The sequence below is a fragment of the Arachis stenosperma genome, chromosome 5, assembly GCF_014773155.1.
Source record: "Arachis stenosperma cultivar V10309 chromosome 5, arast.V10309.gnm1.PFL2, whole genome shotgun sequence".
NCBI classification, from domain to species: domain Eukaryota; kingdom Viridiplantae; phylum Streptophyta; class Magnoliopsida; order Fabales; family Fabaceae; genus Arachis; species Arachis stenosperma.
In genome coordinates this window covers 117,262,221-117,387,825 of record NC_080381.1, presented here as the reverse complement: position 1 = coordinate 117,387,825, position 125,605 = coordinate 117,262,221, and the positions used below count along the sequence as shown (strand labels likewise).

Here is a 125,605-nt window from a genome sequence, read left to right as displayed (position 1 = left end):
TATTATATTAGACTAATTTAATTAAATTTAGCTTATAAAAAAAATTAAATGTATAATATTATTCATTTCGTTAAAAATATTTTTTGTTTTGTTAGGCCAAGTTAAACTCTTTCTGATATTCTAAATGGATGAAAACCAATTCTGTTGGAGGAAAGATGGATTTTGTGCATATTTTAGATACTGATCTTTACTTAAGAGATTTAATTGATATAGTAATTTAGTTTAGTCTTTCTATTTTTTCTTTTTTTTTTTGCTTTTCTTTTTCTTTGTTACCCTTCCCTTTCACCCAAAATGAAAAAAATAGTCTAACGTCACATTTAAAAAAAAAAACTAAATTGAATCGATTAAAATTTAACAAATCAAATTAAATTGTTATTCTCTATTTATTTAACATGCATATCTTTTTATTTAGGTTAATTTTTTCGCAAGCTTAACCTCGTAAAAAGAAATATATGAATGATATATTTAATACGTTCTCTTGCATAAGAGTCCTTTTTAAAATTTATGTAATTTTGCTAATTTTTTTTAAATTAAAAATAATCAAATTTTAAAAAATTATTTCTTCTAAAATTTAAACTAATATAAAAAAAGAATATAAATAATTATATTTCTAACCCTATATATATATATATATATATCCAATTCTTAGAGGATTTTGGCCTCAAAGTTAATGTTTTACCATTATTTTACCCTTGGATTGAAATCTCTCATCCTAAGAAATTTTCCTAGCTATCCCCATGTTTTTTCTCCTCCCAAACGTTACATAATTGACATTTATTCTCATACTAACTTTTCAAAGCTACTTATAATTTACTTTAAGAAAATAATGATAATATCTCATCAATCACTCACCAAATGATACAATCACCCTTTGTCTCCTGTTATTGCTGAGTTTGGCCGGTGTATAGCTCGTCCGTCGATGAATGTCTTCGAGCTTCTCGTCGGGATGAGTTATACGTCGGCAAGGAGAGAACAAGGGGTGTGTACCTGCAAAAGACACTTCGACGCTCAAGTCAGTAAGTGTTTAAGAGGTATATAATAATTCTATGAATATAGAATGTAAGACATGAAATGAAAGTTATCATGTGTTATATTGTGTTTATAATAATTCTATGAATATAGAATGTATTGTTTATAATAATTCTATGAATATAGAATGTATTATTGAGATTAGATATAGAAGGTTCTTTTTATAGGCATAAAATTGATGTTATAACCGTTTGGTCATTAAGATAGAAATAATGGTCATTAAGTCGGTAATGAAGGTGTCAATTACAAACAAAAGAATGAATGATAGTTAACACCGAGTTATAACTCATAATGCATAATAAAGACTGAGTTATAAGGTGACGGATCATCTGCCAACATGAAGAGGTAATTGTTGTTATCAAAAGACTATATATAGTGTATGATATACATATCATCAACCTTTTTTTTTTCTCAAGTTATATTAAACTTTGTGAAACATGATAAATTGGTCTTTTATGGAACATAGGCTACTATTATTCATTCCAATATGCTTTAATTTGGTGTCACCTCATACCACCGCCCTTCCTATATTATATTATAAGTATTATGTGACAAAAAACATAAAGTAGGAAAAACTTGTCCATAATAAATAATACTAAAGTTGCATGTCATTTTCTATTCCCATGTAAGGGTTTATGCAGAAAATAGGAAAGAGTATTTAAGATGGTGATATGCTTAAGGCATTAGGCCCACATTTAATTTGTTCCTTTCTAATTTTTCTTCTCTCCACCCATATCTGCGTAGACAGAAAGCAACTTCTACCTTAATTATAGCTTTTAATTTTTACACCCTTTAATTTGCACCCAATAAAAAAAAAAATTAATGCCACACATTTAAATTTTTTTATGAATTAAATTTAGTTAAATTAAATAATAAAATTTAAAATAATACTAATTATAACTAAATTTTATTATATTAAATTAATTTAATTAAACTTGATTAATAAAAAAATTGAATGTATAACATTATTCATAAAAAAATTTAATTATAAATATAGTTTAACTAATATAACTTCAAGGAGACATATATATTAAAAATTTGTCACTTTGGTGCCAAATGATAAATATAAATCATTTGCATTTTTTTATATAATAGTTTTAACGTTTAAATACTTAGAAAAGAGGTAACTATTAGTAACGTAAAATAATAATTTTTTTTATAATCAAAAGATGTAATTTTTTTTAATCTCATTCATCTGGATAAAATTCATTTTCAGCTTAAAATATGATGAATATATATGTATCATCCGCACACTTTAATTTAAAGCTAAAAGAAACTACAATTAGAAATAGACAAAATTAATTAAACATGATAGACTATAGATATAAATTTTTTGTTTTTACAAACATACATGACTAATTTTGTAGATGATATTTGCCGGAAAATGTAGATAGCTAGGAATATGCCTTATGTGGTCACAAAATTTTAGACAGACAAAGATAAAGATGACAATACATCATCATCTGTTTAATACTATACTATAAAAATATAAATAGTCTATGGATGATGAAGGTCAAGAATACCAACATGGAGATATAATAATTGAAATTTTTTTTATTAGTTTAAATTTTTAGAAGAAATAATTTTATGACATAGTATTAGAATTTTATATTTAAAAAATTTAAAATTCAATCTTTAATAAATTTTAAAAATAAAAAATAACATAAAACAAATAAAAAGTGAAAAAAATTATGAAAAATCAAATAAATCTAAAAGAGACACTTGTTTAAAAATGAGTGTTAGAAGAGATATAATTATTTATATTAGTTTTTTATTAATTTAAATTAAAAAAAATTAATTTCATAATAGGAACGATGAAGAATAAAATATAAATTTATAAAAAGCATATATATTGTTACGGTGGGTAACCGGAGATTAATAAGACGGATGACGTTTGACGGCCCAAGTGTATGAAGGAGGGGAACTCCGGATGTATCTGCAACTCGGGAGACTCCGTCCGACTTACGCGCGTGAGTGAATGGGGGGTGGTACCTGCAAAGACACTCCGATGCCTAAGTTAGCAAGAGTGTGAGCAGGTCTAGAGAGTATTGGGCTTAGAGATACCTGAGGAGTGTCAGGGTACTTATAGTGGTGAGCCAATAACCACCGTTGGAGTAGTGCCGTATCTTTAGGATATTAACCGTCCCATTATCTTAGGGAGGTTAAGATATGGCTTTATGAAGTGGTTAGAGAGATTTTAGGGGCGGTTACTCATTTGAACGAGTGTTTATCTGCCAGCTAATCTCGTATCCGACTTCTTCATACCAAGTCGTGGTTGACACCGACTTCTTAAGTGGAGGTCGGTGCTTTGCTAGGCTTAATCTATTTGGATCAGGCCTTTTGGTTGGACCTGGGCCCTTAACATTGGGTCAGGGTATGAACAGTGCCCCTACTTGAGCCCAAGATCCTTTTAAGGCTTGGGTTCAAGTATTTAGCTCGGGTTCGTAGCCGACCTTCACGGGGTTTGAAACCGACGTGATTTTCGCGACCTTTTGTTTCTGACAGTTACGTCAATTCAAGCGTCGTGTCCGTTGAGGAAGTGTTTAGGGATTGAGGGCTTTGGTAACGGTGCAATCTCATTAATGACTGCCTCGTTTTTACCATTATGCCCCTTAGTATGTTTATAAATACTTTTCCTCTCTTTCCTTCTTCCGTTTCTGCAATCTTTCAAACTTCTTATTTTCTTGCTCGTGCTGTATTCTTGTGTTCGAAGATTTCCGTTCTCTCCAACCTTCATTTCTTCGGATAAAGGTTAGTTTTGTTTCTTCCATGTCATGCCTTATGTTTTGTTTTGTGAGTGGATAGGTTGGCCTGTAGATTCTAGCTTCGTATCTCTCCTCTTTAGGGGCCGTGTTTTTTTATTTTTCTTTTTCTTTTTTCCTTTTGTAGGTTTCTGCCACTTTTCTTTATATAAAAAATGGCTTCCGTAGATGTTCTTTCTCTGTGGGTTGATGACACTGTCCTTGGGGAGGAACCCCTGGTCGACGCTGAGTTTATCACTCATCTTCGTACTCATCACCGGCTTTGTACTTTAGAGGAGGACGAGCCAAAATATGAACTGATAATCCCGGGTCCTGAAGACCGGGTCTATTTTGGGAGAGTTAATGAGGCGGCCCCTCATTTTTTCTTCATGTATGAATGTATGATCACCCGTTTGGGTGTTTTTCTTCCTTTCTCGGATTTCGAGATATCTGTTTTGCACCACTGTAGAGTTGTCCCTACTCAACTTCACCCCAATTCTTGGGGTTTTCTGAAGATTTATCAATTTATTAGCCACGCTCTGGACTTTCCGACCTCTTTGAGGATTTTCTTCTTTCTCTTTCATATGACTAAGCCCTTTAGTGGGCTGAACAACAAACAGCAATGGGTATCCTTCCGAGCCATACAAGGTCGGAGGATTTTCACCCTTTTTGACGAATCCTTTCATGACTTCAAAAACTATTTTTTCAAAGTACAAGCTGTGGAGGGTCACCACCCCTTTTTCCTGGATGAGCATTCCTCCCCTCGCTTTCCCCTTTATTGGTTGGCGGCCTCCCCTTGTGAAAAGTATGGTCCAGATGACCTGGATGAGGTGGAGGCAGCCATTGTGGGGTTTTTCCGAGAAGCGTGGGGGAGGGCCCCATACTTGGATACTAGGAAGATTCTCCAGGGAACGCTGACTTTTGTTCAATCTCAATTAGGTAGTGCATGCATTCCTGATTTCCGAGTTGTTTCTACCGACTTGAATGTTGCCGACTTATAACTGTTGGTTGTTTTTCTTGTAGATATGGCAAAGAAGAATGCTCAGGAGGCTTACCAACGGGTCCAGGAGGCTAAAGCGAAGTCCCGGGCTAGGTCTGGCGGTGCCAGGGCAGTCATTTCTCCTCCTCCTCCTCCTCCTCCTAGGAATGTGGGCACTCCCTCTCAACCCATTGTCATTTCTTCCTCAAGTTTGTCTCGACCACCTCCTTCTGCCCAAATTCTCTCCGAGCCAGAGAAGAAGAAGCGCAAGACTTCAGAGTCTGGCTCTTCTTCTTTTGATGGTGGGGTTAAGGCGGATGCTCTAGCATTCGTCCGAAAGAACATCTATCCTTTTATAAGTATGGATGATGTTTCTGTTCGAAACCACCTCACTACAATGGCCGAGGAGAGTTTTAGGGCAGCGGGTGTTTGTGGCAAACTTTTGGACATTTTCGAGAAGACTCCCCTCAGCTCTTTGGGGGCATCCTCGAGGGTTGAGGAGTTGGAGGGGAGACTTCTTATTTTTGAAAAACATGAGAAGGAGTTGAAGGAGGAGAGAGATAAATTGAGGAAGGAGAGGGATCACCTTAAGGAGGAGGAGGGTAAGCTGCGGGCTCAATGTACTTTGGAGGCGAATTTGAGGAAAACGGCACAAAACAGCTACCACAGTTTATTTCAAGATATTGTGGCTGTGAGGAAGGACTTGCTGAATTCTCGGAACGCATACGCCGAGTTGGAGGACTCTATTGCCGATGGTGCCGAGGAGTCTTGGAGAATTTTCTTGGAACAAGTCAGAGTTATCGCTCCCGACTTGGACCTTTCTCCTTTACATCCTGACAAAGTTGTCATCGATGGTGCTATCGTGGATCCTCCTGCTCCCGAGGTTGTTTCCGAGTCAGATTTGAAGACTCGGGGGCAAAGGATTATTGAGTCTCCTCCTCATTCTAAAGAAGCTCCGAGTTCTTCCTCCGTTCCTCCGACTGGTCCTGGCGGCGCCCCTCCTGAGTCTGGCGGTGGTGATTCCTCTACTCCTCTGAAAAGATAACTTTATTTTTTGTGGCTATATGGGGGTTCGGCCTGTGAGTCCCCCCCTTTTTTAAACTTGCTTATGTGTTGTTGACTGTTGTGTGAACAATTTTCCTTTGGTCTTTTAAGGCCGTAAACAAAAAGCATTTCTGGCAGATGCCCTTTAAAATAAGGGTATGAAAATAAGTGCCCTTTTTTGGATAAGGGTTTTGAGTTACCTTGTGCGTGCATGCTTTCTAATTTCGGTATTTCGAAAATCCTTTTGATCTCTTTCTGAAAAACCTTTTTGTTTGTTTGTCTTTCGGACTTTCTCGTTTAAGGACTTTTTTGGGATGCCCTTTAAACTTCTTCTTAGGTTTTGATATCTCCTTTGTTATTCCTCATACTCGACTTTCGTTTTGGCGAGTTCTTATGACTTAGGTTATTTTTGCGATGCGTTTTTCTTCTACTCGGTTCTACACTCCGATTTAAGGATCGGTGTATTTCCGAGCTTTCCTACTCGGAATGTTGTTCCGACTTATGAGTCGGATTTGTTTTCCGAGTTTTTACGATCGACTCATATAACCTCTTTACACCGACTTGTACCTCGTCGTTTTATCCTGACGACCATCTAGGTCGGTTCATGGGATTTTCACGTTTTGTCGAGCTTAAGTCGGCGCGTTTCGTAGAAGGACTTAGAAAAATGAAGAAGGATATTTATAAGAGATATTATGAATGAAAAAGATCTTTATTAATTGGGGAGGTACCTTCTTTTGCTACTAAGGGTCTTGATAGCCTATTTTTCCCTTAGTCTCTACTATGATGCTTCGTTAAAAACCCTTCTCCAGAAAAAACTCTTTTTTGGGAAAAAATCACGAAGTTGGGAAAAGAGTACATCAGGGAGTAGAGTTCGCTTTTAACTGTAGTACCTTTTCATATTACAAGCATGCCACGACCTTGGTAGCTCAGTGCTATTCAGGTCGGTTACTTTATAATAACCTTTCCCTAACACTTCTTTGATTTTGTATGGCCCCTTCCAGTTTGCGGCGAGCTTTCCTTCTCCTGATTTGTTGACTCCAATGTCGTTTCTGATTAGGACCAAGTCGTCTAGGGCAAATGTTCTTCGAATGACTTTCTTGTTGTACCTGGCAGTCATCCTTTGTTTCAATGCCGCTTCTTTTATTTGGGCACTTTCTCGGACTTCGGGGAGCAAGTCGAGCTCCTCTTTGTGCCCCCGTATGTTTCCGACCTCGTCGTGGAGAATTACCCTTGGGCTTTGCTCATTGATTTCTATTGGAATCATGGCTTCTACGCCATAGACTAGTCGGAAGGGTGTTTCTCCCGTGGCGGATTGAGGAGTTGTCCTATAAGCCCATAACACTTGGGGGAGCTCTTCAGCCCAAACTCCCTTTGCTTCCTGTAGTCTTTTCTTTAATCCTGCCAGTATGACCTTGTTAGCTGCCTCGGCTTGCCCATTGGCTTGTGGGTGTTCCACCGAGGTGAACTGGTGCTTGATTTTCAGACTGGCTACTAGATTTCTGAAGGTGGCATCGGTAAATTGGGTACCATTGTCTGTAGTGATGGAATAAGGTATCCCATACCTTGTGATGATGTTTTTGTAGAGGAATCTGCGACTTCTTTGAGCGGTGATAGTGGCTAATGGTTCTGCTTCTATCCACTTTGTGAAATAATCTATTCCCACGATCAGGTATTTGACTTGTCCTGGTGCTTGGGGAAAAGGACCTAGCAAATCCATCCCCCATTTTGCAAAAGGCCATGGAGAAGTAATACTGATAAGCTCTTCTGGTGGAGCTACGTGGAAATTTGCATGCATCTGGCACGGTTGACACTTTTTCACAAATTCTGTGGCATCTTTTTGTAAGGTCGGCCAGTAGAATCCAGCTCGGATCACTTTTCTGGCTAGTGACCTTGCTCCGAGATGATTTCCGCAGATCCCACTGTGCACTTCCTCCAACACCTCGGTGGTTCTTGAGGTCGGTACGCACTTTAGTAATGGCGTTGATATCCCTCTTCTGTAAAGGACATTTCTTACCAAAGTATAATGCTGTGCTTCCCTTCGGATCTTTTTAGCTTCTTTTTCCTCTTTAGGGAGGATGTCGAATTTCAGGTATTCGACTAAGGGATTCATCCATCCGAGGTTTAAACCGACTACCTCAAGTGTCTCTTGTTTATCTTCTGTTTTTGCTACCGAGGGTTCTTGGAGGATTTCTTGAATCAGGCTTCTATTGTTCCCTCCTGGTTTGGTGCTTGCTAGCTTGGATAGGGCGTCTGTTCTGCTGTTCAGATCCCGAGTTATGTGTTTGACCTCGGTTTCCGCAAAGTGCCCAAGGTGTTCCAAGGTTTTTTCTAAGTACCTTTTCATATTGGGGTCCTTTGCCTGATACTCTCCGCTTATTTGGGAGGTTACCACCTGTGAGTCGCTGTAGATCATTACCTTTGTAGCACCAACTTCTTCTGCTAATTTTAATCCGGCGATCATGGTTTCATATTCTGCCTGATTGTTTGTAGCCGGAAATTCAAATTTTAAGGAGACCTCTATCTGGGTTCCTTTTTCATCTGCCAATATTATGCCTGCGCCGCTCCCTGTTTTGTTGGAGGATCCGTCTACATAGAGTTCCCATGTAGTCGGTTTTTCCTCTTGTTCTCCTGCATATTCTGCAACGAAGTCGGCGAGGCATTGGGCTTTAATTGCCGTCCGAGTTTCATATCTCAAATCAAACTCGGAGAGCTCTATTGCCCACTGAACCATTCTCCCTGCAACATCCGTCTTTTGGAGGATTTGCTTCATGGGTTGGTTTGTGCGGACTCTTACTGTATGAGCCTGAAAGTAAGGTCGTAACCTTCGTGAGGCTATCACTAAGGAGTAGGCAAACTTTTCTAGTTTGTGGTACCTTAGTTCAGGGCCTTGTAGAACCTTACTGATGAAGTAGACCGGGTGTTGTCCGACCTCGTCTTCTCTTATCAGGGCTGACGAGACAGCTCTGTTTGCTACGGATAGGTATAGGACGAGGTCTTTTCCCGGTATTGGTCGGGTCAAGATAGGAGGTTGGCTTAAGAACTTTTTGAACTCTTGGAACGCCTCCTCGCATTCCGGAGTCCATTCAAATTGGCATCCCTTCCTTAATAAGGAAAATAGTGGAAGGGATTTTAGTGCCGAGCCTGCCAAAAATCTGGAGAGGGCTGCAAGTCGGCCATTGAGCTGTTGAACCTCTCTCAAACAAGTCGGGCTTTTCATTTCTAGGACGGCTCTGCATTTATCGGGATTGGCCTCAATCCCTCTCTGTGTTAGCATGAACCCTAGAAATTTCCCTGCCTCGACCGCGAAGGCGCACTTTGCAGGATTTAGCCTCATCCCATGCGACCTTATAGTGTCAAAGACTCGTGAGAGGTCGGTTAAGAGGTCGACTTCTTCCTTGGTTTTTACTAGCATGTCGTCGACATATACTTCCATCAAGCTCCCTAGGTGGGGAGAAAACACTTTATTCATTAATCTTTGATACGTGGCTCCTGCATTCTTTAGTCCGAATGGCATGACCACGTAGCAATAATTGGCTCTCGGCGTGATGAAAGATGTTTTCTCCTGGTTGGGTTCATACATTGGAATTTGGTTATATCCCGAGTAGGCATCCATGAATGATAAGTATTGATACCCCGAGCTGGAGTCCACCAGGGTATCAATACTTGGCAGGGGATAAGGGTCCTTAGGACATGCCTTATTCAAGTCGGTATAGTCGACGCACATTCTCCATTTACCATTCTGTTTTTTGACTAGCACTACATTGGCTAGCCATGTTGGGTATTTGACCTCTCTAATAAAGCCGGCTTCCAGGAGCGCATGTACTTGCTCTTCTACTATTAGGGCTCGTTCCGGGCCGAGCTTGCGTCTTCTTTGTTGTACAGGTCGGGACCCCGGGTAAACCGAGAGCTTGTGGGACATGAGCTCGGGATCAATCCCGGGCATGTCGGAAGCCTTCCATGCGAAGAGGTCAGAATTGGCTCTCAGGAGTTCACCCAACCTTTGTTTTAGGGTTTCCCCTAGGTTGGCTCCTATGTAAGTGTTTTTTCCTTCTTCCTCTCCGACTTGTATCTCCTCGGTTTTTCCTCCCGGCTGGGGTCGCAGCTCTTCTCTGGCCCTTGTGCCGCCGAGCTCTATGGTGTGGACTTCTTTGCCCTTTCCTCTCAGATTTAGGCTTTCATTGTAGCATTTTCTTGCCAATTTTTGGTCTCCCCTCACCGTTGCTATTCCCGCTGGGGTCGGGAATTTCATGCAAAGGTGGGGAGTGGATACCACTGCCCCGAGGCGATTAAGGGTAGTTCTGCCGATTAAGGCATTATAGGCTGACCCTTCATCAATGACTATGAAGTCTATGCTCAGAGTCCTTGATTTTTCCCCTCTTCCAAAAGTGGTGTGAAGGGGCAAGAATCCTAGTGGCTTTATTGGCGTATCCCCTAACCCATATAAGGTGTCGGGGTAGGCTCTCAACTCTTTTTCATCTAACCCTAGCTTGTCGAAGGCGGGCTTGAAAAGGATGTCCGCCGAGCTTCCTTGGTCTACTAGGGTTCTGTGGAGATGGGCATTGGCTAGGATCATAGTTATCACCACGGGATCGTCATGCCCGGGGATTATCCCTTACCCATCTTCTTTTGTGAACGATATGGTGGGGAGGTCGGATGACTCCTCCCCGACTTGATAGACTCTTTTGAGATGTCTTTTGCGAGAGGATTTAGTGAGCCCTCCCCCGCAAATCCTCCTGAGATCATATGAATATGTCTCTCTGGAGTCTGCGGTGGTGGATCTCTTCTATCCATATCATCTCGCTTTCTTTTTCCATGGGTGTCCGACCTTTCCATGAGATATCTATCAAGCCGACCTTCTCTAGCCAGCTTTTCTATCACATTTTTAAGGTCGTAACAGTCGTTGGTGGAGTGACCATATATTTTATGGTACTCGCAGTAATCGCTGCGGCTTCCCCTTTTTTATTTTTAATAGGTCTCGGGGGGGCAGCCTTTCGGTGTGGCAAATCTCTCTGTATACATCCACTATAGAAGTTTTTAGAGGAGTATAAGAGTGATATTTCCTGGGCCTCTCGAGACCGAGTTCTTCCTTCTTGACTTCCCTTTCCCTCTCCTTAGATGAGGGAGGGGGTCCAGGTCGCCAACTCAGGTCTCTTAATTTTGCATTTTCTTCCATGTTGATGTACTTTTCAGCCCTTTCTTGTACATCACTTAGAGAAACGGGGTGCCTTTTAGATATGGACTGTGAGAAGGGACCTTCTCTAAGTCCATTGACTAACCCCATTATGACTGCCTCTGTGGGCAGGTCTTGGATCTCCAAACATGCCTTATTGAACCTTTCCATATAGGCTCGTAAAGACTCTCCGACCTCCTGTTTTATTCCCAGGAGGCTCGGTGCATGTTTTACTTTATCTTTCTGAATTGAGAACCTCATCAAAAACTTCCTTGAGAGGTCTTCAAAGCTAGTGATGGATCTCGGGGGGAGGCTATCGAACCACTTCATCGCTGCTTTCGATAAAGTGGTCGGGAAAGCTTTGCATCTCGTAGCGTCGGAGGCATCAGCTAGATACATTCGACTTTTGAAGTTGCTTAAGTGATGCTTTGGATCTGTGGTCCCATCGTAGAGATCCATATCAGGGCTTTTAAAGCTTCTCGGAACTTTTGCCCTCATTATGTCCTCGCTGAAAGGATCCTCTCCACCCGGGAATTGATCTTCTTGGTCGTCGCGGGAGTTATGACCCTTGAGAGGAGGATTCTAGCTGTAAGAGTTTTCTTTCTAACTCTTTTCGCCGTTCCATCTCCTCTTTGAGGTACCTTTCAGTTTCCTTCTGCTTCTCCCGCTCTTGCTCCAATTGTTCTAGGCGGCTGTGGACTAACCCCATTAGTTCAGTTATGTGGGATGGTCCACCTTTTTCCGATTCTCGCTCATCTGAGGGGTTTGCCTTCGGGTTTTTTACCCCGGAGGTGCCTTCTCTATGCTGATCATTAACTTCTTGGTGGAGGGTTAGATCCACATTGTCGTTACCTGCGTTCAGATTCTCTTCTTCGGAATCCGTTTCCGCATGGACTTCCTCGTGGGATCTATCCGCCATCGATGGATGATCTCTCGGGTCCCCGGCAACGGCGCCAATGTTACGGTGGGTAACCGGAGATTAATAAGACGGATGACGTTTGACGGCCCAAGTGTATGAAGGAGGGGAACTCCGGATGTATCTGCAACTCGGGAGGCTCCGTCCGACTTACGCGCGTGAGTGAATGGGGGGTGGTACCTGCAAAGACACTCCGATGCCTAAGTTAGCAAGAGTGTGAGCAGGTCTAGAGAGTATTGGGCTTAGAGATACCTGAGGAGTGTCAGGGTACTTATAGTGGTGAGCCAATAACCACCGTTGGAGTAGTGCCGTATCTTTAGGATATTAACCGTCCCATTATCTTAGGGAGGTTAAGATATGGCTTTATGAAGTGGTTAGAGAGATTTTAGGGGCGGTTACTCATTTGAATGAGTGTTTATCTGCCAGCTAATCTCGTATCCGACTTCTTCATACTAAGTCGTGGTTGACACCGACTTCTTAAGTGGAGGTCGGTGCTTTGCTAGGTTTAATCTATTTGGATCAGGCCTTTTGGTTGGACCTGGGCCCTTAACATTGGGCCAGGGTATGAACATATATTATTCCAGTTTATGGAATTAATTAATCTATCGCTATGATATATACTGAATATTTATTAGTAGTGATATGCTAATTAATGATAATATTATGTATGAATTTGAGAGTAAACAAAACAACATTTAATTAACGATGAGTCTGAAGATTAAATTGAAGATATCAACAAGAATCTTAGGTATAATGAAAACAAATAAAATCTATGCACGCCAATAGATATCCCAAAAGAAGAAGAATGCCTGTCAATTAATAATTAAGGTAATAAATTAAAGGATTCAAAAATATCAAAGTTGAATCATTTTATATATGAGTGTAATTGAAGAATACGTTCATAAGGATATATAGTTCCATGGTACTTTGAGTGATCAAGCTTTGCAAGTAATTGTAGATATTTTTAAGATTGTTGATATTTTTTTAATAATACCATTTATATACCAAATATTCCTAACACCTATATAATAATAATACAGTTATTAATTAATTAATTAATTAGTTTAAATTATTTTTTAATTAACAAAACAAAAATCTAAAAAATGCATATTAGTTGTTCAAAAACTATTAGCGTCTATTATAAAATTAAAAAAAATAGTCCTAACGAGATTGATCTTTTTTATCCTTAGTTTTTCTTTTCTATAATTGAAGGAAGGAGAAAAATTTTCACATCTACATCAATGAAAACAACTAACATATAAATTTAAATATTTAATTATAGAAGAAATTCTTCTTTAGTTTGATACTCTAGCTGGTAACTTTTTATCTCAGTGCATGAAATTTTCAACTTAGTCACGTCAACAAATAATATCAACTAATGTTATTTATTTATTTATTTATTTAGAGTGCCTAATTTCCGCACTCATTCCTTGAAAATATCGAACACCAGGCAGAATTTATCTACACCATTCACGTCAATATATCTCAATTTTCAATAATGCTATCAATTTAACTTTTGAAACTTCATGTAATTAACATCATTCATTCGTATATATATTCATTTTGGATCACAATTAAACTTTAATATATAATAATAAATTAAAAAATTTTTTAAATATACTAATATACTAGTATTTTAATAATTTTTAATTATTAATCTTAGTTATATATTATATATATTTTTTATAATTAAATCAACAGATAAAAATAACATCAATATAATAATATATTTAAACATTTTTTAATAAAATATACTAAAGAGTTGCATGTAAAATTGTAAAGTGACATGACACAGCATATAGAAGTGCTTACGTGTACAAGCTGGACCAACCAGAGGATAACATTTTGATGGTTAACTTCTGAAAAAGACATGATAATGAGGAACAAAAGAATCCGAGGTCACAAAAGGAATTTTAAAGTATTATATGTGTTCTTATTTCTTAATAATAATAGGCATTATTAGAGCATGAGGGCAAAAAAGATTCCTTGCATTCATTTCTTTATTGTTGTTTTCCATTTTTCTTGTATCTTGGATAAAAACAATGGAATATAAATTATTAGTTTTGGTGATTATTGTTTGTATAATTATTGAAGGTTATTTATGTAGACAACCTTTAATTATTAAAATTTTTTAAAAAATAATAGAATTATATATCATCATGATATATTTATCTAAAAAATATTTTTTTGGTATATTAATTTTGTATTTTTTTATTTATTTTATACATGCTAAATTTTCTTTTTTTTTTTAATATTATGATACCATGTTGGATACTATATTATAAAATTATTTAACTAAAAATTTAAACGAATAAAGAAATATAAACAAATAATTATATTTCTAATAAAAAATTATATTAAGCTTCTTGAAAATAAAGAGGAGGGATATTTTCGATAAAATAACCAAAAATACATGCGAGAAAAATAAACCATACATGTGATTTTGACACCGAAAGAAAAAAAAAATCATATATGAAAAGTATGGTTGATAAATGTAGGGCATTATTGTCCAAATCCAACGTTAACCATGGTCTCCCTTTTTCCATTCACAATTTTCTTTTTTCTTTTTAATATCCATGACATGCTTTATATATACCATACACATTTTCCAACATGAACTTGCATTGTTGAACACCCTCTTAGAGCACCAAAGACATGAACACTTCAATTCAAGCTTAGTCTTTGACTAAAACACAGCCACCCCATTATTTTCTTTTCAAAGAATTCAACAGCAAAACTGTTTCTTTTTCATTAATTTTAAAAGGGTCCTTTTGAGTTGCCAAAAGGGTAAACCTTGGTTCAACCTTACGCTAGTTTCATGTAACATATATATATATATATGTGTGTGTGTGTGTGTGTGTGTGTGTGTGTATAAAGTTATAAACATGTGTTTCTGTTTCTCTGATATATATATGTTTATGGTTTCGGTTTGTTGAAGCTGGATTGGAGCATAGCGAGAGTGAAGAGTAGAATAAGAACAAGGTTGTTGCATCCAACATCATCATCTTCGATGCCGTTTAACATATATCATGACAAACATGGATTGCCAAGAATTATTTTAACTGAACCTAAGGGTTCTTCAGCTGAGGTTGTTTTTCTTCTTCTTCTTCTTTTTCTGTTTTCTTATTCATGATTTAATCATAAAATATGTAAAGTGCATATTGAAATGAATCCTGATTACATTCTCTTGTATGAGTTTTCTAGGAACAATTTTTAGTATCAAATTCTGAAATAAGATATAGAAGTTTTTAAGTTGGAAATAGTTTTTTGATACTTTGGAAGTGTGAACTTAATTAATAATCATTTTTAGAATTTTTGTATCGAACAAATTTTTTTTTTACCTTTTTATTATTCCTTGTTCTGTTTTCTGAAGATGCTACCATATACCATGGATTTAACAAAATTGATCTGATGTTAGAAGCTTCAACTTCAAATTTTAGCAGAAACCAATTGTTGTGAAATGATGTGTTTTTCAGGTGCTTCTGTACGGAGGACAAGTTGTTTCTTGGAAGAATGAAAGGAAGGAAGAGCTACTTTTTATGAGCAGCAAGGTAAAGAAGAAAAATAAATAAATGAATTCTCCTACTTTCTTTCGGATCCGAATCCTCTAAAGTTGTATTGTCACTTAAAGAAAAAAATACAGCACTAATCACCATTGAATTAAGATGGTGGGATTCACAAATAATAAATGTTACAAATTTAAAAGTGATTAAAGCATCGCGTTACTATTCTACTAACATTGTCACTTTAGAGAATCTTTTTCCTTTTCTTTTACTAACAACCATAGTGGTGTGTGTCTGAGAATAAGATTCTTTCCACTTTTTAAATCCAATGCATTACAGCAATGTTAACAACAATATACATTAATTTCCATTGAAAATGCATAATTATTAAGAGTTTAATTTTGATGCACTAATAATGTAAAGCGTTTTAACAGTCGTGCAATCACATCCGTTCTTTTGGATGACCATTCACGTGGTCAATGTATGTGAAAGATAGTTATTTTTATTGATATGATGTTATGTAATTAGATGCACGTGTAAAACTATTTTCTATTAGCAGTGCATCAAAATTAAATTCAATAATTAATTAGTGCTTGAAGTTAAACTCATGTTCTTTCTCAAATCCAAGATCAACTCTCTTAAACGTGGGTGTGAAAGTTCCATGTGCTTGTTTGAATTTTTGTTTTTCCAGTCAATAGGAGAAATTTATAAACATGCTTAATTAATGTAATTTATGGGGATTTTTTTTTTCTACCAATCAGGGAAATTGGAAACAGCCTAAAGCAATCAGAGGAGGCATATCATCATGCTTTCTAAGGGTTAGTTTGTTTAACACTTTTTTCATCATACAAAACTTCTTTTATAGTTGCTTCTTTAAGTCCTAAAGTTTTTGAATTTTCAGTTTGGTGATCTTGGTTCACTTGAACAATATGGATTCACAAGAAACAGAATGTGGTCATTGGATAGAGACCCTTCACCTTTACCACCATCAGACAATCAATCATCAGTTGACTTGATACTCAAGTCAACCGGAGTTGACTTGAAGACGCCTCGCAGGTAATCATTGATTCATTCCAAATTCTGCATACGGTGTAGTACTGAATTATCTCTTTAAAAAAAATACTTGTCAGTTAATCACAAAAATAGCGAATTGCTTGCCGAAATAGACTGCTTATATGTAAATTTTTCGCAGTTTTGAGTTCCGGCTTCGCATCTCTATCAGTCCTGGAAAGTTGATTCTCATCCCAAGAGTCAGAAACACTGATAACAAAGCATTCTCATTCACATTTGCACTATGCAACTATCTATCAGTATCAGATATCAGGTATGCAAAAGTTTATAGAAATGATTGTTGCTATGAATCAAATTGATTAGTTTGTAACATGTTTCTTAATTAAGTGACTAAGAAAAGTTAAATGAATGGTGCAATTTTGCAGTGAAGTGAGAATTGAGGGATTGGAGACACTTGATTACTTTGACAATCTGATGAACAGATCAAGGTTCACAGAACAAGCAGATGCAATTACATTTGATGGAGAGGTATGAATATATTAAATTGAATTTTGATATTTTCATTCAATTGGTTTGGGGTTAGAACTCACATCATAAGCATAAATTTTTTGTATAGAAAGACATCTCTTTTTTTTTAATTAATTGATTTGAATTTCATAAATTTCTAATAATTGTGTTACCTTGTAGATTGACAGAGTGTACTTGCGCAGCCCTTCAAAAATTGCAATCATAGACCATGAGAAGAAGAGAACTTTTGTACTTCAGAAGAATGCAATGCCTGATGCAGGTTGTTGAATAGTTAAAAGTTCATAAAAGTTTCTACAACATTTAACTACTTATTACTTGTCATCTTAAATTTTTAAATACGGATTTAATCTGTATGCACCATCGGTATAAAATTTCCTAGGATAAAGTATATTTTTTGTTCTTAAACTTTGCTAAAAGTTTCAAAAATACTCTTAAGTTTTATTTTGTTTCAATTTTATCCCAAAAGTTTTTTATTCTGTATCAAATATACCCTTGACATCTAATTTTTCAAAAAACTTAGAACCAATTCAGCAACAATTTTACAAGAACCAACCATCAACACAAGTAAATTAGAGATAGTTGTCATGCATTATTACTAGATTAGTCCTAAATTTTTTGAAAATTTAGCTGTCATGGATATATTTGATGCAAATTGAAACAAAATAAAACTTTTGAATTATTTGGCAAATTTCAAAGACAAAAAAGATATTTTACCCAATTTCATATTACAAGTACCGATTGAATGACAGTGTAAAACTATTTGACAATATCAATTGGTGCATATTATCTTGTTATGTCTCACTTAACACCTTGTTATATATACTTACATTGGTGCAGTTGTATGGAATCCATGGGACAGAAAAGGCAAGACTCTACCTGATTTAGGAGTTGATGATTACAAGTTCATGATATGTATGAACTCTGCAGCCATTGAGAACCCTATTGTCTTGAAGCCTTCTGAAGAGTGGAAAGGGTATCAAGAGATCTCTACTGTTTCATCTAGCTACTGCAGTGGACAATTAGACCCTCTTAAGGTTCTTTATGGCCTTCACTGATCTAGTTTTAATGCAAGTCAAAATGCTCATTTTTATTTACATGGTCTCTAGGATCCTAATTAGGTGTACATAAATTAGAAAGTGCATGAATATTATTATATCATGCTGAGGCCACAACAAATAATGAGCCTGAGTTTTATCAGCATCATTAAACATTATTAATTATAATTATTCAGCTCTACTGTGTAATAACTGAGAGATGTCATTGACAATTGCTAAGAGTAATATCCATTTTTGTTATGTCAGTTTTGTATTCAATTTGTGAACTTGAATCTTTTCTTGTTTTGATTCAATCTATAAGAATGTATTTCTCATAATATCACAATGTTAAGAGATATAATCATATGTTATCTCTTCCTATAGACTTAAGTTTTTGGAAGAAGTTGTATCATGACACAATAATCTCATAACAAGTAATGATAAATCAAACAGAAACAAGGAGTTCTTTGCATAATAAAGTAGAACCCCCAAAAGGGAAAAAGGGAAAAGTATTAACAAGTTTTTTCATTCTGAACCATATGAAAAGGAAAGGCTGGAGAAACGACTAAATAATAAATAACATAATTTTCATAGATATACAATAACAAGAGTCCTCATCTAAAATATCAACAGAATACAAATACTGAACTTTAAATTATTTCTCCAAATTTGATTTGCCAATACTAAAAGGGAGAAATAAAGAGAATGATATTGCAAAAACACCAGCAAGAAACAGGGTCCTGAAGAAATCATAACAGATTCAACCATGGAATATATCTTCTGCTCCATTCTCAACAAATTGTGTTAGACTGTACAATTCAACATGAAATGTGTAACACGAAGCTAGCAGGGCGTAGTTGAAATATATTATTCGGCATCATCATCATCATCGTCTTCGTCATCTTCACCGGCCCCTGCCTCGTCGCCAATGCCTTCAAGTAGTTTATCAACATCCTCCCCCAACTCGAGCAATCTAGCAGTAAGTCTTTCCACCTTGCTTTGTTCTTGGCCAAGGCATACAAGCAGATCATTCAGCTCTCCCTCACTCTCCTTCTGAGCTTCTTCCCTTGCTTCGGCTTTTATTGCTTCCACATCTGGGAATGTTGAGGGCCCTCCTTTCCTAAGTGCTTTCAACTCATTCTCCATTTGAATGTTGGATTGCTCAAGACTATTGTAGGCGTCGGATAGACTCCTTAGATCAGCTTCTGTCTTTCCGGCTAAATTCCGGTACATTTCTGCCTCTGATTCAACTTTAGCCTTTTCTGCCTGAAGGTTCACCAACCTTTGAGATGCTTCTTGGAATTCTCTTCGGAGTTTCTCCATTTGGACTCTTTCCGAGGCCCCACTTACTCTTTGGTCAGACTCTAAACTTCTACTACCTCCACTAGTCTTAGCCAGATCCTCAGCCAAAGTGGCATTTCGAACAAGGAGATCCTGGAATAATGATCAATGATCATACAAAGAACCACAACATCAGATACATATTAAGAATAGTCAAATGATGAATTTCACATTGATGTTTGTTGGACCACACTGGCAACTATAGTTTATGTATTTCCTATTCTTGTAATGCCCCTCTATCAAATTCACGTAATAAAATAATCCACCATTAAATCCTCATCCAAGTATCCAACTAAAAGTGATACATTAAGATTCTGAGCCTGCAGTATTAATTTCTTATCATTAGGGATTTATAGAGAAGAAACCATCAGAAACAATCTCAGTTAACAACTTGTTAAACATGTAGTAATGTAGTTGACCGTAGCACATCCTAGCAAAGACTTTGCAAAATAATCTTATCAAGATGCATAACATTAAACCAACATTAGAGTCTCACTTTAAGAAAAATGGTAATGCCAGTTAGAATCACACAAGTAAAATTATCTTACATTTGACGGTTGATTTTAGCACACAAGGAACAAACTCGGAACTTTAAGGATATTATAGAAGGAAAAGATAAGTACAAACAATACCTGTATCTCAGAGCACTGCTTCTCAACAAAAGTTTTCAGCCTCTTTGCATACTCGCCGTCACTTTCCCCACTTTTCTGCTCTAATTCTGCTGGAACTACCGCCACCTTGATTTTTGGTTGGCTATAAACATCCACAATCTGCTCTCTAATATCTGCCTCCAGTTTTTTGACAAATTTCACAAAGTAAGAATCCAAGACAGAAGAAAGAATTGGATGATCAGGAGATTTCTTTTCAGACAAATCATTTTCATCTACATCTTCAATATCTGCCATGCTGGCTGCTGAAGATCTAATGAATGATTTACGGGTCATAGATGATTCCACACTGGCAAAAGCAAAGCTCTTCTTCATCTCGTCAAATTTTAGGAAGTATGAACTGAGCCCAACTTTCTGACTTATTGCATCAACAATGGCATATGCATCTTTTCCGTTATCAGTGGATTTATTATAGATAACACATTCACCCAAGACCACTGCTGCAAATCCCCTTATACACACTGTTTCTGACAAATTTGATACGAGCTCAAGAAGATAAGTAAGGTGGGGGCGAGCATCTAGGAAGCACTGTACTGCACTTGGACAGTCTGCTAGCCAGGTAATCAGTAATTTCAAGATAATGACTTCTGTATAAGAGTTTGCTGATGTACTAGACTTTCCATCTTTGCCTTTCATGGAAGAAGCAAGGGCAGAATATTTCACCATTCGATGCAGTAGTGGCTCTGGAGCTCCTAAAGATTGCATGGGTGGCTCTATTTCAATTCGTAAAACCTGCAACTTTTCTCATAAGATTTCTCTAAACACAACCAAAGTTTCTGTTTTTATGGATAATCTAACAACCAAAAAAGGACAGCAGAAATAGGTGTATAAGCAGCAAAAACAAAGCCCAACAAGACGTTGTAGGGAAAAAAATGCATTGTCTTTGGCTCTTAATTTTACACAACCAGAATAGTAAAAGCATTGAAGAAAAATAAACTACCGCCTAAGGTATTAAAACTTCTATTCAACTACTAGAAGGAGAAGCTGCAAAGAGAGGGACAAAAGACAAAGACAAATAAATAAAAGAGGATATATTAGTGGCAGCAGCATGATTAGCTCTATGGTAATATAATAAACTATTTTAACTTCTCACTTTTTTATAAGTTAGTGTGTGCATAACAAACAAAAGAATTTACAAGTAATACCCAAATTGGTCCTTAACAATTTTCGTATTGGATAAATTAGTTCCTAACAAAAGAATTCGAGAAATTGATCCCTGATTTTTTTTAATATTAGACAAATTAGTCCCTAACAAAATAAATAGACAAATTAGTCCCTTGTCTTTTAAAAGTTCAGACAATTTAACTCCCAAATTAGAAAAATTAAGGACGACTTTGTCTATTTTTAAAATTATTCGGGACTAATTTGTCCTGTTATTTTATCAAGGACTAATTTGGCTAATATTCTAAAAAATCAGCCACCAATTTATCAAATTTTTTTACAAGGGACTAATTTGTCCGATACAAAATCACTAGGAATCAATTAGGGGATTATTCAAAAATCATACATCTTTTGGTTTATTAGTATAATTAATTTTCCAGTTGACCAATCCAGTTATCTTCTACACCTATATATAAAGAGAATTGGGGTACTTGATTTGGTCTCGGAGAACATTCTCTTAAATAATAAATAAATAAATAAAATTTATTCTTCCAAGATTTCGACTCAAGACCATTGGTTATGATAAAATCTTTGGTCATTGAGCTAAAAATAAAGCATTTATAGAGAACATGGACTCTGATCATACCTCGACCACAATTAGTACTAGAATAAAGCTAAGCATACAATGAGATAGGGAATTATTGCATACCCTTTCCTTGCAAGGGAGATTGTCCTTCAATATATGAGATAGAACACTTGCAGCTCTGCAACAAATCTACATTATTGACACAATGTTATCCATATGGTTTTTGCTCAGGAAGTAAAAAAAAAATCAAGAAAATCAATTTCCATTGTACAAGATCAAAACCAAAAAACTATAGTTCACTGAATTGCCACCCAATATCATCATTTTCTAATATTAATATTACATACCTCAAGATCACCACTGTTTTCACCCAAAGTGAGACCATGTAATAGCATGCTGAAATGGAAACAATTAACAGTATTAAACTGATTGAGAGAAGCATACAAACAAATTGTGATTATTCTGGATTTATAAATGAACAAGGCTTTGTAATATCAAACAAATTTAGTTTTCATATCTACAAAATATAATGAATCTATCTGTAAGATTTTGATAAAATGATTATAAGCAATTTTCAACATAAGTTAATCCAAAAACAAACTAAGTGCGGTCCTAAAGCATCAACAACAAAGCAAACCTTCCAAAAGACATATTGATATCTTCTTCAAGGGTTGCATGACTCATGGAATATGGCTGTGGAATTAGAGTAGAAGCCAGCATTGATTGCCCATCGGAGTTTTTCTGATTTAGATAAAGACAAAGTAAATCAAAATAGAAGACCCGGGGGGGGGGGGGGGGGGTTGAAGTAGAAATGAGACATGTTAAAAAAGGTAAAGAAAAGAAACATGTGTATCAGACTTTATTAACTAAAAAACTATATGCATAACCAACCTCACAGAAGCATTTGAAAACATAATCCGCTGCAATGAACTCTTGCATGCTAGAAGTCCTCAAAATGATTCTAAGTATAGAATTTAGAGCAGGCTCAACTTGTGGCTCCTCTCCAAGAATTTTGCTAGCAAGAAGATCACGATTCTTTGAATCTCCAATAATCAGATCACCAATACATTGCATTGCCTATCAGAGTAAAACACTATCAACCTGAGCACCCCATTTTGAGACAATAGTTCTTGACAACAACCATATCTAGATGTTGTTTATTCTACAGAATGAAATATAACAATGCAACCAAACAAAGATTGCCAGTTCTTTTTATCACTTTAGGATACAAAGGACATTGCATTTTATCTATACAATAAAATGTAACTAGAGCTTTATTACAGAAACTTTTTGCTAGAGGCAAATAAAGCAGAAACCTTTCTGTTTTTGATAGTTAAATTGAGGGAGCATATCTTACCGCACATCGAACTGCAACAGGTGCCCACTGGCTTTCAATACTTAATATCAACAGATGGTCCAATAGCTTTTTCTACAATCAAAATCAAGTCAACATAAAATGGATGTATAAGATTACCAGATTGCTACTGTCTGCAATCATCACAAGACTAAGTTCTTGACACACCTGAACCAAATTTGTCTTATTTGCCTGTTTATTCATGTCTTTCCCAGTATCAGCCTCAGAACCCTTTATAAGCAGTCTAATGGTTTCTAATGCACTGAGCAGATTGATTGTCTACTAGCATGGTGTTTATAAAAAAGGTTAGCTATATGGGTTCACTTAAAAAAAAAATTAAGCAAAAAATTGAAAGAATCTAACCTTCTGTTGAGTAAAAGAGAAAGCACTTCCTCTCAGCTTCAAAATTGATATCAATGAATCAAGTCCTATGGTCTCTCTTAACAGTACCTGAACCATACATATTTGAAGTCAGTACCAGGACAGGATTAGAACTGAATAAACAGAACAGAGTCAACAAACCTGATTGGATGCATTGTTACGAAGCAAGTTGTTCAACAATTCAAGGCAGTCCTGCACCGTATCCACAGAATTTGTAATTATTAGATATAAGCTCTTCAACGTCCAATGAAGTTCACTTGACCAAAAATCACAAAAAGCACTTTTCAACACTTGGCATAAACAAAAGGTGATAAATTATACAAATCTGAAGGAATTGGTAATGGAAAGACATAATGTCTTAAAATAGCTTCGGAACATATTGTTCTATAACTTTTTATCCAAATAATAATAATAATAATAATGACTCGTAAACAAAACTAGCTCATCATAATTAGAAAACAAAACAGGTAAGCTCTTTGCAAGACTCATTTAACTAAACTCCTATTATCTATCCCAAAAGAAAAATATTTGTATGCACAAAGACTTGAGGAAATCTAAATTTGGAAGCTCCAATTAGAGACCATAACCATGGGTTAGTATGCTTCATCATGAAGCACATAAAACAACTTTACTTAACTTTCTGACAGTATTAATATATCACCTGTACAACAACTCCACCATCTGAATTTCCCTCCTCTCTTATGATACTGAAAATCTTCTCAAATGCACCTTCAAAGACGACAATCTTTTGAATCTCCTATAATCATTAAATAAATTTAAATAAGACAAACACTCTATCATCCAACACAATAAATATAAAAAATACTAGTAGAACAAAAAGTTTACCTCAGCTTCACGCGTCAAGTGAGTAAGAAGCAATAGGGCCTCGTTCCTTATTACCTGGAGGTAAACTTTGATTATTATATTTCAAGCTTTCTTTCAAAATGAGGATCAATAGGCAACCCATATTAGAATATTCCAATTTCCATAGGTAAATACTTTTACAGAGTACCAGATTATCACCAACATAGTTATTGAAATTTTACCAGCCAACATAAATACGAAGGGTTAAACAAATATATATTGTGTAGCCATGTGAGAAAATACAACAATTAAGTTTGAAAAAGTTACTGAGAAGACTGCGGAGCTTTCAAGTCTTGTACCTCGCGATCCATGAGCATATCCATTAGCCGTGTTATTCCACGAGGGATGGTCAATATAGCTTCCTGCAACCTGAAGAGGAATCCAGCAAGTGTCTTTACTGAGAAAGATGATTTAACAATTTCAGGAACTGATCCAAATCGAATCTATGATACTAATACCTCTGTGGAGAATTAGTGAGAAGGGCAGTCAGCAGTTGCAAAGTATAGTACCGCACATAGAAATCATCCTCTTCCTGTCAAAGTACCCCAAAGGAAAAATGACGAAAACGATATAATGATTATCTATATGCAATATAAGCCTAGAAGTCAAGCAAAATTCTTGCGACATAATTGAAAATACATCCCATGATTAGAAGGAGATTCTTACCAACAGACTTAGAAGGAGAGAGATACTGTCTGCTTCTCTAGAAAGTAAATCAGTGTTCATCAAGGCTGGCTGAACTTCATTACTTGACCCTTTTCCATGATTAATGGGAGTCAGTGCACTTACTAGAGTTTCCAGGGCACCACGAACCTTCATGGACAATTCAATGTAATCTTAACTAATAAACTATTCAGACTTGATACTAGAAGCAAATGGTAGAAATACATGAGAGGGAATTCACATCCGAGAGGGGGAAAAAACGAGGAAAAAAAAAAAAACACAACCATAGAAGGGTTGAAAGAGAAATAAAGAAATGCAGCAATGAATTCTCACTCAATAATCATAAACAAACACTAACATATAACAAAGCCTATGCCCTATGAGGCTATACACATCATTAAACGAGATTAACAAAAGCAACATATGACACGGTGAAGTAAGTTGAGTAATGCATCAGTATCTCAAATATCTTAAAAGAAAACGGGGGAAATATACTGAGGAAAGTTTATCATTCCCCAAAGGAAAAAGTAAATAAGTTCACTGGATAAGCTCAAAGCCAAAATTGGGAAATTGCTTTAGGGATGACAGAATGTAAAATATGACCATTATACTGATTCAGCATATTGCATAGTCCTAGAGAGAAGATGGTATTGAGTTCTAGATTTAGCATGGTGAACTGGACTATGAATCTCATATTAAGCTGTCGAAAAACAAGCTCAGAAATTTCACATTCTAGTTTTTTTATTTCTTATTTCCCTTATTTTGTCTAATAACTAATGGTGAACTTGAGGATCAGGGCCCAGGCCTTGAGCAATACAAAACAATTAGAAAGAAGACAAGATAAGGAAGAAAAGTTTGTCACCATTTCAACATCTTCACGCTCTTCCTTTAAGACGCTAAGCATTACAGGAAAGCCTGCAAAGAAGCATTAATCATCAAAATAAAAAATAAATAAAAGGAAAACAGAACAAAACAATTCGTTTAAGTATACCCATGGCGCCAAATGCTAACTGGGAAGCCTGATTTTCTGAGACAACAGCCTGAAGCTCAATAATAGCATTTCTTCTATCATCTCCTAGTTTACCATTGCTTATCCGGTCAAGCAACCGCTCAACATAGCTACAAGATAAATACCAAGCATGTAGCATTAAGTATTAGGAACTCATTAATGTAGTAAGATTAAGCAACAGATTATTCAAAATAAAAATAAATAAATAAGTAGTATCTAGATAATTGAAATCGATGAAATATAGTAAAGGGAAACTAAATACAACACAAAAGATTTAAAGAAAACTAGTTAAGCAGAGTGAATTTCTCACTTAACATTCAGTCAAATGACCAATCCACAATGCGCTTAAACAACATTCCTATAGCAAAGCAAGAACATCGAACATTCTTGAGGTCCCATTACTTTATAAGTTTATAGCATATGAAATCAGAAAAAAGAAAAGGGTAGGAACTGACTACACTTGCAGAAAACTTCCAATTGCAATAACATTTAAGAACTAGTTTACCTATCTGCATCTGAAGAACTCTCGTTGCCGAAAACAAGCCCAACAACCCCCTGCAGCAATTCAAATTAATCGAATTAAACAACTATTAATTTCTAAACAAGCACAAATTCACCATAAACTCAGAGTTAACCCACTATTAAAAAAATGCACAGATATAACTTCTCAAAAACTATAATTTTTTCTTCTTTCTTTTTATTTTGTTATAAAAATACAAACAAAAAAATTGAAATTGAGCTGAAGTATTACCTTGTAACCGGACCTTAAATCCATCTTCATGGATCACAGAGTTCACCAGAAACTAATTCAATACACAATGATGATTGAGGATTTATCAGAACCCTAGAAGAATTCGATTTTGTAATGAGAATGATCGGTGCATGAAAGAAAGGTACCGATCGTAGGAAAATCGAGAGCTTCCTTTGACACAATGACGCTCGCTCCTGTCTTTTATTTATTTTAATTTTAATAAATTTTTTAATTTTTGTTTTGGTTTTGACCATAAGCAGCAACAGCTTGGAGTTTGAGTGTGTTAACGCCTCACTTGTTTTCGCAGATTTGCATGTCTGTCACCTCAACCATTATGAATGTACAATGGGCCTAACTGAAACGCCAAAAAGCCCATATCCTCATTTTTGGTAGTCGCGAAAGCCCATCTCATATCTACTACATTGGGCTGGTAAGAAGATCCAGGTTCTAAAAATGGCAGAATCAATCACCTGAAATTTTTGTGTTAAATGGATAAGAAAAAATAAATTCGTTGGACAAAACTCGAAAATTCCAGTTAAAGAAGTTACTGATCAAACAAGCACGAGTTTCATTGCGTTATTAATGTGATCATTTACCAAAAAACTGTTGTGTCGTCATATAGAGTGTTTGAATCACCGATGGTCAAATGATCAGTCCTCTTAAGTAAATTTCGGAATTTAATTTCTGCTTTCTATTTAAAATAATATTATAATCGGTGATAAATTTTTAAATAGAGTTTATGTTTGTCGTCTAATATACAAAATATATATTTAGTAGAGGATGAACGCGGATCGGATCGGATCGAATATAGCCAAAATTTCGATCCGATCTGCACTAAAATCATCGGATCCAATATCTGCACTTTTTTTGTTTGGATCCGACTCGATCCGATCCACACATTTGCGGATCGGATCAGATTGAATATCGAATATATCCGCAAAATACAAAAATATTTTTAAAAGTTTATTTTATTAAAAAATATCAATAAAATTTATTTTTTCTATTTTTTTAAATATGTTTACTCTTAAAATAATATTAAACATATTTTTTTTTAAATAATAAATTAAAATAATATAACATATATGATAATTATTAGTTAAATAAAATATAAAAATAATATTTATTTATTTATTTTTTTATTTTTGCGGATACGCGAATATGCAGATACCTACACAAAATCCGCAATCCGATCCGAGTAGGGTGCGGATCTGATCTGATCCGATCCGATTCTATAGTCTTGCAGATCGGATCCGTATCCATAATTTTCGGATCGGATTCAGATAAACACTGCAGATATATGGATCGAATCCGATCCATGAACACTCATAATATTTAGGGAACAATTTGAACATAGATGTTAGATACAAAATACAATGTTTTTTCTTTAAATATTTTTAAATTCTATTACTTTGAATACTTATCAACTTTTTGTACTAACAACTTTCTCTTTGATAGCGGTGAAACTGGTTTTTAATGGTAGGCATATTCATAATTCTTTATTAATATCTTAGCAATAAAACAGACATCATGCGACATCATGCACATATATATATATATACAGTTTTCCAATAAACAAGTAAAATCTCATTGTATAGTTTTACAGTTTTCTAAATAGAATTGTAGGTTTAATTTTAAAGTTTACTCTCTTTGTAATATTATCTGTTCGTGATTTCTTCTATAAGGCTGGCTATTCAATTTTAATAAACAAAATTTTGTTAACCTAACAAAACAAAACAAAAATCTCAAATGATTAATTAATTCACCAACTGTCATGACCTCTTCCTTGACTCCTCCAACAAACAATGTTCAATTCTTTTCCACCAAATTTCTTCAATTCAAGGCATTTTAATCCCATCAGTAACAAATTAAAAGAGAATAATCATAAGATAAGACTATATGGTGGAAGATGAGACTAATTGTACCATATTTGTGTTGTTGAGTGTGAATATTTGTAACTTTATGGCATGAGCTGTGTTAATCTTTTTCATGAGAAAATGAAAATACCCGAGATATAACTTTCGTGAAATAAATTATTCATATTTTCTATTTTCTGATTTTATTATATTAGTCTATTTGACCTTTTATTTTTAATGACCTTATAAAATTTGCTTACTTTTTTGCAGCAGTTCTGCAGCAACTCATTCAAGTTGCATTGGTGCGCCACCATTAACTGCATTGCTTAAGTTAGAACTTTTTATTTTTAATTTTTTGAGTGGTAAAATATTATGACAATTGAAGAATGCTGTGTTCATGGGTTTTTATAATTACTTATTAGACGTGTGATGAGACAAATAATCTATTGTACTTTTTAAGGTATAAAAAACTAAAGAAAAAAAGTTATAAATGTGACCAAGTTGCACTTTCTAGACTTCATGGATGGCTGATACATATTTACAATACAAAAGCATGTTGAATTTTAAGATTTTCACAGTTCCACCAAGATAGTGGAATAATTATTAATCCTTAAGCACAAATGGGTTGTTGAAAAGGGAAAAACATACACAATAAGAGAGACTTAAGAACATTGTGAATTTTTAATAGTGTAAAGTTATGTCCAAGTAATGTTGTATACAAGTCTTCAACTTGTTTAGTATTCCATGCATATCTTTTTATGAGTGATTTCTTCTATTATTCATTATCTTATTAAATTTGCATGTAACATATGGTCATTTTTATATTTAATATGACACATGTTTTAGCCTCCTGCTGTTAGGATATATTCTTGATTTCACATTGATTATTCTAAATTTTGCTTTATTTATTTTCTTAACTCGTCTCTTTTTACTTTATAGAAAAAATTAAGAGAAAGTTTAAGAACCACTATTTTTATTTTGGTTATTATAATTTTAAAATTTGAATTTCAAAAATGTCACTTTAAATAGATAGTTTTAATTTTATTTTAAAAAGCATAAAATTATCATCATATTTAGATAAAAACGACAGTTAAAAATTACCATTTTAAATAAAAAATACCATTATATCATGGTAAAAATGGCGCTTAAAAACCACCATTTTAAACAAAAATATGTCATTAAACCCAGGTAAAAAAAGCAGTTTCTAATTGTCATTTTAAACAAAAATAATACCATTAAATCTTGGTAAAAACGGCGGTTAGAAACTGTAATTTTAAACGAAAACGATGCCATTAAATCCTAGTAAAAATGGCAATTTACATTTTAAACAATAACAAACTCCCGTTTGATTTGGTTAAAATGGTAGTTAGAAACCCCATTTTAACCGTCATAAAACCGTCGTATAATCCACAGATAATTGTGGCAACTTTCTGTAACAATCAGAATGGTGCACAAAATATCAGCGCTTTTTGAAGACGCCGTTTTTAGTAATAATAATGGTTCAAACTGCCATAATTAAAAAAAAAACTCTGCCATTTTAATCTTTTTTTTATAGTAACTTGACAGTAACATGTTTTTATTTATCAAATATAATAACTAGATTCATTTTTTTATGTTTTTTGTATATTACTCTCTTATTTATTTATGGGATAAAAAATTAAGACATTCAGTCATTAAAACTGTAAAATCTATTCTTGCACAATGTAATATAAAAATGACAAATGATAATAAAGATTAATCTTTAAGAGTTTGTGAAAATAGTGCACAAACCAAAATGCATAACATTTTTTATTTTGATTCTTTAACTATTTATAATACGTCTTTGCAATTAATCTACTCTGATATATGAGGACCCTCTAATTATTTTTCACTTAGGATATAGATATTATGTAATTTTTATTGATGTTTTTTCTTGCTATAGTTGTACTTACTTACTGATTAATAAGTCTTGGGCCTATCAAACTTTCATTCATAACAAGAATTACATGAAAATTTTGACAAAATGCAAAATTCAGGTTTTACAAAATCTTATATGGAGATGAATATACCTCTTAAAGTTTTTTATACTTTTCTTAATCAATATAGCATACAATACAGCATAGATTTTCATGCCCATCTTTGCAATTTGCCTCGGCAAAATGGAAGGAAAAAAAAAAAACATAGACACCTCGTTAAAATGAGTTTAGTTATGTTGTCAACTATTGCTATGCCAAAGTATACTAAGATGAAGTATTTATTGTTGAGAATAAATAGTATGATTACAATTTAATTAATTATGTATTAAATAATTTGTTATTATTATTATATTAAAAAGTTAATATAATAAGGTTTTTTTATTAAATTTAGAGATTTATTATTGTAATAGTGATCATAATATTGAGAGATAAATTTTTTATAATTTAATTTAAATTATTCTTGATCATACAATTATTAAAAAAGATATTAATAATTTGAAAAGATCTATATATATATAATGGTTTTCATTGGATGAAGATTAATAAATCTCATTTATTAAATTATATATATATAGATATATGACAATTGAAGTGACTCAATTTAAGAATTCCTAATGGTTATAATTATCGCATATTTGTCAATAAGATATTCTCAAGATGAATTTAGTAATAGAGTTTCCTTTGACCTGCAACTGTCATAGTAATTAACGATGTATTTATTATATTTTGATTTTGGACACCTAATATATCCGATAGTGCTAGTTGAATGGATATTGAGTATGGTTTAAATACTTGTAGAATAATGATTAGTTAAAAAGAAATCTGTCAACTCTTGGTAAAGAATTTGAGGTCTATGATTATAATGACTGAGATGAATAAAATGAATGAATGAAGAAATGAGTTTCTTAGATCATTTATAGTTCATTATGATAATGGTAACAAGTTAGAGTTTGACAACTAAATCATACTCTAAGGGTTAACCAAAAGCTGGAAAGATGAACGGCATTATACTTTGTTCTTCTTGGATTCTTAGTAAAAATATATTACTTCATACTATTGAGTCGTTAAGGAGTGTTGCTAGACACAGGGATGGACACAAGGGGCCAGTGGAGGCCTCGGCCCCTCAGCTTTTTTTTAAAAAATTAATAGTAATAAGTTATTATGTATAATTTAATTTTTGAAAAAAAATATCTAGTATTTAGTTTAATATAAATAAAAGCTGAGTCTAATTTAAATATTAATGATTTCTACTATCTAAAAAGTAAGTAACAATATTAAAAAAATCTGAAAAGGATATTATTATTAATATTTTTTAATTAAATAAAAATTTTTCAAATCTCATAAAGTGAATTCTTTTTTTTTGTGATTTTCTTTTTTTATTCATTTGATATTAATTTTCTCTTTTTCAACTATGAATACTGTGAAAAATAACTCAAAAACAAAATAAAAAATGAATTTTGCTAATTGTCTTTTAATTATATTGAAAAGAAAATTATTGAAAAGTTTGACACAAATTCTATTATCGATAAATTTTATGATACGAAAAATCGACCACTTCGTTAGTAAAAAGTACACACATATTTTTTGTACTTTAAAATATATTTTCTATCGATATATTTTTGTAATACATCTTATATTATATATTTTTTACACAATTTTTAATATTATATATGTTATTGCCCCCCTCTCCCATGATAACATTTCTGGATCTGTCCCTGACTAGATACCAACTTTAATTAGTAAATTTAGTATGACTAGTTTACTACCCGTTTAGTGTTGATCGAACCTATGGGGTTACACACTAACGATTGTTATAATCTTTGTTAAAGAATTATTTAATTATTATTTTGATTTGATCAAATAAATAATTATATTCATTCAAATAGAATATTATTATATTATTTACTAGCACTAAGAATATAATTAATAATATGATAATTGAGAATATTAAATGAGAATTGAGAATAATTAGTTATTTTATTTCTAAATTTGAATTTTAAGTTTGGATGAGATCCTAATTGATTCTATTTTAAATTGCTATGATATAATTCATAAAATTTGAAGAATTCATATTTGAAATTACAAGATATGATTTACATTTGAATTGAAATTTGAAATCAATAACAAATTTCATACTATATATATGTATAACAAGAGCAAAAGAAATTTAGACTAATAATAAGAGTTTTATTCCTTTATCTCTACATATATATGTATGTGAGTCGAATTCTTAGAAAAAGAATTCTATGGTGTGCAAAGAGTTGCAAAGAGATTTCTCGAGGTTTCTCAAAGAATTAACAGAAAAGGTTAGTTTCGGTGTGAATATGTATAAAACCTTCGTACCATTGGAAAAAAAAAAGTGATTTTTACTCGCGTACTCAAATATTTAAATATGATTTATGTTATTAGAATAAAATTTAAATACAATAGATTTTTAAAATTATTTTCTTTTTTTTTTTTGCTGTGTTATAAACACATAATAATCCTTCAGTTATAATTGCTACATATTTAATAAATTGATTACTAACTCCTATTTTATCTAACAAATCTCTTTTGAGTTGTTGTATAACCATAAACCACACTATAACTTTTTAAGAGCTTTTGGCAATACTTGTGTTTCTTTGTTTAGTGCATACAATCAGTAAAAATTAGATTACAGATCTCATAATTGTATTTTTTTTTTTTTGGATATGCTCCTAATTATAAAAGTTATAAGTGTTTGTCTCAAAATGGAAAAACTTACATCACTAGAAACGTCTTGTTTGATGACTATATTTTTCCCTATAATGAAATGTTTTTCTTAGCTAATTCTGATTCTCAATATGCCTGATAATAATCAATATGATAATTCTATACCTTTTATATCTACTAATAATTATAGTTCTTCTCTCCATGATAATCAAAATTCTGTTACTTCTGCATCAAGTAATGAAAATCTTCTTATTTAACTGTTTCTTATTCTATTCCAAATAGTGATACTCTTAAGTCTCTATATTGTGTTTGGTATAAAATATACTGGACTCAGTTATGTCTTAATATCATGTTTGGTTTAAGATAAATACGGAGATTGGGGAAAAGATTTAGAATTTGAAAAGTTAAATGAGAGTATTTTTGAAAAGAAATGTTATAAAAGTTTTAGTCTCTATCCCTAGAAGTTTCAATCCCCCTTATGTTCCTACTTTCTGGAAGTACTGAATGGACCGAAATTTTAGTTCTAATTTCTAACTACCAAACACATTATTGAGTCACAATCCTCTAGTTTTAGTCCGAGTCCCTCCTTCTAAACGCTACCTTAAAGACTAGAATACTCAAATGACTCAACTTCAACCAATTTCAGGTATAGAAATTGTGTTACCACCATTAGAACCTGAGAATAATACTAATTCAACTACATCCAGTGATACTAATAGTCTTACTAATCCAAATAACATTCATACCATGATGACAAGATCTAAAACTGGTTCTATTAAACCAAGAGCTTTAGCTGCTACTCTCTCTCATTCTGATGAAGAGCAACCTCCTAAATCCTCTTAAAGCTCTAGCTATTTCTCATTAGAAAAAGACTATGAGTGATGAATATTAAGCTTTAATCAGAAATCATATATGAATTTTGGTACCTAAACCTCCAAGAGCTAAAGTTATAGGCTGCAAATTGATTTTTGCCATCAAAAGGCACCCAGATGACACCATTCAAAAGTATAAAGCTAGATTAATAACTAAGATTTTCGATAGGAAGAAGATTTTGATTTTGAACAAGTTTTTAATCCTGTAACTAGATCAACAACAATCAAATTGATATTGAGTTTGGCTTTATCTAGAAATTGGGTTATTAAGCAGTTTAATTTTAATAATGTCTTCTTAAATGGTAATTTGCATTAAATTATTTATATGAAACAACTAATTAGATTTGAAGTCAATGATAATATTCATGTTTTCAAGCTTAAAAAATCTTTCTATGACTTGAAATAAACTCCTAGAGAGTGGTTTATCAAGCTAAGTTTAACTCTGCATTCATTTGGTTTTGTCAATGCTAGGTCTGACACATCTTTGTTTATGATAAAAAATTCAGGTTTTATCATTTATATCTTGTGTTATGTTGATAATATAATTATCATAAGGAGTGATGCTACTGCTGTTCAAACTATGATAAACAAACTTGACACAATTTTCTCATTAAAGGACTTGATTAGGAGGATTAAATTATTTTTTAGCCATAGAAATAACTAAATTGAAAATGGACACATTCATCTTTCACAAACTAAATATGTAACAAATTTATTATCTAAATTAGGCATGGGACAAGCGAATGATATGCATACACCTATGGTGTCTTCACTTCAATTATTGTCCACAGCTTCTGAAAAGTTTAAAGATCCCAAATTGTTTAGGATAGTTGTAGAATCTCTACAATACTTGTTAATTACTACACTAGATCTCTCTGTTGCTGTGAATAAAATTAGTCAATTTATGCATAGTATTTTGTTGGCACATTGAAAGGTTACAAAGAGAGTGATTAGATACCTGCAAGGCAGAAAGCATCATGAACTGGTTCTGTACAAGAACAATGGTATGAGACTCTCTGGATTTTCTGATTCAGATTGGGCATCATACTTTGAAGATCACAAGTCATTATTAGATTATTGTGTGTATTTTGGAGCTAATTTAATTTATTGATGTTGCAGGAAGCAAGCAACCATTTCTAGACCTCCACTGATAATTTTAGCACAGTGTTACTCATGACAAATTCTATATTACATGATAAAACTAAACACTTCCAACTTTAAATCCAATTGATTCGAAACAAGATTCAAAAAAAGTTGCAAGTTGTTCATGTGCCAGAAACTGATCGGGTTGCAGATTTACTAACTAAACCTCTTACAACAGAACAAGAAAATCAAGATTGATTAGTTAGAGTTAGTTTAGTTAGCTACAAATCTATTAGGCTTTGATCTTTTGAGTGAGTGCTGAGCCTTGTATAGAGTCACTCTTATATTCATGTATTCCGAAACAGATTTCTTCCACGCCAAGTTATTGAAAGTACTAGCACTAGCTTTCTGTGTTCAACATCCATTATTCTTTCTTGTTCTTTGACTCTATTCTTCAGTGTTCATAGCATTATTCATATCAGAATCCTTTCAAAGAGTTTATATTTTTAACTTATTTATGAATGTTTTGTGGTTGTCGTCATTCATTGAAGATAAAAACTTAAAAATTAACGCACACAATGAAAGTGGTGAGAATTATTATATCAACTTTGATTTACCCGTCACTTTGAGACCTTGGTGTTTAAACTAATTTGATTTTAATGTTTTATCTCCAATAATATTCTTAGTCTTATTATTATTGATCTTTGTTGTGCATGTAGGACCAAGAAAGCTCACAATGGGAGACATGGTTTCGAAAAGTGTCTTTTCGAATGTCACAAATGTATATAGCTGCTGCTGCATGCGCCCTTTATTGCAATAACAAGTCTTTTCCTTAATCATAGAAAATTAAAGTTAACAACAAACTAGACACATATCTAATTACCTAATTAATTCTCTTGGTATTTTTATTATTTTAAAATATATTTTTACAAAAAATTCTTTTATATATGTGAAATACTATTTCAACAATAACAAGTCTTCCAATTATTAAGAATGTGAGAAAAAAACTGAATATGAAAATAATGTTAACTTGATAAACTAATTAATTAAGAATAATCATGTTATATATGTATGTTAGAAATCAATTATTAATAAATCAGTTATTCGTATAATATATATATTAAAATATAAAAATAATATATATTATTAAAATATATAATGACTAATTCTTAATATATACATAATATTTTTAAATTACGAATTATTTCACTTTATTATTCTTTTTATTTGAGAAACCAATTATTCTCACATATGTGAAATTTAAGGACCTAATATTGACCATTTTCTGATATTAAAATGGCCACATAAAAAAAAGGTATAGAATAAAATCATCCAATAAATAAGAGCCACTAATTAACAAAAGGAAAGATGATATATAGTATATGGCTCACACATGCATGTAAAGCTCAATGTTTTTTTCTTAACCTTTTCAAAGAGACACAAAAATATAAAATCACATCTGATATCCCAATCTGAGAAAAAGATAGCCAATTAAGTATAATTTTAGGAGCATTGATATTTATTCAGAGAATATGCTTTGCGAGTTCCGGAAACAAAGGATAAGCTTTTCGTGTATATATATGACTTATGGCTCATCAATATGTAATTTAGATTCATTTTTGTTTATTCTAATAACAAAATTAAAAAAGATGGTAATAAAGTCAAATTTATAATCTTAAGTTTAAAAATTACCATTCTATTTATTATTTATAAAAAACAAATTATTTACTACAAATGATTATTATTAGCTTTATCCTTAGTTCCTTACCATTATTAATAAAGGGTTGAGGTCAAATAACTTCCATTTAGTTACATTTTGCTTTTTTTTTAACTGGGTTTAATTATTTTGTCGATTTTTATAATTTTATTAAATTTTTAATTAGGTTTTTATACTTTTTTTTAATTAAATTCTTATACTATATCAGATTTTATAAGTAAGTTTTTATTGTGACAAAAATATTAAAATTAACGGAATATTCTGTTAAACTATTCTACAGAATATTTAGTAAAGTGTTAGGCATATTCGATTTGTTTAGCAAAATATTCTGTTAATTCCAACGATTTTATCACAGTAGGAATTTAATTACAAAATTTGATATGATACAGAAACTCAATAAAAAAAATATATAAAAACTTAATTTAAAATTTAATAATACTATAAAAACTGACAGAAATTAAACTTTTTGACTATACCATTATGATAAAGAAGCAAGGGGTTTTGGTTTTTAATTTGTCATTCAATTATGTTGTTTATATGCTCCTACTCTAACATGTGTATATAACTATATATAGGCTTTTTTTTTTTAATTGAATGAATTTGTTTGTTATCTCTTATTATTATAAGCTTTTCTGTTTTTTTTTTTAATATAGAATTTTTTTTTGAAATGGTAATTTGGATAAGTCAGAAGGTCAGATTTCATAATTGTTATCCAAAAATAAAAAATTAGACAGTTCGATTTCATAAATACTTAAATTTAAATTGTGAAAGCATAATTTGAAGGGTTCGTTTTGTTTGGTAATATATATATTTTTTAATCGGTAACCAAATTCAGCTCTTAGATTTCGATACTCAAATTTAATCTTCAAAATTTTTTTAACTATCTTTTACAATTTTGTTATACATCTCTCAGTTTCTCACCTCAATACCGTAGTAAATAGCCGAATAAATCATCCCTTTGTCAAAATGTAATAATTTACACATAGTTATCATGGAGAAAAAAAAAATAAAGTAAATGAGTTTAATTTTAATGAATTTATCACGTAAAATATTTTACAATTTCATTATACATTTAAGTATTATTTAAGTATTTTTATTAATTGAGTCTAATTAAATTAACATAAATTCAAAAAAAATATTCATATATAACGTGCTTGTGAATCATATTTTTTTTTGTGTTTTTTTTTTCATATATTTTTTTCTTATCATCGTTCTTTTGTTATTGTTGCTGTTGTTGTATTTTTTTTCTTCTTCCTCCTCTTTCTGGTTGTTGTAATATTTTTTATTTTTCTTATTTTTTAGTTGATTTTTCTTTTTCTTTTTTTTTGGGTTTTTATGCTTGTTAAGAAGGTGAAACAAGAAGAATTATGAGTAAGTAAAACAAGAAAGAGAAGAGAAAGAAAAAAAAAAGAGATGATGATGAAAAAGAAGACAATAATAGAGAGTTTTGATAAATTATGTAGAATTTATCTAGAAAAATAGCACTAAAATATTTTAATCATAATATAAAAAAATTTTAATTTTGACATGAAATTTCTTAACCATGACACATATTTTTGTTAAGAGGGTGAAATAAGAAAAATTATGAGAATGTAAAGTAAAAGGATGATGATGATGAAGAGAAGGAGGAGGAGGAAAGGTTTTAAATTGTGCAGAATTTATTAGAAATAAAACTGTAAGTAACCCACATTTGCCTAACTCTATTTTTGCTGGTATGATAAATTCGGGTTTAGAGTTTGAAGAATTCAATTCCTTGATGATTTTCATGTTTTAGGATTTTACTAGCCTTGATTTCTTGTGAGTATTGCTCAAGAATCTATGGGTGAAGGTAAGAATCTCAAGCCCTTGTTGATTTGTGGGTTAGTAAGCTTGAATGTTGATTATAGTAATATGTTGTGGGATTAGATTGAATATTGTTGATTTGGAGAACAATGATGATGTTGGGAGCTTGATGGTTAGACATTGGTGGATGGAATTCAGTTCGGTGAGGCTTTGGGGCTGTGGACTCTTGAGGAACGTTGATCTTGAGGTATTTTCGGGTTTTACGAGGAATCGGCTAAAGTACGATTTAAGTTTCATTTAAGTACTGTGTGATGTAACGTGAATTCCTAGGTTAAATGCCCCTAGGAATAAGTTTGAATAGTGTATTTGAATGTGGTGATATGTGTAGTGAATGTATGGATGAGATTGGATAATATTTGTGCCTTTATGAGTTATATATGTATGTGCATTAAAATGAGAAGTATTGGGTTGGAGGCCGTGAATTCGGATCGGAGGCCGGAAAGAGGTGAGAAAGGTGAGTGATGCTGTTATTGTGTGATGATGTATGATATGGAATGGAATTAAATGAAATATGTGATGATTGATTTTGGGTGGTTATGAATAATGATACTATTTAATGAACAAGTATAAACTTTATGTTGATTGCAAGTTCTTAAGGTTGGGATTGATAGATGTGAATGTACTTGGGTAATAGAGTGAAAAGGAAAGGTTGAGATTGAGTTTGGTTTGTTTGGGGTTAGGTTGGAAACTTGGAGTTTTGGCTTGAGTATAGGAAGTTGATATTGAATGGTGAGTTGGTGAACATAGAGGTTTATGAGTTTTTTGTGTAAAATTGGTTTTTAGCCGAACTTAGGTGAGTCATAACTTGGCTTTCGGACTCTCGAATGATTTCAAACTTATTTTATATAAAAATGAGATCCGTGAAGTTTATGCCGTTCGAAAAACAGATGAAAAATGATTTAAAACGAAAAAGTTATGTGCGACGAAAGTTCTGGATTTAAAATGCAAATTCTGCAGTATTCAGATTTAGCCAAAATTTTGGCAAAATACCCTTGCATGTGTATGCATACCCTCTCATACGCATTGGGTAGATTCTGTTTGGTACTTATGCGTACGCATACATGTGCATGCGTACGCATAGTACCTAGAAAATGGCTTTCGCGTACACATACCATGGCAATGTGTACGTATACCCCTGTCAGCAAAAGTGATTTTTGTGTTTTAAACATGATTTAACTCTCTAAACCTCTATTTTTATTCCCTTAGGCCCTAAAGATTAGTTTTAAGTGTAGTGATGAGATTAAGCTATGAACAGGAAGGTTACTTGGGAGTAAAGGAAGGTCTAGAGTAACTAAATTGAGATATTAATTATGAGATTGGGGATGACTGTGTGTGGCCAGAATGGTCGAGATGTGTGTGTGGCCGGAATGGTCGAGATGGCAGGGTCTGGGTGCGATCCCGCTTGCGTGATAACTTGAAAATGTATTCGAATGGCAAGGTTGGGGATGGAGGATTCCCTCTCTTGTTGTGATGTGGATGTGGGGAATGTGAAAAGGCATTCTCCTTTGTATTATTTTTTCCACATTCTTCTCTAGTTGTAAGGTGGAAAGGCACACTCATTCGATGTGGAAAAGTACTCTCCTTCGTGAAACTTCCAAAAAAGGTGGAAAAGCATTCTCCTTCGTTTATGATCCTCCTGGAGATGCGCAACCTAAAGATAAATGTCTGGGTTAGCTACCAGATGTGTCGGGTTCTGGCGATGTAACCGACACGTGAGCTCACGACCAGTAGGATAGACATACATCATATGCCTGTGCTTGAATTGTTTGGTCTTGTTTAATTATTTTGGTTTGCCTAATTGTACATGTTTCATGATTATTTGCTAAATGACTTACTTGCATTACTTGTCTGTATTGTTTGTGTTTGATTCTTGGATTAGTCGGCTGGGAGGTGGTGAAGTATAGAGGATTTTGGATTAGAAATAGAATCCCCTATGACAGTTGGCAAGTTATGGTTTAATGAGAACTTAGTTTGGATACGACAAGATAAGAAGTTTAAGATGCCTAGTGAATTTATATTATAGTGTATTGTATTTATTTGGCACTTTTATCATATTGGAAATCCATGGGTTGAGGGTTCTCATTCCGTGCATATATTCTGTTTTTCAGATGCAGGTCTTGGTACTCAGCAGTGAGTAATGGTCCATCTGGGAAGCAGCGAAGTTTACTAGATACCTGATTTACTTTTGTTTTAGTATCTCTCCTTTTACTTTGGACAAACCTTTATTGATGTATATATATTATTTTCCTTTGAAACTTGCCTATAGAGGCTGTGATGTATTTTGGGAGAGATAGGAATTTTTATTGTCAATCGTTTTAACCCTGTAACCCTACTCAACCTAAACTTTGCGGGTTGCGAATAGTGGCTAGTATACTTATTATATTTATGTCTATTCTATTTCTTCCTCTTAAGCTTTAGTTATTTCATCCGTTAGTCGAACGCGTTAAATTTTTTTATACTTCGATACGTGAATGTTACAACTTCGCGATTTTATTTTACTCATTTTCAGACTTCTCGTTTAATATTTTCTTTCAACATATATATAATTACGTATTGTAATCCACCTTGAGAGTCGTACCACTTTAATATCATTGACTTATGACTCGAGTATAAGAATCCGTATATTAGGGTGTTACACTTTGCATTTTTCTCTTTTTATTTTTAATTTTACTTTCAAAACTATAATTGAGACTTTGAGATACCCACAAAAGGAGTCGTTTCCAGTCGTTTCCACTCCTTGAATTAAGATTGTGAAACAAAACTTGAAAATTGTTAATTTAATTATTTATTATTAATAATGGAACAAAAATTCGAGTAAAATAAATTAGCATGCCCAATGAGATCTCGTCAATATATTATAATTTTGTCAAAAAAACAAATCGCAAATTTATAGGAAATTACATAATAAAAATTTATTTTTAGATATTGAAAAATTAGTATCAATGGACATGTCAAGTTCATTCACAATATTTTCTATTTCCAGTAATGAAAGAAAAAAGAAAATTGAAAATATTTTCATATCTCAAACGAGATAGACTATCTTATTATTAATGAGGCATGATGCGTTGACCATGTCTATCATGAGTTAAGTATATCTCATACAAATACTATGGGATAGCCGCTTAATAGCTTGCCACCGAAAGTTGTCCCTTCCATAGCAACACATACAAGATTTGGTTAATCCTCTTTACTCATCAATTCAAAATTATGTTTGCCATAACCCATGTGTTAATGTTACTATAGAAAAAATTTTAACTTTTGTATCACAAACTTCATTTGGTATATTGCTTACTCTTTTAAATGTGAGCACAATAAAGGATAATTATTCTTATATTATACATAATATAAGTCTAATTTTTTTAATATAAGTCTAATTTTTTCTAATATGCCAAATATATTACCATACAAAAATCTTATGGTTATTGTTGATATATTGGTAGAGTGTCATCAATAGATAAATAAAAGTAATAATAATTTGGTTAGTATATTAATTCATCATATGACAAAAATACTTAATCTTTTAGAGTTGACAAATACTAAATATAAGTAATTAATTTATAAAATAAATTAAATTGCTAAAATAATTAGTATAAAGAAAAATTAAAATGATTTCATTGAAGTACAATGAAAAAATGCATAACAAAATTCTGTTGAACATAATTTGTATTTAGGTGAAAAAGATTAAAATAATGATATAATAAAAGATGATATTGAACTACAACAAAATGTTAATTAAGTTGTTGAACAAAATAACATTGTGGGACAAAAAGTCAATCAAGTGGTCGAACAAATTCTGAAGAAATTGGAATTTAATGTTAGATTTGCAAATAAACCTCGGTTTATGTCTTTTTTTTGAATTATCAAACAAATTAAATTGTCTAAGAGATAAAAAATTTTTAAGTCATTAACTACATTTTTTGGAAAAAATGAAAAATCGTTATTAGCACACATTGTTCGTTATACCATCAAAATCAACGAGGTAGCGTCAAATAAATATTTAAAGATAAAATAATTTTTCTCTTCATTGACAAGAAATGTCTTTACATGGTTTTCTAACCTAAAGCCAAATTTAATTCACTCTTGGATACAATTAAAAAGAGATTTTCATAAATAATTTTTTCGTAATGAATTAAGAATCAATTTAAGTATTTTGTTCTCCATCAAAAATAATGTAGGAGAATCAATTGATAAATATTTGGCTAGATTCAGAAACATGAAAAATAGATGCTTTACTTCAGTTCCAGAATCTAAAGTTGTAAAAATGGTCGTAAATAGATTAAAATTTAGAATTAGAAAAAATTTGTAGATCAATAATATCATGATATGACTCAATTTGTTGAAAATATTAGACAAATTAAACAGTTAAAAGTTGAGAAAGAAACAAAGTATAAAAAAATGATAAAAGAAAAATTGAATAATCATCAAATGTCTACATCTCATTGAATAAGCCATGTAGAGGATGATTGGAAAGAAATTTCTAAAGTATAAAATAAATAAATTTAATTTACTGTAAATAAGGGATAATTTTGATAATAACAATAAAAAATATGACAAAAAATAATCTCATCTTCTTTGTTTTTTATAGTCTTTCATCTTTTTCATATTCTTATTTTTATATTTTTTCACTTTTTTTTTCTAATTTTCTATCTCTTTCTTATTTATCATGATCTTTTTTCTTCGATTTTTTTCTTTTTTTTTCTATTTCTCTATCTTTTTTCTCTTTCTTATTCATCTAATCTTTTTTACTTTCTCTTTCTCATTTTTCTTATCTTTTAAGTTCCTTGATGCACCACTATTTCGTGGCACATCTTGTGCTTAATTGAGTGAATTTTATCTACTAATCTCACACTTATTTATTGAAATTGCATGTTTTATATTTTCCTTTCTGATTTTGTGTTATGATTGAAAATATGTTTCTTTGGTCTTAATTTAGCTAATTTTAATCATCTCTCATTACCATTCGATGTCTTGATATGTGTGTTAAGTGTTCTCAGAGATTACAGGGCAGGAATGGCTTAGAGGATGGAAAGGAAGCATGCAAAAGTGGAAGGAATACAAGAAATTGAAGGAACTACTAATGCTGTCAACCATGACCTCTTCGCACTCATTAGATCATAACTTGAGTTACAGAGGTCCAAATGAGGCGGTTCCAATTGCGTTGGAAAGCTAACATCCGGGCTTCGCAACTATATATAATTTGCCATAGTTTCCATGCTGTTAGATGATGCGCACGCATGGATCACGCGTACGCGTGACCTGACGAAAGTTCAATCCACGCGTACGCGTGAACGACGCGTACGCGTGACAGAGCCGCGACCTGTACGTATCAGAAATCGCCTCCAGCAATTTTTGGGCTGTTTTTGACCCAGTTTTCAGCCCATAAAACACATATTAGAGGCTACAGAGTGGAGGAATTCAGTCATTCATTCATACACTTCTCATTCATAATTTTAGGTTTTAGATGTAGTATTTAGAGAGAGAGGCTCTCTCCTCTCTCTAGGTTTTAGGATTTAGGATTTCTCTTAGGTTTATGTTTATTTCTCCTCCATTCCAGGTTCAATGTTCCTTTAATTTAGTTTCTCTTCTACTTTTATTTATTCTATTACTTTAATTTATGAATTCTCATGTTAGATTTTATTTTTCTTATTAATGCAATTTGAGGTATTTCATGTTTATTGATTGCTTCCACATTTGTTGTTATTGAATCTCTTGGCTTTGGTTGAGTAATTGGTGACTCTTGAGTTATCAAACTCTTTTGTGACTGATAATTGAACTTGCTAATTTATTTGAATTCCAATAACTCTAGTCTTTCCTTGAGAGTTGACTAGGACTTGAGGAAATCAAATTGATTTATCCACTTGACATACCTTCACAGTTAGAGGTTGACCAAGTGGGAGCAATGAACAATTCTCATCACAATTGATAAGGATAACTAGGATAGGACATCCAGTTCTCATACCTTGCCAAGAGCTTTTCCAGTTGTTAGTTTACTTCTTTTGCCATTTACTTTTCCTGTTTCTTATCCAAAATCCCAAAACACACTTTTCCATAACCAATTATAAGCACACTTCCCTACAACTCCTTGAGAGACGACCCGAGATTTAAATACTTCGGTTATCAATTTTAGTAGGGGTTTATAACTTGTGACAACCACGTTTTTGTACGAAAGGATTTTTGTTGGTTTAGAAGCTATACTTTCAACGAGAACTTATTTGTGAATTCTAGACCACACAAAAATTCGATCGTCACTCCTATTCTTTCTTATATTTTAGTTTTAACTATTTTATTTACATTGTTATTATTTTATTTTTTTAAAAAATAAAATAAAATAATATGCATCAAATTTAAAATTATGAAAATTTTTTTTATTGATATTTGGGTATGTAATTCATAAGTACAAAAGCTTAATTGACTTAAAAATTCTATTGAGTCTATTGACATTTAGAGTCAAAAGTATCAAAATATCAGTATAAAGATTTTATAGGATTAAAATTTTATCAAATCTAATTGACACTTAGAACTTAATATATGAAAAAAAAATAATTTCATGAAGTTAAGATTCTGTTACTTGTAAAATTAAAAAATTGGGTCAATTAACAATGTCAATTAGAATAATAAAAGAGTATGTATCAAAAAATTAAGATGAAGATCAATTAACACATTTAATATGCCAAAAATTAGAACAAATATCATTTGATATGTTTATAAATTTCATACAAAAAAATAAATTTCATTAATAAACAAATTTTTAACTATCAATGTAAAAGTTTTTATAGGCTTAGAAATTCTGTTAAGTCTATTAATGATTAGCATTTAATTTTTCAAGCAAATACGTGTTCAAGGTATCAACTTAAAGACACTTGACACTTTTAATATCAATTGGTTGAAAAATAAGATAAATATTAATTGATATTCTCAACTTGTTAAAAGTAAGATAATGTTAATAAAAGCGGTTAATAAACAACTAAATTTTCACACTTTCAATCATTGCAAGTCTTTAAGTGACAAATCTTGAGAGTATTATGTTAGGCAAAAGAAAATATTATCTGCAAAAAAAATTTAAATGATGCAAAGAAAGTTATAAATTACTCCAAAAATGAGTGACTTGGGATCCGAACCCAGGAAAGCCAACAATCACACCCCCTATTTTACCACTGCGCCAGCATGCATCTTAAAATAATAAATGACAAAAATTAAATATATAATAAATTATAACTTAATTTTTATGTTTTTTTAAGTTTTAAATATAACCAGTCAATAGTGATCAAATCCGTTAAAAATCGGCCAATAAGTGTCGCAGGATTCGAATCCAGGGAAGCTAGCAATCACACCCTCCATTTTACCACTGCACCAGCACGCATCTCAATATAATAAATGACAAAAATTAAATATATAATAAACTATAACTGAATTTTTATATTTTTTTATTTGTTTAAATATGGATTCACATAGTAACAACACATATTATATAAATATATTAATATATTGATATTGATTGTGTTATGTTCTATTTTTTTCTTGTTCATTAAATTGAGAAATTATTTTATGCTAGTGACTAACTTATTATCTCATTTTGCACCATAAATTATATATAAGAATTGATATTTCATTGTTATTAATATATTTTTGAAAATATGTATTTAATTTTTAATTTTATTTCTATAATAGTATAATAAATATAAATTAATTAATAAATTATTAAAAATTAAAAATAATAGTTATTTTAATATAAAAAACAAAATAAAAATATCTATAATAGAGTAAAAATAATAAAATATTTATTGTTCTTATTCCATATTATTTTAAAATAGCTTAAAATTTTTAAAATGTTAGTAAAAATATGTATTTTAAATTTAAAATTTAAATTTTTAACTATTTTTTATTTTTATTTACATAGGACCGAGTCAACCGATTCAATCAGTGATTCACCGGTTGAACCAATAATCCAGTGACCTAGTAACCTGACCGATTCGATTACCGGTTCGGTTCTGATAACTATGGATGTAACTGACAGAAGTAGCAATGCAAAACGTCAAGAAAAAAAGTGCCAGACGGTTACTAATTCAAATTTAAAAACTGGCGAAAATATTATAGAAGTAACTGTCAATTGACATTAAATTAGTTTAAAAATAGAGTTTTGACAAACATTTTAATCAGTTCAATTCTTTTAAAAATATTTGAAAATCTAAAAATACTCTCGACTTCTTTATCATCATATAGTAAAATTGAAAATTTTGAATAATTCTTCTAAAACCTAAACTCAAATTTGTACTTTATTTTTTATTTTTAATTAATTTTTTTATTTTTTCTTTTTTATCTTATTTTTTTATTTTTCTTTTAATTTATGTATTTTACTTTATGTTTTGACATATTTTTTATTTTACTTTTGAAATTACGATTAAGACTGAGAAATCTAAAAAAAATCGTTTTCATTTTTTAAATTAAGATGTAAAAGAAACTAAAAAAATATTAATTTATTTATTTTTAATAATAAAATAAAAAATTAAGTAAAATAATAATAAATATGTGACTATAAATATTACATACATAAAATTATAAATATTAAATTAAATTAAATAATTATTGATTATTATCTCTCCAACATTAGTAAATATGATGTAAAGACCAACAAAAAATTCACATACATTAATTAATTTTTGGATAAAGTATATTTTTTGGCATCGAAGTTTGGCAAAAATTTTAAAAATACCTTAAGTTTTATTTTATTTTAATTTTGTTCTAATAATTTTTTATTTACATCAAATATATTTTCGGAAGCTAAATTTTCAAAAAAATTAAAACCACTGTAACAATAATACATGAAAATTATACTTGATTTGCTTGTAATGAGAAGTTGTTCTTATGAAATTGTTGTTGAATCGATCTTAAATTTTTTAAAAAATTAGCCATAAAAAATATGTTTGATGCAAATAAAAATTTTTTAAAATAAAATTAAAACAAAATAAAACTTAAAAAATATTTTAAATTTTTTTTTTAAATTTCAAAGACAAAAAATATAGTTTACCCTTAATTTTTTTATCTATACATCTATATATGTATACATATTGCGTAGACATATTGCCTTTAAAACTTTATTTATATACAAGTCTTAATCATTATTTTATATTTTTATTTTATATTTTTATATCATATAAAATATATCATTTATATCCTTGAAAACACAAAATATGGATGTGGGGGTGTTTTATATATAGCAAAAGTGTTCACATATTTATTATCTAATGAATCCTTGGAGGAGTTGAAGGAACGGTTCTTCCTCGTTTGAATCGTGTCATTCCCATGTCAACACTCAAAAATCTATTGTCTGTTCTTTTTATTATTTTCTTTTTGGTTGTATCAATTTAAAGATGCTATTTTATCGAAAATGGCAAAAACCTTAAACCTAGTTTTCTCAGAAATGGAACAGCTTGACTCAATGTCTCTACCACTTCAAAATGTGCTGTCCCTCAAATATATATGCTTATATTGGTTTATATAATTAAAGATTTTAAGGACGTTAAATGTAGAAAACTTAAAAAATTTCCACTTTTAGATCCTATATATAAACAGCAAAATCTTTTTGGGGGGGGGGGGGGGGGAATGGTTTATGAGATTTTCTTTATAGGCTTAACTATGTAGTTAAATTGTTATCTAATTAAATATTTATATTTATCTTCATAACTATTTTAAGACAATAAATAATTAATTCATATTCTTTTATAGATATGATACGATAAGATTCGATATCTGTCTAAAAGTTTGTTACACTCATAAATTATTAATTGTACACTACTTATTAGATATGCAAAAGTAGAAAAAAAAATCGAAAAACCTAATTGTAAATCTTAATGACATTAAATACATGATCATCTTAACATGGATTACCATTTTTTTCTTTATTAAATATAATTTATTAATCTATTAATTTAAAAATTTAATTTTAATATACAATCAATTTAAAATAATTTTATATGTATATTTAATTACATAACATTACATAATAAAAATAACTGTCTTTTAATTAACGTCACATAATAGACGGTGTAAATATCAGTACATCAAAATTAAATTATTAATTTAAAAAATGAAAATTATTTGTACAATTTTATAAAGTGTGTTGAGCATAAAAACTTTTATATGACCATTCAATTAGCTTTGTGTTCAAATGATTTTTTAAATAATAAATTTAAAAAATAATTATTTTGTTAATATAATAAGATAATTAATTGTTTATATAAAACATAAAAAATAAATTCTTTTATGAACAAAAAAATATTTGTTTAGACCGACCCATAAAGTACATGGGATGTATAATTGTCACACGTAGTGGCTAGATATTATAAAATTTGAACAGAAGTTTTTTTGACATTTTTCTTTTTGGTTCCCATCCGCTTTATATCCAGGTTTTCTATATTTATGAAATTCATACGTATAATATATAATAATAACAAGGTAATTAAGATAATAAATATTTTACTTTTAATAAATAATTTGGAGTTTAAAACTAAAAAATAGCAGAAAATTTTGGGTGTTTTAAAAAGTGTTCGAGTTGTTGCAACTTCCTGAACATGGGTGTTTCGTGGGCTGTAATATTGAAAACCAACATTTTTAAAAGAAAAAGAATTGGATGGTGAATTAGTACGCCAATCTAAACAAAATATTCAAGAAGATTAATGTATTTTTGATGAACTTATAAAACAGTTTTATACTACGTCTAATTATGAATCACAAAAATACCTATTTTTTATATCGACCGGCCTCCAAAAAACAAAACCAAAATTAATTTGAAAGAAAAATAATATAATATGATAATAACATTATTTTAAAAAGAAAAAGTTATAGTTTTGCTAACAAATATGCTAAGAAAACAAAACTATAAGTGTTTGGAATAATTTTAATATTTTGTTCATTTATTATTAGAATTTAATTTTAATGTACTTGACAATGTCAAATATTTTACACTATTTTTTTAAGATATTATTCACACATTTAATATAAAGAATAATTATTTTTATTAATACGATATTATATGCTTGGTTGTTAGTATTAAATTATTTTATACTTATCAAAATTAAATTTTTATTATTGTTTGAAAAAAGAATTCTTTCTAATGAAAAAAAAGTTTTTTTTTTAAAAGTGCTCTAAAAATTATCTAATTCTACTAAGATTTGCTGAAAAAATATTATTTAAAAATTAGTTATAAATTAACTTCAATTATTTAATCAATTTAATTTTTTATATACTATCAAAAGAAAATTGTATTATTATATCAACAAATTAACTAATTCTTAAATTACTATTTAAAAGAGAATTTAATCTTAATGCGTGTAATATAATTTTAGACGTGCATCAAATTACGTCACATTAACAAAAATAAATATTTTTTTATATTGACCATGATTAGTAAAAAAGTAATTATATTACAATCTAAAATTTTACATTCCTAATATATCAAAATAAACTCTTTCTAACAAATATTTAATTACATAAATCTAATTGAATAATGAGGTAATAAAACTCTTTACATTATCCCAACAAATCTAATTTGAATAATTTGATTTTGATATTTCAATTGACATAATGACATCCTTCATTTTTAAGTTATAAATAGCTCTTTAAAGTTTAAACGATCCACAATAAACTTCTGTCGATCTATATTTCTTCTCTGCTTTTTCTCTTCTTCTTCTTCTCCTCCTTCTTCTTCTCGTTATGATTGGAAGACATTTGAATATAAACCCTAAATTAAATGAAATGATAGAAGTTAAAAGCTGATTGGAAGAGGCATTCGGTGAAAGGCCCAAAAAAACAAAAGAAACCACCCACAATTCACAATTCACAATTCACAGTTCACACCTTCCCCAAACGGCTATAATTCACGTCACACCACTCTCCCTTGGAAACACACCACTTCACTCCCACCCTCTCTTCCTCTTAGAGAGAGAAACAAGAGAGAGAAAGAGAAAAAAGAGTTCTTGGCGCTTTTTGGGTTTTCTGGGGTGTCTGTGGATTCATCTTCTTTTATTATGATTATTACTGATTACTGATTCATAGAATCACACTCCTCGATTCCTGTTCTTATTGCTGTTGTTGTTGTTGTTCGCCACCATGTCTGAGGAGTACTATAATTCCAAGAAAACTGATGATTTCTGCGGTGATGTTACTGCCCAGGTACTTTTTTTTCTCATTTTTTTTTTGAAAAATAAAAATAAAAATTGGGTTTTCTTTTTTTTTTTTTCTCGTTCTGTCTGGTCTTCAAAGTTTGATTTTTTTTTTCTTTCCTTTGATTATATATTTGTCTGGATTAATGGGCATGCACGGTTTTGGTTCTGCTGGCAATGGAAAAAAAAAAGGATAAAATTTATTGGTACTTGAAATGTGTTGGGTTTTCTTCTATTTAAAACTCTCTGCTTGTGTTAATGTTTATTCCTTTTCAATCCAAGGTTGTATTGGTTAGTTTTCAATGATTTGACAAGTTAATGATTTTTCTCATCTTGCCCACTTCCCCTGGTTTTGAGCTTCTGTGGTTTGTGATTATAAGGTCTTGAATTATGGATTTTTTTTTATAGCTTTGGATAATTGAATGTTTTGTTCGTTCACAATATTTGCCTCTTTCATTAGGTTTGTCTTTGCTATTAAGAAATTATATGCATGTTGGGTTTATGGTAATTTGAGATACTTTTTCTTCTTATGATTGTGTTTGTATCCATTAGTCTACCTTGTCGAGTTCTGTTTTCTGGATTTCTCCAATCCATGTTTTCTTGGCTTTTGGATAATTCTCATTTGCTTCTGCTTAGTAATAATATCTGTTATTTTGGAAATAATTTACATTCTTGACTCAAATTTTCAAAGTGACTTATTGTGAAACAGAAGTGGTAGTTTATACTGTTTGTGATGTGAAGCATGTGATGTTTTTTGTCACTGAATTGTCCAATGTAGCTTATGTAGTTTTCGGATTGTTTTCGATGGATCAGGGAACTCGAGCAGCATTGAGCTTGTCAAGAATCCGGTGTATTTTGAGAGGATTGGACTTCAAGACTTACATGTTCTTGTTTGTGTTTGTCCCAATTAGTATCTTCTTTCTGTATTTGCATGGCCAGAAAATATCCTATTTTCTGAGACCACTCTGGGAATCGCCACCGAAGCCTTTCCATGAAATCCCTCACTACTATCATGAGAATGTATCAATGGAGAATTTGTGCAGACTTCATGGCTGGAGGATCCGTGAATCGCCGAGGCGAGTTTTCGATGCAGTTTTGTTTAGCAATGAAGTTGAGATGCTTACTATCCGTTGGAAAGAAATGTATCCATATGTGTCACATTATGTGATCCTCGAGTCGAACTCAACGTTCACAGGATTGCCTAAACCTTTGGTTTTTGCAAGCAACAGGAACAATTTCAAGTTTGTCGAGTCTCGACTAACGTATGGGAAGATTGGAGGAAGGTTCAAGAAGGGAGAAAATCCTTTTGTTGAAGAGGCCTATCAAAGAGTTGCATTGGACCGGCTTCTGAAGATTGCAGGAATCGAAGACGACGATCTCTTGATCATGTCTGATGTCGACGAGATTCCAAGTGCCCACACAATTAATCTCTTAAGGTGGTGTGATGACATCCCTCCGATTCTTCATCTTCAAATGAGGAACTACTTGTACTCCTTCGAGTTCTTTCTCGATGACAAAAGTTGGAGAGCCTCAGTTCATAGATACCAGTCCGGAAAGACACACTACGCCCACTATAGGCAATCTGATGTGCTGTTGTCAGATGCAGGCTGGCATTGTAGCTTCTGTTTCCGCCGCATAAGCGAATTCATATTCAAGATGAAGGCATACAGCCATAATGATCGGGTGAGGTTTCCTCATTACTTGAACCCAAACAGGATTCAGAATGTGATATGCGAAGGATCTGACCTATTCGACATGATTCCCGAAGAGTATACATTTAAGGAGATTATTGGGAAGTTGGGGCCTATTCCTCATTCTTATTCAGCAGTACATCTTCCTTCATATTTGTTGAACAATGCTGAAAAGTACAAGTTCCTTTTGCCAGGTAATTGCAAAAGAGACGGTGGCTGATTTTAAAACTGTGACATTGATTCCATTAAGGTTGGACGTTGTTGTGTATAACAGCACCAAGGGAGCACCATTGGCCAAGGTTCAAAAGTAGAAAAAAAATATATACCCTTTGAATCAAGCCAATGTAATTTAGGCCATTCTTTGAAGAGGGATATTCTTGAGCAGAAACACTTGCATGTTCGTGAAACACATTTAACATATATTTCCCAAACATTCCTTGAGAATGTACAAAATGTGTTGTAACGTGCAAGTATTTCTCGATTTGAAATTTGGCATGGATGATGCATGAGATTCTGGTATGAGGAGCTTGTTGCTGAGGGAAATAGTGTTACAATATCTTAACAAACCTTTTGTACTTTTGACATTGGTAACATAATAGCAAGAGGATACCAACCTTTTTGTCATGGTGTTTTGCATTTCTTGTACTAAGTTATGTTCTAACTAATCACCTTATTATCTAGAATTTCATTTAAATTAGCATTTGATGCTCTACAATATGCCATTATATTGTTATTTTGTTCCCCTCTAATCATGTTTTGCCAATGGATAAAGTACCAGAAAGATAGTAGTATTATGCTTTTTTTTGATTGCTTACACCATGAAACTCAGAAAGAGATTTAACATAAAATTGGTTTTATCCCCATCCTCAAACATAGTTTTCTGGAAAATCTTTTCTGGATAAAGCAATGAGTATTCTTTTTCTATTTGAATTCTTTTCCAAATAAATTGCCCCTTGTAATATTATAGTGGACTCTATTGACTTAGCCAAGTTGTGCCAATCAATAATCAAAAGCTGGATTTTTTTTTCCATGGAAATTGACATGTTTATTTCTTTCTTCTTCTGAAAGGGTGGCCCTTAACACTTCATGGAAAGTTCTCTCCTTTGAAACAACTCTTTGGTGTTGAGAATGAGTTTATAGGACCCACCACACACAAAGACTTCAAATTTTAGATTCCCACTCAGTCTTTTTTGCATTTCTTCAATGATCAAATCCATTGTGTGGTTGACCCTTCAACCCTTTTTGGTAGTTTCTTATTATTATCTTGTTTTTATTGAGATTTATACTTTTTAACCGGTCATTTTCCTTAACAAGGTTTTCAAGAGATAAGCATATCAATGGTTTTTGGAACATGCAAATGTGCCATGAATTTTTCTTAACCATTGGCCTTATTATTGCCTTCTTTTGTTTGATATGTTATCTGAGAATCTTTTTTTTTTTCAAAAAAAAAAATTAATAGAAGATTTTTTTTGTATCCTTGGTTGTATATAGGGGTATCGATATTTTTTTACAATCAACGGTTGAGATTAAATAATAAATTTTATAAATTAAAAAATAATTTTAAATAATTTTAAATGCAGTCTTTATGTGAAGTTGATATTTGAGAATTATTAAATGATTTGATATATTTATCATTTAACAATTTTTAACTATTAATTTCACATATATGAATTTTTATCTTTTTAAAATGAATGAGTAAGATTAAATAATAAATTTTATAAATTAAAAAAACTAATTTTAAATAATTGAAAATTCGAGTTAGTGAGACTCGTGACAGATTCTTAATCACAAAATAATACGTGGATGTTAATACCATTGACCAACATTAAAGGGTTTTTACTTTTAATCCTATCTTATTATGATATGCAATATCAATTGAATTTATCAAACCACAAAAGTTTATGCCTTTGGAATGAAATGAACATTGGGAATGAGATATGATTCTTTCAAAATTTGTCATTTGGGAATCTTGAAACCTAACATATTGCAAAAATATAAATCTGTACATGTGAAAGTACACTTAGCCATACATTACAAAAAATGGTGGAAGAAATTAGGCACTTAGCCAAACATTACAGAAAAGTTTGGAAGACATTTGGCAGCACTCTGAACAATATTTGGATATGATTCCTTCTTCAAGAAATATTCCTTGGAATTGTTGCGCTTAAACTTATTATGATGATATGGTTTGGTTTTAAATGCTATCAACATTGTACATATGTGTTGTTTTTGCAAAAGTTGTACACAATGTCTAATGTCATGTGCAATAATAATAATAATAATAATAATAATAATAATAATAATAATAATAATAATAATAATAATGTTTAACTTTTAATCACTGAGTTTCTGTGTTCTTTTTCTTCAATTACATTCTACAATATTCCTACTTTGAAATTTTAAATTCAAGTTAATTATTTTAATTATTTATAATAAGGTGTCTCCTCAACAAATGCGCTTTACCAAAAAAGAAGTAAAATATTTTTATCTTTTAATTTAAAGTGTATGTTTACACAGTATTTATCCTCAACACCAAATATATACTTGCTGTTTTTATTTTACTTTTTGTTCAAGACAAGATGTCATATTAACTTCCATTTATTATTTAATCATACAAGAGGTGATTTTGTGGTTGGAGTTAATGAACTTTATGTATGATAAAACTACTCTTTTGTTTTGATATGTAGTTATTATTATTAATGAAAGAAAACTATGCTTCGTGGTTGAATACCTCATCCCCATTTCTTGATTAGTAATTAATTACTAATTACTATTATTGTTGTGACAAATGAATGGATCCCTTATGTGCAATGAAATAATTGTGATAGACTAAGAACTTGGATGAAGTTTTAATTTTTTTTTTGAGTTATTTTTTTAGTTTTATAAAAAAATAAAAATAATTTTATATTTAAATATTTTATATAAAAATATTTTTTAATTATCAATTATATTTAAATATAATAATATAAAAATATTTTTTATTTGATTATTATATAAAAAATATCTTTAAAAAAAAGATATAAGTTATAACTTCTCAAAAAATATATTTTATTTATTTTTTTAGTATTTTTACTTTTATTATTAAAAATTTATCAAACATGATAAAAAATAAAAAATATTTTTTATTAAAAAAATCTTTTTTTCTATCAACTAAATGGCACTTAAGTAAACACTAAGAAAACAAATGATTTAAGAAAATCTTGTACGCATTAATCAGGTAAATAGGGAGGTCAACTGGACAGGGTGGGGTAGGAGATGCCTCCCTACTCTCCATTCAATTCCCGCCTTCAGATTTGCTTTCCGTCTCCATCTTTGTTTTTTGTCATGGAAGAATATTACTCCCTATCCCCATTTCTCACATGCCTATTTTCTGCGGAGATCTCATTCCTCATCTATCTGATAGTTCTAACTAATTATTAATTTCCATATGAATAGAGTCGCAAGTATCCATCCTATATAAAAACAGCAAGATTTTATACAAAAAAAATCTAAAAGATAAGATGGTAACTTCTTTTAAAATGACGCAGTGGGGGATGTAACGGCGAGCCAAAGGACAGAGTAGTGGACGAGATGGGAGACGCGGCAACAGAGGAAAGAATGGACACGATGGCAGAGTTATGGAAAGGAACGCCGCAAATAGAGAGCACGACGCGGTGAGGGTGATGGCACAGTGAGGTGTGACGATGCAGTGAGAAGGGAGAGTGGCGAGGGGGTGGCTGTAGAGAGGTTGGATGGAATATAGAGTATGGACAGCGTTAGAAATCTCTGAATTGAAGAAGAGTTATGCAAATGAGAATTAGGAGTTTTGGATATATATATATATATATATATATATATATATATATATATATATATATATATATATATATATATATTGGGTTTCGGGGATTAGCGGAGATGGGGCAGGGATTCCCGCTCGAATCTCCGCACCTGCCTCGGAAGAATTTTGTCCTCTCTTCTCATCTTTGCGAGAAAAATTTTTCACAGTTGGATCCCCATTCGGGGGCAGCCCCGCAGGAATCCCCACGTCTCGAAAAATTTTGCCATCTCTACAGGTAAGACAACTAATTTAAGTTAGTTGAATAATCATTCTATTTAATTAATAACAAATTTTTAAATAAAATTTAAATTTATAAACAAATTAATCATTTACTCAAGGGGTTGAAAAATATTGTAGAAAAAAAAATGACAATGAAGACATTCATGGATTTGACTTAAATGTATCTTAAACCATCCAAATTGATTATGGTAGACCCAAAAGTGATTTTGCAAGCGCGTCTTAATTAATCTTGTGGGTTTGAGACCCTTTCATACTTTTTCATTGTAGTGAGTAAGTCAATGCTCATTAATAATTTTGAACAATTATCACTATGTAGTATTTACTATTAGTCTATTACTAGTCTTTCATAATTAATTAGAGAACTATAATTATAAAAGTAAGATTCATGTAGATTTTAAACTTGTTATGTGGAATCTATAATACACGTCTTAACTAGTTATCATGCATGTTTTTCTAAATTATTTATTTACTTCTCATTCTTTTAATAAAGAAAATACTATATGCATGTTAAAAATCACTCGTTAAATTCTTTATCATGTATTTGTATATATTTTATATATGTATTATTTTATACATTTTTACTATATATTCTAACTAACGAGTGGCTATTAAAAACATCTTTCGCTAAAAAAAATTGACACGTTAAATTTTATAATGTGAATATAAGGTGTTTACTTTTCTTAAATAAATGACCTGATAATGTGAATATTAGGGATGAAAAAGGTCCGAACGATAAGATTTAAAATTTCTTCTAAAAATTGAGACAAAAAATTGTACATATCTGGCTTGCGTTTAATTGAGTCACACCACATTAGTATATTAATCAAAATTTTGACACTAAATTCTTAATAATAAATAGATGAATTCACCAAAAGAAGAATCATAAACAAATTTAAGCAGAGCATATATTTAACACATCTGAATTTTTTCTATTTTGGTGTGGTACAAGTTTTGTTTGAAGAAAAATGTTACCTTAGCTTCAAACAGGCATTCACAGAAATAGTGAGACATAGTTATACTTAAAATAAAAATTAATCAACGAATGTACCATGGAACTAAATTCTAAACTTCTAATAATGAAGATTATGTTGGACAAACCGTGTTGACATGAATGAACACTAGCGTATTAACATTATTGTGTGCCACTACTAACCAATTTCTGAAATTTGAAATCCTCCTAGGTAGCTGACCAGATATCAAATTAGAATAAATTTATACTTATATTAGATAGTTTCTCAATAAAATCTGTACCATATGATCTCTGAATTTTACATTTTTATGCATGTTGTACGTAATACGTATTCCTTGTTGACGCGTCAATTACATTCAATGCTATTTTGTTTTAATGCTTCCATGTGTTATTATTTTTCTTTGTTCTTTCTTCTTCTAGCGTATGAGACCTACCCAAAATTAAAGGTGACTACGTACTATAGCTTGTTATTGACGTGTGTGACTTAAGAAATTGGTTCTCAATTTCTTTCCATTTGAATCCACTTTATACCATGTACATGTGTGATCACTATTGCTTCTACTTTTATCATTTATGCTGAGAGTTCTAGCTACATAAAAATCTTTAGAGTAAATGCTTTTTTTTTTTTTCTTGACCATTTGTAGGAAGAATAAAGTATTTTTCTACCATTGGAAAATTTTTAAATCAGTTTCTAATAATTTAAATAATTAGTCTAAACGGCTCTTATAAATAATAAACAGCTGATGTGTTAGAAGTCACTTTAAATCAATTGTTTGAATAATTAGAAATCGGTTAAAAAATTTTAAATTATTAAAAAACACTTTGTCTTTAACACAAATGATGAAAATATGCTCAAATCATTATTTAAAGTGACGAATTTAAGATTTGAACCAACCTTCAATATGGCAAATGATATTTGTTTAAAGTTACAATTTACTAACCCGAGATACTATTAACCTACTGCAAATGAAATTCATCTGAATTTGCAATTCTCTTAACTTTAACTAGAGTGACATGCGCAATATATAGAGAAGTAAATTAGCTATATTATATAATGTATTCTAATAAGTGTTATATTATTTATAGATTGATTAGATAATATGTAAATTAATATTAAATTTGAATTGTTTTATATTAAAAATATTTTGTAAAATATTTATTTGATAATTTATATATAATTCTATATAATTATTCAACTAAAATATAATATAAATTAAAATATAATTTATTATTTTAAAAATTTGAATTTATTTATTTTAAAAAAAAGTATAGACTTTTTATATTAGAGTTGTACAAAATTACATCTTCATATGATATAGTTTGGATTGCAAATAATTTAAAAAAATTAAAATGAATAGAATGAAAAATACCAAAAATATAAATTAGTTTTACAATCATGATATATTTGAATACATCTAGTAAAAAGATGTGCCAAATTTGCGAAAAATATGAAATAGTTTTATAATTACAATATATTTGAATATATCTGGTAAGGATATGTGCCAAATTTAAACTTACTTGGATTTAGAAAAATGAATGAGATTATAAGAATGAAAAATACTAAAAATATAAATATAAAATTATGAATTAATTTTATAAGAAAAAGTCTAGGGAGCCAATGGCCTAAGCGTACAATGTGTACAATGAAGGTTTAAGAAGTATTAGAGATATGACCATTAGTGTTATATTGTCCTGTCAGGTTATGCTTTTGGGATGAGTGGTTTCAGATATGGTATTAGAGTTCTAGATTCGAAAGGTCAAGAGTTCGATCCTTGGTGAACCCCAAAATCAGTTTAATTTTTTATTGAGATGTTTATTATCCTTGGTATCCGGATGGTTATCCTTGGTATCGGATGGTTATTCTAGCTAGTATGGTGATGTTCATTTTATTCATGGACCAAAAATTTAGCCCATTGTACACATTGTACACTTAAGCCATTGGCTCCCTAGCACTACCCATTTTATAATCATGATATATTTAAAAGTATTTAGTAAAAAAAATATGACAAATTTAAATTTACTTAAAAGGAGTTTTCACTAATTGATTTAAGAGATTAGGAAATAAAAAATAGTAGAGTTTTATATAATATGCATAAGTATAACAAATAATGTAGTAGTAAGAGTATTAACATGTATAAGTTATAAAATTTTAATAGTTGTAACTGAAAATTTTTATAATTATTATTATTATTATGACACTTTAATGTATATTTATTATATTTAATTAGTACTTTATATTTTAATCAAATAATAATAGATATTTTTTTAAAAATTTTTTACTAAAAGATAATTAGTTAATTTTTAAATTTTGCCAAGGAAACAAAATTAGTCACATGGTATCATTAGAAAGCAAAATATCAGTCACAAAAAAAAAAAATATATGACTTAAGTACAATATAAAAGAATTTAGGTATCAACTTTTATATAATAAAAATAGATGAATAAAAATTCAGTGAATGATGATTGGTAGTTTTAATTTATTTTCTTAATTTTTAAATAACTAAAATTTTAAATATATATATTTTTAAAAATATCAAAATTATAAAAAATTAATTTTTTTTCTATTTAAAATATAGGAAAATAAGTTAGAATTCTAATATTTTTCAACTTCAATTCAGTTCCCGTATCAAACACCGCTACACAACAAACCTTTTTTTTTTTACACTAAAACTGTCAAATCCTAACACTCAATAACAAATAATAGGAAAATGTTAAGTATGGTTCGATTGGTTTTATAAAAGAAAAATAATAATAATGAATTGTCCGTTAGAAATGGTACTTCCTAATTTTTCTATCTAAACACATTTATTTTATATGGAAAAAAATGTTTAAAATTTTTCTTTTCAAAATTATTGAATAAACCCAACAATTTGGCATAAGTATAACACCGAGTAGAGAGAGCAATCCTAAGTGAAATAAACACTATGGCTTCAATCTTCTTCAGCAAAATCAAATGTTTGATATGTCACCACATAACAGATTCACAATACACCTGAGATTATTGGAACATCACTATTAAAAGTATGACACTTAGTTTCATACCGGCGAGTCAATTCATTCTCCTTCCTCATTGGATGGTATGTAGGATACGTCGACTTAGTATACGAGAAAAAATAAGTACACAAAATATTTCTTGCTAAAAATTGGGTCTAACAAAAATTACCAGAATGACTGGGACATTATGTGCCTAATACATTCCTTATGTTATCAATGAAATCAGTGATCAATGATGTTGCATTTTATGGTGTTCTTTTGTTATCTTTCTTAGCAACATTACTTTTTTCACTATTAGTATCAGCTCTAGATACTCTTGTGTCTTCTTCTTCAGCATCTGAATTCAACATCCAAACTTGTGAGTCACCAAGTGCACTCTTTGGTGCATTATGATGGCCAGAAGAATCACTGACCTTACCCTCTTGACCCTTCTTACCATTCCCTTTGTCGCTCTTGATTCGATGTGATTACTCATCGTCACTGCTGCGGCTCTTGTAGTCTTCCCTGAACTGTCTTGCCGTGTCGTTTTCTTCCCCGTCGGACTCCCACATTGCATTCTCGACATCACTGAACATACCTTCTGATTCAGAATCTTCTGTGGCTATATTCCTCTTAAATTTACCCTCACTCTGCGTATTTGAGCTTTCTCTAGTTCTGGAGATATATGTACCGGTATCGTTCTGCTTCCCTCTATCAACCCTGTTTCCCTTGAACCTAGGCCTAGCTTCTAACCGGCCGTCAGAGTCAGAATATCCGTCGAGATCACTAGCATCCGTGATATTACTTGACTGCCACTCATCATCATTGTTGTCATCAGAATGAGCGTTGTCTTCATCTTCACTATCAGTGACTCGATGCTTGGAATGAGCTTTCTGATGAACCCTTGAGCCTCTACCCTCATTGTCGTAGTCATCATTTCTAGAAGCATCCAATCTTCTGAATCTCCCACTATACTCTTCTCTGTTCCAATATCTAATCCTGCCCATCTCTTCATTCTCTTTCGCTTCTTCAGCTTCATATTCTTTATCTGCTGCATCCTCTATCTCGGCAATGAACCGATCTAACTCTTCTTGATCACTATCATCGGCAGGCTCCGGCTCTTCCAAACTTTCGGGAGGCTCAATTAGTGATGCCTTGCCTTCTTTGAAGACATAAGGGCTTCCCTCTTTCTTGTCAATGGCATTGAAAAACGTGGAAGCAACTCTCTGGATGCTAGCCATGGCAGCCGGATCCTCGGGATTTACTCCCATCCGCCGGAGCTGCTGTTCTAATTTCTTTATGTTTAACTTCTGAGATTCGAGAGCTTGCTCAAATCTTGCCTTGAATAGAGCCTGCATACAATAGGAATTAGGAAATACTACATTACCTCCTCCAACATTAATTTCTTCCTATATCAGCTACTAGGGAGCAAAAGGAAGATTTCTTTTTATTTTTTGTTAAAAGAAGATAAATAATAATGATAAGGGAAAAGTGCAATATATTTATCCCCTTGAACTTTGACTCACGCAATTTACCCTCAAAGCTGCATATGAATAAAGTTCAGGGGAGTAAATTGGATTTTTCAATATTGGCATCAAGAAAGATGTTATAAAGTACAACGAGGAATATAACAATGTGAAGCTCACCTTCCTCTTTGTAAGGGTGTTAACAGGTATTAAATTTTTAGGTTGACGATAATTTCTACCACGGAACATGATGATTGTTTTCACATTGTGAACATTAATCACAATCCCACCACTCAATCTTGCCAGCATTGAGGCCATCTCTTTGATTTTTTCCTTGGGGAAGTTGTCGCAACAAACTTGCACAGTCTCATGAAACTTCCAATGCATGTGCATATTTTGAACAACTCCTCCAAAGACTCCACGGACACCAACTGGAACATAATTCTTATTCTTGAATCCAATTTTTTTAAATGCCTGAAGCTGTTCGGGTGTTAAGAGCTCTGGATCATGCCGGGGGGGAGGCAGGTCTGGTAGTTCATATTTCTTGAGCTTTTGTAGTAGCAATGCCACTTTTTTCTTGGCCTGCACTAGTTGAAAAGTAAGTCAATATAGATTTAACATATAACAAGCGACACAACAATATTGACCGAACGTTAGTTGAAATGAGCAATCTACAATGTAGACGTAAAATCTATCAAAGAAATGACTTAAATGAAACTTAAAGCCAATACCAAATAATCAATTTCTATTTTCTTTGATCAAGAAACAACAGCAACCTTAAATGCTACATACTGTCTTAGAGAAACATTTGAGCTTACCCCGTTTCCCACAGACATCTAAGTTCAGGCATTATCGGTATAACATATAACACAATTCCTTTTACCCATTCAAATAAAGTCATTCAATCTTAATGAGCAATTAGAACAAAACAATTCTATTTACCGATAGCAACCACACCAACAAATGCAAATCCTTTATGCCAACTATTACAACATCGTTACATGAACTTAGCATGAAGTAAATAGTCAAGTACAAACAGCTATTTCGATTTTCGAACTGCTCAAAAGAAGGACTCGAGAACTTACCCTTTTGAGATTGTAAATGAGCCTCTCCTCCTCAGTCATTAGTTTCTTCTTCAGTTTCTTAGCTCTCCGAATCTCCCTTAATGTTTTACCAGACTCCTTCTGCATTCGCCTTTCCACCTTGCTTCTCATACTCCTTCCTTTCGTTGACATTGCCCGCGATGATCCATTCAAAAGATTGAATGTCTTAAAAGAAGAATACTTCGAAGTAACTTCATCATGTGGTTGAACTTGAATAATGTTGGTTGATATGTGCAGCTGTGCATGTTCTAAAGTTACAGCATTTCTGAGCAGAAAAAGAAACGGAAAAAAAAAATCAGAATCACAAAGGAATCTTGACAAATGGTAAAATAGCATCCCTATGCTAACAGAAAACTAGAAACACTATTAAATTAACAACAAAGAAATTCAATTTCTTGTTCATACTATACAATACACACAGACCTCGGTCACTGGTGGGATTGAAAACAAAAGGGATCCCCAATCAAATTCAAACCTACGGCAAGAAAAAGCTACTGTTGCTAAACATCTAAAGTTGGAAGAGAGTAACAAAGAAATCACACTCATTTCAGCCAAAGCTATAAACTTTGAATTGAAACAGAATTGGGTATAGATGGAATTTCATTATTTAAATCCAAAAACAAAAAAACAGAGAATTAGAGAAGAAAGACATACTTGTAGAGATTGGGATGAAGTTGAAGGAGAGAGGGTAGCGACTTGAAGCAATGCTTCTGCAGATTCCTAGCAGCAAACATTGATGAATCGAAGAATCGAAGGTGGTGGTTGAATCAGTTAACAGTTAAAGTATATGCCACTATTCACTATTCAGTAGTCACTCACTCACTCACTCTTCTTCGCTGTTCTTTTAGGGTTTAATCGCTCTCTCTCATTCTCTAGCATGTCTTGAATATCATTCAAAGAAGAAGTAATCTGAATCAGTTCTCCATAGTTGTCGTTGCTATTGGAAAATCGAAACTTTGCCAAACGCGCCCTTGAATTGTAGGTTTAGGTTTTTTGTATGGGAGAGAGAGGGTTTAGAAAGCTATGGCTATTGGTTAATTGAATCAATTTTATTTTATTTTCAATTTAATCTAATTCTATTTTTTTTTTAATTTTTTTTAAAGATGTTATTATTAAAAAATAAAAATAATTTTTAAATTGGTAAAATAAATATTCACTAAATAATAATATACGAATAAAATATAAATATGTAACAAATTAAAATATTATAACTAAAATTTTAAATTCAAGAATAAAATAATAATGTGATAAATGAGTGGAATGGAAATTTAACCAAGTTTTCCTTTACACAATTATTTAATGTTATCAAATTATTAATTAAATTTGCTAATAATATATAAATAATATTTGATATTATAAGATTCAGAAGAATTAAATATTATATTTGAATAAAAATATTTTTTAGTTATAAATAATATTTGTTTAGAGTACGAATAGAATTCAGATTGAGGAACTTAAACGCGGATGTAAAGTTAGGATAAAGTTTAACTTTAAACTCTATCTTACCCTATCATTATCAGTTTATCATTTTAGTTTTGATTAATTTTTTATTTAAATTAAATTGAATAAATAATTTTATTTAGATTGCTTTAAATTTGAAAGCTCTTAACTTTAAAAAGGATAATATGCACTAGTTTTTTCAGTTAATAATTCTTCAATTCGTATATTTTAATTTTTAAGTTATATGTAGACAGAAAAAAGACTATATCAGAGGCAAAAGCAAACTTTTTTAAACTTGCTTTCTGAAGATTAAACTTGTCTTCAACTTGTATCACTTTCAATGCTTACTTAACACATAAACAGGACAACCATTTGTTAAAAGATATGATTATTTTTATCATAAAATAGGCAAATATGATTATTTTCATAAGATAAGATGAGATAGAGAAGAATAAGGAGATTAGATAAAAATCTAATTGTACCACAAAACAAAACAAAAAGATAAAAATCTAATTGTACAGTAAGAGAAATATTTCTTAAGATTAGGAGCCAATAAAATTGTGCTTACTTGTCACAACTACAAGCATTTTAAATAGTGAAACATTTAGGCAATCCAAATCTTGGTTCCTAAAAGGCTAAAACATATATTATGCTGCTATTATATGATTAGATACTTAATATGATCAACTGGACAAGAAAATCCACTCTTACTAACATAGATACAACTTCATATTCTCAGATGACCAAACTAATACAATATGAACTGAGATATCATATTACAATTAAACAACAATTTATTTACTAGTTAAAATATTTCGTCACGACAATTCGTTCTAAATTCTAAATTCTAAATTCTAAACTCAGACAAACAATGACAATACTTCTCACGATACAACATGGTAGAGTGAAACAGTTCACATATAGAAAACCTTACACCTACTTAAGCTAAATGATTCAACTATATGAATGATATCTCTTCTGGGATTAGCATTGGTGTCAAATACAACTTGGTTCAGCAAATACATTATGGTATGTCCAGCCATTGAAGGTCAATGATATTGTCTTGAGAACAAAATTGCAAATTCTGCATCACATATAAGTGAGAGCATGTTAACATAATAAAAAAACCACAAAGGTCATATTTGATGATTGTCTTAGAACAGAAATACAGATATATTAGAAAACACAAACTTATTTATAGAAATTTCTACTCTATGACAAAATGTGTTTATAACAGAACAAAAATTATTTCGGTATCTTTGTATTTTCTGTTCTAAGACACTTCTCGAATATAAGCTAATGATATGTTTGGTTGCATGGTGACAATAGGATGGACAATTTCATGGAACAACTTCATCTTTTAAACTTTTACATACAGTGCTCATCCATGAAAACTTTCGTTCCATTTTAGTTTTACACTGCGAACCGAACATACCCTACGACGACAAGGGTGATCGAGTGCTTACAGAAAGATCAAAATCGGGAGGACTGTCCAGTCCCAGGTTATCCAGCACTGAAATTCCATAACAATCATTCACATCCCCAAACAATTCACCTGCATTTCCATTTGCATTGCAAGCAAAGCCTTTCAGATTGTTGGACTTCAAACCAGAATCATTTAGGTGAGCAGAAGAAGAATCTAATGTCTGTTCCTTGCATAGTAAGATATCATCCAATCCAATAAAGTCAGAGTTGACAGGTTGTGTTTCAACAGATAACAATGCAGTGTTGTTAAAGCCTCCATTATTTTCATCACCATGAACTTCAGATGGTGGTGGTTCAAGTGATTCTCCATGAATAGTAGGCTTTCCACCCTAGTCCATCACATGAAAATTCCGAATAAAACAAATCAAAACGCATATATAGTAAAAAAATTTAGCATAACTTAGTTCTAGGCCTATTAGTACAATCAAGAAATGTTCATAGAATTGAGGGAGTATTTCATTTCTCTTTTTCATTTGAATTCACTAAAAGGATGATCAGCCTTCAATAGCTACCTACCTGAGTGAATAGCATAAGGTCAGTTTCATCAAAATCAACAGATTTTCCTGTCCGAGGCCGTTTTGGTGGATTTGGATTCGGTGTTCTTGGACTTGCTTGTAATGCCATGACAGAATCTTCAGCCACCAATGGATTCAGCTTATTCTTCTTAGTTTTCTTCTGCTGCTGATAGAAAATCTTTGAAACCACATATTCACCTTCCTTCTCACCTTCTTCACTCCCTAGATGGTACTGATGCATCACCCATTTCGATTTATTCGGCTTTGCTCCTCTCTTGGGCCTTATGTAGAGAACCATGATCTTCTTGAAGCCCTTGTGTACTCCATTTTCTGTTACAGCTTTGGTCTTACCGGTCTTATGCCAGCGAACATGCTCCTCACTTAGGCCTAGTTGATGATTAATCTTTCGACGCTTTCGTTGTCCAGTAGCATATGCATTAGTTGTTTTGTGAAAGAAATGAACACTGGCCCCATCTTTCTTAGCACCTGAAAACAATGCAGGTCTAATTTTTTTTGAGAATGTTGCAATGTCATTGTTATGAGTTAGTTAATTATATATGGTTCACAACTTTGAGAATTATACACAATTCATTGATTCCAAATGCTACATGAATTTCATATTCATTGTACTTCTCTTTCCTTCTCTTGTTTCTGCTATGTGCATGAACTACTCTGAGTTTTAGGACATTGGTTTATCACACTTTGCCTTGCTGAGATAACTGTTACAGTCATGATTCGAATCCTATAATTTACACTTCGGATTGTATTACTTAACTACTGCCAAATCAAAATCAATTTCGATGCAAGGTGATCAAAAGGAACAAAGATCAAATTGAAATTGTGGCTACTATTCAAAAGAAGTTTAAACATGCACGGTGAAATGAAAAAAGATCAAAATTGAAATTGTTCAACTTTCAAACATATCACAAGTTGAAACTTGTGTGTTTGGTGATTTAGATGTACGGAATTTGAATTATGCGTTAATATTAGTGTTGCTAGTGAAAATTTGTAAGGTCTCATTTTGAGTGTTGTTTCTCTACATTAGTGTGTACCAAGTCTATTTGGTTACTCTTTTGGTTGTTAGAGAAGATTCGTATTAATTATTCGTGTCTCTTTATATAGTGAGAAGTATTTTGTTCTTGTTTACTTCTCTTGAGAGTCGAGAGTTTATACTTTATATGCCTGTAATATTTGATTAAACCACTACATTATATATCCCAACATGTTAGATTGTATTGTATTTTTCATCCTTTTCTAGTTTCTTGGTCAAGTATAAATGTTCACAAAAAAAGAGCAATATCTTTAAGGAATAAGGTTCATAAGGAACCCTGATTTTTAAGTTATTAGCTAACATTGAAAGAGACAGTAACTAGAGAAACCTCACCTGGAAGATTTTCTGGATGTGTGTAGCATATTCCTTGGTCTCCTTCTAGTGTTGGGATGAAATCTTGGATAAAGGCATGAGGCACTTTGTTCCCAACACAACATTTTGCTGCCAAATGTTCTAACAGTTCTACGTCGGAAGGATCAAACTTCACGCCGGCCGGAAAGCCTGGCCACTCAGGAGAAACCTACAAAAGGCAAAGGAATGTTCTTAATGAAACATCTGTAATCATGAATTTATACATGAAGTTATGAACAGAGACTGAAGATTTTGTTGAATTCATTATAGCATACATCAATGTTATCAATGTGATAATGACATATTGGACATTCACAATATGCTCCACAGTCATTGATTTGATCAGCTAATGGCAATGTATTATTCTTCACTTTCTTTGCAAGTCCTCCAATGTCAATAACCCAGCTTCTGTAAATTCAAATACGAATTCGCAGATTGTCGAAATCATATTTGGGTTTTGAGAAATAAAAAAGAAGAAAAAGAAGTAACTAGACTGATACATAAAGAGGTTGTGAAACTGTATTAAATATGAAGAAATGAACCATAATATCATAAGAAGGATTCATAGAAATTAGAATTAGCATGCTTTGTGTTCTATAGTTTCTAAGATATAACTATAGGTCAAGTGAAAAATCTACTATTTCTAATGATTGCACTGATCATGTTTAAGGACATCAATGATAGAAGCCTTGATCTTTCAAACCTATGAAGTTAAATTTAGACATGAAAACTAGTTTTTATGTGATGCCATTGATCATTAATATTAGGTTAATAATTAAGAAAGGCTTGTGCATTGTAAGTGATCTCCAACTGTATCCTCTTCAGAAAATTTGTTCTACTAACTTCATTTTGAGGAACACAAAGGACAGATTTCAGACTCAAGGATGATGAACTGAAGTTCTTTATTTATGAATTAATTCTTGTTCATAAACAATGTAGTATATTTGGAAATCCAGCTAAACCATCTGGGCTTTTTACTTCACATTTCAATCATCCAGGTAGCTATGATCATCATTGAGTACCTCTCAAATGTTTCTTTCGCGCGAGAAAAGAAGATTTAGTACATCTATATATCCTTTCTAAGCCCCAATTCAGTGCATGCATGTCCAAATTTGCTTAAAATTTAAGTTTAACAATCACATTATCTTCAAAAACACAAAAAGTAAGCTAAGGTAAACTCATTGTAATGGGAATATGTAACATAATCCATCATCCATCTTCCCATGATTATTATTTAGGGGAAAATAAAAGCCAAAACATGCTATCATCCATGATCCATTCATCATCAAAACTCAACCATATAGTTTTATATTTTAATATATATATTTGTTAGGAAACTGAAAAGAAGAGAAAACAAAAACAATGCTGAGAAACAGGGGAACATTCCTCTGACACCACCCTAAAAAAAAACCCAGTTGAAAAAGTTGAATTTTTATTCATCAACGCTATGAAGGGTCTCCAAATCACAAGAAGAAGAAGGTAGTGAAAGCTTTATCAGATGCACAAAATAAAAAATCTCCACATTCTGTTAAAAATCTATAGCTCACCTAGCCATTATTGCAATTCAAGAAACAACTTGCCAAAAATGGAGAAACCAATCAAGAATCAGAATCTAAGACACAAAGAAGAAATGCTCATAGATAGTTAGAGAGATAATCAAAAAGAGAAAGGCTCGTTTGAAAGCGAGTTTGAGTATTTATGCTGTCGCGGTTTGCTTAGGCAAGTGAGTAAGGTAGTCAGAGAATGAGAGAGAAAGCGGGAAAACACACTCGTTGGTTCGGTTATCCGAACCTAAACTCTTGTAAGAACAACATCTCTATGTCTTTGGTTCGGAGTGGGACCCACGATAGACTCCACCAATCCGAACCTTTGCTTTGGCGTTAAGTCTTCACTCGTTGACACTTGACAGTGGCATTATGGTAAATTACTCTTTCTTTTTCCCCAAGCTAAACTTTAATAGCGTTATTAACAATCTTCTCAGCACTAACCCCGAGATGAATCGAGTATGTAAGATTTGACATATAATATTTGATAATTAATTATTTGTTGTTCACGTCTCATCTAGTCGTTGTAGTATAGTGGTGAGTATTTCCGCCTGTCACGCGGACGACCCGGGTTCGATCCCCGGCAACGGCGATTGAATTTTTTACTTTGATACTTAATTCAATTAACCAAAATCTTGACAATATGTTCCCATTTTCTCATTTTACTTTTGTTGTTTCTCAATTACTTAAAAAATTATAGTCGTTTCAGTTCAATAACTAATACATGTTTTTAGCTACTACAAGATTAGGTTCATCTTTCAATCTGAATTTAGTTCATGAACATTTTTGCTGCTTAATTGACTATCACAAACACTCATGAATGGAACAAATAAATGGACCAACAGAACATTTTTCACCCTTATGATTTTATTATCCATGCCACATCTATATGTATATATAACAAGAGGGGGTGAAGGCAATTATATGAAACCTTATAATTTACAATGATATTACATCTCAGCAACCTTGACCCCAAAATTTTCTGAGCTTTTCTTGGATATGCCAGTCAGAAATAAGTCAACATAATGTTAAAAAGCTTGCAACTCTTGCTGAGAGCTAAGGTGCCTTCTTTGTTACAATTGCTACTAAACTTGACTTATTTGATCATCATAGTTAACATTTTCTTATCAAGATTCTAGCAGTTACAATTGGTGCATGTGATCTTTATTTAGTTTTTCTTCCCTAACTGATATTGAGGGGTGCCCTTTTGTGGGATCATAATCAGTAACACTGGTTAAAGCAGAAGAAAAACCCTTTAGGTCTGTCTTCCATACCGGCTTTCGGGATTTCCCCGGAGTCGTCTCTCCTAGACATCAAAGCGCTTGTGCCGGGGGATTCCGGTGGCAATACGGCATTCTCCGATGAATTCATCCGCTGAGGAACAACCGGCTCTTGTGGAGAAATGGTGGAGAGATATCGGAGAAGCATCTGTATGATTTGCGTGAAATTCGGTCGGTCATTTGGATCCTCCTTCCAACATGAAGTTACAATCATGGCTAAATCCTCAGGAAGGTCATCAGCACTAGGCCTTGTGTTCTGAAAGAGTAAAATAGTTGTATAATGAATCTTAGTAAAATCAAATAATAATGAGAATATAACAACTAGAAACTATAACAACCCAATGGCATAACCTAAGAAGTACAATTGTTTATGGAAACAATGAAAACAAAACCTTATCCACCAAGTTTCTTGGTGAACTAATTTATTTACTCTCGTCCATTCACGAAAACGTTGGAACCTTTACTAATTTTGCACTACCCCCGGGCAACAATGCAACGCCTCTTGCTCATTTGACACTATACTCAAGCCATACAACCCGTTGCTTCCGGGAAATGACCTAGCTTTGGCGCAACAAGGTGTTTGGTCAATGTCATAAAGATTTGACAAAGTTTTTAATTTTTTATACTGGCTGTTAAAAGGCCTAACACAAACCTCCTCCTGTATTATTTATGAAAACCATTTTTTTCCAAAATAAGTTGAAACAAACACATACAATGAAATGGTTCCTTCAAATTTTTGAAGTCTGATAATCAAAATGTTGCATATTTTTTGCTCACTTTGATCATACTTGAATAAAAAAATTGAATAGACTTTTAACATTCTATGAAAATCGTCGATTTTTCATGACAGTATAAATATTAAATATGCATTAATATATCAGACCAAATTAGACCCCAAATGAAAAGGTTAAATATCCCTTTATGGACCCTTCAAAAAATGTAACTCAGCATAACTGTAGAATGGAGACCTTTTGTAAGTGGTGCAACAAAATTCTATATGATCATCTTAAGCCAAATTGAATATGAAGCAAGTATTGAAATGTCATCTTACCTTAAAAGCAGCCGCGTATGCGGCCTGTAAATTAGACATGCCTTCAAATGGCAACTTATTATGGATCAGCTCCCACAACACAATCGCGAAGCTGTAAGCATCAACCTTATGGTTGTAATGTTTCTTCTCGCCTTGTCGCAGAGTGACGGTGCTATAAAGCTGCCACCAAACAAGAAAGTAATAATGAGTTCCATAATAATACGGCACCACCTACTGGAAATTTAATAAATGTTCAAAGCTTTTGAGAATAGATTCATACTTCTGGAGCCATCCAACGGTATGTCCCAGTTTCCGCAGTCATCATCTCCGTTAAAGACTCTTCTCTGGCCAGACCGAAATCAGCAAGTTTAACTGTTTTATGATCTCCTGTTAAGATCAAATTATCTGGGAAGTAAAGAAGAAACAAGTTATCAGAATTATGCTTTTTCTTTGATACATAAGATACATGCTAATATTATCAAAATATTCTATCATCTCAAACTCAATGGCCTAGAATTTCCGGATAATATTAAAATAACAGTGATTTGCTAACTACCCACTCACTTTTGGCATGGGATAATAGTGGCCAAGAAAGAAAAGGCGCCACTTGCACTTTTCAATTTGCTTGAACGGTTTAACAATATTATCAAATGAGATTTAAATATAAATGATAATTACTTATTAAACATAGATATGATTCACAAATCACAATATAGCACTTTGGCATCGCTCAATGGATGTAGTGAATCCCACCTAATGGAACAAATCTTAGTTGTTGGAAGGTCTAATTAATCAGGAGAACAAACTCCTTGCAATGTAACATGAAAAATGTGACCTAACTAGGCTAGTTAACCATGTCATAATCATTTCCATTAACAGCTACCAGCTCATTGTGAAAATTTTCAACAATCATAGAGCATACCCGGTTTAAGATCCCGATGAATGATCCCATGGGAGTGTAAGCATTCCATTGCTCGAGCAATATCAAGGGCAAATCCAACTGCCACACGCATATCCAAGCAGTTTGGCCGCATACTCAAGAGATATTTGCGCAGCGTTCCACCTAATAGAAGTTCAGTTACTATAACCATAACAGGTTCTTTGCAGGCCCCAATAAACTGCCATCAAACCGAAACAACAATAAACATAAAAACTTTCATGAGACACAACCAAACATGGCTTTTGTACCTGTCAACCAAACATAATGAAATGAAGCTATATATCTAACTTGGATTCAAAAGAAGGAAAGCACACAGTTCATGATATGGGGCTAACAACCTTAACCAGATTCTTGTGTTGAACTTTCGATAGCATGGCTACCTCTCTTCCGAACCGAGCTTCCCTCCTCGAAATCTGTTCTGGGGTTTCTCCTTTGTTGATAATCTTAACAGCAACATTCTGATTTTTATACCTGCATCCAGAAAATTCCAAAAATAGCAAGTAAGCAAACTACACAATTCATCAAATAATACCATCTAATGAATGCATAGTGTGAACTTAATCTAGATTGGACTTAATCTGAGATCAGAGGAGAACGAGATTAATGCTAACTAATGATTTACTAGTAAAACAAAAATTTGCACAAACCATGGAGAAAAAATAAAGGAAAGTAGAAATTGTTATGACTTATAAGGACAAAAACAAAAGTTGATTCCAAAATTAGATTTCAACTACAAAATCAAAGAGAGAGAAAAAAAGAGAAAAGGAACCAGAGAAGAAGGGTTGACTTACTTTCCCTCATAGACCTTGGCATGAGCACCTTCCCCAATTTTTGGGCCAACAAAGAGTTGCTTGGGATCTATAAGCCACTTGGCATCTAAATTGAACTCTCCAACAGAATGAACTTCATTACCAGATCCCATTTTATATTTTATTTTATTTTTATTCTTTTTTTTTTCTTTCCACCTTCAACAAATGGAACTACCTAACAAAAAGTATCAACACTTAACACTTTTCAAAACTCTCAGCATGCCATTCTTCTTCTTCCTTTTCTCTGCATCAATCACACACAAAACAAAACAACACAAGACCAACTAACTTAACTGAAATGAATCAAAGCTATTACACACAGAATACACAAAGGGAAAGATTTGGTTCCATGGTTTGAGAAGAGAACCAAAAAAGGGATTTTTTTATTTTATTTTTATATGCAACCCAACACAGACCCTATCCCCAAAATCACGCTCATAGACCAATTAAAGAAAACAAAAACAAAAATAAAAAATTCAACATTTGCCTTTGTTTAGGGGGCAAAGAATAAAACCCCACATGTTCAGAAGCACTCATCAACAAACCCAGTTTTAATAAATTAAATAAAAAATCAAAATTTTAAAACCAAAGATCCAAAACAATAGGCTCTGTCACTACTCACTACCACTTGCAACGCACTGAAAATAAAAATCAACAAATACCCACAAAAAAGAAGAAAAAAAGTTTACTTTTTTATTAATAATTACTAATATTAAGAATAAGAATTAAGAGGGAAGAGATAAGGGTGAAGCTTGAACGGAAGGTTGAAAAGTGAAAGAAAGAAGAGAAAGTGAACGACCCAGATTGAGAGTTGGAGAGAAGAAGATGGTGGAAGATGAAAAGGAAATATCTTTTTTAAAATAATTATTCAATTATTAAAAAAAAAGTAATCTGCTACGCGTATTCAATTCTCTTTCTCTTTGGTAAAGTTAAAGCCGCGGAAGAAATGGCGTCCATGTCAGAAAAACAGTACTATTTTCCTTTTTAATTTACGTTTTTAGTTCTTAATAAATATATAAAATAATTATTATTATACTTATAGGACCAATTTGTATAATTATATTACTAACTTTTTCCTTCTAGAAGTGTACATTGCCAACCATTTTATAGAATTTTACACTGGGAACCAGTCAATATAATTTTTTTGGAAAATAATTTAAATACATTATTATTTTTATCTATAAAATTTAAAATTCTAACATATTTAACTATAAATAAATTAAATTAACTTATATTCACAAAAAATATATTTATCTAATTATTAATTTTATTCATGAATAAATTTATTAATATTTTAAACTTTTATAAATAAAAATATAGTTTATTCATCTTTTATCGATCTAATTTTGCTTATTTATAAATATATTTATTATTATTTTAAAATTTTATAAATAAAAATAATAATTTACTAAAATAATTTGTAAAGAAAACATAGATGGATGAACAAAATATAGGAGTGGAAGAAAGGAGGAATCTGTAGTTGCCTTGAATATATAAAATTCGGTATTTAGTAGATCTCATTTGAATTGTGGATGTGCATGTGAGTGTGGTCAATTTTTATCATTTAGTTAAATTTACCTAAATTTAACTTGATTAAACTTGATTAATATATAATAAATTTTATATAATTTAAAATTTTTTTTTGTTTTTAGATAATTTTTATCATTATTGTCATTATTTTTTTTATATTCTTATAATTTTTTTTATTTTACATTCTCATAATTTTTTTTATTTTACTCTCTTAACAAAGGTTTATTTTACGATTAAAAAATTTCAGTATCAAAATTAAAAAAATTTCTTGTATTATAATTAAAAAATTTTAATATTATTTTTTTGATAAATTCTACACAATTCAAAATTTTCTTTCTACTTCTCCTTTTTTTTATCATCTTCTTCTTCTTTTTATTTTTCATATTTTTTATTTTATCTTTTTATAATTTTTATTGTTTCATCATCTTAATAAGAACAAAAAAATAAAAAAATAAACAAAAAAAGAAATAAAAAATATTACAATAACAATCAAAAAGAAAAAAATGAGATATAAAAAAAATGCAACAACATCAATAACAATAAAAGAACAATAATAAAAAATTACATGAAAATGAAGAAAAAATATGAAGAAGAGGTGTGTGATTCACTTATACATTGTGTAAATAGTTTTTATTAAATTTGAGTAAACTTGGTTGAACTTGATTGATAAAAATATTTTATATATCGAGACCGAATTTAAAATTCTATTTCTAGTTCAATACAAGATCAAAGGGTACTTTATCAAATAGAAACTTTTTAGTTAAGGATAAATTATTCGTTAAGTCATTTTAACCATGAAGAGTTTGTATATATTGGATTGGACAAGAGTTTATATTTATATGTTATTTTTTGAACAAATAGAAATTAAATTGAGGAAGAGAGTTATATTTTAGAATTTTAATCCAAATTAAAATATATAGAAAAAGATATACACACAAAATTAATATTAAAGTATTAGATCGTAAGTTAGTTATCAGAGTTTGCTTTCTCATCTAAACAAATGTTGAGAGATTAAAAGAGTGTAAAGTATGATTAAAAGAATTTAGAGAAAAATCATTAGTTTTGAAGGGGGACAATAAACATAAATAATATGATTTTATTCCGTTTTAATATTGAAGAAAAATGTGATCTTTAAAGAAAGAGCAATTATTTGAATTAGAACAGTTAATGACTGTTTCAAGTTGGATGAGTTAACCATAATCTTGTTTTAGAATTTTGATTGTAATATTCCATTACAAAAAGATATCTCAAAAAAAATTTTGCTAGGATTTCGTCTTAAGAAGCAAATTTTGTGCAATTTAGTACTAAAAAGTTAAGACGCGAGATGATGTTGACATCAACCAATGTGAAAACTCCATGGAAGTTATGGAGGATGGGGTGAGAAACCCTCTAACCAACATGGAGAATCCATAAAAATTACGGAAGAAGGAGGCGCTAAACCTTCTAAGTCTCCCAAAGCTTTTTTATAGGGATTCCCTCCTAAAAACGACGGGCCTACTTGAGGGGAATAATGAAGAACTAAGTGATATTATTGCTGAGAATGAGTCAAATCCCGAGGATAGGTGGTATAAGGATATCGAGGACCCGACGCAAGCAAGCAAAGTTTTTTACCCTTGCCCTACTATTCCGATTTTTCGAGAAGAGTTTGAAGAATGGTGTAAGCCTTGGCGTGTTGTACTCATAGTTAAAGTCTTCAGAAAACGAGTGGGATTGGCCTTCATGGAACAACGCCTCAATAGAGACTGGGTTAAAAAAAGTACGATTAATATCATTGATATGAACCGTGACTATCTTCTGGTTCATTTTTCAGATGAGGAAGATTACTCGCATGCCTTGATGGGAGAACCTTGTATGATTGCTGGACATTATCTTATTGTGCAAAGATTGAAGTCTTTCTTTATTACTTTTGAAAATGCGGTTAAAAAGATAGCAGCATAGATTCGTATACCTAATCTGCCTATAGAGCTTTATAATCACCGCTTCATATGGAGAATGGGATTGACCATAGGGACGATGCTCAAAATTGATAAAACAATGTCCATACATTTTCGAGAGAAGTTTGCTAGATTATGTGTAGAGATCGACTTGTCTCAGAAATTGGTTCTAAGAATTTCAGTGCTTGGGAGCACTCTTAATATTGAGTATGAAGGTTTGCATTTGATTTGCTTCTTTTGCGGTAAGTATAGATATAGTACTGAGCAATGCAGTGAGGCTCCAAAGGAGATGGAGGTCCAACATGGGCAGAACATCGACCGGGGGAGAGAATAGGTTGAAAGCAAATCAGAGTCTCAATGGTAATGATGAGCAAAATCTAAAATTTTCAAATAGAACCCCTAACCAAGGAAAGAATCAAGATCCTCCCGATTTTGGCCCCTGGATAATGGTTTGAAGACAAATAAGAAAAAAAATTCTACAATAGTAAAATGCACGCTAAAAGGGAAAGACACTTAAGAGTTATTAGAGAGATGTTAATAGGGGAAATAATAAAGATGGGAAAGGATCTCGTTATAACGTTCTGAGTGATGAAGATTCAGAAAATTAAGAAGCAGAAAAATTGCATGGGAATATCCATGAAGATCACGTAAGGAAGGAAGAATTGTTAAATGGGCCTATGATAGAAGTAGCCCAACAAAGCCAAACAAAGAAGGAGCAACCCAATCGAATACGAAAAAAGGTGTTTAGCCATGCGTTGGGAAGAATAGCCAAAATCACAAGAAGTACCCAAACCAAGCTAATGGGCCTCCCAATCAGAAAAAATCATATGCCCAAGAACAAAAGTTATATTCTAGTTGCTTTGATTAAAACCCTGCAGAGACATCTATCATCGTTGTCGATACCAAGTATTCAAAGAAAACTATGATCCAGCAAATGATGTTAAATAACATTAGAAGGATGTAAAAAGAACAAAGAGAGAGCTTTGATGCTTCTAAGTTGTATAGTCAAATCTTTGAGCAACATGTGGTGAAAAATAATTTTTTTCTTCAAACTCCTCTATCGCAAAGTCAACCCATGATGAAAGATGAGATGGAAAAGTTGGGAAAGGAGGTCTGGAAGGAGAAGCCGCCAAATATAAATATGAATGAAGCCCTAGTTCTAATGGACAGTACAGACCAGGTTGGCAAGTTTATGCCTTGTACAGGAGAAGGGTCTTAATCAGCCCCTTAGTCTTTTTATTTCTGATGATCTCTTTCTTTTCTGGGTTTAATGATAAATATTGTAATTTGGAATGGCCGGGGTGTTGGTGGTAAAGCCTTTCCCACCCTCATCCGTGACACAAAAAAGGAGTATGATATAAGTTTTCTTATCCTTCTTGAAATGCACATTAGTGGGGAGAAGGAGAAAAAGATCCTTGATCGGCTGCCTTTCGATAATCACTTTGTTGAGGAAGTCAGAGGCTTCTCTTGGGGGTATATGGTTCTTGTGGGATGCTGAGCTTTAGAATGTTACTATCCTTCAAAACAATTCTCAATTTGTTCATATGAGAGTTGTTGGAAAAGATTCGATTCTATGGGTCTTAACTACCATTTATGGCAGCCCCCAGAAAAGCAACGATAAGGAATTGTGGAATGGCATCAGAATCTTTAGTTCAAGTATTGACGAACCTTGGTGTCTTTTAGGAGATTTTAATGCTATCCTTCATGATTGTGAACGCATGAGGGTGCTGTTGGCCAGAATTAGGGCATTTATTCTGATTTTACTTCTTGCACCAATGACTGCGGTCTCATTGATTTGGGGTACTTAGGGTGACCTTTTACATATAAGAGAGAAAATCTAGTTGAGAGGCTTAACAAGGGCTTATACAATCTAGACTGTAAATTTCTTTTTTAGAAGCCAAAGTCAGACACTTATAAATGCTCAAGTTAGACCATTCTCCCCTCTGCCTTCAATTTTACTCAGACAGTTAACCAAAGAGGAGGCCAAGGTTGTTTCGGTTTCTAGCTGCTTGGCTTTATCATCTGAAATTTGATAATCTGATGGCTAATAATTGGAAGATGCAGAATTTCCGGTCTAATTGTATTACGGAGTTACAGATAGTCCTATGGAATTTTTTTGTCTTTGGTAATATTATCCGAAAAAAGGAGAGAATTCTAAGGAGACTTTAGAGGATTGCTAATTGCCCAAACTACAACAACAATTTGTTCTTTGAGAGACTAAGGGTTAATCTTTGGAAGGAGTATGAAGAGATAACGGGCCAAGAAGAGTTACTCTGGTATCAAAAATAAAGATGTAATTGGTTGAAGTATAGGGATAGAAATACCAAATATTTTCATTGGAAGACGCTGGCTAGAAGACGAAGAAACAAAATTATTTCGCTTCAAGATGAGGAAGTGAACTGGATCTCAGATACCACAACCTTAGAATCTATGGCCACCTCTTTCTACTATACTCTTTACCTTGATGATATTTATGATTCTTCCTTTATTCGTAATAATGCCTTTCCCTCTCTTAATGATTCTGATTTGGATTTTATTGGCAGACCAATCTCTTCTCAGAAAATTAAAGATTCCGTCTTCAGTATGGATAGTCTAAAAGCTCCAGAGAAAGATGACATTCAAGTTATTTTTTCAGAGTAACTAGGCCTTGTAGGGACAAATGTGTGTAGACTTATTGAAATAGTTTTGCTAATCCGCAAGCCATTGAAGAGGTCAACAAAACACTAATAATGCTTATTCCTAAAGTGGAGCCAGTTTTCAATCTCAAACAAATGCAACCGATTAGCTTGTGTAATGTGTCTTATAAGATTGTTACTAAGATCCTGGCAAGAAGATTTAGAAGTGTTATGGAAAAAATTGTCAGTCATACGCAAAGTAGCTTTGTTTCGGGGAAACATAGCCCAGATAACATCATCATTACACAATAGGTCATCCACTCTATGAGAAACAAGAAAGGAACCAAAGGATGGATGGCTATCGAGACTGATTTAGAAAAATCTTATGACAAGCTAAAGTAGAGCTTCATTAAAGATGTTTTTGTGGATATTGGATTCTCCGATCAACTTATTAGGCTTGTTTGTAGTTTTATTTTCACAACAAGAATGAGGATTCTATGGAATTGGGAGGCCTTGGACAAATTTGTTCCTTCCAGAGAAATTAGCCAAGGAGATTCCATATCTCCATACATCTTTTTTTGTGAATGAAGAGTCTATTACAGCTTATTACAGCATCAGTTGGGCACAAGTTTTAAAAACCTATTTGTATTAGCAGTTAGGGACCAGAATTATCTTATCTCTATTTTGTAGATGATTTAATGCTCTTTGTAGAGGCTTCTCTAGAGTAAGATGAGGTTATCTAGAAAGTCCTTAAGGAGTTCTACAAAAGCTCGGGCCAAAAAGTGAGCAATAAGAAAATTCGCATTTACTTTTTGAAGAATGTGGATGGCACAGTTAGGGATGATATTAGTAACACTCTACAGTTTTTTAGAACTGAAGACTTGGGAAGTATTTAGGTGTTTCTTTGCTTCATTATAGAACTTCAAAGGACATCTTTAAGGAAGTTATCAACAAATGAGTTCAAGACTCAATAAGTGCAAGGCTTCTTCCTTATCTCTGGTAGGGAGAGCAATTCTGGTGAAATATGTCCTAACATCTATTCCTAGTTATATTATGTATACTGCTTTTATTCTTATTGCTACTTGTAATATGATTGACATCATTGCAGGAACTTCCTTTGAAGAAAATTTGAACAATAAAAAAAAATTAATCTTATAAATTGGAAGGATATTAGTAAACCAAAGAGAACATGAGGCTTGGATATTCAGCATGCCAAGAACTTAAACCGTGCTTTTTTTATGAAAGTCGGATGGGGACTTATGGAACAAAAGGACTCCCTCTGGGCTAGAGTCCTTAGAGCAAAGTACAATTGTGGAAATAATATAATAACCAATATTTCAAAGACGAGAAGCAACCCAAATTTTTGGAATGGGATCTATTTCGCATGGGAGGATGTTAATCGAAACTTTATTTGGTGTGTTGGGATGGTTCGCACATCAGTTTTTAGAAAAGTAATTGGGTGCCAACGATAGGTAAACTTCACCAGTACGTAAATTAGGTAATATCTGCTACTAAATGTAACACATTACTGAATGACTTTCTTTTTGTTCTAGGTGCGTGGGATGCTAGGAAGCTCATGGAATGGCTATCGGATGAGGTAGTTATCAAGATTTTAGCTATTTTTCCACCATCCCCATAGAAGACATCGGATCATGTAGCCTGGACTGCCTCTATTGATGGCTCCGTCATCCTCAAATCGGCTTATCAAACCATTGTGGGAGACAACTACAATTCGGAACGAGTATTTAATATTACATTAAAGTGACAAGGTCCATAAAAAAATTATTTTTTTTTGTAGTTGGCAGCCAAAAATGCTTTGCTGACCAGTGATGAATGAAGGAGGAGGCATATGACCACTGTTGTTGCATGCCCAAGATGCCACAATGAGGATGAAACTACTCTGCATGTGCTGAGAGATTGCCACTATACTCATATTTTTTGGAATGAGTTGCTACCAAGGAATGCACTCCCAAAATTCTTCCATATGGCCAAGAGGAATTGACTTATCGATAATCTTTCCTACGCTAGGAGTTAGGCTTGTCTATTTTGTGTTGCAATCTCCTCATTGTAGTTTTACCAGAACAAGTGCGTGTTTGAAGGAAGTGACATGAGCCCCACTATTGCGGCAAGTCTCATCAAGGTTAGAAGCACGAAAATTTGGAATATGTACAAGATCAGAACTCCTCAGAGTTGGGGTAATTTAGCACAAGAGTGCTGGATCCGTTGGAGAGCCCCGCCAGAGCAGTCCATTAAAATTAATGTGAATGGATCCTTTTTTCTCAATCTTAAAGTGCAGCTTGTGGAGGCGTATTCAGGGATCATTTAGAGTGGTTCATTACTGGGTTCTCCTATAATTTAGGTAGTTGCTCGATCATGCATGTCAAGCTTTGTGCCATATTGAAAGGTGTAAGAACTGAAAATTAATTAACTATTTAATTAAAATAAAATAAAAATATAATTTAATTATTTGGAATAGGTTGAAAATGATAAGAAATATTAAAATAGAAAATCTAATGAAGAAAATAGAATTTAGCGTAAAAATATGATTTATCGTGTAAAGCGCGTACTGACTTAAATTAGACCGGCACTGTGAGTGAGAAAACAAATTTAATTATGAGTGAATAATTTAGAAAATTCAATTTATTAATTAGGAAAGATAAAAATAATTTAGAATTAAAAATTGGACACTGATCTTAAAGGTTTTGGCCCTAAAATTGGACCAAACGAACCAAAAATGCTAAACGGTTGGACCGGGCCCAAGTTGGAGCCAAGGTCGAACATATATAAGCTTGTTAAGTGGCCATTTTAGTCACATTCTTCGCAAAAAAAGGGAAGAGCAGCTGAGAATTGAGAAGGGAGAAGAAAACCTAAACACTATTTATCATCACTTTTTTCTGCTAATAACTTAAGCTATGGAGCTCTGATTTGCGTTCCATTTGCAGTCACGCGAAGCTCTTGTTGAGCTCTTCAATTCTATCTAAACAAGGTAGTAAGAATATCAAAATCCATGATCCAGTTTTTTTCCCTATACATTTTCGCATTTTGGGTTTAATTATTGAGTTAGTTTTGTGGTTTTGGTTGTTTAGGTGGTGATTAACCTTGGGTTATTGTTGAGTTTTATCCTAATCCACAGAAAGTAAGGTAAGAACGCTCTATACCCTTGTGGTTTGTCATATTTGTGAATCTTAGGATTAATTTTTGGTAAATTATATGTAGTAGCTTAACATTCTTGTTTATTGGAATAAACTTGGTGGATTTGGAGTATTTGGATGCCAGTTAAAGTGATGACTGAGCTTTGGAAGCTTGTTTGGAATTATTTTGGTATTTTGAGCTTGTGTGAAAATCGGTCAAGGTATGGTTTCGGTTTCCTTTAAATAATATGTAATGTTGTGGGTAACTTAGACTAGTGGACCATAAGATAGGATTGAATTAATGATGATTATTGATATTGTTGATAGATGATAAGGATTATGAGTTTTGATAATGATAAATGGAGAAACAATGATTGTGATGGTTTGAAATGGTAAAAATGTGGTTTAATTGATGTGTGGATTGATAATTGTTGAGTTTGTTGTGGTGATATGGAGTTGACGACGATTGTTGGCAAGGTTGTCAAACTCGCGAGTCTAGGTAAACTCGTGGAGCTGACCTAGACTCGACTCGTAAACTCGACTCGTAGACTCGTACGAGTTTACTTGTTATAAATTTTTTATAATATATATAATATATATATTTACTCAATATAGGCATTCAAACTTAACAATTTTAACATAAAAAACATAATAAATTAACATAATACTACAATTATATCAAGTATTCTAGATCACACATTCAAATCCTTCACAAATCACAAATATGCATCTAGTTCAACATAAAACACACAATCACACAATCAAAACTTCATATACACAACCAAAAAATAAAAGAAATAACAAAGCAACAATTAAATGTTCTAATAAAATAAAAGACTAAAACTGAAATCCTCCAACATCTTCATCTTCCATGGCATCAACATCATCACCTTCACCATCTTCATTAGACATTTTGTATTTTTGTCCCTAAATCAACATTCAGATTCAGTTGCAAAGTTATCAAAGTTGATAAAATGAATAAATGATAAATAACAAATTCAGATTTCAGGATTCAATTGCCAAGTTATCCACTAGTCTGCTATCAAAGTTGATAATTTCATAACGAACACAGCCACACTAACAAGTAACAACTACAAATTACAAGAAGCAGCTATTAAAAACAAACTAAACTAATCCTAACATTTCAGAGTTTTGGTATTTCAGTTTCAGATATTCAAATTCTTCAACAAAAAATAACTAATAAAGTAACTAACAGTCTAAGTATCTAACACTAATTAAACTATTAAAGCATCAGTTTAATTTTTGATACATTATTAACTTATTAAAGCATGTTTAATTTTTTTTCCATCAAATTTCAATAACTAATTTCATCATTCATCACATCAGATGACCAGAATTTAAACTAAAAAAATTAAACTATTAATATCAGAAGTCAGAACCAAAATGGCAAAACCGATGGAAGCTCAGGCAGAACCGAAATTATTGATATTTAAATTTGGAAAAAAAGTTACTTTGGAGAAGGAAGCTCAAGCAGAACCAAAGAAGAAGAGAGGCAGCTCAGACAACTTTCAGCTCAAGGAAAACCACAGAAGTGCAGAACAGAGGACGAGGAACGCAGACCAAAGGCGAGGAACGAGGGGAAGAACATAAGTGTCGTGAAGCTCCGAGGAACCTTCAGCGTCACCGTCAGCCTTCAACTTCACCGACGAAGTGAGGACTGAGGAGTGGACATGAACGATGGTGGCAGCGCTGCACCACGAGGAAGAAGATGGCGCGGGATCCGTCCAGCCTCCAGCGTGGCGGCGCAAACAACGGTGGATGGCGGCACGATGGGCTTGGAGAAGAGAGTGAGGGCTTGGAGTCTTGGAGAAGAGAGTGTTTCTCTATTCTATGTGTTAGCGTGGTTTGGCCGTTTGGGATTAGGGTTTCCATACATGAACGAAGCCCTTTCCCTTTTTCCTTTTTTTGGGCCCAAAATGATGCCGTTTTGATGAAAATGGGCACCTAAATCAAACTCGCTGACTCGCCCTCAAACTTGCGAGTTTGACCGATTCTACCCGAGTCTAGCCGAATCTACCCGAGTCTATCCAGAAACGAGTTTGTATCCGAGTTAACTCGATTCCACTACCTAAACTCGTAAACTCGTACGAGTTTACGAGTTAACTCGCGAGTTTGACAACCATGATTGTTGGTATTGATGGGGAGTTTGAAGAATTATTAATGTTGACAGTGACGGATCCAGAAAATTTTTTCAGTGGGGGCAAGATAATAAAATAATAATTCAAAATAATAACAAATAATTTAGAATTTCATTCTTCTAGGTTTCATATTTTGAAAAGATTGAATAATCTTTTCATTGTCAATACAATCAAATGTCTCTCTTTCTATGTATGTCACTAAACAATCATTTAAAAATTCATCTCCCATACGGTTACGAAGTCGACTCTTTATGATGTTCATAGCAGAAAAAGTTCTTTCAACTGATGCAGTTGCTACAGGCAAAACTAAAGCCAACTTTAAAATAAGAAACACTAATGGATAAACAATATTCTTTCGAGTCTCAACCAACTTCTGAGAAAGAGCACCAATTCCATTTAAGTCCGAGAAATGATCATCAGAACGCACATCTAGTATGAAGTTCTCAAGTTGACTGTCAAGTGCCAAAATTTGAGTGGAAAAAAATTCTAATGGATAAAATTGAGTTAACTGGATCAACTTCTCCTTATCAAATGCAAAAAATGAGTGTCTTGGATTCAAACAAGCTATGCAAAGAAGCAATTCAGTATTCACCTCTGTAAAACGATTATTGAGTTCTTGAAGTTGTCTATCAACTACTTGATAGAATATCTCAACTTGAAAATGATGCAAATTTGATATCTTTTGAGCTTTGCGTCTTGATCTTCCTTGTGACACAAATATATCATCCATGATTGGAACAATAATATCATATTTGTCACAAAACAGTAAGACTTCATCAAGTAAAAGAGACCAACCATCATCTCTTATATTTTGCAATCGTTGCTTAGACACTTTGACTAATGCCATAGCATTTACAATATCTTGATCATTCCTTTATAACGCTTGAGATAACTCATTAGTAACTCCCAAGATATTTTTCATCAAGTGCAAGTTGAAAATGAATTCAAAGGATTGAATGACATTCAATAAATGACATGCTTCAGCTCTTTGTTCTGAATTATTTCCATCTTCCTCAACATATTCAAGAACATTAACCACAGAAGGAAATAAAGAAATTAATCTAAGTATAGTTCCATAGTGTGAACCCCATCTAGTGTCTCCAGCTCTTTTTAAAGCTGTTTCTTGATTCAAACCACGCCCACTAGAAATTTCTCCACTTTTTAATGCTTCAATTGTCTTAGTCATCTGACTATCACGAAGCATATCTCTTCGTTTACACGAAGCTCCAACAACATTGCACAAATTGGTTAACAAATTAAAAAGCAAAGCAACTTCAACTTGTTTTTTTGCAACTGTTACAAGAGCTAATTGAAGTTGGTGGGCAAAGCAATGTACATAGAAAGCATAAGAATTTTCTTTCAATATCAAAGTTTTCAAACCATTAAATTCTCCTTGCATGTTACTTGCACCATCATATCCTTGTCCACGTACTCTTGATAAACTTAAATGATATGTTTCTAATAATGACTCCAATGCTAATTTTAGAGATAAAGCATTAGTATTAGAAACATGAACAAGACCAAGAAAATGCTCCCTAACTTGTCCTTCTTTGTTCACATACCTTAAGCAAACTAACATTTGCTCCTTAATGGAAATGTCGCGGGCTTCATCAACCAATACAGCAAATAATTCATCACCAAGATCATCAACAATGACTTTTGTCGTTTCCTTGCAGCAGCTCTTACAATGTCTTTTTGGATTGAGGGTGCTATTAGTTTAAGATTTCCACAAGCATTTTTGAAAGCACGATCAATCTCTTCATTATGTTGCGCAAGAAAGTTTAGAAGTTCCAAAAAATTTTCTTGGTTAACAGAATCATCCGTCTCATCATTACCACGAAAGGCCAATCCTTGTCGCAAAAGAAATCTAATACAATCAATTATTGCTGTCAAGTGAATTTGATAATTCTTTTTAGCTTGCTCAGATTGTTTTTCAATAGCAGCAGTGATGTGTTGTTTTGGTCTCATAAGTGCTTCACATTTTCTCCAAGCCTGATTATGAGCGCTATCATGAATTCCAACATGAATTTGTAGTCTCTCCTTTTTTTTCCAATTTGAAAAGCCATTAGTTACAAAAGCATCACCACCTTCAGTCTCGGGTTTCATAAGATAACAACAAAGACAAAAAACAGCATCTTTTGATACTATACTCTAACCAGTTGCCATAGTCATCAAACCAATTAGGATTAAATCTTCGAAAAGAAGAACCATAAGCAATTTGTGGAAAATCATGAGTCCTTGGTTGACAAGGACCTTTTTGCAAATATGCACATCTAACTTTATCTCTGTCATTCGGGTGATAACTTTAAATCTTTGGTCGTTGTCCTGGATCTGCTATAAGACTCTCTACTTCGAATTCTAAAAACCTCCTTTTATTAGAAGAGGTCGATGAATTATTTTGAGATCCAATCTCCAATGACGAGGTTCTTTTGAAATATTTCTCCATTACTAATAAGATAAAATTATAAATCTAAGTTAATTAATTAATAAAAAAATTCACAATTCTACACAAATTAAAAATTATAAATACAAAATTGATATACATATGTCATTTAAATAAATTTTCAAGTTCCAACAAAAATAACAACAACTAATATCCCAATCCATTCTAAGCACTTGCGATGCTGATGCACACCTGATGATGAGACAAAATTGCTATAAGCCTGCCTATAAATGCCATCTAAGTCAATGAGGTAATATTACTCATTGAGTCATTGTTCAACATTAGTAGAATAGTAGTCCAGACTCCAGAAACAGAAATTGAGCATATAAACTTATTTCAAAGGCTCTGTAAGGCTGTAATGAAATTTAAACAATACCATATAATATATATAAACTTATTTCAAAGCTCATATAAACAATACCATATAATGAGTCTTTACATATCAGATATTAGTCTTCATTTTTTCCCATCTTAAGCAAGTAGGAAAGACCAAAAGACACAATCTTTATACATCGAAGAAGAAAAAAAGGAGTACAAAAGGAGTATAGTGTAAATAAATAAAATTCAATCCCAATTCACAAATTAACAAACAAATTAATCCAAGAAGTGAATAAGTGAATTAACAAACAAATTAATCAAACTAAACTTGCAAAGTTGCAATTACATCAGAACAAATTCAATCACAAATTCACAATTAACAAACCAACTAAATCAATTATCAAACAAATTAATCCAATTAGCAAATAAGTGAGTAAACAGAATTGCAGATTGCTAAATCATGATTCATGAATGTACCAAGAAATAGAATAATTCAAGACTGAATCTGAACGACTGAACAGCTAAACTCTAGGAACTAAGAAGCAAAAGTGCAGAACCCAATAGGCAGTAGCATTGTGGGTGTGCGGCGTTCAGCGGCAGTAGGACGAAGACGAAAGGTCAGCGTTCTCTGCTGAAGTCTGAAGAGTGAAACCGAAGAGAGAAGAGGAACTCAGATTCACAGATTCGAAGAAGAAGAAGAAGAAGAAGGCACAAGGCAGAAGCCAGAAGGGGATGCGGTCATGCGGAGACGCGGCACGACAGCAGTGAGCCAGTGACTTTGGACTCTGGAGACACGAGGGCGAAGACGTCAGCGAGGAGAGAACGGTGACACCATCTGAAACGCGGATTAGTGGGCTGGTGCCTGGTGGCATGCGACACGGGCACACGGCAACTGGTGGCTGGAGCCTGGAGGGAGGGCTGGAGCAGATGAAGAATATTGAAGAAAAAGAAGGGTTAGGGATTTAGTTTGAAGTGGGGTCTGGGTCCTGGGGTCAAAATTAATTATATACTGGGGGCAATTTAGACATTTCACTAAGAACTATTAAGATATTTTTGGAATTTCACTGGGGCAGTTGCCCCCACTCCCCAATGAATACATCCATCCCTGAATGTTGATGATAATTATGTTTAATTGAATGAAAGATGGAATACATGTAAAATTAATGATCTATAAAAATTTTGAATGGTAATATTGAGGTTGATGTGGATTAATGGAAATTGAAAAATTTTGATGTGATTAAGGTTGAATTTAGAGTTGTTGAATGAATTGAATGAAGTGAGAATTGAATGGTTTATATGGTTGAATGATTGAGAAAATAGTTGAGGAATGTTGGTAAGGATTTTTAGTTGTTTTGGTATTGTTTGGGTTGTGAGTAAGTTGGTTTGAGTTTTGAAATAATAGAGGATTTGGCACAATTTTGATAAAATAGATTTTTAACCAATTTCGCTGGACCATAACTTGTTTCTCAGATTTTAGATTTAAGTAGACTTTGTTTCAAATTGAAGATAATTTTAAGATCTTTAAAACGGTTTAAAGACTTAGGAAATCGGAATTTTGTAGAGAAAGTTATGGACGTCGGAAGTTAAGTACAAAAAACTGAATTTGACTAAATTGTAGAAAATCTGAATTTCTGATTTGGGTGCGCAGGCACCATACGCATGCAACAGGGCAGGTGTTGACACTCGTGCGTACGCATGCCCTGCGAATTTTACAATCTATGCGTATGCACGATGTCCTATTTTTCACACAAGCTTCTGTTTTTAATTGTTTGACTTTCTGGCAAGCTTGTAAACTTTCGTAAACCTTTGTTTTGGTTGAGATTGATATTTTAAATGTTTTACCAATTTTCTAACCTTCAAAACCTCTTTAGTCATTGTTCAAGATTCCTTAGTTAATGATTAGGCTTTGAAATAAGTGAGAGAGTTTTGTGCGAATTAAAAAGGTTATTTATTATTAGTTTAGAGCCGTTGCCTTAGGTTTTGGAGGTTTTGTTAATGAAATTAGTGGGAGTTGATTTGTGGTGTATTTCATTGATGAAGAATTGAGAACTGGTTAAGAGTGAGTTGGCATTATATCTCGTGATTGAAAGTGAGCCGGACAATATATCTCAGGATATTTATATGGTTTATGAACTTAGAGAGAACTTGAGAACTAAGAATGATTATGATGAGTTAAGATAATGAAAATTGACAAGAAATTGTGGAAGATTGAGGTTGATAAATCTGCTGAGTGCGAGCAATGAATCACTGAATGATGAGTCATGATATGTTATTATTGGTAAGTCGCTATATGCCTTAGGCAAGGACAGTGGTGAATCCCACTTGTCGAGGTAGCAGTACCGGCGTAGGAGTTGTGGCAGTCTTCCGCCTACGTTCAGATGTGAGAGCTAAGGTGGTAACCCACTCACATAACCTTCTCTAACACAAGAGTGAGCCGGACACTATATCCCTGGATTAAGAGTGAGTATGGCACTATATCCCTGGGATGCGCATAAAAATGGGTCGGGCACTATATCCTAGGAACGATAGTGAGTAGGGCACTGTATCCTTGGGTGCACAGAATGAGCCGGGCACTATATACCACGACGTGGCAGAAAGGCTACATCCTAAAGGATGTGTTGGGTTGGCAGTTGAACTGACAAGTGATATCATCGCCAATAGGACAATCATTCATCATATGCATCTTCTATATGGTTGTTTGCTTTGCTTAACTTCAGTTATGCCTAAATAAATCACATGCCTACTTGCTCTTTATTTTTCTTGCTGTATATGTATACTGCTTGTACTTTACTTGTTTGCAATATCTATGTTTTCTGCTAGGATTGAGGAGGTTTGGTAGGCGGTGGTGATAGGATCGCATGGAGGATAGGTTGGCGAAGGCTCTGGGATAGTGGTGACTATTAGAGTAGAAATACCTTAAGTTAGATTATCCTGTTTATGGTTTAATTTATATATTTCATTAAACTTGAATATCCTGTATCGATGTGAAGTTCTAGAATTGCCTTTGATTTCTCAGAAACTTATATCTTATCTATTGGCCCATAGTTTAACAAAACGAACCAAAAACGCTAAACGGTTGGATCGAACTCAAGTTGGGTCCAAGGCCCAACATATATAAACTCATTAAGTTACTATTTCAGCAACATTCTTCACAAAGAAAGGGAAGAGTAGCTGAGAATTGAGAAGGGAGAAGAAAACTTAAACACTATTCATCATCACCTTCTTCGACTCATAACTTGAGCTATGGAGTTTCGATTTGTGTGCCGTTTATGGCCATGTGAAACTTTCACCGAATCCTTCGATTCTATCCAAACAAAGTGGTAGGAATATCAAAATTCATGCTCCAGTTTTTTTCCCAATACATTTTTCGCATTTTAGATTTAATTATTGAGTGAATTTTGTGGTTTTGGTTGTTTAGATAGTGATTAACCTTGGGTTATTGTTGATTTTTGTCCCAACCCACAGTAGGTAGGGTAAGAACGTTCTATACCCTTGTGGTTTGTCATATTTGTAAACCATAGAATTAGTTTTTAGTAAATTATATGTAGTAGCTTGGAATTCTTGTTGATTGGAGTTAACTTGGTGGATTTGGAGCATTTGGATTTGAGTTAAAGTGGTGGCTAAGTTTTAGAAACTTGTTTGAAATTATTTTGGTATTTTGAACTTGTGTGAGAATCGATCAAGGTATGAATTCGTTTTTTTAAATAATATATAATATTGTGGGCAACTTAGGCTAATGGACTCTAAGATAAGATTGAATTGTTGATGATTACTGATGTTGTTGACAAATGATAAGGATTATGAATTTTGATAATGATAAATGGAAAAAAATAATTGTGATGGTTTAGAATGGTAAAAATATAATTTAATTGATGTGTGGATTGAATAATTGTTGAGTTTGTTATAGTTATATGGAGTTGACAAATAAGATATAAATAAAACTATTGTATTCTAATCTCCTGAGACACTAAATTAATATATTTTGTGTTTTTTTTAATAAAAGAATATAAAATCAATGAACATAAATATAACTTATTTTTTTATTTTTTCTTTTATTATTATTATTAAATTTTTATAATTATATTTTTTGTTTTAAATTTTATATAAACAAATAAAAATAAATCACAGTTTTTATTATTTATTTTATATTATATTTAGTTTATTACTAAACAAAATATAAAATCACTAAATTTTATATTTTTACTTTTATATCATATTTTAAATATTTTATCAACCTAATAGTTTACAAGATTTAAAAACAATCTTAGCTTACTGGCCTTGGTAGATGCTTGCCACTGCTTGATGACTCTGATAGTCTGATGTCTACATTGGAATGGGGGTCAACTGCTGTTTATCACAATCTCCTGGTAGAGGTTTGACCTTGCACCAATGATTATTTACTATGTGAGGATTGAGGTGTCATTGGTAAATAAAGTTTTATTTATTTATTAGCTTTGAAATTTAGGGTGCTTTTAAAAGTATTTATGATGTATTTTTAAAAATTAATTTGTATTTTTAAAATTAAAATATTTAATATCACTTTATATAAGTAATTAATATCTAGATTTATTTTTACTCTTTATTAATGTTATGTGACATAGCTCACAGGATATTTATATAAAATTCAGTTATTAATGGATTTTCTGTTAGTTAGCTAAGAGTTAGTTAAGTGATTACAGTTAGTTAACTTATATGCTGGTTGTTTGTTATAGGTAGTGACTAGTGAGTCGGCTTTTTAGATGTTTTTCTCCTGCATAAAAAGAAAATAACGAGTGACGAATCTGTTGATCCAAGAATAGAGCAAAAATAAATTCCCTCAGGTTTTCTCTTCATCAAGTACATTCTAAACTCACAATTCATGCATTGAACCTTCAACAAATATATTTGTGTTTTATTAAAATCATTTTAAATGTTATAAGTAATTTTATCAAATATTTTTTAACTTATATTTATTAAAAATACATTTATTTTGACTGATTAAATATAACTATTACAATTTCTAAAAAATTAATTTTAAAAAGGTTCACTTTAATAAATTACTTTTAAAAACTAAATTAGATAAAATATATTTTTGTCTTTAAAATTTGTCAAATTTTTTTAAAATATTTTTATTTTTATTTTGTTTTAATTTAGTTTCTAAAGTTTTCAAAAAATTATGACGAATCCAATAATAATACATGACAACTATGTCTGATTTACTTGTGTTAAAGATTATTCTTATAAAATTATTATTGAATCGGTCTTAAATTTTTAAAACAAATTTAAAATAAAATAAAAGTTAAAAAGTATTTTTAAATTTTTTAACAAATTTAAAAAACTAAAAACATACTTTATCCAACTAAATTTTACCAAACCTGATAATAAAACAAGTTAATGCTGCATCATTATTTGAGCTAAAATTTGTTCTATATTACTGACCAATTAAGACCTTTTTTAATTGCCAATTAAGACGGTAAAAGCCTTAGCGTTGCAAAGTCCTTCGGCTGGTATATAATAATTTGTTGAATAACAAAATGGAAAATCACCAAATTAAAATTAACAAAACTATAATAATTGGTGCATTGTCTGTGTCATAACTTGGGTAGGGCTTTTGAAATGTCCCACACGTGTCGTTAGTTCCTTCCATGATGAAGATGTTGTGAATTGTGATGTGAAAATTAGATCTGAAAAGGTGCCGCTAATAATTCACATGTTTTGTTTTGTGTTTATTTATTTATTTGTCTTCTTGTGTATGTGGGGTGAATGAACTCAAATCAAAAGGATAAGGTTGTTTGAAAGTGAAAAGAGGAAGTGACTATATTGATTTCTTAGGATGATATTATTATACTAGCAAGGATAAGTATTTTAGACTTATTTCAACGAATAATGTCTTATATTTTTAATAAATTTTAGAATAAAAATATATTTTTACCCTTAAAATATGATAAAAATGTTAAAACAATCCATAAATTTTATTTTATTTTAATTTTATAGTAAAAATTTTTAATTTGTGTCAAATATACTCCTAACAAATAATTTTTAAAAAAATTTAAGATCAACTCAATAATAATTTTATAAAAACAATCTTTAATATAAATAAATCAAATATAACTGTTATGCATTATTATTTAATTAATCTTAAACTTTTAAAAATTGTAGTTATTATTAAGATTATATTTGATATAAATCAAACATTTTAAAATAAAATTAAAACAAAATAAAATTTAAAGATATTTTTTAAATATCTTAAATTTATTAATACAATAATCACTAAATATGTTTTGATAATTAAATTTATTAAATTTTTAGAAAATTTGAATATAAAAGAGTGAAAAAGTAATAAAGTCAATTCTTTTCGACTAATAATGTAGTCAATAATTAATCATTAAAAAACATTCAAAATTCAATTAAAAAATATTTAAAAATAAAATAAAATAAAAATTTGATAAAAACAATTTTCTTAAGAACAAAAGTTAATTATTTGTAATTTATTCTTTATTTTTACGATATTTCTATTCTCCACTAAAAATGCATAAATTTGGTCTCACCCTAAATTTTTTAACCATTTTTAGAGATACAAACAGAAAAATCTGTTATAAGTCTGCAGAACGAGTGGTAAAATTTTTTGCTAAAACGATTATATTTTGTAAAAATTATTTTCCATAGCCTTTATTATTTAGAGTCTTGTTTTTTTTAATAGAAAAACATATACTATTTTTGAATTTGTATTAATTAACTATACTGTTTTAATAACTATGTGGATCATGGTTTTGAAAACTGGACCGAACCGGTCGGTTTAACCGGAAAAACCAGGAATCGGTTACCTAACCGGTTCGGGTAATGTGAAAAATCGCCTGGCAAAAAATCGGTGGAAAAATTGGTCGAACCGGCGGTTAACTGACGAACCGAAAGAACCGTCCGATTTTTTGACGGTTTAGTGGTTTGCAACTTCACTAGCCAAACGACGTCGTTTTGGCTTTTTTTTTTTAAAAAAGAAAGGCATACGCGAAAGTCCCAAAGCACTAACCCTAATCTGAGTAACCCCCCATTCTCCCCTTTCTTCCCCTCCCCAAGTGCATTCGGCGCCAGCCTCCATTCACCCACGAAGGCCACGAGTGCCACCCACAGCCACTCACAGCAGCCGCGACCACCACCGGCCGAGCCCGCCTCCTCGTCGCCGAAATTCACCTAGCTCGCCTCCTCATTCGCCACCCACAACCATCCACAACAGCCGTGACCACCACCGGCCGAGCCTGCCTCCTCGTCGCCGAACATCACCTAGTCCGCCTCCTCATTTGCCACCCACAACCATCCACAGCAGCCGCGAGCATCACCGGCCGAGCCCGCCTCCTCATTCGCCGGTAAGACTCTGTTCCTGTCTCCTCTATGCTGCCTTCTTGATTTTGGATTTTGATTTTCTGAGGTTCTGTGAGCTCGCCTGTTCTATGCTGCCTTCTTGATTTTGAATTCTGATTTTCTGATGTTTTTTATTTTGAGTATGTTTTGCTGCTTCTGTTTTACTGCTTCTGTTAGCTGTTTGCTGCTTCTGAATATGTTCTGATCTTGATTTATGAGCCTCAACCCTTTTAGGACTTGAATGAGTTCACTGAAAAGTTTTGGTCTATCATCACAGCAAACTGAAATTACAATATTGTGCTTTAGTATCTTCACTTTAGCATAGCTTTCATCTTGATCAGGGTCACACTCTATTATTGTTACTTCATCAGTTTCACTTGGAACTGTGATGCTTTTGCTCACATCCATCGCTTTTCTCTTTAGATCCTTTACATGATCTACTACACTCCCTAGTAATGCAGCCTTGACCATCTGCATCCGCAACAAAACTTAATTAATTTGATTATGCTTTTGTAGTATTCATTCCGGCATAATTCAAAGTTGAACTTATATTACTCTTACACTTCTAGTTGAATTGATTTTGAAAGCATAATCAATTATGGAATTTATGCCGTCTAGAAAACAAAAACATGTATAGCTTCTCTAGTTCTCTATCTATCAAGGTTGATGAAGTAGAATTCAAATGCTTTAAATTCTATCATGGAACCTATTAAAGCTATTAATAGCATAAACTAATGATACCTTGCATATCATGTCATTTTCCTAAGGTAGGTAATTTCTATTTTCTTGCTAGAATTCAAGGGGTGAAAAAAAAATCTAAACTCTGAAGAGCATAAATGATAGAAGTAAAAGTAAACAATATGCTTTGCCAAAAAGGAGAGAAGTAACTAACTATGTCTATGAAAATATTGGAATATGAATTTTGAAAAACAATATTACCTTATCAGACTTAGGAATCAGTTTTCTAAGAGTTGCAAGCTGTGCATTGATCCTGTCCCTTCTTCTTTTCTCTGCTTGGCTATGGCTCTTAGAAATACTTGCAGCTCTATCTTCTGGAAACCCTTCAAAGGCTAAAGGCCATGGATATTGGAATTGAAGAGAGGCAAAGGCTGAGTCATAGGCATGAGGCACTATCTGTGTTGGTACTGAAAAGGAAGAATTATTGTTACTGTTTGGTGCAGAGTAATGGATAATTTATTATGTGAAATATTAAATTTTATTAAGTTAGAAATTATTGAATTTATATACTTAAAATTATTTTAAGTTTTTTAATAATTTTATTTAATATTTAATTAAACCGATTGAACTCTAATTAAATCCCGATCGAACCAGTAAACCATTGAACTAGTGACCTCATCGGTTTATTGACCGATCCGGTTCTTGCCACCTTAATGTGGATATATATTTATTTAGATATAATTCTATCTAATAAATGATTTTGATTGATTTTGGTGAATGATTTAAACAAAAAAAAATATTAACTTTTTTTTTAAAACTGTAATCGAATTATCATCATAAAAATTTATATATCAAATAGTTAATATTAAAAATATCTCGCATAATATATTTTTATAATAAAATTACCATCATTTAAATAAGATATTTTATTAGGAGTGACGTTACAACTATGACCACCGATTACATATTAAGAACTTTGGTTTGCCTTCATTCCAAGACAGATATCACCTTGGAACAAAAGATAATCAATATAAAAATTCAGTTTCATAGTTGCTTAGTCACTAAGAAAATTTGAAATTAGTCAATAAATTATAATTTAAATGACAGAATTTTTTAATTTTAATATGGACCGATTGATGGAGTATAGTAGCAATATGGGGATTAATAGTGTTTTACGGATTTGTGACGGTTGGGTAGAAAAAATTGGTGGCACCGAGTGGTAGGAAGGAAATCGGAGGCACCGATTTCAGGACGCAGTTGGTGCACAAATCGGTGGATCCGATTGGTACACCCTATCCACACGTCACGCATGCAATTGCCTCCCTTGGTTAGTCCGTGACTCCCTCAAGACCAATGTTTTTCCCCTCCCAGCACTTTCCCTTTTATTCTCGTCTCGCTTTCTTCAACACACACTCAACTCCACCACTTTCTTCCTTCATCATTATTGTTGGACCACAACAAACCTTCAACAAAATTCAAAGAAAATGCCAAGAAGACCAAAAATTAAAGAAGTAAATCAACCAAAGTTTCATATTGTTAATTATCTTGGACATCCAAATTATGTAAGTTTTTATTTTTTAATAATCTGATTTAATAATAATAGTGATAATATTAAACTTGATTAGCTATATATATATATATATAATATATATATATATATATTATAATATATATATATATATATATATATATATATATATATATATTGTAATGGCACTAAGTAGAGATTAATTATGTATGTGTGTATGATCTTATTATTAGGTGGTTAGAAATAGAAATTAAAATAGGAATTAATCATATATGTATGTATATATGATATGGTATGGTAAGCTCTACGGGATAATTGGGTTTTTTTTATAGTTAATGAATGAAGAAAGAAGAAGAAAAATGAGATGAGATCTGTACATATTAGATTAGAATAGATTAATATTGTTGTTATTATTATTAGCAGTAGTAATTGAGTTTAATAAATTATTATGATTAATAATAATAATTTAATAAATTATTTTATTTATAATCATTAATAATTGAATTTTAATTCAGTAAAATTTAGACAATAAATTAATAATAACTAAACTTAGATTAGGAAATTATGCTGTGTTATGAATAATAATAATAATAATAATAATAATAATAATAATAATAATAATATAATAATAATAATAATAATAATGAAATTAGTATGCTGTTTTATGAATAATAATAACAATAATAAAATTGGTATGCTGTTTTACGAATAAATAGTTTATCAGTCGTGAGATTATTCTGGTTAGTTAGTTAATGTTAAATAATTTTTGTTATAAGATAATGAATATGATTGAAGGATTTTTGTATAACAGATTTACTGTGTATGTTTGAAATGTAATTATGTTAGAATTAGTTATAATGGACATGTAAGGATAATTGTGTTTTTGAGAATATAGTTATATTATACTGGTACTTATAGTGGAAATGTGATATTGTAGGGTTCACAGATGTTGATGTGTGATCATTTAAAACCGCCGGATCCATACAACCAAATTGTTGAGTCACACTTACGCGAGACTGGATTTTATTATGTTTCCCAAATTGGAGTTATCCAATGTCAGTCAGTAATGATTAATGCTCTGATTGAGAGATGGCGGCCTGAGACTCACACGTTTCATTTTCCGGTTGGTGAGTGTGCCGTGACCTTGGAGGATGTGGCGATAATTCTCGGTCTGCCGACAAACGGTCTTTCGGTTACAGGACCGACCATGAGTAGTTTTGAGGCATTGGAAGTCGAGTGCTTGCACCAATTTGGAGTTGCACCGAGGAAGACGGACAATAGAGGGAGCTTTATAAAATTAACATGGTTTAGGGGTTTGAAAGATAGTATAGTGTTGAATGATGTTGTGCAAGTCACCAGGAGATTGCGTGCACCCTTTAAGACGGAGTTGATGCACTCCACAAGATTGGTGGTCATATGACCCCATCGGTATCTACCATCAAATGCCAAAGCATACTGCTCACGTGGGATCCGATCAAGCCAGTTAGTGTAAGCCTCACCCCTTCTTTTAATCGTTCATAGCGCATCTGGTACTCCCTAATCGTCCTCGAGTATCCTATGAAAAACATTCAGTTAACAATAAACACCATTCTATTTGATCATACTTACAATAAATTCAAAGTTCATTGTATTTAAACTTACCAATGTTGACGATAAGCTTCTGCAAGTAAGGTGCCTTGAACTTCCTCAAGAAGTTGGACTCAATATGTCGGATACAAAACACATGGAACGCTCTAGGAGGAGACCAAACCCCATTACTTCTCTCAATAGCTGACCTAATAGAATCGTGACGATCAGAGATAAGTCCCACACTATCACGTGTCACCACATGTTGACGCAAGTTACTCAGGAAAAAGTACCATACATCAAAAGTCTCTCCCTCCACTATGGCGAATGCAATAGGCACGATGTTGTTATTACCATTTTGTGAGACTAAAACCAATAAACAACCCTTGTATTTTCTATACAAATGAGTCATGTCTACCTGTACCACTGGCTTGTAGTGTCTGAAGGCCCTTATACAAGGGTAATAACTCCAGAAGACTCTATGCAGTATACGTATATCAGGAACCAAATCATCCCCCTGGTAAGTAAGTATTGTTTCAAAGTGAACCACTGCTGATAGCTCCTTGTGACACATGGCCTCAAACCATATGGGCAAAGCTTCATATGACGCTTTGCAACCTCCGAAAATTGATTCCACCGCCTGCTGCTTCGCTAACCAAGCCTTGCAATAACTGATGGTGTAGTTAAGCTTTGACTAGACTTCAGCAATGACTGATTTTACCTTTATAGACGGGTCAGCCTCTACCAACGGCTTAATTGCTTCTGCAACTGTCTTCGAATCCAGCTTCGAATGGTCTTGAGAAATAGTAGACCTGGTACAAGTGTGACTTCCATTGTACCTCCTTATCTCCCAACAGTACTTCTTCTGCATTTTGGTAACCCTGATCAACCAGTCACAACCATTACCATATTCTGCACATTTGGCATAGAATGTCGTTGATTCCGACTCATATACCCGATAGTCTACACCTCTGCGGATGGTATAATCTTTCATTGCCTTGATTACTGCCTCCTTTGAACTAAATTCCATCCCCACTGTGAACTCACCATCCGCCACAACAGGAAGCACTGCATACATCAAAAATAATAAATCATTTATTGTGTACTTAGTAATAAATCATTTATTACAACTCGATTAATAAACACACTTTACCATGTAAGATCATAATAGTCTTTTTTGTCGCTATTCTATCTACGTAAAGAACAACTAAATATCATTCGTAATAAAGAACTATTAATTAATAAAAAAATCAAATGCTATGGTCACAAATGACTATCCACATATCACATATATTACTTATCTGACTTATTGATCTGCTACTTAAGAGTTTCATATAACTATCTAGCTTTACGTACCTGGATTCATATATTGCAGAAACTCCTGTGCGTGCATAGCCTCCAAATCCAACAACCGCATGAAAGAAGGCTCCTGAAACGGATGCGAGTTTGCTAGTGCATTTGTAACTTCCGCCACATCTGCGTTCATAGCGCCGCCAGCTTCATCTTCGTCTTCACTTGAACCAACGATCTTATAGTTACTTTCAAATTCACCCTCGCTGTCACTATTATAATCTTCCAATTCAATGTTACGGTCCGCTTCAGATTGCTCAAACTCAACATACAACTTGATGCACGACATTCGGTGGCAATTTTCCATATACATTGAAAACATTTCATGCATACTCGCTTTATCCGTCACGTACTTGGTCTGAAATTGAACGAACCCACCAAACATAGATAAAGAATACCTGTACAAAATATACGATACTTTCCTAGATCTTTGAGAATCTATCTTCTCACAAATCACACCTTTCAATTCCTCAAATGACAATGTGAACGGAATAACATCTAATGAATTTTCACACACAAATTGAACTCTTTCTTATGTTTGCAACAAAATCTGCCCATAACAATAAATCTTCAACACAACTCTATCATCCATATCAGTATACGTACTTGCTTATTCTCATACTCACTGAAATTTATTCTACAAGAATGAAGGAGAAAAATGAGAGAAGAGGAAGAACATCAGCTGAGTTGCTGAGACCGGTGATGAAGAAATGAGGCTTCTCTGATTTTTTTTCATTTTATGTATGCAGCAACAGGCAAATCGGACGGACTGACCGCCTGCCACACAAATCGCTCGGTCCGATTGGTGCACTCCCGGATTAAAAATTTTTTTTGGCCATCCGAAATTTGTGGGGTCCGATTTGATTTAAACTGAATCTCTCTCTCACACAAATCGGTGGGACCGATTTGTGTTCCTTCCTCTCTGCTTGAAATCGGACCCACCGATTTCTTCCCCCCAAATTTTTAAAAGCAATGCCGTCATAATAGTGTAATACTCCCTTAATGATCATAACGCAACATAACTCACACTACTAAATCATATAAAAAAAATCAGCCTAAATGACATAGTCTCTCATATTCTATAAGAGATCGCAAATTCAAATCTCTTTATCTATGATAAAAAAAATTAAAATTATAAAATTCAGTCGTTATGAAATAATTTCAAACACGCCGCATTCTCTTAGCTCATTCCATGTTTATGCTTTGCACCGAAAAAAAAAGCTAGATGCTACCGAATCATAAGATAAATTAATTAAGAAAAAGTATAGGTAGACAATAAAAATACTAAATAATGTGAATAATGGATATATCGGATGTTTAATACTAAGTGTGCGAATGATTATCCTAATATTAAGATTTATGTGGATAATTTAAAGGTATAGTGTGTTTTTACTTTATTGAGCTAATTCTAAAGTCTATTATTCACATTGTTAAAAAAATCATTATCTACCAACCAACTTGGGTTGATCGAATGGTGAACTCACTTGTTCGCTTAAACAAGTGTTGGGGGTTCAAATCTTACTTTGTACATGCAGCAACTCATTGACCAGACTCTTAAATGGAGCTCAGATTAAATAAATTATTAGTTGACCAATATTAAAATGATTTTATAGATAAATTGATAGATTCGGATCCTTTTCTTTAAATATTGGCTCAATGTTAGTGTTTTTTCTAAAAATGACTTATTTGCGGTTTAATTCAGATTTATAGAAAAAAAAGAGATCGAAATCGTCGGGTGCAGTGAATAAATCCAAATAGTAGAGGCGAATTAGTAGTTTGCACAAAAAAAAAAGTGAAGGCAGCGTTAAAATAGAAGCAGAATTTGATGGGCATTTTCGTCTTCCAAAAACAAAGCACTGGGAGAACTTTAACCTCCTAAAGGAACGAATTATTGGGAAGATGCCAAATTTCTAACATGCAGCTGCATTGGAGGGAGACATTCATAGAACGTTATTTTTTTATTTTCTTTTTGTATACTCAGTGAAACCAAAACTAAAGTCTAAAGAAAAAAAAAGTCATTTTCTAACTTACATCTTTACTCATCAAATTTTAACATAGAAAAGGAGAAAATTTACGTCTTTTTTTATGGTGAGTGCGATTAACAAAATTAAAAAAATAAAAATAAAAATGATAATTTGTGATCTCACTAAATTTAAAAAATATATTATTTATTTTTTAGATTATTTTATACATATAAATTAATTTATTTAATATTAATTTTAATTATTATTAGTGTTAATTAGTATTAGTTAGTTTTGTTTAGAGATTGTTATTGTATTAAAATATGTTAATGTAGTTTAAAAATTTAATTTAGTTAAAATATTAGTAATTAATGTTGTAATTTTTTTAATATATTTAGGAATAAATACTTTAATAAAAAAACTAAAAAGTGTTTGTAATTAGTTAAAATGTTAGAATATGTACAGTAAAAAATTTTTAATATATTTAGAGTTAATGTAAAATTGATGTGATCAATTAAAATTTTATATTTTGTGCTATAATTTTTTTGTAATATATTTAGGTATAATAAAAATAATATGTGATTAATAAGAGTAAAATATTGAAAGTTATAATTAATATTTTTTAAAAATATTTTTACTAACGTTAATAATATGTTTATAATTGTAATATTGAAATACTAAAAGTTTTTTTTAGCAGTTTTTTAACAAATTTAATTAGGGTAGTATTAGGTAACTAATAACTTTTTTGAACAATATGAATAACTACCAATTAAATCAAAATACACTACACCTTTAAATTATTTACCTAAATCTTAATATTAGAATAATTATCCGCACATCTAATAAAATAAACATTCGATATATTTATTGTTCACATTGTTTAATATTTTCATTATTTACTCATACTTTTTTATCTAATTATATGTAGAAATAATGATTTTTACATTCAAATATTGATGCATTTGTTGTTATGGATCTAGTTGTGGTTGTACTTATGCCTGTGGCTGATGGCAGTAGTTAGTCCCCACAAATATTGCCTTGAATTAGTAGTAAGGGATGAGAAAATTAACTTCTATACTAATTCTTATAAAACTCGGATGCATCATAAGTAATGATTGGATTAAGAATTTTAAGTTTGTGATCATATCTGTTTTGCTATATTAATATTCACTTGTCATGCGCTATTGTCTAGTTTAAATTTTTAGGACTTGTTAAGATATTGTTATGTATATTATTGAAATTTTTTATAATTCTCAAAATATTTTGTTATATACCGAACTGTCTCATTATTTTATTAATAAGATACCATCTTACACGTTCAAATGAGATAAGAAGTAGTCACAAAAAAAATGAGATAAGAAGAATTATTGTATTTCATATTCTTCTATTATTACGAATATTGGCCAGAACTAAGTGAGGAAGAAGTTTGTTATTCTGATTGTATAAATTCTAGACAAACTACATCAACACAGCAAAAAACACATTTCAGGTCAACTTATGAGTACAACATATGTTAAGTATTTTAAGTAAAGATTAAATGATAATTAATATATAAATTCTCACCTTGACAACATCTTCTATTGTGTTCAGTATCTCCATAAACTATCTTGTTGTTTAATTTCTATAATCATTTGACGGAGTTATTCAATTAACCTACCCGGCCCGTTGACACAAATTTTATTAATCAAGTAATTAAGTTAAGTTATTATGTGAAATAAAAAAAATGAAATAAAAAGTATAAAATTAAAACACATATGCATCACATTATACGATTAACAATACTTGCAAGCTAGTGGAAATTATGGAGATCGAAAAATTGAAGTTAATAAAAACATTCGTTTTCAAGCTCATACTTGGAGGAGAAGTAGTGTATCATCTATGTCTTTACAATCAAAATGTGTTGTCCAACACAATAATCGATACAGATGGAAAAACATGCTAAACATCAACTAAATTTTTTTATCAGTTAAAGTCATGGAGTAATGATAGAAATTTTTAATAGACTCTGGTGTTAAATTTATCTAAGAATAAAGTTGTATACAATATCATAATGTGAACTTTGATATACTTCTGTATGACATCAATATCAATCAAATCTAAACTATTTTTATAACTCCTAAGCCACGTCAATTTAATAAAAAATTTTCGACAATCTCTTAATATGAATACACTCTTAAATTGATTTGTGCACTCATTCGCTAAAAGACTATAACTATTTATCGTTAATCCTACAATTAGTATGATATCATTTTAGAGACTAAAAATTATTGATACATCTTTTAAAGTTATGATGCATTTATCAGTTAAAAGATTGAAAATATGTATATCAAAATGTTATCTTTTAAGCAAAACTATTAACATTGTCAAATATCTTTATATTATTTTAATACGAAATATATATCTAAACCGAATTTCATTTAAAAATTTAAAATCAATTGAATCACAGACTTTCAATACATTTAGATGTGTAAGTTTTAATAATTTTGAATTCTAATAAACAAATAAAAAGGTTACCATAAAAAATAAATTTAAAATATATTATAAAATATGAATGTGTATGTAAGCAGTAAAACAAAGCAAGATGCAATTGAGTGAAAACTAGAAAGTCAGTTACAAATAGAAGACTCTATAAGTAGTTAGTTACTCTGTTAGTTAGCTAAGACTGTTACATCTCTAACTATATATATCAATGACAATTGTAGAAGAAGGCTAGGAAAAATTTATTTTCTTCACTTCAAAAAATATCTCGGATTGACTTTCTTCTCTTTCTCTCTCCTTTCTCTCTGTTCTTCATCTTATTTTCAAATTCTGATCTGATACCTCACATGGTATCAGAGCATCAGATCCATGGAACACGCTTCACAATTCACCACCACAACACCTTCAAGCGCACCAAACCAAAATGTGTTCGCTACCTTCTCTGCAACAAAGCTCAATGAGAACAACTTTAAAGCATGGAAGAAACAAGCCCTAGCATGCATCAAAGTCAACAAACTTCAAGATCATCTCAATTTCGCAAAGATTCCAACAAGGTTCGGCTCAGAATCAGATCTGATAAATGAAGTTGAAAGTCAAGAATACACACAATGAGAGATTCAAGATCAGTGGCTTGTCGCCTGGCTCATCGCGGCTATGGAGCCAAATTTTGTGAATCGAATTGTTGAATGCGAGTACGAATGTCAGATCTGGTCCACACTAGAAGAATACTTTGCAGTGCGAACGAAAACAAGAATCAAACAATTAAAAACTCAACTAAGAACGCTCAAGAAGCACGGATCAATAGTAATGGAGTATATGTTAAAGATCAATCAAGTGGCAGATTCACTAAAAGCACTAGGCGCACCTCTCTCAAGAGAAGAATATATCGAATCGGCGTTGGCAGGTCTTGGAGAAGAGTACAACACGTTTGTCACCGTTGCGACGGCAAGGATAGATCACACCACCAAAAGCGAGTTTGAAACACAGCTCTTGACTCAAGAAGAGTTGATTGAGAGGTTCAGAAAAACTGAGCTAGGTTCAATACAAGTAAACATTGCTCAAAGTGGTGAGACTCAAAATACAGCTCAAGGGAAAAACTATAACAACTACAACGGCAGAGGTAGTGGCTTCTGAAGCTCCAGAGGCAGAGGCCAATTCATAGGAGGACGGTCTTCATGGTGGCAAGGAAGTAGACCACAATGTCAACTCTGTGGCAAGATTGGCCACACAGTCATCCAGTGCTACCACCGTTTCGATCAGGACTTCATGAACCCTCACCTCCAACCCCTAAACACAGCTCAACCACCATCCCTTGCCTTTCACAACAACTCAAGCCCAAACACCCCTCAGCAGCAACAACAGTCTCCAACCACACTACAACCTACTCATCTCAATCCTTAGGCCCTTCTAACAGTGCCTTCATCAGTATCAGACACAGCATGGTACCCAGACTCGAGAGCTTCTCATCACGTCACATATGATCCAAGAAACCTAACCACAGGAACAAATTATGAAGGTACAGAACAGGTCTTTGGAGGTAATGGCCAAGTTATAAAAATTAAGCATATTGGAAGTACATTGATGCATGCATCATTATCAAATAGACCCTTTCAATTACAAAACCTGCTCCATGTCCCTAATATATCCAAAAACTTAGTAAGTGTAGCCAAGTTTGCATTAGATAACTGTGTGTATTTTGAATTCTGGCCTTACTTGTGCAATGTGAAATGTCAGATCTCCAAAAAAATCATTTTTCAAGGACTGCTTAAAAAAGGCCTATACAAATTTGAGGGCGTTCAAATTGTTCCAAGAACCCTTAGCGTCATTAATCACAGTACCCCAACCTGCTACAATACAATTACCCTCCCTCACACAAAAGAAAACCACACAATCAATCCCTCTACCACACAAGCCACCAAAACTTACCTACTCATGCCCCCCACATCACCATCCATATCAGTACCCACTTTTGCAAAAGAATCAAAAGAAAACCCTCTCATTCACACTAATACAGTCCACACAACTAATCCTTTCGTCCCAGTTATGACACATTTCCAAACCACCAATTCCAAACCCCTTATCCCGCTCAAATCCTCATCCACACCAACACCTATTACACCAGAAAAATCAAATAAAGTCACAATTACCCACACCAACCCACAACCAAAATCAACACAGCCACAAGACAAACCATCAACCAATCACAGTCCAGTTCAACAAGCAAGAAAAGAAATAGATTCACACTTTTCTAGTGATATGTCTCCAAATAGTATAAATATAAATAAACTAGCTAGGGATGCAAATAGCTTAGAAGCAAGTGTACTATTAGCTTGTAAGAATTTAAGTTCTACTGCACAATTGTGGCACAGAAAGTTGGGCCACCCATCTAAAAAAGTCACCTCTATTGTAATGAAACAGTGCAATGTCACTGACAACATACCTAGCAATAAAAATAGCTTTGAACCCTCATTATGTCATGCTTGTTACATTAGCAAAATTCATCAATTACCTCATTTTGATTCACACACCAGCTATGCACCTTTAGATCTAATCTTCTCTGACCTTTGGGGACCTGCACCTGTATATAGTAGAACTGGCTGTAGGTACTACATCTGCTTCATTGATGCAAGTACAAGATACTCCAACATCTATCTGCTACAGACAAAAGGACAAGCTTTTGATGCATTCCAAAAGTACAAGGCAACAATGGAACTCAAAATAGGACTGAAGATAAAAGCCTTGCAAACTGACAACGGAAAGGAATACCTCTCCACAGCCTTCACCCAATACCTTGAAACCAATGGCATCCAACACAGATTCACCTGTCCTTACTCCCACCAACAAAATAGGAAAGTAGAAAGAAAGCACAGACACATCACAGAAACTACCCTAACCCTCTTAGCCCAAGCAATCCTTCCCTTGACCTTTTGGGGTGAAGCATCCCTCTCAGCCACCTACCTCATCAATTTACTACCAAATCCAAAGTTGAATAACATCTCTCCCTATGAAGCTCTCACCAAAACTAAACATGACTACAGCTTTCTTAAACCTTTTGGATGTACCTATTATCCCCTCCTAAGACCCTACAACCAAACTTAATTCAGCCATAGATCCTAAAAATGTATCTTTCTTGGCTATGCCCCAAACCACAAGGGATATATCTGTCTTTCTCCAACTGACAAAGAATTCACTTCAAGGGATGTCATCTTCAATGAACATGAGTTCCCCTATAACCAACTCTTCCCCTCTCAAACCAACCCCAACCCAGCTTCCCCTTCAACCCAAACCTCCATACCCTTGGTCTATCTACCCCTAGCTGACACTCCAGCACCACTACCAACTCATACTATACCACAACCTCCCCTGCCCACCTCACCCCAACCCCCCAGCCCTCCTTTACCTTTGCATTCATCACATGATACTTCCAATATAATTAACATAATACATGAATCATTATCTGCTTTACCTGTCTCTTTGCCTGATAATTTTGTTTCTAACACTGCTGCTACTAACACCTCTGCTAGTGTCTCTTTTGCTTTTCCAGGTGCTCTCCAGCCTGCTTGCACTGAGATTGTACTGCCACTCCCCCCTCATCCGCTTGCTACCGTTAACCATTATCTGATGCAGACTCGCAGCAAAATAGGAAGCCTCAAACCCAGAACATATGCAGCAGTGCTCGCCACCCCTGCCTCTAGTCTCACTGATGACCTCACCCATTCCTTGCCTTAATCTGTTCAACAAGCTCTAGCCACTCCCCACTGGAAGCAAGCTATACAAGAGGAGTATAACGCTCTGATGCACAATAGCAGCTGGTAACTCATTCCCAAACCCCACCACACACTGCACCAGTGATTGGCTCCAAGTGGGTGATCCGGATTAAGAAGCACCCATATGGCACCATTCAAAAATACAAGGCCCGACTCGTTGCAAAGGGCTTCCACCAGCGAGAAGGGGTCAACTATGACCAAGTGTTCAGTCCCGTTGTTCGTCCGCCCACAGTCCGGGTCATGCTCAGCCTAGCACTCTCCAAGGGGTGGCCCATTCGACAGTTCGACTTCAACAATGCTTTTCTAAATGGCGACTTACAGGAGACCGTTTTCATGTTCCAACCCAAATGATTCATCTCTCTTGCTCAACCCCATCATGTCTGCAAGCTCCAGAGATACCTATATGGCCTGAAGCAAGCCCCCCGTGCGTGGTTCACCAAACTGAAGGAATCCCTCAATCGATTTGGCTTCACCAACACCAAATCGGATACCTCACTCTTCACCAGATTCTCGCACTCCTCTGTCCTCTACGTTTTGGTGTATGTGGATGACATTCTGGTTACTGGGTCATCTCAGGTTGAAATCTCTGACCTAATTGTACAGCTGAATACGGTGTTTGCACTCAAGAATTTGGGAAAAATGAGCTACTTCCTGGGCATTGAAGCTGTGAAATTCAATGATAATGACATACTCCTATGCCAAACCAAGTACATTAAGAACCTCCTTACCAAAGCGGGAATGTGCGATGCCAAAGCCGTACCAACACCCATGGTCTCCAATCTCAAGCCATCAGCTCATGGCGAGGATCTTCACCACAACCCAACGCTGTACAGATCCATAGTTGGTGGCCTCCAATATGCCACAATCACCAGACCCAAAATCACTTTTGTCGTGAACAAAGTCTCTCAATTTATGCATACCCCTTTGGAAAACCACTGGAAAGCAGTTAAGCGTATTCTACGATACCTGGCAGGAACAATAGACTATGGCCTAAGGTTTCAAAGAACTAATGAATGTCGAATCTATGGCTTCAGTGATTCAGATTGGGGCAGTGACATTGATGACAGAAAATCTACCAGTGGATTCTGTGTCTTCCTAGGTCCAAACCTAGTCTCATGGTCAAGCAGAAAACAAAATGCAGTCTCAAGAAGCTCCACAGAGACAGAGTATCGAGGGCTGGCTGCAGGCTTGACTGAAATTCTCTGGATCTAAAATTTGATGAGTGAAATGAAAATCCCATACTCCACCACACCAAATTTCTACTGTGACAACCAAAGTGCAGTCCTAATGGCTGCAAATCTAATTTTGCATAGCAAGAGCAAACATTTTGAACTTGACCTCTACTTTGTAAGAGATCATGTAGCACAAAAGAAAGTTAATATACTGCACATCTCCTCTCAAGACTAAATAGCTGATAGCTTCACCAAATCCACTTCCAGTCTCAACTTCCTCAAATTTAGATCCAAACTCAGAATTACACAACGAGTGCTCAAAGAAAATCCTAAGGAACAAAGTAGTAGGGTTGATGTAAGTAAAGCCAAGCAAGCTGCAATTGAGTGACAGCTAGGAAGTCAGTTACAAATAGAAGACTCTAGAAGTAGTTAGTTACTCTGTTAGTTAGCTAAGACTGTTACATCTCTAACTATATATATCAATGATAGCTGTAGAAGAAGGCTAGGTAAAATTCATTTTCTTCACTTCACAAAATATCTCAGATTGGCTTTCTTCTCTTTCTCTCTCCTTTTTTTCTGTTTTTCACCTTATTTTCAAATTCTGATCTGATACTTCACAGTATATAATTATTAAATAAAAACTAACATTTTAATAGAAAACCAAATAGTTTTAAAATTACATAATTTTATACCATATAATAATAAAAACTACTCTAACAATTATAGTAATTAATTATACACATTACTACAATTCAAAAAAATTAGTCTAATTATAAATTGCTAAATATATTTTCAGTGGCTGGTCATATCACAAAATATCATCTTATCTTTGAACGAAAATACAACACTATGAGTTGGCACCACTTTAGGATCAATCACATCTTTTGAATTGACTTTAAAGTAGTTTACCCAATTCTTATTCTGAACCATATGATGCTTCAGGTTTCTCTGTGTTTAGATATAAATTTTATATTAAAATATAAAATATTGAAAAAGTTTTAAGTATATTGATAACAACATCAGTGTTCTAGTTATTTTAACTGTTGATTTGAATTATAAAAGATATAAATAATATATATTAATTAAAATCAATGGCTAAAATAATGAAACACCGATATTTTCAGTACACTTGAAATTTTTTTTAAAATATATATTAAAAATAAATTAAATAATATTTTTATATTTATATAAAAATATATAATAAATAATTTTAATGTATAAATAATATTTTATAAATTTTAAGATATTTAACCACAATTTTTATTTGAATGGAAAGACAACTAGTCACTTTTTTTTGTGCTTTTCTTGAATTTTATTTTTAATTTTTTATTATGGTTATCATTTGATTGATTTATATTCAATTGTAGCTTAAATTTTTTTAGTGTAATTAAGTATTTTTTAAACATTATCTTTTATTTAATTTAATAAAAAATAAAAAATAAATAATTTTTTAATTTTTTGAACAATTAATATATAAAAAATATAATTAAATTATATAATAATAAAATTTTAAAAAAACTGAATAAATACTGAAAGTTAAAGAACAAATAACAATTTTTTTTATCATTATAATTAGGGTTGCTGCCGTTTAATTTGGGAGTTTTAGAACAGTAAAATTCAGGTGCTCATTAATCACCATGGAATAATCTGCCTTACCAGACTGAGTGAACTTTTTCTGCGTTAGTGTTGTTATATATTCTAAAAAATAAATATATACCTTCATTTCTAAAATATGTACTAAATATGTGAAGATATATTTTAAAAAATTAGAAATTAATTCTTTTTTAATACTTAGTTAAAAACATGAGATATTTTATTTTTTTAAATATGAATTATTTTTGAAAAAATATTTAATTTGGTCTTTAAAATTATATTTAAACTTTAATTTAGTTTTTAAAATTTTAATTGTCTTAATTTAATTTTTAAATTTTTAATTAATTCTGTAATGGACTAACGTAATTAAAATTTAAAAATTTTAAGAACTAAATTGAGGTAATTAAAATTTTAAAAACTAAATTGAGACTCAAATGTAATTTTAAGACCAAGCTGAATATTTTTTTTGTTATTTTCATATGAATGTTTGAATAATAAAAAATTAAGAGAAATAAAAAATTCTAAATATTAAATTTTACTTTAATTTTTTATATGTATTTTTCAATAATTATATAAATATCTTCACACAAAAATAAAATCAAATAAACTATTAGTTAACTAAATATAGTTAGCACTTATCCTAAAGTTGCAAATTGCAATGCAATCCATGCCACCTCAGCTTTCCATTTATAGTGTGTAAGCAAAACAAACAAACAAAGATGATTGCAGAAACTCAGTAATTTATATAAAGCAATTTGGAAAAAAACGAAGAAAGAAAGAAAGAAAGAGAGGAAATAGCAATGGAAGGCGAGGGTGTTATAAAGCACAAGGCTTACGCGCGCGTGGGGCTTCTCGGCAACCCAAGCGACGTGTATTACGGCAACACAATCTCTCTCAGCCTTGCCAACTTCTCCGCCACCGTCACCCTGCACCCTTCCAACGACCTCTTAATTCAGCCGCATCCTATTCACGATTTTGTCCGCTTCACCTCTCTTCCTCAATTGGTCAGTCAGATCTATCGCCTTTCTTTTTTTTCTGATCTCATTGGATCAGATCCGATCTCATCCTGATTCTGATTCTGATTTGCATGTGCATGTGCAGGTGAACAGGTTGAATAATGAAGGTTACTATGGTGGAGTACGGTTGCTTATGGCGATTTGCAAGGTTTTCCACAATTACTGCAAGGAGAATGCCATTACTCTCGCTGAGAAGAATTTCACTCTCTCTTATGATACTGATATACCTCGTCAGGTACTAGCTTGCTTGCTCTAATCTCCATTATTCTCGATTTTGTTGAAACTTGGAAGATATTGCAATTGCGTTACCGCGTTGTTTAATTAAACATTGATGATGATGATGATGATGATTGTGTTGCACTGGTTAGGGATTGGATTATTGTTTTTCGATTTAAACGTTTTATGTTAATTGAGGATTCAAATTTCAAACATGAAAAGCATCAGATAGAAATTTGATTTTTATTAGGGTTATAGTGACTATAATATAATGCATTGTATTATTTTCTAAAAACTTTAGAATAATTTTGTAATCTTTAACATTTGTTCTAACTCCTAATGGTAATTGTAGAAAATAAGTTGTTTTAACCTGTTTCCCATTAGTCACGAACACATGTATATACATCTTTTGATATGAAACTATATCGAATCTTTCTTATCTTAAAAGGCATAATTTACGATCCTAATAAATTAGAATGCATTATTTCCTATCCTAGTAATAAGTATACACGAGAGTACTCCTTGAATACTGTATCTATACTTAATTATAGAAATATTATTGATATAATATTTCCATTAATAGTAATGGTTACCAAAATCTATGTCTACATTCTTACTTGCCGCTTGAGCTGAGCTTTTTCTTCGTAGTAATCTATTTGAAGTATTTCATTTGAACTGTTTGCATACTGATCTCGATCTCAATTGCAGTCCGTTGAAATTAGGAGGATTTTTTTTATTATTTTCTTCCGTAATTTCTCATTTTGCTGAATCATTGTTGCTTATTGTAAATTTGACCTTTCAGACAGGACTTTCAGGTTCTAGTGCGATCGTCTGTGCTGCCTTAAACTGCCTTCTTGATTTCTATGATGTCCGTCATCTAATCAAGGTTGAGGTGAGGCCTGGCCTTGTCCTCGCGGCAGAGAATGAGCTAGGCATAGTTGCTGGTCTTCAGGATCGTGTCGCACAAGTCTATGGTGGCCTAGTTTACATGGTATGTTTTCTTGTAATTTCTATCAAACGATATATTTCAGAGGTGAATGATGAATGAATGCTAATAAGTCATTTGACTTTGTTTGGGTGCTTTTATAGGATTTCAGCAAGGAAAACATGGATAAACTGGGGCATGGAGTTTATGAGCCTTTGGATGTGAATCTCCTCCCACCTCTGCATCTAATCTATGCTGAGAATCCTAGTGATTCTGGGAAGGTTAGTCACATGGAATGATTTAATCGTCTGCTATTACTTTATTATGTTCCCTGCCTCCGGCTACTAATCACATCCCTTAATCTCTTTGGCAAAGAATAGTCCTTACGAGAGGATTACCAATTAGTTAGCATTGGATTGATCTATATATATACTATATAAAAGATAATTAAGTTGGGTGGCAACATTATAAAAGCATACTCTTACAAATCTTGTAATAGAAAAAGGACTTTCCACTTCAGAACTTGTCTCATGATTTTCTTTTCATTTATAAATTTTAAGCTACATTAACATGTAGGTTCATAGTCAAGTAAGGCAAAGGTGGCTAAATGGTGAAGAGTTCATTGTATCATCAATGAAAGAAGTTGCAAATTTAGCAAAAGAAGGAAGAAAGGCATTAGAAGAAAAGGACTACTCTAAATTTGCAGCACTCATGAATAGGAATTTTGACCTGCGAAGGTAACTCAATTTATCTTTGTCATCTAAGATAGATGAATTTATCTATGACTGATAGCAGTTACAAAAAAAATCAGTTTTGAAACTTACATATGATTGTTTTAACTTACAAGATGCAGTTTAAATATTGATAGTAAGTTAATATTTATTTTGACAAGCTCTCATTTTCAAAACCACCAAACCATGATTAGCATTTAGACTAAGCTCTTCATCTTGCAGGCCTACTAAACACTACTGTGGTTTACCAATACAATTAACTTAATCTAAATTAGGGTCTTGCTTACATGTAGCCTACGAGCACACTTTAAGAATACCATAAAAAGAAATATTTTATTAAAAGATATTGAAAGATAAATTTGTTTACATTTCGAATGCATTGAATACATTAAAAGCTTAAAAAGTTTCTATTATTATACTCTTAAAATATGTCGTTAGAACACAAAATAGCTAAATTCTCTAAATTATACATGTTCTGTACTCATGGGATATTGTATAGGTCAATGTTTGGAGATGCTGCCCTTGGTGATTTAAACATCAAAATGGTAGAAGTAGCTAGAAAAGTTGGAGCTGCATCAAAATTTACAGGTAGTGGAGGAGCTGTTGTCGTATATTGTCCCCATGGGGATTCTCAGGTAAAACAGCTGCAAGAAGAATGTAATCAAGCAGGATTTGTGTTACAACCAATTGAACTTGTTCCTTCCCGTCTAAATGACATTGACTTGAAAACCTTATAAATGATGTAATCCATTATACTCTTTATGAAGAAAAAATGTCTTTTCATTAAGAGACGAAGTAGAATTTCCAATGATTTGTTACTGTATTTAAGAATAATCAATATTAATTCAGTTGAATTTGTTGAATTCTAGAGAGCATTTCTTTTTGGTACATTTCCTTTGGACGTTCAAACAATGTTTCTGCACAATCTTATTTATTTTGCATAAATAACTAATTTATACAATAAAAGACTGGATGCTAATTTAGAAAAAAGAAATTATATTTGCACTATTTTTTTGATACACTACTATTAACTTTACTTTTATTGTAAAGGAAACACAATTTTCAGCTTTTCTTACTTATTGATCATTTAAATATATATACAAAAAATGATGTATATAACATTTCTCTTTAATTTTTTAACTTTTGAATTCATTTGTATCCTAGGAACAGTCATGAATGTCCGTAATAGTGTAATTTGCCGAATAGACATTGATTTGGTTGCATATGGTATTATGGTGATTTGTCTGTGTTGGATGTTGGATGTTGAATGTTAATCAGTCCACCCCCTGTTAGTAACCTGCAGAACAAGAATCACTTGATGCATTTTTATTTGATCCTAGATACTATTTAGCTAAAATAATCTAAAAATGCACCAAAAAATTACGATGAGTGAAATGTAAAACAGAATTTAGAAAGATAGTAAGGATTTCCTACACTTGAACAGGGGTCTCCTACGCTGAATTGATGACACCTTACAATACATCTTAAAGAAAAGAATTTAAATCCTCTAAAGTGAAGAATTTAAGTCTCCCACTTTACCAACTTACTCACTTTAGAGAATCTTAAATTCATGATCCTATAGAAAAGTCATTCACTCCCTACTTCAATTTTCTTTTTATAAAAAATGTCACAATTTTCTAAACAAAACCAGTGAAAAATTCCCAACAACTCATTAGATTCTAAAACTTAAATAAATATACTAATATACAGTAACTACAGAATTCAATCTTTGTGCTTCACTGAATACTTCAGAGAAGCTTGCCTTCCACAATTTCGAGGAAATCAGGGGTTCTCTCTATCTTGGTCGTTCCAATTTCATAATTCCAGCCAAAACCTTGATTCCCTTAAATCTAACACGTCTAAGAAATATTTACCAATCTGCATAGTTGTACATGACATCAAGGGTTGTTCTCTGTAATATCTATCTTTGTTCACTTACGCATCCATCACCCCAGAAAAGAATAACATTAATTCACAAAAAGAAAGAACCTAATTCATTCATCACACAATGCTTGCATGAGCTCAACTGGAGAAGCCCATATGGGAAGATCAAACAGAGATTTTTTAAACTGTTCTTCTCGCTTAAAGCACACTGATTCTGCTACGTTACATAAATTTGAAATGTCTTGGATTATAGCTTCCTGGGTTTCCACCTGCATGTTTAACCAGTTCTACAAATTATTATATGAAGTAAAGCCTACAAATACCCATGATCTAAAACACTTGTTATTCTAAATATTAATTCTAATGCACTACTATTAATCTAATTTGTGCTGACTTTGACCTACCACAAGATAAAAAGCTCTTATAACATTAATTTTGAAACTTGAAAAACCTGGAACAGATTCTTAACAATTGTCAGAACAACATTTAACTCCTTGATGAATTCTCTACACACACTTATGCTAAGAAGAACAAAGTTATTATTGCAACTAGCTTGATTAAAAGACTAAATGCCCTCTCCCAGAAGCACCAAATTAGGGCAATTAGGTTTAGACCAAGCTTCCTGATAACGAAGCTGATTTGAGAGCAAGAGCTACAAAATTGGGAGAACTATTCACTTTAATATCAGTTTAATTCATAGAATTTACAATCTTTCTGGTGAAAGAATAGTGGGCTTTTATTTTCCCCCATTAGAATGCGACACCAAAACGAAGAAAACATTATGGCAATGCCGAAATTACAAGACCCAATTTTCAAATATGTTACCTGCAAGAGAAGCTCATCAAGCAAGGACCCACCAACGGAATCCGTCGAAGAAGTGGAAGGGAGCGAAGATGGGTCTCGCGTTTGCTCCTCCGAAGCGCGTTGTTCTTGTTGCCGTTGTTGCTGTTGCTGCAACGCTGCGTTTTGCATTGCACGCAAGGTGTTCGACAATGTGTCCCACTCGCGGATCTCATTCTCGTACTTCGTTTTCAGCTTCAGCAGCGTTCGCTTCTTCCTCTCCCTTCGCCGGTTCTCATTCTCCGCCGCCGCCGCTGCCTCTGCATTCTCCACTGCCGTCGACGACGGATCTATACGGCGGCGTTTGCGCTTGTAGACGAATCCATCGTCGTTACAAAGCTCCCATTCGTCATCTTCTTCCATGGGAACGAAGAGAAAGTAGAAAAGAGGGAAAATTTGGGGGATTCAAAAATTGGAAGGAGTGAGTGGGATACTGTGAGAGCGCGGGATTTCGAGTTTTCACGCTCTTTCTCTCTCTTCGATTTCAAGTTCTTACTCTATTTTCTCTCTCTTTTGTTATTTATAAGCATAGGTTTTATCCTTTTTCATTTGTGCATTATTTTTTATTTTTATCTTTAAAATGTTTCTATATTTTCAGTACAAAAATATTATATACCAAAAGCATTTAATGTTTTTTTATATAAAATAATTAACAATATACCTTTTCTATTCTCCTTTTGTTAGTTACTGTTTCATCATCACTTCATTATTACTCCAACTATTTCCTCTTGTAATTCAGGTAAATCAAATTTGGGAGTTGTAATTGTTAAGCAATAAGGCTAAGCAGAAGTTCTAAAATGTTAGACAGCTCTATATGTTTGATTTTCATGTACCAAGAATTTCTCAACCTTAATAAACACGAACACTAGCATTTCACCAGTCCCCTCTGCTTTCACCTTCACGGCTTCACTTGTCACTCAGTGAGAGGAGGTAGCAATTAGCATCATCATCATCATCTTCTTCTTCACCACCTCGCTTCTTTCTACTTCAATGGCGAAATCATTCTCTCTAACCCACCACCTTTCCCTCCTACTCCTCCATTCCCGTTCTCACCGTCTCTTCATCCCCTCCACGACACTCCTCCCTCTCCCTCTTCATCACCATCACCCCTTCTCTCTCTCCCCATTCCACAAATCCCTCTCTACCAATCCCACCCCATACCCTCTTCAATACGAACTCATCATAAATCGCCCCGTTCAAAAACACCCACCACGTGTTCGACGAAATGCCGCACAAGCTCTCTCTGAACCCCACGAACCAGACGAACCTGAGGAACAAGAACCGACTTCGGAGCTTCGCCTTGACAGCTGGGTCGACCGGAAATTGAGCTTTGACTCCGATTCTGGTCAACCCAGTTCGTCAAATTTGGAACTTGACAAGGCCAAGAGGAAGTACTACAACAAGAGAAGGAAGAGGATGTACGGGTCGGATTCCGAGGAAGAAGAGGCACGGTTACGGAACGAGGAGAAGTTTGTGGAGCTGAAGCCTGAGGTGGTGGAGCTTCCAACTCTGCACCGTAGAGAAGAAGAGTTGTATTTTTATGATGCTTTTGCTTACCCTTGGGAGAAGGAGAAGCACTACAAGATGGTGTATCAGTTGGAGAAGAAGTACTTCCCTAATCAATGCCTTGACAAGGCATTTCTCAAACCGGGAGAGTCGAATTTGAATGCGAATGCAAATGCAAATTTAAATGAAAATGAAAATGTAGATGGTGGTGTGAGGAGCAAGGGGAAGGGTAGGAAGACTGCTGGTGTTAGGGAGGAGAAGAAGGATGATAAGGGTGATAACAAGTTGGTCTTTTTTGATGAGAAGAGGGAAGAGGAAAAGAAGGGTGATGGGGACTTGGTGAAGGATCTTAGGGAGAAGAAGGTCGAGGAATTCTTTAAGGGCTTGAAGAGAGTTGACAAAAAGGATGGTGAAGTTAGTAGTATCAATGCAGAGCCTTTTCTTTCATCGAGGAGGACTGGACTCCCCCCGGTATGGGACAGTCCACATGGCACTGTGGTTTTGATTAACAAACCAAAGGGTGAGTTAGCGTGACATATTCTCACAACAAGAAAAAAAAAAGTCTCTGCAATGAACTGCATTCGTAACTGAACTTATTAGCTTTGTTGTGGATGTCCTTTTTATATTTTTAACACAATAGTTGATGTGTTGAAGATTTTGAGAACTTAGAGGAAGGAAATGGAATGGAAGAATTTGGAAAGAATGATCTGAATTCTGATTTGATTTCATTCATTTAAGCCAGCAGACTTCATATATATGAGTTAATCATCTAACTAGATACCAGAAAGAGTAACTAACGATTGTATATTATATTTAAGTGTATATTTTAGCTTAGTAAGAATTTTGCTTGCATGGCATCAGTTTGATTCCCCGTTTGAAGTCAAAAGGATAGTTTCTTCCCTGTTGAAAACCTGAGAATCAAAATTGCTTTTTCATGTGGTTGTTACATTCAATGCAAATCTAGAAAACTATTCATTGCATGACTTGATGAAAAGGTTGCCTTATGTACATACTGCATGACTACTGTTGCATCAGTCACGCCTTGGTGTTGTCATGACTTGGTAGACACCTCTGCTACTCTTAAGTCGTGAGTGTGCAATTCTTTGATTCTTTATGAAACGGGGCCAAAGGCCAGAGTGCACAATGTTTTGTTGAATATAGTAAATTTGGAATGATTTGAAAGTTTAAGTGTCAAGGTTTATATTTTTATCTCTGATGAAAATAAATTGCCATGTAAAATTTATGGTAGGCTGGACCTCATTCACAGTTTGTGGTAAGCTGCGCCGCGTTGTTAAAGTAAAAAAGGTTAGTTTTTAGTTACTTCACATTTAAATTTATATTAAGTTAACTTTATCATGCAGACTTTTGTGTTCTTTCTCTTATTTATTTATTTATTCTTTTGGGTTTGGGCCGTCTAATTTACAGGTAGGCCATGCTGGAACACTTGATCCCATGGCTACTGGTTTATTGATTGTTTGTGTTGGAAAAGCAACAAAACTGGTAGACAGGTAATAAAATAATAAAAATCAAGTAGAAATTTTTTTCAATCTGAGTACCAGTCGATGTTGATTGTTTCACAATACTACAACTTTCCTTTTCAGTTGTAAATCTTGAACTTTTCTGTTTCAGATATCAAGGGATGATCAAGGGTTATAGTGGGGTCTTCCGTCTAGGGGAGGCTACTTCAACATGGGATGCTGATTCACCAGTGAGTTTGTCAATTTGTTATTGTTATTTTGAAGTTTAAGAAACCAAAAATAGATAAACTATAGGTCATCAATATCAGAAGTTAATTAAGTAATTCTTCATGAAGTTTCCTCTAACATGACAACTTTGAATGGGGAATAGAGCTGGATATTGTAATCATATTTAGGGTCTGATTAATTTTCAAGTCCCAGAAGCAAATTAAGTAACTCTTCTCCAATTAAAACACTAGAACCACGGCTTTGAACTGAGCATCCAGCTGCATATTGTAATACTTGGGGATTTAAAAATGTTCAAGATAGTGAAAATGGTATAATCAGTGTGTTTATTTAGGTCATTCAGCGTGAGCCATGGGAACACATCAAAGATGAGGACATAAAGAGAAACGCTGCATCTTTTTGCGGGGAGATTTGGCAAGTTCCTCCTATGTTCTCTGCTATTAAAGTAAGAATTTTTTCATGCTTAAAAAAATTGATCCCTCCCCTTCCCCTCCCCCCCCCCCCCCCCCCCCCCAAACACACACATAACTTTATGTTTTGAGATCAGATGGTTTGCTTAATGCGAAAGGTGTTAAAATATTCGAAGGTGCTAGGCTTATTAACTTATTGGAAACATGATACGAATAGAGACTCTTTGTCGATTTAAATATTGGTATTAAATAGTAATTTCAATTATATTATCAGCAAGTATTATCCTTTGTTTCCGAAACAGTTCACGTTATGCAATTTCATCCAACTTTTTCCCCTCCAAAACGCAGTACTTTATGTTACTTATTTTGAGGCAACTGGTCCACTTGCTTACACATTTTTTCTCATTCATGATAGGTTGGGGGTGAAAGGATGTACGACAAGGCGAGGAGAGGAGAAAACGTTGAACTTTCACCTAGACGAATCTCAATACTCCAGTTTGACATAGAGCGCAGCTTGGATGACAGGTAACTTGGGAGAAGCCATGTCTTAAACTTTTCTCTCTAGAATTGATAATTCTGTTGACCATTGACAATTGTTTAAAACTTGAAATTGATCACGGAATACCAAAATCAATCATTATTGCTAATATATTAGCTTCAAACATTAAACACAAAGTTCGGAGACATTACACCTAACCAATTATTTGCTGAATTGTAATCATAATAGTAGCAAATAGTAATATCACTGTCCAAATGAAAGCTTTTATGGTTTTTACCATCGTAGGGCCTTCTACAATGGTAATCATTTAGAGTTTTTGATTTGTTCTTTTCTCTTTATCATCATTTGATACACTGTGTTATATTTTTCCAGACAAAATTTGATTTTTAGAGTGACGTGTTCTAAAGGGACATACATTCGGTCATTGTGCGCGGATTTTGGGAAGGCTGTTGGCAGGTAGTTATTCTTTATTTAAAAAAGATGTTCCTTATATCTACAGCGACATAATATGTAGAAAATTTGTCAACGCTACGTTATAATTTTGTTGTTTATCTGTTTATGTAACTCGGCATGTTACTTGTATGAGAAGTTTATGATTTGATATTTGCCTAGTTACCAATACTAAGAAGAATCATTATTTGCTGCAATTTTGCAGTTGCGCCCATTTAACTGCTCTGCGAAGAGATTCAATTGGTGAGTGTCTCTGATCTTCCAAAGCAGTAAATGTGTTGTTAGTTGTGTAAAGCTGTTGCTGATTTCAGCACTGTTCTCCTCACTTTTCTTCAGGGCAATATTCAGCAGATGATGCTTGGGACTTCCAAGAACTTGAAGAGGCTATTACCAAAACTTACCTCTAACTGTTGTTGATTGGAGCCATGATCTGCAAATTGCTGTGTCTTTCCCTTGTTTTGGTTGGTAAATAGATGCGCAGTGGTTTATAAACCGATTTTATGTTTATTCTTTATAGTTTCATTTTTTACCTTCAATGTTCTATTCTTATATGTTTTCTTTAAAGTTATATAGTCATGATATACTAGGCTCAAAGTCTTCTTCCTTTTTTACCTTTTTAAGTAGATGTAGTAATTGAGCAAGGAAACATTTGACCATTCATTTATACCAACCGTATATAGAGGAAAAAAGTAAAAATTCTTGCACAAATTTCACATGTTGTGCCAAAAATGAGTTTGTCATTTTTCATATCAGTTTCTACAATATTGGCTATACTTATTTTGTTGAAGTTCAATGTTGATATAAGTGATTAGGAGATTTCCCTCCTCACACTATTTATGTCACCATTAACAAATAAACTAGATTAAGACTTGCATTGCGCGATGCGCGAATAGCTAAATTAATTACATTATATAGTATAAATTTAAAATACTAATATTGCTTAGGAATATATTATATAATATGTAAATTAATATTAAATTTAGAAGTTAATTTGTAAAAAATATTCTACAATATATTCATTTAATTTGACAATTTATATATGATTTAATAATATTATTATTCAACAAAAAAGATATACAAAAAATATAATGTTTTAATATAGATAATAATTGTGCTTAACCATTATTTTGTAATTTAATTAAATAATAATATGAATTAAATTTAATTGATTAAAAAGTTTAAAAATTTGTCTAGTAGCTTATAACTATTAATTTAAATTTTATAATGGTTGATGATAAATGACAATTTAAAATAAAAAATTAATTTAAAATTTAATAATTATAAAAAATTATACATAAATCAGACTATAAATAATAAAAACATTCTATTAAAGTTTATTTATCTCATTTTATATCATTATTTTTTCTTTTTATTTTTTAAATAGTTTACTTCTGTTTTTTTAATCTTTTTTAGGTTATATTTAAATATTATGGTATAGTGACGAAACTATTAGATAAAATACAAGTATGAATATTATTAAAGTTTTAATATTAAAAAACGATATTTAATTTTTTAATTTTATTTTTCATGAATTATGATAATATGTATTTTCAATAATATTGTTATAACTAAATGATATTAAAAAATATAAATTGTTGAAAGAAAAAAGAAGTGATATATAGACGATAAAAACACTATATAACTTATGAATACAATATCACAAAGAAATAGAAAAATTAATGAATACAATCATATAATCACCTACACATACGTTTGGCAAATTAAAAAAAAAACCTATGGTCATCAACTAAATTCTAGTTGTGCAAAAAATTAACAAGAAAGGAGAGGAAAAAGAGAAAGAGGTATGAAATTATGTGACAGGAGATAAAGAAAATGTGTGAAGTGGATGTTAATTTATATAGTAAATATAAGAATGAATCATGAGTATGAAAGAAAAAAGAAGGAATTAAATTTTAATTAAATTTATACTTATTAAAAAGAATTAACATTAATATTAAAAGTAATAATATAACCTACGTAAAAAAAAAGTAAAAAAATATGAAAAGTTAAGATTAAGAACAAATCTTATAATATTATAGAAAGATAGGTTATTATGATGAGATAAAAGTACCATGAGAATCCTATGACATAATGCAAGATAGAGGATTATGCCACCTAGAGAAAAAAAATCTTATGTGGTAGCATAGAGTGAAATCAAATGTTTAAGAATGATTGTGAAACTACCTTGTGCTCTCTTTTAATATATTATAATAAGTAATAAAAAAATTCAATTGAAGTTTATTTAACAGATTTCATATAATTATTTTTATTTTTTATTTTTTAAATAGTTAATTTTATTTTTTTTATTTTTTTAGTTTATATTTAAATACTATAGTACAATGATAAAATTATTAGATAAAATACAAGTATGAATATTATTAATGTTTTGATCATTAAAAACAATATCTAATTTTTTAATTTTATTTTTCATGAATCATGAAAACATGTATTTTCAACGATATTATTACAACTAAATGATATTAAAAAAATATAATTTGTTGAAAGGAAAAAGAAGTGATATATAGGTGGCAAAGACAATGCATAACTCATGAATATAATTACATAAAAAAATAGAAAATTAATGAATAGGTTAATACAATCACACAATCACCTAATACATACGTTTGGCAAATTAAAAAAAAAACCTATAGTTATCACCTAAATTCTAGTTGTGCAAAAAATTAGCAAGAATTGAGAAGAAGAAAGAGAAAGAGGTATGAGATTATGTAAGAGGAGATAAAAAAAATATGTGAAGTGAATGTTAATTTATATAATGAATATAAGAATGAGTGATGAGTACGAAAGGAGAAGAGAAGAAATTAGTTTTTAATTAAATTTATACTTATTATAAAGAATTAATATTCATATTGAAAACAATAGTGTAACCCACACAAAAATAAAGGGTATTAAGAGAATATTGAGTTAAGAAATTAACTAAATTAATTAGTGATGATAAACATTATTTTTGGCAAAATAAATAATTAGTGTTGATTAATTTTAATTGCATATTACTAATTATTTATAAAATATTACAGGCCAAAATTTGAATAATAGCCCAAATAGAATGGAAAATAAAACAAGACTAGTGGGCTGGTTAAACAAACAAAGCCCAAAAGAAACAAAGCCAAAATTAAACGGGTTGTTTAATAGATGTCTGATCCAAGCCCGAGTTGATTTCAATTCCCTCTAAACTTGATCTCACATCACAAGCAACGTTCCTCTCCTCTCTGACCATGTCAAATCACAAACTCAGAAAAGTGAGAAAGAGAAAGAGAAAGCTTCTTCCCTAAGGTGATCATCAAAGAAGCAAGAAAGAGAAAGTCCTAGCTTGAAATTCAGAAGTCTATTCAACCATTTCAAACCAAATCAAGCTTAGGTTAAAGGTAACTCATTTCCTTTTACATGCATCAGATCTTCTTCTCTTCTTCCCAACTCTCTACAAGTCCGAAAATAGCATACAAGGGAAAGTTGCTCTCTGGCCTAATTTGTTGTGTATCTACGGTCACAAGTGATTCTTGGGGACTAAGTAGCTTCTCAATGGTTCAGATTCGGTTGACCATTGGAAGACTTTTGTAGTTATTGTATTATGGCTTTCGGTCAAGATAGAGAATTCAGAAGCAAAGTTTCCACTCTGATGCTTAATGAGAAAAAGTGAATGGCTGGGTTGGTGAAGCTCAATACTCAAGAAGTTGACCTATGGTGAGCAACCAAGGAACATGCAAGGAGATAAAAAGAAGCTTTCTGCTCATTCAGAACCAAAGAGAGAAAACCAGAGTTTGGTGAGTTGTGTTCTGCAAAGAAGTTTCTCTACTTGGATAATGCTTTCTTTCAAAGAAGCATTCAGCCAATACTGAAGAACTGAATCTGAGGTTTGCAAATCTGGTTTTGCACATAGCGAAGAGGTTGTTAATGAAGTCAATCTCCTTCATATTTTATAGATTGTGATGTACTTTTCTATGTTTATCTTTCTGTAATTTCTTGTGAGAAAAGGCATTGTGAGAAAGAAAACTCCTTTCTTCTGAGGTATCCCATTGTTCACGGAATTCCTCTCAGAAGTGTACATGAATTGGTTGTTTGCAACCATGTCAATGAGTTCTTGAGCCTCTTCAGGCATTTTCTTCAGGTGAATAGATCCACCTGCAGAATGGTCCAATGACATTTTCGAAAATTCAGAGAGACCATAATAGAATATATCTAATATGGTCCATTCTGAAAACATGTCAGATGGACATCTTTTGGTCAGCTGCTTGTATCTTTCCCAAGCTTCATAGAGGGATTCACCATCTTTTTGTTTGAAGGTTTGAACATCCACTCT

General features: G+C 32.4%; 10 protein-coding genes, 1 non-coding gene and 1 pseudogene across 14 annotated transcripts; 5 read left to right on the top strand and 7 right to left on the bottom strand.

Annotated features, from left to right (window-relative positions):
* Positions 1-14,421: 14,421 nt before the first annotated feature.
* LOC130982951 (putative glucose-6-phosphate 1-epimerase) lies at positions 14,422-18,221 on the top strand. Of its 2 annotated transcripts, XM_057907101.1 has the most exons (9): positions 14,422-14,666; positions 14,818-14,967; positions 15,356-15,430; positions 16,144-16,200; positions 16,284-16,438; positions 16,575-16,706; positions 16,819-16,921; positions 17,081-17,180; positions 17,759-18,221. In XM_057907101.1, exons 2-9 carry the CDS (start codon positions 14,890-14,892, stop codon positions 17,974-17,976), a joined length of 918 nt encoding a protein of 305 aa, XP_057763084.1. In that variant the 5' UTR covers positions 14,422-14,666; positions 14,818-14,889; the 3' UTR covers positions 17,977-18,221. The 2 variants fall into 2 exon arrangements, with proteins under 2 accessions (XP_057763084.1, XP_057763086.1); XM_057907103.1 differs by lacking the exon at positions 14,422-14,666 and having other exon boundaries at positions 14,685-14,967.
* A 257-nt stretch (positions 18,222-18,478) lies between these two features.
* Positions 18,479-26,942, bottom strand: LOC130982950 (golgin candidate 6). Of its 2 annotated transcripts, XM_057907100.1 has the most exons (20): positions 26,820-26,942; positions 26,674-26,725; positions 26,428-26,477; positions 25,905-26,032; positions 25,776-25,828; positions 24,917-25,063; positions 24,709-24,782; positions 24,550-24,619; positions 24,233-24,286; positions 24,048-24,143; positions 23,528-23,578; positions 23,369-23,455; positions 23,174-23,284; positions 23,009-23,080; positions 22,543-22,728; positions 22,289-22,392; positions 21,999-22,047; positions 21,775-21,840; positions 19,929-20,696; positions 18,479-19,389 (listed from the first exon to the last, which is right to left on the bottom strand). In XM_057907100.1, exons 2-20 carry the CDS (start codon positions 26,701-26,703, stop codon positions 18,823-18,825), a joined length of 2,763 nt encoding a protein of 920 aa, XP_057763083.1. In that variant the 5' UTR covers positions 26,704-26,725; positions 26,820-26,942; the 3' UTR covers positions 18,479-18,822. The 2 variants fall into 2 exon arrangements, with proteins under 2 accessions (XP_057763083.1, XP_057763082.1); XM_057907099.1 differs by having other exon boundaries at positions 26,674-26,942.
* Positions 26,943-50,337: 23,395 nt separating this feature from the next.
* Positions 50,338-53,159, top strand: LOC130983112 (uncharacterized). Its single transcript, XM_057907295.1, has 2 exons — positions 50,338-50,854; positions 51,658-53,159. The coding sequence occupies exons 1-2, from the start codon at positions 50,792-50,794 to the stop codon at positions 52,753-52,755; spliced, it is 1,161 nt and encodes a 386-aa protein (XP_057763278.1). The 5' UTR covers positions 50,338-50,791; the 3' UTR covers positions 52,756-53,159.
* A 7,502-nt stretch (positions 53,160-60,661) lies between these two features.
* Positions 60,662-64,096, bottom strand: LOC130979701 (CRM-domain containing factor CFM9, mitochondrial). The gene is made up of 4 exons (XM_057903224.1): positions 63,762-64,096; positions 63,090-63,372; positions 62,185-62,586; positions 60,662-61,890 (listed from the first exon to the last, which is right to left on the bottom strand). Exons 1-4 carry the CDS (start codon positions 63,839-63,841, stop codon positions 61,027-61,029), a joined length of 1,629 nt encoding a protein of 542 aa, XP_057759207.1. The 5' UTR covers positions 63,842-64,096; the 3' UTR covers positions 60,662-61,026.
* Positions 64,097-66,172: 2,076 nt separating this feature from the next.
* LOC130981199 (SUPPRESSOR OF GAMMA RESPONSE 1-like) lies at positions 66,173-69,585 on the bottom strand (the record flags this gene model as incomplete). Its single annotated transcript, XM_057904811.1, has 5 exons — positions 69,497-69,585; positions 68,225-68,357; positions 67,932-68,118; positions 66,549-67,033; positions 66,173-66,361 (listed from the first exon to the last, which is right to left on the bottom strand). Coding segments are annotated over exons 1-5 (1,002 nt in total), but the record flags the coding sequence as incomplete, so codon positions are not given.
* Positions 69,586-70,013: 428 nt separating this feature from the next.
* TRNAD-GUC (transfer RNA aspartic acid (anticodon GUC)) lies at positions 70,014-70,085 on the top strand. Its single transcript has one exon. It is a non-coding gene; the product is annotated as a tRNA-Asp (tRNA).
* Positions 70,086-70,404: 319 nt separating this feature from the next.
* LOC130981706 (serine/threonine-protein kinase STY13) lies at positions 70,405-74,389 on the bottom strand. The gene is made up of 6 exons (XM_057905355.1): positions 73,535-74,389; positions 73,082-73,214; positions 72,726-72,921; positions 72,084-72,208; positions 71,825-71,983; positions 70,405-71,029 (listed from the first exon to the last, which is right to left on the bottom strand). Exons 1-6 carry the CDS (start codon positions 73,663-73,665, stop codon positions 70,715-70,717), a joined length of 1,059 nt encoding a protein of 352 aa, XP_057761338.1. The 5' UTR covers positions 73,666-74,389; the 3' UTR covers positions 70,405-70,714.
* Positions 74,390-83,599: 9,210 nt separating this feature from the next.
* Positions 83,600-87,367, bottom strand: LOC130981198 (uncharacterized; annotated as a pseudogene).
* A 7,737-nt stretch (positions 87,368-95,104) lies between these two features.
* On the bottom strand, positions 95,105-96,205 carry LOC130981197 (transcription factor bHLH51-like; the record flags this gene model as incomplete). The annotated part of the gene is made up of 2 exons (XM_057904810.1): positions 95,105-95,488; positions 95,957-96,205. Coding segments are annotated over 2 exons (633 nt in total), but the record flags the coding sequence as incomplete, so codon positions are not given.
* Positions 96,206-111,842: 15,637 nt separating this feature from the next.
* LOC130979674 (glucuronokinase 1-like) lies at positions 111,843-114,853 on the top strand. The gene is made up of 6 exons (XM_057903160.1): positions 111,843-112,114; positions 112,212-112,361; positions 113,145-113,333; positions 113,432-113,548; positions 113,844-114,004; positions 114,498-114,853. The coding sequence occupies exons 1-6, from the start codon at positions 111,911-111,913 to the stop codon at positions 114,733-114,735; spliced, it is 1,059 nt and encodes a 352-aa protein (XP_057759143.1). The 5' UTR covers positions 111,843-111,910; the 3' UTR covers positions 114,736-114,853.
* Positions 114,854-115,119: 266 nt separating this feature from the next.
* Positions 115,120-117,212, bottom strand: LOC130979910 (uncharacterized). Of its 2 annotated transcripts, XM_057903455.1 has the most exons (3): positions 116,708-117,212; positions 115,988-116,151; positions 115,120-115,295 (listed from the first exon to the last, which is right to left on the bottom strand). In XM_057903455.1, exons 1-2 carry the CDS (start codon positions 117,083-117,085, stop codon positions 115,993-115,995), a joined length of 537 nt encoding a protein of 178 aa, XP_057759438.1. In that variant the 5' UTR covers positions 117,086-117,212; the 3' UTR covers positions 115,120-115,295; positions 115,988-115,992. The 2 variants fall into 2 exon arrangements, with proteins under 2 accessions (XP_057759438.1, XP_057759437.1); XM_057903454.1 differs by lacking the exon at positions 115,120-115,295 and having other exon boundaries at positions 115,406-116,151.
* Positions 117,213-117,475: 263 nt separating this feature from the next.
* LOC130979606 (uncharacterized) lies at positions 117,476-122,017 on the top strand. The gene is made up of 9 exons (XM_057903079.1): positions 117,476-118,748; positions 119,478-119,533; positions 119,654-119,736; positions 119,858-119,936; positions 120,266-120,376; positions 120,757-120,866; positions 121,213-121,296; positions 121,496-121,533; positions 121,627-122,017. Exons 1-9 carry the CDS (start codon positions 117,713-117,715, stop codon positions 121,695-121,697), a joined length of 1,668 nt encoding a protein of 555 aa, XP_057759062.1. The 5' UTR covers positions 117,476-117,712; the 3' UTR covers positions 121,698-122,017.
* Positions 122,018-125,605: the final 3,588 nt, after the last annotated feature.

Coding starts and splice junctions, on each gene's coding strand:
- LOC130979606 (XM_057903079.1), top strand. CDS start 117,713: ATGGCGAAATCATTCTCTCTAACCCACCACCTTTCCCTCCTACTCCTC. Junction 120,867..121,212: donor GAGCGCAGCTTGGATGACAG/GTAACTTGGGAG, acceptor ATATTTTTCCAG/ACAAAATTTGATTTTTAGAG. Junction 121,297..121,495: donor TTTGGGAAGGCTGTTGGCAG/GTAGTTATTCTT, acceptor GCAATTTTGCAG/TTGCGCCCATTTAACTGCTC.
- LOC130979674 (XM_057903160.1), top strand. CDS start 111,911: ATGGAAGGCGAGGGTGTTATAAAGCACAAGGCTTACGCGCGCGTGGGG. Junction 112,115..112,211: donor TCACCTCTCTTCCTCAATTG/GTCAGTCAGATC, acceptor GTGCATGTGCAG/GTGAACAGGTTGAATAATGA. Junction 113,334..113,431: donor ATGGTGGCCTAGTTTACATG/GTATGTTTTCTT, acceptor GTGCTTTTATAG/GATTTCAGCAAGGAAAACAT.
- LOC130982950 (XM_057907099.1), bottom strand. CDS start 26,703: ATGAAGATGGATTTAAGGTCCGGTTACAAG. Junction 23,579..24,047: donor ATGGTGGAGTTGTTGTACAG/GTGATATATTAA, acceptor GATACGGTGCAG/GACTGCCTTGAATTGTTGAA. Junction 19,390..19,928: donor AGCAGTGCTCTGAGATACAG/GTATTGTTTGTA, acceptor TCATTATTCCAG/GATCTCCTTGTTCGAAATGC.
- LOC130981706 (XM_057905355.1), bottom strand. CDS start 73,665: ATGGGATCTGGTAATGAAGTTCATTCTGTTGGAGAGTTCAATTTAGAT. Junction 71,984..72,083: donor ACCGTTGGATGGCTCCAGAA/GTATGAATCTAT, acceptor GTTTGGTGGCAG/CTTTATAGCACCGTCACTCT. Junction 71,030..71,824: donor CATACGCGGCTGCTTTTAAG/GTAAGATGACAT, acceptor TTACTCTTTCAG/AACACAAGGCCTAGTGCTGA.
- LOC130982951 (XM_057907101.1), top strand. CDS start 14,890: ATGCCGTTTAACATATATCATGACAAACATGGATTGCCAAGAATTATT. Junction 15,431..16,143: donor TACTTTTTATGAGCAGCAAG/GTAAAGAAGAAA, acceptor TCTACCAATCAG/GGAAATTGGAAACAGCCTAA. Junction 16,201..16,283: donor TATCATCATGCTTTCTAAGG/GTTAGTTTGTTT, acceptor TTGAATTTTCAG/TTTGGTGATCTTGGTTCACT.
- LOC130979910 (XM_057903455.1), bottom strand. CDS start 117,085: ATGGAAGAAGATGACGAATGGGAGCTTTGTAACGACGATGGATTCGTC. Junction 116,152..116,707: donor TTGATGAGCTTCTCTTGCAG/GTAACATATTTG, acceptor TTAAACATGCAG/GTGGAAACCCAGGAAGCTAT.
- LOC130979701 (XM_057903224.1), bottom strand. CDS start 63,841: ATGTTTGCTGCTAGGAATCTGCAGAAGCATTGCTTCAAGTCGCTACCC. Junction 63,373..63,761: donor CTTCATCCCAATCTCTACAA/GTATGTCTTTCT, acceptor TTTTCTGCTCAG/AAATGCTGTAACTTTAGAAC. Junction 62,587..63,089: donor TCATTTACAATCTCAAAAGG/GTAAGTTCTCGA, acceptor CAACTAGTGCAG/GCCAAGAAAAAAGTGGCATT.
- LOC130983112 (XM_057907295.1), top strand. CDS start 50,792: ATGTCTGAGGAGTACTATAATTCCAAGAAAACTGATGATTTCTGCGGT. Junction 50,855..51,657: donor GCGGTGATGTTACTGCCCAG/GTACTTTTTTTT, acceptor TCGATGGATCAG/GGAACTCGAGCAGCATTGAG.